General features: G+C 48.7%; 2 protein-coding genes and 1 long non-coding RNA gene across 5 annotated transcripts; 1 reads left to right on the forward strand and 2 right to left on the reverse strand.

Annotated features, from left to right (window-relative positions):
- Positions 1 to 1,187: 1,187 nt before the first annotated feature.
- Positions 1,188 to 93,931, reverse strand: LOC125641542 (uncharacterized). 3 transcript variants are annotated; one of them, XR_012669543.1, is made up of 3 exons: positions 93,481 to 93,931; positions 3,027 to 4,618; positions 1,188 to 2,419 (listed from the first exon to the last, which is right to left on the reverse strand). It is a non-coding gene; the product is annotated as an uncharacterized LOC125641542 (long non-coding RNA). The 3 variants fall into 3 exon arrangements; XR_012669544.1 differs by lacking the exon at positions 93,481 to 93,931 and adding an exon at positions 37,080 to 37,920; XR_007358081.2 differs by lacking the exon at positions 93,481 to 93,931 and adding an exon at positions 13,664 to 13,761.
- LOC142072933 (pancreatic secretory trypsin inhibitor-like) lies at positions 37,973 to 43,285 on the reverse strand. The gene is made up of 4 exons (XM_075131227.1): positions 43,124 to 43,285; positions 41,893 to 41,933; positions 41,144 to 41,253; positions 37,973 to 38,175 (listed from the first exon to the last, which is right to left on the reverse strand). Exons 1-4 carry the CDS (start codon positions 43,176 to 43,178, stop codon positions 38,130 to 38,132), a joined length of 252 nt encoding a protein of 83 aa, XP_074987328.1. The 5' UTR covers positions 43,179 to 43,285; the 3' UTR covers positions 37,973 to 38,129.
- On the forward strand, positions 55,641 to 57,185 carry SCGB3A2 (secretoglobin family 3A member 2). Its single transcript, XM_075131179.1, has 2 exons — positions 55,641 to 55,695; positions 56,890 to 57,185. The coding sequence occupies exons 1-2, from the start codon at positions 55,641 to 55,643 to the stop codon at positions 57,183 to 57,185; spliced, it is 351 nt and encodes a 116-aa protein (XP_074987280.1).
- Positions 93,932 to 108,816: the final 14,885 nt, after the last annotated feature.

Raw genomic sequence — 108,816 nt, forward strand, 5'->3', positions numbered from 1 at the left:
GGTGCTCATTCAGGACCACGTTGCTGGGTGATGTAAAATTGGCTTTCACCACTAATATTCCAAATCTGACCATACAGCCTTGGCGATGCTCCTAGGAAAGGAATCATATGTTTTAACTGAATTATTAACATGTTTACATGACTAAACTGAGTAACCAAGCTTACTGCTGTAACCCTCATAGCCTTCCTCACCTTTCCCTCCCTAAAGTGTGTTACCCCATCTAATCCATCATGTCCCGAAGGTGACTGTAAGCTCACTAGGGCACGTGCTTGTCTGTCTGTCCACTCTGTAATGTGCTATCAAAATAATCATCATTCTTCTTTCTTGTGGCAGGGAGTTACACAGTCTATGCTCAGCTCCTCTAAAAGTTCTGCCTCCTGCTCTGACGACTCTCCCCCATTGCTCGGCAGTAGTTTCATTGTCCCACTGGAATGGAGCTGATGGAGATCGGGATCTTGGAGGGGAAGGTGTTTCACAGGCAGCTCCCACCATTCCCACAAAAGGCTTTGAAAACTGGAACAAGCCTTGAGCTGGACTCCCTACGGTGCGGAGCCTGTGCAGCGAGCAGAACACCGGGGTGATGTGCCCCCGGTGACTTGGGCTGCTAAAGAGGTGGGGTACTGCAGCTTATGGGGCGGGTTCATTACTAAATATTACGCATCATAGTAATCAAGAAATGGTTCCATTTCTCTAGGGCTCTGTGCACCTCTGTGCAATTCAGTGCCTGAGCTGATCCTCCATTTTATGTAATTCTGGTAATTCAGTGTTTCTGAAATGTGCAACCTCCTTTGCCTGATACATCTCAAGTGATCTGCACGTCACAACCGCCTTCTTCCCACGCTCAGGCTCCCTGCAGACTCATGAGCATGAGGACCAACCTTAGGGCAGACTGTTAGGAACTAGGGCACAGATTCCAAATTGGTTGTGAGTTCTACGCTTAGATTTCCTTCCTGAGTATCAAGTGTAAACCCCTCAGGCACTACTACAGCCTTCACATGGAGTCACGGCCTGTCCCCTGGGGTGCTCCGATCGGTCTTGCTGTCTGGCTGAGCCTGTCTTTGTGATAGATGGTCCCTTACACCAAGAATCACAGCGATATTCAGGTTAAGCCTAGCCCCAAAGGATCAGTCACTTACCCCAGGTCAGTCAAACCACAGAACTCACACCAAGGATGTTTGTAGCCAACCTTATAATAAACTATATAAAGATGTATTAAATAGGACAAGGAACAAGAGAGTTATTTACAGGGTTAAAGCAGGTGAACATAGATACACAAATGAGTTACAATCTTAAATTTCAAAAGGTAACATGAACTTCTGTAATAAACAAACTCTATATGTCTTTTAGGGCTAACCCAGGTTTAACAGCTGGGGACCTCTTGCTTATGCCTAGTAAACCTTGCCCTCCATCGTTCAAGCAGCATAAAGTCACAGTTCCTTTTTGTTAGGGGTTTCTAGTCTCTTCCCCCCAGGTGCTCTGAGCTGCAAATTCAGCTGTTGGGAGGAATCCACTTGCACGACTCCTCTTCACAGGGGGAAGGGCAAAACAACAAATGTCTTTTGTCCTCTTTATCGTCCCACAGTAGTACATCTGGTGTTGATGGACCTTTCCTGTTGGTCAGGACTTAACATCTTCTGTTGAAGACCAGCTGTCTTTCTCCTGTCGGTGATTTACACAATCGCAGAGGCTCACAACACAAATGCTGAAATGTTACCTTACAATATGGGACACAGCTGTTAAAAATGAGATTAAGGAAACTCAGAGGCATTCAGTAAAGTGTAAACACTAAACACATTCTTACAATCCTAATACCTATTTTAACAACACTAACACACAGGTGAGCCAGCCTGATTCCCTCTGTGTATTTGTCAGTCTTCATTTGAGACATGGGAAATTGGCATGAGCTGGCACCTGGTCTGCCAGCATCACACCCACCTCTCCAGTCCAGGTAACCTTGGATATTCTGTCTTTCCCAAGAGCTTGGGAGGTTTACAATGTGTCACCAGTCTAAGGTGCTAAGGCTTTGATGTCTGATTGCGTTATTTAGTTTGCTTCCAAGCTAATATTTGCTCTAGTCCTCTTGAAATGTGAACAAGACCAGTGTTGCTAGCCTTCTGGAATTATCCCTGTGAATAAGGGTTGCAGAAATGGATTTAAGATGATCACCTTTCAGTTTTCATGAAGCACTAAATACTGAGCACAGGTAAAATAGCTTTATATAATTACATGGGTTCCACAGTGTAAACAGTTGTCCGCCTTCAAACCCCTCCTCAAAACTCTCCTTTGCCACGATGCCCATAAAAAACTTGGCAATACTCAGGCTGCTAGGTGTGATGAGAGCACAGTCGATGACGCTGACCAAATATTGTCTTGTTTCCTTGTATTCCTCTGCCTGTCTGTAACCATCTTGCCTTAGGTGCTATGGTAATATAAATAATAACAATTGTTATTCAAAAGGAGGGAGTGGGCTGAGATGGGTGTGACGGGTTCCCCCCGGGATGCCACCTGGAACTGGGGTACCACTCAGCCCCCCGACCCACCAGCCTGGGCTCCCTTTACACTGTATTGCTGTGACAAGCTCTCTCCAGGCTCCAGCCTGCATGTTCACCAGCACCCATACAGACAGGGATACACCCAGCTGTAGTTACATGCAGATGCTGTGATCAGCCCTGCATGGGAAGGCTCCAGCTAGGGAACTTCCCAGCTACTCAAGCATGCACCCCCTCTGGAGTGTAAACACAAATTATACTGTCTAGTGTGGCACAGGGAACTGTACAGCATAAGCTCATAACATTCACTCCCTCCCTCAATGTGGAGAGGAATACACAACCGCTTTCTGCCCTGAGTTATGGCTCCCACACACTGGTTTTAGACAAAGCAAAAACAAGTTTATTAACTACAAAACATAGATTTTAAGTGATTATAAGGGATAGCAAACAGATCAAGCAGATTACCTAGCAAATAAATAAAAATGCAAACTAAGCTTAATATTCTAAACAGATAGGATATGAATAGCAGATCCTCACCCTAAGTGATGATACAAGCGGGCTGCAGATTCTTAAGGGGAAAGCTGCACTTGCTTACAGCTTAGAATCCCAGGTGTTCCATTCACAGGCTAAAAATCCCTTTAGCCTGGGTCCAGCACTTCCCCCAGTTAAGACTTTGTTCCTCAGGTGTTTCCAGGAGTATCCTTGGGTGGGCAGTCAGTGCAGAACCTAGAATGATATCACTCCCCTACCTTATACAGCTTTTGCATATGGCGGGAACAGGGGCGCCATTTCAGATTTGGGGGGAGGGGGCGAAAGGGGGACAACTTTAACCGTGATTCCAGGGGCTACTTAGGCACCTGAAAACTCCAGGTTTTTTTTGCAAATAAATTATAAATTAGCTGATAGGGCACTGTATCTAATTCCTATATAAAAAAAGAAGATTAAATAAATATTAGACCCACTCAGCTCTAATACTAACATCTTCACATCTTATGTCAAGTCACTTAAGGGACACTGGTTTGGCTTCAAATTGTAATGTATATTCTTTGTTACTAACTCTGGAATACAGCAACTGAAACAACTGTAGAAAAATCTAGAGAACTTTCTATCACTTTTTTGCAGTTCCTCAAGCTTGGACTAGATCATTTAATGTTGGAAACATCCTACTAGGGCAACAAGGCCCAGTGAGTTTAAACTGCACCTGCCTGGGGCTCTAGGGGTGTTACCCCACTACAAATAACAGACTAGAAACTGGCCTTAAACAGGCGTGAAGGTGACTTTCACAGGGTCGCCAACCCCAAATGTTCAAAAATCAATGAGTCAGGCTCACCAAAAATCATGAGATTATGTAAAAATAATAGATTTGGGGATCTTTTTATTTGCCTTCTGCTGTTTGAGCCTTTTGGGTGCCCTGGAGTCACATTTTGATGCTTTCTCCACAGTCAGGAGGGCTAGAAACTTCATTTCTCTTTAAGAATGAAGGTTGAAATCATCACAGATCACTTGACTCCAGGAGCTGGGGCTTTAAGGAACATAATTATCATGAGACTCATGACAAAATCATGAGAGTTGGTAACACGGCTTTCCCTTCTGTTGAAAGGCTCGTGACTTTCCAGAAGGCTCTTAAGCACAACATGACAGCGACTGGAGTTGCAGCTCTCACAGGAGAATATTTAAAACCAAACACCAAGAAAATTCTATATTTTAAAGTTGAGAAAAAGCTGAGACTTCTGAGGTATCTCAGGGCCACTGCAGGCAGGAAAGGCAAACAAACAGGCACAGAAGCTCTGGGCAGCTCTTCCTCTTGAAAGAAAGTTGGAGGGTCAAATCTTCTAGTCCTTAATCCAGTAAAACTTCGATTGCCATCAGAGCCTCCACTCACCAATATTAACGTGTGCTGAATAACTCTACACTTCATACTTACATGTCTGAGCCATCTTATCCAGGGCTACACATTTTATACACATTGGCTCAGGGACTACATCTTCTGGCATATTCTGAACAGTGCTGAGCACACAGATGATGGCCAGTGAATAATACAAATCATGACAATAATAGCCGACTTTATGGACTCTGTGGATGCAGTTTCTGTTCTTTGTTCTGGAATTGGCCTGGATACAGCTGAAACCCTACAAATTTGAGACACAAACACATTGGATACTTATTTGACACTTTCTCATTCCTTCCTTTTCTCAAACTCAGAACAAAAAACGACCAAACACAATGGTTTTCAGTTAAAATGTAAAATTGCCCAGCAGCCATTGCTCTACAACCCAGCATGGGGCAGAACCTGCCACCGCTTGGGAGTTAAGTGATTGCCTCTCATCTGACTCTCATCCTCCAGCCTTCCTGATCTCTATGCTGCTTTTCATGCTGTCAACCATGACCTCCATCCCGACCTCCTGTCACCGTTTGCTGGAGTCTCAGAGAACTGGCCGCTTTGCTTTTCCTCCCATCTATCCTCTTTTTTTTGAAGCATGCAGCAGAGAGAGTGGCTGGTCTGCTAGATAGGGAGGTAGCCCTGAGAGACCTGGATTCTGCTCCCTCCCTATGGACTTGCTGTCTGACCTCAGGCTGGTGCCTTAGGGACAGAGTTTCAAAGGTTTTCAGGCACCCAAAAATGCAGCTAGGTATGTAGTGGGAATTACAAACACCGAACCTTCTAGGCACTTCTGAAAATCCCACTAGGTGGCAAATACATTGAAAATCTGGCCTTTAGTCTGTGCCTCAGTGCCCCACCTGTACAATGGAGATCTCAGCCCTGCTGTACTGCACCAAGGGGCTGGGAGGAGAAATAAGTTAGACCTTGTGAGGAGCTCAGATATTACGGTGATGGGACCATGCAAGTACCACAGGTAGAGTGGGAACGTCTATATACGCTGCTATCTCTTCCCTTGGTTTTGGCCCCTTCTTTTCACCTTGCCCCCAAATCTCCCCTTTTTCTGAGCGTAACCTTGGCTCAGAGGGCTTGGCTGTTCTTCTTCTGATTCCTCTGTGTTCTCTCTAAAACAACCCCGCCTCCCTCCACAGAGGGATTTCTCTTTTAAAGGCTAAACTTCCAGATCCTTAATTTAATCACCAGCCCTTTCTTATCTTAATCACCCTGCCTCTGTTTGTAAACAAAATCCGGACTCCCTGTCCCAGGGCCACCCCTCCCCTGCAGCATTTACATTTCGCACTAAGGCTGGGCTGTAGTTAAGAGGTCCATCTGGGAGCTCGCACACCACCTGTGTGAAACTCGGGGGAGTGGGGGAACGACACTCCTGCCCCTCTGCCCCCCAGCCACCATTGGCACCCCTGGGCGGGAACCCTTTGTTTCAAAGCTTGGCTCCCATGCCCAGTCAGTGGAAAAATACTGATATCGCAAGATGGAGTCCAGCGCCAGGTGACCTGGTCATATGTCCCTCTAGTGTCACAGCAGCCATTACTGGGAGGCTGTCTGTAGTGTCGTCAGGAAGGCACCCCAGGTGGGAAATAAGCTTCTTCTAAGGCCTATTGTTTTCTCTAATGGCCCTTCCCCACTCAGCTTTTCAGAATGAAAGCATCTTGTCTAGGGGGCGTTATCCAGGTGTAAACATGTTTGTAATACAGATACATAGGCAATATTCCTAACTTCAGATACAAAAATGATCCATGCATACAAATAGGATAATCGTATTCAATAAGTCAGAACCTGTCCAATGACACCTCACATGACCCATCTTGCATAAAACACATCATAATTTTGCCATAGGTATATCATAATAATATCACTATGAAGAATACGGGGTGCAATGCCACAATGTGCTGGTCCATTGAGATTTAGAGGAACATCCCTTTGTTTGCTGGCAGTGTGGAGCCTAAATCTGGGCAGAAACTGGAGTTTTTATTTCATGAGCAATTCCGTGATTTCAGAATTTGACATGTTCCAATTTGGAATGAAAACAAATTCTGAAATGTCCCCCAAAGGCAAATGTTGGGGGGAAAATCATTTTGGGTCAATCAAAATGCTTTGTTTTACTTTTGACTTTTAAAGGTTTTATACTCTATTCTAAGTTGGAATAGAATATAAAATAAATTTTGAAATGAAAAGTCGTTTCAAAATGAAAACGAGACAGAGCATTTCAACATCATCACAATGCTTTGCTTCATTTTTTTCAATTTCATTGAAATTGACACTTTCCTGCCGAAAGATTTGATTTTGACGGAATGGTATTTTTCAGCAGAAAAATCCCACTGGAAAACTTTCGCCAGTTCTAGTGGAGCCCATCGATCAACCCAACATGCAACAGAAATGTGGCGACAGATACTTTGAATCAACACGGTGTTACTCTTCCTTGGCAAAAGGACTCACTAAGTCCACAATCCTAAAGAGATCTGCATATTACACAATATTTGTTTCATGGAATTTCACATGCATTTTTGCAGTTCCATGACCCCATTTCCCCCTAAAATTTAAATGAAATTCTATTTTTTTCATTACAAATATAACATTTTTGCTTGGTTTTGCCACCTTTTTTCCCCGAATAAGCACCTTTTCATAGCTTCATGCTCACAAATGAGGATGTTTTGCTCACAGCTTGCCATGGCATCACTGTGAAAATGTCCCTTTGGTGCTTGGAAGCTTGCACCTACTTTGGGAACATTTTCTTTGAAATTGGCCCATTTTCAAATTTATTAATAATTGCAAAAAAATACCCCTTTGGATCTCAAGCAGTTTTGCATTTCAGCACAAATATTTTGTACCTCTGTTTAAGAATACCATTCAGCATGCCTCCAAAACTACTTTCTGTGGGGCCTGGGTAATTCCTGGGGAACTCTCATCCAAGTAAAAACTGGCTCAAGCTTGTGAAATCACAAGCCCAGAGGTGTTCTAGACTGCAGGCTTGCTTAACTTCTGGTTTCATTATTGCTCACATTACAGAATTTATGCCCAAACCCAGTCAAAATGGGAAACTTTCTAAAATCAGTATGATGATGCCTCTGGTGTTTTGTGTGATGCTTGGAATAGCTTGGCATCTGGACGCAGAAGATAGAGACCTAAACCAATCAGGGGAAACTGGCTGGATGAGTTTGAGCCCGTGCGCGCACATAATCATATTTAAAACCCTTTGGGCCCTCTCCTACCCAACTGCTATCACATTCCAACACACTCAAATCTTTTATTTTCACCGTTGCTTTCAGCAGGTCATGGTATCCGAAGTGGTGTCTGCATTACCTGGAGCCTGTCAAGACTGTCTGACCAGCTGCAGTAGAACCTAAGAATGGCCACACTGGGTCAGACCAATGGCCCATCTAGCCCAGAATCCTGTCTTCTGACAGTGGCCAATGCCAGGTGCCCCAGAGGGAATGAACAGAACAGGGAATCATCAAGTGATCCATCCCCTATCACCCGTTCCCAGCTTCTGGCAAACAGGCTAGGGACACCATCCCTGCCCATCCTGGCTAATAGCCATTGATGGACCTATCCTCATGAATTTAATCTAGTTCTTTTTTGAACCCTGTTACAGTCTAGGCCTTCACAACATCCTCTGGCAAAGAGTTCCACAGGTTGACTGTGCTTTGTGTGAAGAAATACTTCCTTTGGTTTGTTTTAAACCTGCTGCCTATTCATTTCATTTGGTGAAATTTTATGAGGAGTAAATAACACGTCCTTATTCACTTTCTCCACATCACTCATGATTTTATAGACCTCTATCATATCCCCTCTCAGTCGTCTCTTTTCCAAGCTGTAAAGTCCAAGTTTTTTTAATCTCTCCTCATACGGAAGCCATTCCAAACCCCTAATCATTTTTGTTGCCCTTTTTTTGAATCTTTTCCAATTCCAATATATCTTTTTTGAGGTGAGGTGACCACATCTGCAGGCAGTATTCAACTGGAACACAATGCTGTGCGATTCATAGACTTGCTGTTAAACTGGACACCTAAAGATTCTGCTCTGTGTATCGGCTCCAAGCCTACATAGGGTTCCACTGTGTCTAATAACGGTTAGATGGCAGATGCTGTTGGTGTCACACCTCAAACTTCCACAACACAATTATCATTTTAAACAACCTTTCAGGAGGAATTTCTGCCAATATTGCAATGCCAAAAAGCTGGGAGCTCCAACTCATTAGTAGTAATTGATGAGACATTTGGAGAGAAATAGCGACGGGTATGGAACATGGCCATGAAACACCAGTAATCGAGATTTTAAAAAAACCCAAAGACACCAAAGCAAGTAGTAGGGAGCTGGCTGGTCTATTACCAAAGCATGGCTAACTGCCCACTTCGGGGAAGCTTTTATCTGTTTCCACAGCAAAGCACACGCTGCATGGGCATCCAGTATGAAATGAGGGGTCTGTTTACCGATGGGACTTACTTGCAGCTGGCAGATGCATCAAAGACAAGTGTCAAATATGGCCATGGGGAATGCCCTGCCGGCAGCTGCACATGATCAAAGCATATTCTTCTCCTGGGGTTTGCTGACTTCACACTGTATTGTGCATGCCATGAAAGGGATATTTATCTGTCACTATCTGCTCCAAGGAATAGAGCACCACCGGTCAGCTCTCTCCATGTGCCTCACAGCTCTGTGACCTTACCAGCCCAGCATCAGCAGCAGGGAGAAAGGAATGAAGCATCAGCAGTGCCCCCCATATCCCTGCCAACATCAAGGCAAGATGAGAACACCTCGTGGTCAGCAACGTGGGAAACAACTGACAGAGCTAATAACGTCATCTGGGGACCTGATCTCCAGTTGTCCCCAGGAGCAGATCACCAACCAGTGCCGCTCCCAGTCCTCAACCCAGACTGACAAGGGCCAGGGAAGTCTGAGAGATCTGCACAGTTGTTTTGCCATAGTCTTTTCAATAAACCCAGCCAGAAATGGGGAGTGGACGGGTGGCAATCATTAGCCAGGCTGCCGGTGATAGGCAACTTGTTTCCAGGATAGTGGCCCAGGGTGTGTAGGGAAATTCCAGCCTCTCCCCAGCTGGCTTTCCTGGCTGGGTGGTGAGATTGCATCTCCTGGAGAACAAGATGGTTGCAGAGGAAGGTCTTGACCCTGCAGGCAACTCCACACGGTCAGATCCTTACGGCCATGTGGAGCTCTGCTGAACTCAACAGGAATCACTGGAAGTGCCAGGCTGCTCCTGGTGATTTGATTGCAGGGTCGCAGCCGTAGCTCAGCTGCAAGAAGAACCTAGGACACTCACAGCCCTTGGTGTTAAGCACTAGACCAGGGTTCTCCATTTTTCCCATACTCTGACCCCATGCTACAAGAGAAGAAACTTGGGGATCTTCTCCCATCTAGCTGCAGGGTGGTCACAACCCCCCTGAAATCTGTCTGTGACTCCTCTGAGGGGGTAACCCATGCACTAGACCATGCAAAGACTGTGAGAGGGGCTGGTGGGCATTGATTATACTGCCAGGGATTTATCTTTCCTGATAACAAAGCATAGTTTTATTCTTTATCTGGTTAAAAAAACCCTCCATGCTAGCTGGAAGAGGTGCATGTTGACGGGCCCAGTGGGTTTTAAAAGCCATCTGGAGATTTGCTGGAGTTTTCCTGGCAAAAGAGTTCTTCAGTGCCAGACAAACTGTTAACTGCTAGGCAGGCATATTGCAGGGAGCCCAAAGATCTATAGGTGGCCAAGGAATTTAATGTCAGCTTTCCCATTGACTCTTTAAATCCAATCATCTAGAAACAAATTTACCAAAACAAACTGGCCCTCAGTTTGTTTTCTGATGGATTTTCTAGAGAAGAGTTGAGTTTCGATTTGCTTCCAGGGCTTCGATCATCTCAGGCTAAATCTAACAAACATCAGCCAAATGCCTGAAAAAATAGTCCCAAACCACCCAGTTGGGGGCTTGGGGAACTGGCAATGGACTACTGGACCTTTCATGTCTGAGAACCTGGTTCAAATCCAGTCCAAATCACTGGAGGCCAGACATTATTGGTAACTTTCAGCTGTGCAGTGCTCTTCTGTGGACATGGTTTGTAGTCTAGGTCGGGTTCCCTTTAGAGAAGTCTCAGGATCACAGTAGCTTTGAGTCTTGGAGTGAACAACTGAGCTGGGGGTGCCGAGATGAGGTCTCTGTGGGTTGGCAGGGAGATAATGGGGAGCTTCCGCCACTGTTGTTGCTTCTGCTACACCTGTTCTCTGGATAAACAGACCCCCTCCTTCTGTTGCGTAGCACCTTTCACAAGCATGACACGCACTGCAATGACAACCCAGCAGTGCACACCCTGGGGATCCGTGGAACACAGACTTCCCCATTGCCAAGTCTTTGTCACTGAAATGGGATTAAAGGAAAAGAAACCAGAACTGTCAGTGTCATTGATTTTCCTTTGGGCTGTGGGGGAAATGGTCAGATGTGTTTTACTTTGGTTAAGTCAGGCTGTTGTCAATAAAACTCTAAACAAACCCTGTATTTTCAGTCTATTTTTGGATGGCCTGGCAGCCTAATTGCAGCCATTCACTTGCCTCGCATTCTACCTGGTGAAAGATGATGGGGCTGTTACTTGCTTTGTTGCTTTCTTTCCTCCTCATTTTTTTAATCTGTTGAATTATTTATTCACACATGTCCTAAAAATATAGATTCCAAGGCCAGAAGGGACCATTGTGATCATCTTGTCTGACCTCCTGTCGAACACAGGCTGGAGACCTGCCCCCAAATAATTCCTAGAGCAGAGCTTTTAGAAAAGACATCCAGTCTTGATTTAAAAATGGTCAGTGATGGAGAATCCACCATGACCCTTGGCAGGTTGTTCGGATGGTTAATTACCCTCTGTGTTAAAAATTTACACCTTGTTTCCAGTCTGAATTTGTCTAGCTTCAACTTAGAGCCATTGGATAACGTTAGGCCTTTCTCTGCTAGATTGAAAAGCCCCATTACTAAATATTTGTTCCCCTTGTTGATACTTATAGATACATTTACATTTAGTCATATTATATCGCATATTATTTGCTTGCACCCAGTTTACCATGTAACCCAGATCGCTCTGTATTGGAGACCTGTTCTAGTCATTATTTACCAGTCCTCCAGTTTTTGTGTCATCTTCAGACTTTATCCATGATGATTTTATGTTTTCTTCCAGGTCATTGAGAAAAGTATGAAATAGCGCAGGGCCAAGAACCAAATCCTGCGGGACCCCCCTGGAACCATGCCAGGGCAATGATGACTCCCTGGTTACAATTGCATTTTGGTATAGAATCAGAATCAAAGTAAGAAAGTTGGAAGGTTGAAAAGAAAGATAAACAGCTCTGCCGGCAGAAGAGAGCATCATAAAATGAGTCTCTAACATCTTATCTTTATTACATCCCAACACTGTACTAAGGCACAAAGCTTGCTCTGACAGCCAAATGTGCTGCAGAATAATTTATGCCTCTACACAGCTCCATCAGGTATGTATCTCTGTCTTCAGTTGGTCTCATTTATATTTATGGGGCCCTTTTTTGTACAATAAAGCTGAGTAGCAATGGCATACGTGTGCTGGGTGCCATACACCAGCTAAGCCAGCGGCTGCAGCGGGCATTGCGGGCAGAGCGGGGATCAGAACTCAGGGGTCCCTGAGCACGGGGCCACATGCCTCTCTCATACAAATGGTCCCATTCACATTTTTAAATGGGCGTTTAGGTTTTCAGACTCATGCAGAAATACTTACCATAAAGCAAGTAGGAGATGCACCCGCTTCCCATGACTCACCACTCTCTGGGGCTTATATCTCCTTCTTTAAACTATGTTCACTGGGGGAAGGAGACCAAAGCCCTGAGGTAAGTGGGGACGTGGGATACCGGGAGGAAGTACGAGCAGGAAAGCGCAAGGGGGAGGGCTCCTGCCTCATACTGAGAAAGCCGGGCGATCAGCGGGTTATCTCAAGTGCCTATACGCAAAGGCAAGACGCCTGGGAAACAAGCAGGGAGAACTGGAAGTCCTGGCACAGTCAAGGAATTATGATGTGTTTGGAATAACAGAGACTTGGTGGGATAACTCACATGACTGGAGTACTATCATGGATGGATATAAACTGTTCAGGAAGGACAGGAAGGGCAGAAAAGGTGTGGGAGTTGCATTGTATGTAAGGGAGCAGTATGACTGCTCAGAGCTCTGGTATGAAACTGCAGCAAAACCTGAGAGTCTCTGGATTAAGTTTAGAAATGCGAGCAACAAGGGTGATGTCGTGGTGGGAGTCTGCTATAGACCACCGGACCAGGGGGATGAGGCTTTCTTCTGGCAACTCACAGAAGTGACTAGATCGCAGGCCCTGGTTCTCATGGGAGACTTCAATCACCCTGATATCTGCTGGGAGAGCAATACAGCGGTGCACAGACAATCCAGGAAGTTTTTGGAAAGCACAGGGGACAATTTCCTGGTGCAAGTGCTGGAGGAACCAACTAGGGGCAGAGCTCTTCTTGACCTGCTGCTCACAAACCGGGAAGAATTAGTGCGGGAAGCAAAAGTAGATGGGAACCTGGGAGGCAGTGACCACGAGATGGTTGAGTTCAGGATCCTGACACAGGGAAGAAAGGAGAGCAGCAGAATACGGACCCTGGACTTCAGAAAAGCAGACTTTGACTCCCTCAGGGAACTGATGGGCAGGATCCCCTGGGAGAATAACATGAGGGGGAAAGGAGTCCAGGAAAGCTGGCTGTATTTTAAAGAATCCTTACTGAGGTTACAGGGACAAACCATCCCGATGTGTAGAGAGAATAGTAAATATGGCAGGCAACCAGCTTGGCTTAACAGTGAAATCCTTGCTGATCTTAAACACAAAAAAGTAGCTTACAAGAAGTGAGAGATTGGACAAATGACCAGGGATGAGTATAAAAATATTGCTCAGGCATGCAGGAGTGAAATCAGGAAGGCCAAATCACACCTGGAGTTGCAGCTAGCAAGAGATGTTTGTGACAAAGTTCCTCCTCTACTTTGGTGGGTCTTGCGCTTATTGGCAGATTTGCTCGCCTTGGAGCTTCACAGCAGCCCTCAGTTTGGCCGTTTTCGCGAACCCACAGTCCAGGTCGACTCCTCCTGTGTCTGACCAGGAGGTGGGAGGATTTGGGGGGAACCCGGCCCGCCCTCTACTCCGGGTTCCAGCCCAGGGCCCTGTGGCATGCAGCTGTCTAGAGTGCCTCCTGGAACAGCTGTGTGACAGCTACAACTCCCTGGGCTACTTCCCCATGGCCTCCTCCCAACCCCTTCTTTATCCTCACCACAGGACCTTCCTCCTGGTGTCTGATAATGCTTGTACACCTCAGTCCTCCGACAGTCCGCGTTCTCACTCTCAGCTCCTAGTGCCTCTTGCTCCCAACTCTTCACACGCACACCACAAACTGAAGTGAGCTCCTTTTTAAAACCCAGATGCCCTGATTAGCCTGCCTTAATTGATTCTAGCAGCTTCTTGATTGGCTGCAGGTGTTCTAATCAGCCGTCTTAATTGTCTCCAGAAGGTTCCTGATTGTTCTGGAACCTTCCCTGTTGGGAAACGGAACGTCTTTTGCTTGCTCCTCAGCTATCTGCTTTCTGTTCTTTCCTAAAGCCCCCTGGCCCGGATTTTTCTTACTTTTTGCACCTGCCTTAGTCCCCCCCCGACCGGGTCAGACGCTTTTTTTGTTTTTCTTTTCATTTTTTGTGTTTTTTTTTCCGTCTACGTCCTTTGCCAGCACCCGCCCCCCCCACGCCTGCTTTCGGGCGCAGCTACTTGCCTCAGCTGAGCCCCCGGAGGAGGGGGGGGAAGATTGCCGATTTGCTGTCTGGAGGGGGGAGTGGAAACCCCCAGACCCAGCCGTCTTGCCAGCAGCTCGGACTTTACAACATTCTTAACATGCCGAAGGCCTTGGAACACAGCCAACACAGCCGGAGAAGGAGATTTCAGCAGACAGAAGAAATAATTCAAGGGAGCTATAAATCATCGTGAAGAGGGCCGTAAGATTGAGTAACTTTCTGAATTATACTCTCGTGGGGGGGAGTTTGACTGTGATTACTTGCGTTTGTGGCGGCACAGGGGGTGTGGCGTGGAGACCCCCACCCCCGATCCATCGGTGCCCCTACCCCCCCATCGTTATTACAACTGTCACGGCCCCCCCGCCGTCTGTCCCTGCTGGCAATCTGCCATCTCCTTTCGGATCCAGCTGTTCGCTTTGAACTTTGCCTTCCGGACCGGACACAACAGCCGACCAACCGAGACTCTTTGGACAAACGTGTGTGGGTCTGCACCCCCCCCCCCGGATTGCTTATCCCACAGCTTGCCCCTATTACTGGACCCCGATTTTGTCCCCCCCCTCCTCCCAGTCCCCCCCCCCTCGGCATCCCTTCTCTTTTTGTTTGCAGCCTAGTGGAAGGAGGGGCTATTCCGTTTTCTCCCCTCCCCCCCCCCTCCTTCCGGTGTCTCCCTGTCTTTCCCTGCTCACAATGGCGGGGAACGAGAGGGGTGAGATTGCTTCCATAAAATTAGTTGTCCCTTCCCCACCACCACCCCTGCCCGACCCCCAAGGTCCCCCCCCTGCCACTATTGCTAAGATACTTGCCACCCCCCCTGCTGGGGCACCGGTAGCAGGAGGCACCAGGGTGATTGCTGCTGCTGCTGCACCCACCGCCCACCCAGATTCTAGGAAACCCCCCCCGGTTCGCCGGAAGGGCCAGGGCGGGTGGAAAGGAAAGGGCCCCGCTAAAACCACTGAGCCCGCCATGGCAGGGGCTGCCCCCACCGCTGCGGCCTCGTCATCAACCGTGGCGCCCCTCCCTGTATTTCCCTCCACCAGCTCTGCGATTGCCCCTCCCCCGGCCCCCGGGACGTATGCCCGGGCGGCAGCGGGCTCTCCCCTACCTGCCGCCTCGTCATCTCGCCCCCCCCCCGCCTCCGCCACCATCACCAGCGGCCGAGGCCCTTTCCCCGCTTTGACCAGGAAGCACGGCGTCCGTTGCCTCCTGGTGCCCGCCTCGCCCCACGTGGAGATATACGTGCAGGCGTTGGCGAAGGTGGTAGGACCCACGGCTATTGTGGCGGCCTCCAAGATGTATGGGAAGGTTGTTTTCTTCTTAGCCTCGGAGGATGCCGCCCAGGAGGCGGTAGAGAGGGGCCTGACGGTGGGGGGGGTGTTTGTCCCCCTAGAACCGTTAGAAGACCTGGGCGTCCGCCTCGTCCTTACCTCCGTTCCTCCCTTCTTACCCAATGCTGCCCTGTTACCCGCTCTTTCCACCCTGGGGAAACTTGTCTCTGTCATCAGCCCTCTCCCGTTGGGCTGCAAGGACCCCACCCTCCGTCACATTTTTTCGTTCCGCCGGCAAGTGCAGCTTCTACCACCGGCAGGAGCGCGTGACGAAGAGGCGCTTGAGGGGTCCTTTCTAGTCCCCTACTAGGGAGCCCGCTATCGGGTCTTTTATTCTACCGGAGAGGCCCGGTGCTACCTCTGCCATTCAGCGGGGCATGTCCGCAGAGACTGCCCTTTGGCCCGGGGGGGAGGGGTCCCCGAAACCCCCGAGACCCGGCAGGACATCGGCCCCGTTGCTGCCGACGCCCCTGGCTGCCCGGCACCTGAAACCAACCCTCCTCCTACTCGACCCATTGCTGCTCCCGTCCGGGCCCAGGAGATACCTTCCCTACAACGCCCGGGCGAGCAAGGGATTTCCACCCTTGCTAGTACCAACCCAACAGAGCCCATGGAGGAGGGTGGGGCAAGGATATTATCGGGTATAGGAGAGGGCCCTCCCCAAGGAGAAGCCCCCGCCCCTCATGTTGCCCCACCGCTACCTCCCCGAACCCCTAAACCATCGCCTCCGCCCCCCGGCACGACCCCTGCTAACCAGCCCCCAGATGACGCTATGGAGGGCTGGACCCTAGTCCAGGGGAAGCGAGGCAAGCGGAAGGCTCGAGCTCCGCTGCATCCACCCGACGCAGAAGCCCCCCGGAAGACCAGGAAAGGAGGCACTGCTATCGAGCCTCCCGCCACGGCCGTGAGCGAGATCCATCCGCTGGTGTCGGGAGGGGAAGACGGACTGGCATTGGAGGGCAGAATCCCCCCTCCACGGGAGACCCTCCCCTCCGAGACTTCTGAGGACGCCCCTTCTGCCTGGACGCTACCCGAACCCCCCGCGGACCCCGAGGCGGCCGTTGAGGCGGACCCTAGAGGAGAGGCCCCCGGGGTGGCAGGAGTTGGCCTCTCCCCCGTGTATGCGGAGATTGAGGCCCTAGATTTGACCCCGGTCACCCAGGGAGGGGATGATTTGCTGCCGGCTGACCTTGAGCTGGGTAGCCTTACCCCAGCCTCCCTTTCCCCATGCTCCCTCCCCCTAATTGTCTTCCCGGGTGAGCACTCTGCAGAAAGTGGTCCACCACCTGATGCCATGGCCGCCAAGACCACCATGGAGCCAGCATCTAGCATTATTGGGAGCCCCCTCCCTTACCCCTTAACCCTTGACTCTGCTCAGGAGGCACTTTCCTTTAGCTACTTGCCTCCTGCACCCCAGAGCCTTACCCCTGCCCCTGCCCCCACCCCTGCCCCTGCCCAAGGTCCCTCCTCCTGTAATGTTAATGCCGCCCCTGGGGTTATTTCCTTTCCGCCTTTTGCAGATTCCCCCCAGGGAGCAGTCTTTGCACTTTCTAGCCGCGACCCATTAGGAGTGGCAATTTTTCCCCTGCCATCCCCCTCCACCCCAAGGCATGAAATGAATTTAATAACCCCAGCCTGTCAGACGCCCCGTCGGTGGTCCGCACCCTGTTTACCTGCCTTAGCGGACCACGAGGCTGTATTAAGAGGCCCATCAGGGAATACCTCGGGAATTGTAACCCCACCCCCCCATGAGCTGCGGCATGCGCTACGGAAGTTCCTAGAGCACACCCGTGGCGCCCGCGATAAGGCACAGCTGGCCCTTCGGCTATGGGGGGACTTTGATCAAATCCTCCAGGCCACAAGGGCCCTTATAAAGGAAAGCAGGGGTCAAGGAAAGCGTGGTGCTGCGGCCTACGAGCGAGCCCGCAACTTCCGACACGATCTACTCACCCACGGGATGGGTCATGGGTTGCTGTGCAACCCGCCGGGGGCCCTGAATCCCCCCGCCAATACGAGGCCCCCACCCCCCCAGCCCTCCGCATGACGCCTCTTATTATTGCGACCCTGAATACCAGGGGCTGTAGGATGGTTCTCCGCAGGTCCCAGGTGCTCTCTTACCTTCGGGAAGGGAGGTATTCTATAGTTTTCCTGCAGGAGACTCATACGGACCCGACCGCCGAGGACAGGTGGCGGCTGGAGTGGGGGGACGGGGTATACTTTAGCCATTTTGCGACCTGGCAGGCTGGAGTGGCAACCCTGTTCTCCCCCAACCTATGGCCTGAGGTGCTAGGGGTTAATGAGGCCGTGCCGGGCCACGTGCTGCACCTTCGAGTCCGTATGGAGGGGCTCGTGGTTAATCTTGTCAATATTTATGCCCCGCAAATGAGCTCCAGGCGGCCACAATTTTATCAGCAGGTGTCCGACTTTCTCGGCACCCTGGATTCGCACGAGTGCCTGGTCCTGGGAGGGGACTTTAACACCACCCTCGAGGAACGGGATCGCTCAGGGGCCGAACCGAGTCCAGCCGCTGCAAATATTCTCCAAGGGATAGTTGACCATCACTCCCTAGTGGACGTCTGGCGTGACCATCACCCAGATGACACCTCCACGTTCACCTTTGTTCGGGTGGAGGCCCATCGGTCACACCACTCTCGGTTGGACCGTATTTATTTATCCCGTTTCCACCTTTCACAAGCCCACTCCTCCGCCGTTCGGCCGGCCCCATTCTCCGATCATCATTTAGTCACTGTAACGGTCTCCCTCCGTGCAGAGAGACCGGGGCCGGCCTATTGGCACTTTAATAACAGCCTGTTGGAGGACGAGAGCTTTGTGCTGTCCTTCCGGGAGTTTTGGCTGGCCTGGCGGGAGCAGTGGCGTGCCTTTCCCTCGGTGCGGCGATGGTGGGATCTCGGGAAGGTGCGCGCCAAGCTCTTCTGCCGTGACTACACTCGGGGCACCAGCCGACGGCGAAATGCGGCGATAGAGCAGTTGGAACGGGAGGTCTTAGAGATGGAGAGGCGCCTGGCCGCCGATCCCGAGGACCCGTCCCTCTGCGGAGCGTGCCGGGAGAAGCGGGAGGAGCTTCGGGCCCTTGAGGACCACCGGGCCCGAGGTGCCTTTGTTCGGTCCCGCATCCGCCTCCTTCGGGAGATGGACCGCGGCTCCCGCTTCTTCTATGCCCTGGAGAAAACGAGGGGGGCCAAGAAACACGTCACCTGCCTTCTTGCAGAAGACGGTACCCCCCTCACGGATCCGGAGGAGATGTGTGGGAGGGCCCGTGACTTCTACACAAGCCTTTTCTCCCCGGACCCGACCGATCCTGACGCTTGTGAGGTGCTCTGGGAGGAACTCCCCACGGTCAGCGTGGGCGACCGAGACCGACTAGAGTTGCCTCTCACCCTGGCCGAGTTCTCGGAAGCCCTCCGTCGCATGCCCACCAATAAATCTCCGGGCATGGACGGGCTGACCGTGGAGTTTTACCGCGCGTTCTGGGACATTCTCGGCCCAGACCTAGTCACCGTCTGGGCTGAGTCCTTGCAGAGCGGGGTCCTCCCTCTGTCATGCAGGCGAGCGGTGCTCGCTTTGCTGCCAAAGAAGGGGGACCTCCGCGATCTACGAAACTGGTGTCCCGTCTCACTCCTTAGCACAGATTACAAAATTGTAGCGAAAGCAATTTCGCTGCGGCTAGGGTCCGTGATGGCGGACGTGGTCCACCCAGACCAGACCTATACTGTCCCAGGTCGCAGCATTTTCGACAACCTCTTTCTAGTCCGAGACCTTTTGGAACTCGGGCGGAGAGATGGTCTATCGTTCGCCCTCCTGTCTCTTGATCAGGAGAAGGCGTTCGATAGAGTAGACCATGAGTACCTCCTGAGCACTCTGCAGGCGTTTGGATTTGGACCTCAGTTTGTGAGTTTTCTCCGGGTGCTGTATGCCTCCGCGGAGTGTTTGGTTAGGCTCAACTGGACCCTGACTGAACCGGTCAGCTTCGGGCGAGGAGTGCGGCAGGGGTGCCCCCTCTCGGGCCAGTTGTACGCTCTGGCGATCGAGCCTTTCCTCTGTCTCCTCCGCAGGAGGATGACAGGGTTGGTGCTGCGGGAGCCGGAGCTGCGGCTGGTCCTGTCGGCGTACGCCGATGACGTACTCCTCGTGGTCCAGGACCCGGGAGACTTGGCGCGAGTGGAGGCATGCCAAGCCATCTATTCGGCAGCCTCCTCCGCCCGAGTCAACTGGGTCAAGAGCTCTGGCTTGGCGGTGGGGGACTGGCGGCAGGTAAGCTCCCTCCCACCCGCACTTCAGACCATCCGGTGGAGTGCGGGTCCACTGCTCTATCTCGGCGTTTACCTTTCCGCCACGCATCCTTCCCCGCCGGAGAACTGGCAAAATTTAGAGGGCGGGGTGATAGAGCGGATCCGGAGATGGACGAGGCTACTCCGATGTCTCTCCCTCCGAGGGAGAGCACTGGTGCTTAACCAACTAGTCCTGTCCACGCTCTGGTACCGGCTCAACACCCTGGCCCCGGCCCCGGGTTTCCTGACCCACCTCCGGAGATTGATTCTAGAGTTCTTCTGGTCAGGAATGCACTGGGCCCCTGTTGGAGTTCTTCATCTACCCCTGAAGGAAGGAGGGCAGGGCCTGAAGTGTCTGTACACTCAGGTCCGCGTTTTCCGCCTCCAGGCCCTGCAGAGGCTCTTTTATAGTGCACGTAGTTCGGCGTGGAGCATACTGGCGCACGCCTTCCTGCGCCGTTTCCAAGGGTTTCGATATGACCGGCAGCTCTTTTATCTTTCACCGAGGGGTTTTCCGCGAGACCTCTCTGGGCTGCCGGTCTTCTACCAGGACCTCCTCCGGGCCTGGAAACTGTTTTTAACAACCAGGTCTGTGGCGGCCACCGTGGGAGCAGATCTCCTCACGGAGCCCCTGCTACACAATCCCCAGCTCCGTGTGCAGGTGGCGGAGTCCCGCTCGGTGCGCCAGAGGTTGGTCCTGGCGGAAGTCACGAGGGTCGGAGACCTCCTGGACTACGACCGGAGAGACTGGCTGGATCCCCTGATGCTTGCTCGGCGCATGGGGCTCTCCAGCCTCCGAACCCCCCGGCGCGTACTTCAGGAGGTGAAGGCCGCTTTGACCCCCGCTGCTCGGGCTTACGTTAGCCGAGCCTTGTGCGAGGGCGCACCCCGCCCATCCCTTACCCCAGGCCCGCCGGACCTTTCCATCGGGCCCCCACCCCGTAGATCCCAACAAACCCCTCACCCTTTCACTGCAAGCCGGCTGCACGAACTGCAGCCGGTAAGCTTTCAAATTGCTTCACGGAAATACTTATATACACTTACGCTTCACACCCTTCACGCCCATACCCTGGTGTCCCGCCCCGATACAAAGTGGCGGGATCTCCTGCCACCTTTGGAGGGTGAGCAACCTCGGTGGGCCAGCCTGTATTCCACCTTGGTCCCAAGGCCCGTCGGGGACATCAGTTGGCGGCTCCTTCACGGAGCTGTGAGCACGGGCGTGTTTTTGACACGGTTTACCCCCATTCCGGACACTTGTCCTTTTTGTAATGTGAGGGAAACCCTGGCGCACATGTATTTAGAGTGTGCCAGATTGCAGTCCCTTTTCCGGCTCCTCACAAATATTCTATTACGCTTTTGGCTTCATTTTTCCCCCCACCTTTTTATCTATACACTTCCCATCCGTGGCCCCACAAAGTCGCGGGATCTTCTAGTCAACCTCCTCCTAGCTTTGGCTAAAACAGCCATTTATAAAACCAGAGAGAGGAGGTTGGCCCACGAAACGTCCTGCGATTGTGGGGCCGTTTTCCGATCCTCAGTACATTCACGTATCCGGGCGGAGTTCCTCTGGGCGGCATCCACCGACTCCCTTGAAGCATTCGAGGAGCGGTGGGCGCTGTCTGGGGTTCTCTGCTCGGTGACCCCGTCCGGTTCCCTCCGTCTGACCCTTTGATTGAGGGTAAGAGCGAGAGACGCCAGCCCCAGCCGTCGCCGCTGGGGATACCATCATTCCTGTCATCTAGGAGGGGTCCTATAATACATGGGTGTCTACCCCCCCCCCCCCCCAAACCGCCCACCCCGCAGCCGTGCCCATCTTACCGGGCACTCTCAGGAGAGGGAGGATCGGTGACACTGGGCGCGGCACTAGGTAACTCGAGGGGGTGGAAGACCACGAGTGTCGAGGAAGCCCCCCCGCTCTAGGCCACCAGGTAACTCAGGAGGGTGGAAGACCACGAGTGTCGAGGAAGCCCTTTGGGCCCAGGCTAGCCTGAACACTTCTCCCTCCTGAAAGCTGCTGTGTTGTACCTTCTGATTGCGTTGTTTTGTTGCATAGTTGTTTTGTTTCTTTGGTAATTCTGTAAGCGTTACCAATAAACTTTCTTTTTGTTTCAAAAAACCTTCCCTGTTACCTTACCCAGGGAAAAGGGACCTACTTAACCTGGGGCTAATATATCTGCCTTCTATTACTCTCCTGTAGCCATCTGGCCTGACCCTGTCACAGTTAAGAGTAACAAGAAGGGTTTCTTCAGGTATGTTAGCAACAAGAAGAAAGTCAAGGAAAGTGTGGGCCCCTTACTGAATGAGGAAGGCAACCTAGTGACAGAGGATGTGGAAAAAGCTAATGTACTCAATGCTTTTTTTGCCTCTGCCTTCATGAACAAGGTCAGCTCCCAGACTACAGCACTGGGCAACAGAGCATGGGGAGGAGGTGACCAGCCCTCTGTGAAGAAAGAAGTTGTTCAGGACTATTTAGAAAAGCTGGACGTGCACAAGTCCATGCGGCCGGATGCACTGCATCCGAGAGTGCTAAAGGAGTTGGCGGATGTGATTGCAGAGCCATTGGCCATTATCTTTGAAAACTCATGGCAATTGGGGGAGGTCCCGGACAACTGGAAAAAGGCTAATGTAGTGCCAATCTTTAAAAAAGGGAAGAAGGAGGATCCGGGGAACTACAGGCCAGTCAGCCTCACCTCAGTCCCTGGAAAAATCATGGAGCAGGTCCTCAAAGAATCAATTCTGAAGCTCTTAGAGGAGAGGAAAGTGATCAGGAGCAGTCAGCATGGATTCACCAAGGGCAAGTCATGCCTGACTAATCTAATTGCCTTCTATGATGAGATAACTGGCTCTGTGGATGAGGGGAAAGCAGTGGACGTGTTATTCCTTGACTTTAGCAAAGCTTTTGATACAGTCTCCCACAGTATTCTTGCCAGCAAGTTAAAGAAGTATGGGCTGGATGAATGGACTATAACGTGGATAGAAAGCTGGCTAGATTGTCGGGCTCAATGGGTAGTGATCAATGGCTCCATGTCTAGTTGGCAGTCAGTATCAAGTGGAGGTAACAAGGTCAGCTCCCAGACTGCTGCGCTGGGCATCACAAAATGGGGAAGAGATGGCCAGCCCTCTGTGGAGATAGAGGTGGTTAGGGACTATTTAGAAAAGCTGGACGTGCACAAGTCCATGGGGCCGGACGAGTTGCATCCGAGAGTGCTGAAGGAACTGGCGGCTGTGATTGCAGAGCCATTGGCCATTATCTTTGAAAAGTCGTGGCGAACCGGGGAAGTCCCGGATGACTGGAAAAAGGCTAATGTAGTGCCAATCTTTAAAAAAGGGAAGAAGGAGGATCCTGGGAACTACAGGCCAGTCAGCCTCACCTCAGTCCCTGGAAAAATCATGGAGCAGGTCCTCAAAGAATCAATCCTGAAGCACTTGCATGAGAGGAAGGTGATCAGGAACAGCCAGCATGGATTCACCAAGGGAAGGTCATGCCTGACTAATCTAATCGCCTTCTATGATGAGATTACTGGTTCTGTGGATTAAGGGAAAGCAGTGGATGTATTGTTTCTTGACTTTAGCAAAGCTTTTGACACGGTCTCCCACAGTATTCTTGTCAGCAAGTTAAGGAAGTATGGGCTGGATGAATGCACTATAAGGTGGGTAGAAAGCTGGCTAGATTGTCGGGCTCAACGGGTAGTGATCAATGGCTCCAAGTCTAGTTGGCAGCCGGTATCAAGTGGAGTGCCCCAAGGGTCGGTCCTGGGGCCGGTTTTGTTCAATATCTTCATAAATGATCTGGAGGATGGTGTGGATTGCACTCTCAGCAAATTTGCGGATGATACTAAACTGGGAGGAGTGGTAGATACGCTGGAGGGGAGGGATAGGATACAGAAGGACCTAGACAAATTGGAGGATTGGGCCAAAAGAAATCTGATGAGGTTCAATAAGGATAAGTGCAGGGTCCTGCACTTAGGATGGAAGAATCCAATGCACCGCTACAGACTAGGGACCGAATGGCTAGGCAGCAGTTCTGCGGAAAAGGACCTAGGGGTGACAGTGGACGAGAAGCTGGATATGAGTCAGCAGTGTGCCCTTGTTGCCAAGAAGGCCAGTGGCATTTTGGGCTATATACGTAGGGGCATTGCCAGCAGATCGAGGGACGTGATCGTTTCCCCCTATTCGACATTGGTGAGGCCTCATCTGGAGTACTGGGTCCGGGTTTGGGCCCCACACTACAAGAAGGATGTGAAAAAATTGGAAAACGTCCAGCGGAGGGCAACAAAATGATTAGGGGACTGGAATACATGACTTATGAGGAGAGGCTGAGGGAACTGGGATTGTTTTGTCTGCAGAAGAGAAGAATGAGGGGGGATTTGATAGCTGCTTTCAACTACCTGAAAGAGGGTTCCAAAGAGGATGGATCTAGACTGTTCTCAGTGGTAGCAGATGACAGAACGAGGAGTAATGGTCTCAAGTTGCAGTGGGGGAGGTCTCGGTTCGGGATATTAGGAACAACTTTTTCACTAGGAGGGTGGTGAAACACTGGAATGCGTTACCTAGGGAGGTGGTGGAATTGCCTTCCTTTGAAGTTTTTCAAGTCAGGCTTGACAAAGCTCTGGCTGGGAAGATTTAGTTGGGGATTGGTCCTGCTTTGACCAGGGGGTTGGACTAGATGACCTCCTGAGGTCCCTTCCAACCTTGATATTCTATTATTCTCTTTTGGGGAACATGAAGGCAGATTGCTTATTTTGGCAGGGGTGTGAATATTATTATAGGAAAAACATACACTATTAATCAGTGTTATCTGTCACCGTTAGGTCAGTAATAAACCATAATTAAAAGTCCCTCTGTAACACTATGGCTTTGACCCTCTGACCTGGGTGGAAGAACGTCTTTATTTGAATCATCCAGCAACTTACACTTGCTTCCCTAGGAAGAAGCAGGACACTAGGCAATGGGCATTTGCAAAGGGAAGCTTTCATTTAAAAAGGTCTAATGGGCTAGGAGTCTATAAACCGGATATCTAATCTCAAATTCACCCCTTGGGGCAGCACACGGATTCTGCAGCTCACAACAAAACATCTGGGGGAGTTTATGTCTCCAGAGTCCATGGGGTTGATAATCCCAACCCCACAGGTCTACTGGGAACCATTTTCCAGTGACTTTGGTGAAGCTGGTAATTATCTGGTAAAATTACCTGGAGCTTAAAACAGTTTTACTGCCAGTAGGTGATTGTTACAACACTCTTCCCTGATCTGCACATACTAATTAGAGACACATGCAGGTCACGCACCTGGGTTAATGTTGCTTTTGGGATGTCATTTTTTGCCCCGTTGAGGTTTTTAACTTGGAGTGACATGTAACCTCTAACCTGTGTAACCTTTTAAATTGTGTGAGCTTTACAATGGATAAAATGCAAATTGTTGCATTTAGTTACACACCTACACCTATATACATAGTTGTGTACACACACACACACAGAGTTGCATTTAATTATATATAAATTATATAATTATACTTTTATATATAGACACACATACACACATTATATATGTGTGTGCATACATACACACACACACACACACACCATTAACTACAACTTATTTTAAATGGTTTCGAGGCAAGATAATGATTGTAATTAGGCTGCCATGCACTACAAAAATAGCCTCCAAAAACACAGAAAATTCATTTAATTAGAGATTAATTGGGAATGGATTGATTTAAGAAAGTATAATAAAAAATCTTAAAATGTCCCACACACCATTATGAAAATCAATGACATGGAAACGTCTGTGTTCATTTCATTCTGCACATGTATAGAGAGAGGCTAGAGCAATGACCGATTCTAAGGACTCAAAGCCAGCACTTGTTCTCCTTTCTCCAAGTGAGGGATGCTGGAGAAGCCGCTTATTAATAAGCTTGTTCAGAGAATCAGGCTTCAATAACAGCCAGCCTGCTTCTTCCTTCTTGAGTTCAGGTCTTCCTGTATAAGAGGATCATTCTCTAGGGCAAAGAGTGGCAAACCAGATAAATAAAGAAAAACAGCAATTCCCAGCTTCACAAAAGTTAAGAAGGCCAAAACCCCTTGTTCAGTTAAAGCTCATTTGTTCCCCTTATCGCCTGCTGAGCGCAATGCTAATGGTAATCGATATGTGGCCACCAGCCGAGGCCATAAGCTCTCTTCAGTTCCCATAGTACCACATTCTTTGGGTGACCCTTAGCCCAGTGCACTGGTACCATTTTGACCTCACTCAGAATATGACTATGTGAGAAACTGTCAAATATTTACAAAGAGCTTAATTCAGCCCCGGAGCTCCATATGGAACCGACACAGAGACGGAATCCTTAAATAAACAGACACCCAGTGGAAGCAAGGGAGACTGAGAAATAAAGCCAAGATTTATTACCGAGCCAGTCCTGATGTTGATATTTCAGCCATGGAAAAAGCATTCTTGGCCAACAAACCCAAACTGAAGCAAGCGGATTCTTGAATAACTAACCAAATGTTCTTTGAAAAGGGGATTGATTCTTGCTGCTCAGCAAGCAAGCGAATGCTCAGAAAATTCTTTGGGACATTGGAATTGCAGTGTCCGATCAGAACAGTCATCCTTCAAGGCCAACTGTGACTGGCATTGTCAGGAGTTTCCCAGGAATTCTGCAAGAGAACCCTTGGGTCTGCTGGGCTCTCATGAAATGAAGAGCAATTAAAGAGGATAAGGACATTGCGGAGAAGCTGATTCTCAATGTGTTATTTTTTTGAATAATAATCATCAGGCATCATCAGGGACTGAGGTCTCAACGCAGGAGGTGCTGAATTGGACCAAACTGAGAACCTAGAGAAAGCAAGAAATCACCAGCACCAGATGCTGAATGTTCAGGAGATCTAAGCTGCTAACAAAAAAATGCAACGTCTCCCTAAAACCAGTGACTCCTATCACAGAGGACTGCAGGGTGGCAAAGAGAGGAACTATCTTACCAAAAGGCTGTCAGGATTTTCCTGGGGATTTCAGACCTGTGAGCTGTACTTCAGTGCCAGGTATATTGGTTGAAATTATAATCAAAACATAGAAAGATGTGGATGATCATGACAGGGGAAAACCAGCTCCGCGTCTGTAGAGCAAAACAGGCCCTTTCGGCGGAAGTTATGGGAGCAAGTTGGGCAAATAGGGCACAAAAGAGAATCAAATGACAGAATTCATTTGCACTTTCAAGATGCTGAAATAAGGCAAGGGTTAGGGTTCGGGTGAAGGGTGAAGTTCCATCATGGATTAGAAGTGGCTGAGACCGAAAACAAAGAGTTGGAATAAATAGTCAAATTTTCAGTATGGCAAAAAGCTGCCAGTGACGGTCTCCTAAGCTTCCTTGCTAGGACCCAGTGCAGGTCAGCACTTGAGCGCATGATTGACGTTCAGCACATGCTCAGGTGCTGTTCTGAACGGAAGGCCTCGGACCACCGTGTTTAATGCATTTCTCAGTGGTCGTGAAAAAGACCTGAGAAGGGAAGTCACAGGAGCGGAGTGTCTCAGGTCTATTCTGCCCAGATGCCTGCACAGCCCTCCTCACCCTCCGAGCTGAGGACCCGCAGCACAGAAAAGCACGAACGAGTACTGGTCCCCAGTGTTTGGAACTACCCCTTCCGCAGGGCGGTGGAATGGAAGGCTCTGGGGCAGTGCAGACGCATACCTAATACAGGTCTCCTTGTGAAAGTCTCTTTTCAAGCCCCTTGTAGCTTCGCTGGGTCCACTTGCAAATGTTAAGAAGCTACGCACATCTTCTCTTGAGGGCTGAGGACCTTCACGTTTCTCTTAAAGCATTTCAACTCACTTTGAGATTCAAAACCAAAATTCCTGCCCCAGCCTTGGCAACTGCTGAGGAGACAGTTTTCACGCTCTAGCTGAATGTTTGACAGATGTTCCTCAACACAGTCGTTTGCAGAGGGAAGGAAATTTTTGCACCACATGCCATTTCCAGTTACATTTTTTCTCCTACTTTTCTGCGGGCAGGCATTTCTCTGAAAGCACATCTACATAATAGAGCTGATGGGGCTCTTGCCAAGAAATTAGCCATTTACAGGAATGCGCTTGCTCCAGCTATAGGCAATGACTAATTAGGCATGTTGCAGGAATACCAGTTTGCAGGGATATTTTTAATCTTTTGCCAGATGTTCTCCTTGTCTCAGTAGCTACATCTTGTCTGAAATAAAGCAGTTGTTGTTGGAGTGTTCCAATTTGTTCCAAATGGATTGTTCCAAACTAATTTCTAATTAATTTCTCATTCCCATCATATCTGATTTGTGTGTCTGGGTGGAAGCCCAAGGCTGGGTTGCTTCAAGGGAACTGTGTTTTGGCTTCTGGGTAACCAGTGAGGTATTATAGAAGCTGTTTTGTGCTGGTTTGGTAAATCTAAGTATCAGAATATCCTTCAGCTTTGGGGATTGTCTGTCCCATTCCTTGCAGTTTTCCCTAATTGAGCAACGTGAATGTGGGTCCCCTGGGACCCCGGTCACACCAGGTGTCAGAGCCTGGGCTCCAGGCCAAGCCTGAACATCTACATTGCAATTTTTAGCTCCGCAGCCCGAGCCCTGTGAGCAGAAGTCAGCTGACCCCAGATCTGTGACTTGCTGCCATGAGTATTTTATTGCAGCATAGACAGACCCTTATGTCCCCCCATCACTACAGTGCTTGAGTGCCTCCCATGTACTGATCCTCACAACAGCATCATGACCCGCTGCTTGCAGAAGGGGTCCTGGAGAGATCAAGTGACTTGCCCAAGGCCAGGCAGGAGGTCTAGGGCTGCGTTGGCACTTGAGCCCAGATCCACTGAGTCCTGGCCTAATGCTTCAACGACAGTACCATTCTTCCTTGGTGGAGGACGCAGGGCGTGCATTTCATTCGGCAGGTGTGGAGTTCCTGGGTAGCCTGATCCCTCCTGGAGTTAGTTCAACAGCCCCGGGCCAGCTGGTGAGAAAGTTCTGTGTCACATGCACTGAGGATGCTCACGCCCGCCGCTGACCGTTCCATTTATATCACTCTGAATATATCTATCCTGCACCTGCGTGCCTGTTCGGATGCCGTCTCTGGGCCAATGCCTGCACTTCCTCCTGGAGCTAGCAGGAAAATCGTGGACCTGCCACTTACAGCTAATAAACTGCTTCAGAGAGAGGCATTTTTTAAAAATGGAGATGGATCATGCTAGGGATCATAGAGAGTAACAAAAGCCAGGGCAGATGTGCATGCGCACCACTGCCTAGCCCGTGAAACGGGCTATTTCCAGATGCTTCTTGGAAGTGACCCCGAAGCAGGACATAAGGGTAGAACATAAGTCACCATCTACATTGGCCAAGAATATGGAAGCACTTGAAACTCTGCACCAAGAGGCAGTAGCTGTGCATTCCATCATGCCTGGCAGTGGGCAGTGAAACATTTCTTCCGTTAACTAATTCCTGGGCATTTGAGACCAATGAGGAGAGCAGAGGAGAGGAGAAGCAATTTACACCTAGCTGATGGCTCAACTGGAGGAGCTTGTGGCAAACTAGCTGGTGCAAACATGTTCCCCTCAGTGTGTTTACTGCCGTTCCCTCTTGCAGGGCCTGATCCAGAACCTACTGGAGTCAATGGAAAGACTCCTGTGGATTTCAGCAGACTCTGAGTCAGGCCTTTTATGCCATCTAGCTGCCATTTGCAACCCTATAGCATGCACTGAACCAAACTAGAATGCGCGCTCTTCCTGAGGAATGAATGATATCTTCTCCCTTCCCCGGTCTGGAGGGCGGACCCAGAGCCATTAGTTCTCTCTGATTCACGGAGCAGACACCCTTCGCTTTGTAGCTGAGAGTGATGTTTATGGTCAGTAAGTGCCTCTTGTAAACACCGCAACTGGCACATCTCGGTTCCCTGTGTAGCTTCGGGATGTATTAGTTTAATTTAGCAGCAAAGCCAGATCATTTCAGCAGCACCGTAGGCCCAGGCTGTGGATAGAGGGTCTAGATTCTGTCTTGCTATGGCTGGCGTTAAAAGAGCTCTTAGCTACCTGCCTTGGGTCAACAGCCCCTCCCTGGGGTTTTACATTGTGTCTTTCAGGGAAGAACGCCTAAATCTTTATTTGTGCTACATTTTTCAAAGCAAACACTTCATCTCTCTCTCTCAAACGTCCACTGCTCATCCTTACAATAACAAACTATTGTTCATGTTTTGATAAAGGAAACGATATCCAATTGTCAACTTTCCAGGAGTTCTGATCAACGGGGCAGGAAGGAAATGGTGCTTTTCAGCATGAAAAGTACCTGTGGCTGCTAAATTCTGATCCCGGAACGCTCAGTAATGGCAATGTACAAAGCAGCGCGAATCCAGCTTTGTTTTCAGGCACCATGTTGAGCTTACAAGTGCTGGCACTTCCCCAGACTCTTGTTTTGTCTTGCACGCTGAATGAGTTTGACATGGTAGTGATGGACATTAAACACAGGCAGAAATGTTGGCAGAGCTGATTTTCTGTCTGCCATGACTTCAGAGCAGCGAGGATGCTCCAGCCTCCTAGAGAAGATTATGTTGTTTTTGGAGAGAGAAATGGAGTTGACAGAGACACCCCTGGCCTTCGCTGGAATCTGATACAGACACACTCCTGAGCAGAGATAGTAGATAGGAACAGCCAAAACACAGTTTGGATCTCACACCCACTTCAGACAGCAGCCCTGCCCCATTCTCCAGCCAGACCATCGTTCTGTTCAGTTCCTCTCTGACACTGTGTGCAGCCCAGAACGCCTTCAACACTGTTTGCTCACACCAGCCTCTGAAAAAACCACACCCTATTCCAATGCAAGGTAGCCGTCAACATTGTTCACAGACTGCGGACAATGGGCCAGATTAATTTCTCATGTAACCCAAGAGCTGGCCACAGATTTTCTGTCACTACAGCGATATGGATGCAAAGCGGACACAGAGTGGTATAATGGTGCTCATAGCGTTGTAATTTGTTTGTTTGTTTATTTGCCAGGGATGCGTTTTGCACAAGATGTTTTCATCAGTGGTTAGATAAAGAGGAACTATTTGCAAGTTAAAATGCTTCCAACTCTGTGTTCATGCATTTCAAAGGGACGGTCGCCTGCGCTGTAAGGCGACGGGTGTTGCAGGCTCCCAATCTTGGGAGTTAAGTGGGTATTTCCATCTAAGGGCTGAGGGAAATTTGCATGGATTTAGCTATGCCAGGACAAACCCCTAATCCAGACGTGGGATGTACTGGTGTGACTTGCCAGGGTAAGTTATTGTGTTCTCTAGACTGGCTCTAAGCAGGGTTATATGATACAGTGGTTCAGTTGTGGGTAGCCTGTAGACACTCGCACTCCCACTATTGATGGTACAGCTGGGACTGAACATGTGATGGCAATCAGAGGAGGAGGAAAGAAAAAATGCCCAGTGTACACACTGCCTGAGTGGGAAATGTATTTCGTACCTGTGCTGTGTGATTCTGGCTGGACCTGCTGGCCTCACTTTCTACCAGTTTTAACTAAGGGAGCCACAACTGGTCTGAAGTCCACAAAGTGAAATTCAATAAAGATAAGTGCAAAGTACTACACTTAGGAAGGAAAAATCAAATGCCCACATTTGAAGTGGGGAATAATTGGCTAGGTGCTGGTATGCGGAAAGGAAGCTGGGTATTGCAGAGGATCACAAAATGAACATGTGACGCCATTGTGAAAACACCCCAAATATCGTTCCGGGGTATATTAACAGGAGGGTTGTCTAGAAGCCATGGAAGCACTACTTGGTGCTGGTGAGGCCTCCGCTGGCTTTTTGTTTCTTTGCCTTCTTTCTAAACTGGTTTATATTAGAGCTGTTCAGAAAACAGAATTGATGTTCTGCAGGAAGTGCTGATGGAGCAGAACTTTCCGTCATTCCGAATTAGACCGAGAAGCTGAGATTTCGCATTTTTCCATGAAATGAAAATTGAAAAAATTTCAGTGCCTGACCATTGAAAAGCTTTGTTTCGATAAAATAAAAATGTTTCCTTCTGATAATGTCAAAACATTGTACAGTCCTATGTATTATGTGTACTATCAGATCGAATATCATTATACATTGACAGCCTATACAACCGTAAATGAAACAAACCGAAATGAGGAAGTGGAAACTATCTGGTCAGACTTTCCTGTAGAAAATGTAATCAAAATTGACGTGGTCCCACAAAACAGATTTTGACAAAACTACTTTTTCTGTAAGCATTTTGTTTTGGACCAACTCTAGTTTCGATTTAGTCTCTTACAGCGAATGGAAGGGAAAATTCACATGAAGCAGAGCAGGGGCCTTGGGACTGGTCTGTAGAAATGTCTGGGGAAGGGCTTGTTTAGTTTCAAAGTCGGAAACTAGAACCTCACACCAGGTGAAACGGCTGACGCGGACACAGCCCAGCCAGGCGCCGGACGTTGGCCCAGGAGACAGAGAGTTGCTCACTGTGGGCCAGAGGCTTCAACCCTTGCTCCGGCTGAGTAGCAGTGCTAGGCACCCTGAACCCACAGTCCCTGCCTCAAAGAGCCGTAAGGACAGACGACGTCTGGGAGAGAAGGGCTCTGATCTCCCCATTTCACAGACGAGGCACTGAGGGAGTAACCGAGTTGCCCAAGAAGCCGGCAGTAGGGCCAGATGAATCCCCCAATTTAACCCCATGACAATCCGTCCCCTTGCGTCACGGTTCCTTCCTGTCGGGCGCCTCATGCAGGGCTCCTCTGTCGAGCCTTCACCCTCAGTCCAGCCCTGCTGTGCCCTGCAAAGCCAGGGCGGCAATGCGGGCGGTCCCGGTGTGGCACATGCTCCCCCTCATCCCTATGTGTAGCTGCTGCAGAGCGAGGAACTATCCAGCCTGATGCGAGAGCGAGGGCAGCCCTGTCTCTTTGCAGCTAGTACCCACGTCACACTGTGCTCCCCCCATGACAGGGTACTTGGTCTGACTGTGCTCTGCTGGAATGAATGAGCCGTTTTCGTCCTGATTGGTTAAACCAGTGTCATCTGTGAATGATTCATATTGCCCTATAGCCCCTTCTACCCGATCACTCCGCCCACCCCTGAAATGCAGCAGCTTTTAACAGCCCACACAGTGCCAGGGCAAGCAGTGAAGGGGAGTGCTGCGGCCAGAGGAAATCACAGGGAGAATTCAATGCAGCTGCCTGCCTGCTGGTGCATCCTACTCCTGGCCGCAGCACTGCACAGCCAGGGCTCACTTAGGGAGCAAAATGCCCTGCACCGGTGCAGACTGTCACCCCTGCAGACAGGGCGGTCCTTGCAGCCCGTTGCTCCTCCCCTTGCCCCAGAGGAAGCAAAGGGGGTGCAAAGGCCAGGAGAGAGTCAGTGCCCATCTGGGAGGACACAGCAGAGTGGCTGGCTTTTGTGGAGGTAGCAGACCTGCGGAGCTCAGGGAGGGGTCTCTGCAGCCCCTCGCGCCCACCCTGCAGGCCCTGGAGCCAGCTCCAGAAACTCTTTCCTCTGAGCAGAGGTTAACAGGGCAAGCTGCCTGCTGTTCCTTCATCTGGTTGGCTGCTCCAGCCCCTGGAGATGTGGCCCAGCCTCTTCGAGTCAGCTCTGGCCTTTCTCCAACACCAGCAGCCTTTCCTCCCTGGGCACCCTGTGCCCTGGTTCCCTCAGAAGCCAGCATATGGCAGGAGTGAATCTAGCCCATCCTTGGCACTCTGATTTCTGGGTGAGGGATGATGGACGAACCTCTCGTTTGCAATGCTCGCATTCAGCTCTTTTGCAATCTGAGCACTTCTGATCCCAGAGTAGGGTGCTGGGGCAGGCTCTGCATTTCTCTGAGCTGCAGCTCACGTCATCGGATGCATTCATCTGATGAAGTGAGCTGTAGCTCACGAAAGCTCATGCTCAAATAAATTGGTTAGTCTCTAAGGTGCCACAAGTCCTCCTGTTCTTTTTGCGAATACAGACTAACACGGCTGCTACTCTGAAACCTTTCTCTGAGCAAGTTCTTTCCCTGGCAGAGCCCCGAATGAGGCAATGCAGCCCAGCCCAGAGTCCTCTGCCCATCAACTCCTCCATAGTGCTTAATTACATCTCCTCACTTACAGGGGAGCTGCAGCCCCCTTTGCCTCTCTTATTTAGCTGACTGGCTGAACAACCCGAAAAGCTGTGGGAGGGGAGCAGTGGCAGAGAGGCTGACGACTCAACAGTGTTCCTTCTTGAGTACTGACAAGCCCTGTTTCCCCACCTAACTGAGTCATTTAAATTGCATTCATAGCTCCCCTGGACAATAATTTTTGGAAGTGCTACCCTTGGAACACCAGATGAAAGGCTGCAGCTAGTCAGACAAAAACAGAAGCCATTTGCCACCTTCCTTGAAGTACAATTTTGTTCTTTCCCCCCATTTAGTGTGTCAGATTGTTGGTGATGTGAACAGCATTATAGGGACTTGGTGAAACTATCTGAAAAAAAGCTCAGAAAAGCAAACCTGGCTCCTAGCAGGGCGCAGAAAAGCAAACCTGGCTCCTAGCAGGGTGCAGACATGGAAGCAATTACTAATGAGTTCTTATACAACCTCCTGAACCAGGGAAAACATTCGAAAGGGCTCCCCTTTGTCTATCTCGGGCTTGAGGGGCGCCATCAGCCGTGGCACAGATGTACTTCAGTTAAGGACTGGATTAATGTGTAATTCATAAGGCTGAATTAGAGATGGATTTCCATTTGGTCAGGAAGCTGGTTTCTGGGGTAATTCTCCAGTGAGTGAAATTCACCCCTGCGTGGAAGGCCACCTGTGCACCATGTAAATCCTACGAAGAGCTCCAAACAGGGTTTACAGGGCCAATGCACCACTTACAGACTCTCATTTGGGCTTAATCCAGACTGAAGAGGTGCACAGGTCTAGTACTGGCTCTGCACAGGAGTGAAATCACCCAGACTGGAGTAGGGACAAGTTCTGTTCCCCAAAGGCTTGCTGTGTGTTCCGTCTACACTGAAACTCCAGAATGCCCCACTTACATTGGCAGATACCTCTTTTCCCATACTACATGAATACATCTGGGACCTCACAGCCTGGGTTCACCTGGGTTGTGTTGAGCAAGAATCCATAATTTGCAGTGGATTGAAACTCTGAGTAGACATAGCATTGAGCCTGCCTTTAGTCTCCGGGGACCTGATGTTTGCCATGCTGGGTCAGCTCCTCCATAAACAGTCAAATTCTCTGGTTAGAGGTGGGTGATACTGTCTGGATAGGACATCTGCTGACTAATGTTTAGCATGCCAGAGGCTGGCATCGGTTTGCATTCTACAGTACCACACAGATTCCCATAGGTGGGAGCCATCTTGTGTTGGTGCAGAGCCTTAGGTCTGGTCTACACTAATTAGCTTGACCCAGCTACGTCGCGAAGGGGTGTGAAAATTCCACCCCCCTGAGTGATGTAATTAAGCCAACTCCTGGTGTAGACCGTGCTAGGTCAATAGAAGAATTCCTCCATCTGCCTAGCTGCCACCTCTCGGAGAGGTGGATTACATGTGTTGATGTAGAACCCCTCCCACTGGCATGGGTAGTGTCTACACTGAAGTGCTGAAGTGTTTCAAGTGTACAGAAGCCCGTAGACACTGGTCACCAGTGCAATGAATTTGCAGAGCAGTGAACGGTGAGAGGGCTGGCTGCCTTTCCTGTCTAATTCCTCATCATGCACTGGACTTTGGGGCCGACGCACTCAAAACGTCTCATCGTGCTGTAAGACTAAAAACTGTCGAGAACCAAGGGATTTTGAGTGTCCTGCTCCCTTAACAACGCCCCATTAGACATATAATAACCCCTTTTATCCAAGGCTCTCAAAGCAATTTACAAGCACCAACATTAACAAGCCCCTGTGAGGCTGCTATTGTCCTTCCATCCATTTTATAGAGGAGCAAACAGAGGGTATGTGCCTTTCCCGCAGTCACACACAAGCTCTATGGCAGATCTGGGAGAAGACCCCAGGAGTCGTAACCCCCACCCCATTCCCGATGCTCCAGCTGGACGCGTTTTGAGTTTCATTGTCTTTACAGCTTTTGTTGGGGTTTCAAAAGCATTTCTCTGGCACCAGCATTTTCCAGGGGAAACATCATTAAAGACGGACCCAAACCCATGCTGGTAGCACTGAAGCACAGGATACTCACGGAGCAGAAGGGTTGTTTTGCAGCTAACTCCTGCCCAGCATACAAATGAAATGCTATTCAGGGCTTACAGTAAAAAGGCAGGCAGAAGCTCAGAACTCTGCTTTTGCCTGAGCTCTCCCAGCGCAGCTCAAGCCCCAAAGGTAGCAAATCTTGTTCTAAAGCCTCACCTGGGTTTTGCCTGGTTCTAAAATTGCCAGGACTAATTAGCTGGTAAAAACTAAACTGCTCTGCCAGCTCCCCCACTAACTGGACAGGCACAAGTGAGCCCTGCAGCTTCAAAGCCTTTGCGAGTCCAGGACCCTGGACTCGTCTGAATTAAAGGTAGCAGAGTCAGTTCTACCAGGTGCCTCGCTCAGCCAGTTTCCAAGGTACCCGTACAGCTCGGAACGCTTGCAACTCTTAATAGCAGCAAAAAATCAGAACCCTTTTCCCTCTTGCCAATCACATCAGAGTGCAATTTCTCCCTGACCACAGGGCAATCTATGGTTCTTACATGGCCTCTGTTACCACAGTCTCTGACCACCTTACAATCTTCAGCGCAGTTTTCCTCCCAACCTCTGTGAGATAGGGAGTGCAATGTTAATGGCACAGAGAGACTAAGTGACTTTGCCCAAGGTCACACAATGACAGGGAGTGTATGGCAGGGAATTGAATTCAGATCTTGCCAGTTCTGGGCCAGTGCTCTAACCACGTGGCATCCTGCCTCTTCATGCCACAGGCTGTGAGAATGCTGGGTAAATAATGGTTGGGGTTTGGCATCTCCATTTCCTCCTGTATGTCAGCCCTCTCCGGGCTCTCCCTCTACCAGGGCAGCCCTTCCAAGCCTGCTGATCCTGCTCCCAAGAGAGCAGAACCTTGCCTCTGTGCTAGGCCCTGACACCTCCACTTTCAGTGTTAGGCTCCAAGCCTGCAGTCAGATCCCCATGCCTGAGATCAGTGAGGCTGTGTGTGCACCAGTCTGCCTGTGAGGAACCAAAGGTCCACATGGGCACAAGGGCCTGCCCAGATGGCCCCAGCTGTGGGACTGGGGCCTGCCTGCGTTTGCCAGCACCGCAGCCTGGGCAGAGGGGAAGCCAGGAGTGTAATTAATGGCTCATGACATTTTTTAATCAGGGTGCAGCACAGAAAGAGGCAACCAGCATCAGTGCACAGCCAGGAGGATGACACGCAGCTCACCTGAGAAACAGAAATTAGCGGGGCTGAAGGGAGAGGCACCCTATTTTGATTGCATCAAGGCAATTGCAAGACACCTTGTGCAGATTTCCCCCAAATTTCTATTTAAATCTAAAGTCTCCAGCTGCAGATCCTAGAATGTTGCCAGCGTCACAGAAAACAGGAGGTTTTAAAACACAACTTCAAACTCTGGCTATCAAAATGTTGTGGTCCAACAGCAGCCCCTAGTGGCCAGACATGACCCAGCCCTTCTTTCAGTGCATTCAACGCCCTCCCGTTTCTTTGGGCCGCACACTGGAGGGTCAAAGTGGAGGTATCTGGGTTGAAATGCTGCTCAGGGGGGTGAAATTCACCCGTGGGCAGGGGACCAGCCCAAAGACTATGCACAGCCAAAGTCACCCAGTTCAATGTCTGGGCTCAGCGGTGTCCCAGTGCTGGGGCGGACGGGAGGGGTTACGAGGCAGGACAAAAAGGGGAATTTGTTTCTGCCGAGTGAAGCTGAGGGTTGCAGAGGAACCAGCCACCCGTGAGTCCCACTGACGTTTGCAGGAGCTGCAGGTGAACACTCAGGCCATTAGCTCTTGCTTCTGTGCACAATGCAAAGCCGATTCAGTACTGAGTAGGCCAGTCTTGCCTCTTCCCAGTAAAGCGCCCAGGTTAAAGTGTGCGGGCCTGATCCCAACCTTTGATACACCAAAGCAAAATCAGGGGGGCGATTCTGCATGTTTACTGCTGTCAGGGAGGTCAGAATTGGCTCTTTTGAATGCTAAGCCGGTCATTTCTTCCCCAGTGAGCGGGGTGGGCAGTTCCTGACAGCTCGTTAGATTTCCCCCGTATCCCAAACCAAAGGTCACTCTCACACCTTTCAACTGGAAAAGACGAGCCGTGAAAGCGGCTGCGATGCTGTCAGGTTTATTGAATGGAGAATATCTATGAACCGATGAATGGTGCAGCAGGACGGTGCAGTGGCAGCCGTGTGCGTCTTCATCGGGAATTGTCACACACCCACTTCTCTGCCGGCATCTGAGCAGAGGCGGTCAGTGCACGAGGCACTCAGCACATTCCTCTCTTCTTTATGCGAACATTAGTTTGCCTTTTCCTGAAAAGACAGGTTAAACGTATCAGGGCAGCTTGAAACCCCCTGGGCAGGGAAGACTCTCCCACTCCAGGGAGAAACATCAGGTGGAAAATAATAATTAAAATGTCATTTTAAAATTACACACAGTCATAGGCTGATCCCAGGTCTTCTCGGCAGGCAGATCGGGGTGAGGGACGGGGGTTACTAGGGACATGAGTTAATTAATTCCTGTAAACCTCCGAGCTAATACTTTCTGACATCTCCTGTCAGAATAAATTACTTCATTGTTGCAAAGCAGACATCAAAGACACCTGCTGGCAATCAAGAACCTGCAACTCCTGCCTAGCTAAACTCAGCCCGCGCTGCGATGTTCTGTGCAGGGGTTTCACATGCAAACACGCCCCACTTTGTCTCATTCACATTTGCACCTGCTCCACATGACTCTTTGCGACGATTTTAATGCCACAAGCAGGGAAAATGCAGATATGCACTTGTGAAAAAATAACAGCTTTGTGGGCCTAATTGACTCCAGATTGGTTCAGTTTTCTCTTGAAATACTCATGTTCATCACCTTGGGAAACCAAATCCATTTCCCAGGTGTGCATAGAAATTCCAAAAAACAACAACAAAAAGCCGCAAGCAGGTGTGGATTTTTATGAATATTTTGCACCCCAATAAACAGCGATCTAATGAAATGACACCAGTGCAAGTGAGATCAGGACCAGTGACTATTCCACTAACCAATTCCGCACCCCCAGCTATTCCTTACCCACATCTCAGTTCTGGCCTTCAGCACACCTGCTAGGCTGCTGCTGGATCCCCATCTCACACACAGCTCTGCTAGCACCCCACAATCTTACCTTGCAGCCCCCCTGCTATTCTAGCCCTGGGCTCCCCTCCTCCACCATTCTCAGACCTCTGCCAATGCCCCTCGGTCCTGACTCTCAGCTCCCTATTCCTGCAAACCACCAGACAAGACGTTACAGAGACCAAGGACAGGGTTGTTATCTCTCGTGTAATGCTGATAAGGAGGCATTTTGCATGAGCTTTGAGGTCTAGATCAACAGCCCTGACACACTGTGTGAGTGAAACCACATGGTGTTTCATTTGAACTTGTACTCCTGGAGCTCCCAAACTAACAGAGGACTGGTAACATCATTTATTTCCCTTTTTTAAAACCCAGCCCATCTTTAGGGGTCCCTGCTGGCTGCACAAATTAATGGGCCCCTGAAAAAAACGCTGCAGGACCAGTGCCCTGTCACTGCAAAATGCAGGCCAGTGTCATTCTAGTTCCCATCAACTTCTCCAGCCTCCCTGAATCCAGTTCCTTCCACCAGGGACTCTCCCCACCTTTCCTCTCCAGCCCCGTGTGCCCCTGCTCCCCAGCCTGCTCACTGTGACCCTCATCCCAAGCCCCCTGAAGTCAGTGGACAGACTCATTCATCTCCATGGGATCAGGCGCTCTGTTCCTCGGACCGTCACCTCTCCTGTTCCGGCAGCTCTCTGAGGGTAGGGAGCACTTTGTTCTTGCACACCCCTTCGCCACCCCCCCGCTCATATCTCCTCCTTCCTTCGCTCCGGACCCCTCCGCATCACTTGACCCTCTTTGAATCTCACTTGAAAACTCTCCTCCTCTCTTCACTGTGGAACCAGCTCTTGGCCCAGCCCTTAGTGACGCTGCGGATTAAGGATACTACACAACCCTCTCCCCTGCATGTATCGTATCATCTAGAAGTCACTGGAGACCTTTGGAAGTGGAGGTGGGCGTTGTCTTTAGACAATGCTGTGCTGTAGCAAACCCTGTGACAGCCAGACACAGCGACCTAGGACAGCGGGCTCAGAGTAGCTGCTCACTGAATCTCAAAGGGATGTGGTGGGGGCCCCAGGACAGCTGGGTCATTGATCCTGGTTCCCTAGCTAAAGTCCCATCCACTGGTGCATTCTTGAATCTATGTTGTACTCCTGTCTCCTTAGAAACTCTCCTCTTTGGCCTTCAGATGTGAGGAAGTCACCATAGAGCAGACTACTGGGGATGGCCAAGGCCACCTAAGTCTTTTCCATCTCACTTTTCTATGGGACAAATTCTGCCCTCAGTTTCACCCGTGAAAATCAGGAGGAACTCCGCTGGAAGATGGGCCCAGGAGTCCCTTCTTGTGGAATTCTCTCTGAAACCAGAAGTTAGAACTGGAGCTCTAGTTGGAGATTCCCGCTACCCCGCCAATGCAGTGCGGGTTCTCATACGTCTGGTCGGCTCATTGCTGGGTTCAGTTGCCATTCAATTGATGCAATGCACCTCAGAAGAACTGTCTCCATCTTTATCGGCAATGGCACTGGCCCAGACCACAGCAGACCATGAGGACTGCAGGCAGCTGGGGTCAGCTAAGTCTTATTTTCTTTGCAGCAGATGTGCGGGAACAACTTGGCTTCCCTCCGCTCACACACCTACCTACATGCTCTGATCCGAAATGGGATTCCCACAACGCACAGATTCATTGAGAGCCAGCTCCAGAGCCCACTAAAACCAGCGGAAGTTTTGCTATTGACTTGGGCGGGCTTTGGATCAGCCTCTAATACACTCTGTGCACCACTTCCACTGGTCCAATGTTGTCTCCTTGTATTCCCCCATCAGTCTGTCTGTCTCTTGTCTCTTTGGGGGAGGGACTGTCTTATTGCTCTGTGTTTGTACAGTGCCTAGCGCAATGTGGTCCCAGTCCACCACCGGGACTCCTAGGTGCTATGATAATACCACAGCTAACAGTAAGCATGGGACGAGCCGGTGAAGATGGCTCCAGTGTTACTCTAGGCCAGTGGAAGAGAGCATCAGCAGGGAAGAGGGGAATGGCAAAATTTATCCCCGAAAATTGCACCAAGCCAAAAGTCATGGCTTTCTGCATGAACAGGGGACTTATGGCAGAGCTCCGCTGTACAAGGCCCATGTGAAAACAGCAGCTTTTGAAATATTTGCACTCAAAAGCGTCCAGATACTCACAGGTTCTCAGCACACAACTCACACTCATTGGGGTACGTCGCATTGTCGGTGCCACATACAGGGTCGAGGATTTTGGGGCAGCCCGGAAGCATATATCTGCCACAATCTGGCTGTGTGAGTAAAGGGGAGTATTAATGTACCTTACACAAGGCATTGCTGAAAAGAACTTCATGTTGAAGGGGATGCTTTAGGCTGGTGGGGAACTGCAGAAATTAAAATCTAATGGTCCTGCAGGAGGACTAACCGAAGCTGTACCAGGCGCTCAATTTCTTCTGCACTTATCCCATTGTGACCAGTCCTGGCTTGCTAAGAGCTCCACCTGGAGAGTTCCGAAGCAATGTGGGTAGCTGCCACTGTGCGGGTTCATTTTAACTTTCATTCTGACAATTGGGATCTTAACGGTGGTGTTAGCTTGGCATTTAAGACGATTAATCAGCTCTTATCTAACACTTTTCATCAGAGATCTCACTGCACTTTGCAATGGGAGGGCAGCAACACTATTCTCATTTGTCAGGTAGGGAAACTGAGGCAGGGAGGGGGGAAAGTGACTTGCCCAAGGTCACCCAGCAGGTCAGTGACAGGGCTGGGGCTAGAACCCAGGTCTTCTGACTGTCACTCCACTGCATTATCCCCTGGGCAATGTTGCCTCATTGTTTTTAGCAGTATTGGCTTTCCACGACACTGGGACAGAATGACCTCGGCAAAGAAGTACGCAGTATGCAGTTAAATTGCACAGAAGGAGTCTTTACCTCTTTCCCTCCGTCAGAAGCACCACCCGGTTTGGCATTGCCTAAAACACATGGGGGGGAAAAGGAAACTCCTTAGATCAAGTAGGCTGTTGGCTTCTCCCAGCCTGCTCCTTGCACAGGTCCAACAGAAACTCTCCTGCTGCTTCCAGGCCCCCCACCCCACGCCTGTGAGGAGGACCCCATTTGAGTTTCCTCTCCGCTCCCTTTCCATGCCTCTGACTTGGGGCAGCCTCTTCCCCCCTCAGCTTCCTTCCTTCTTGATCTCACTCCTGTTCCTGCTCCGCTCACCTGCCCTTTGCCAGCCGGCAGAGCCACCTCCACCCTGCTCTGCCTTTGTGCCTTGACGAAAACCCACTGCGTCCACAGCAGGCTCCTGACAGTGACCCAGCCCCGTGACACTGACGTTCCCGGCAGTTCGCTCAAGCTCCACCTGGTGCTGCCAAGGAACAAAGGGACCTTTGATTGCCCAGACTCGGTTATGGGCCACAGCCACAGTTTACAAGCCTGATTATGGTCTCGCCTGTGCGGGTAGCGCAGCTGATCTCAGCGGGGTCAGCAAGAGCTGAATCAGGCCCCATGATGACAAACGGCTGGTGACCTCGGAAGCAGGCAAGGAGGGAGTTCCCTTGCGCCTGCCGGATTCTCCGTGGAGCCACATCGATTTACACCAGCTGAAGCCTGGGCGCAGAGTTCCCTGCTGTGGTATGGTGAACTCGGGTAGCGCGGAGGGAGAAGGAAACTGGGTGAACTCCTCTGGGACCCACAGAGAGCTGTGCGAGCCCAGGGAGTTGAATTGCTCTGTGTGCGGCGCTCGATGGAGTACTGAGTCAGCTGGGGGCTGAGAATCGCCGGTTTGATAGGAAGGGCTGGACTTTCACCCCTGTGGCTGTACGGACTGCCATGGCGCAGGGACTGTAATTCAACGCGGCATTGCTCCGCTTCACTTCCAGGCATTGCTGTGTCCCAGGAATAGACTGGTTCACCTGCGGTCTGGCTGCAGGCCTCTCGCTGTAGCGCTGAACACAGAGCCTGACCCTCCAGCCATCTGCTGCCGTCTACGAGCAGGTGTCAGGCTCTGTGCTCTTCAATGCTGAACATTGAAGAGGTTCCCGGGTTTCTCGCCCTGATCCCCACCAGCCCAGTGGCTGCTTTCCCGGTCTGGACTGTCTGCATGTCGGAAAGTTTAGAGGGAGCAGGAAAAGCAGCTTCTGACTGACCCTGTCACACTCACCTGAGCAGCAGTAAAGCCCCACGCCGAGGAGCAGGAAGAGGCCAGCTGCCTTCATGGCTGTTTATTGCAGACGGAGTCAGAATCTGCCTGTCTCCAGGAGATCTTCTCTCAAGAAGCCCACGCAGGGAGCTTTCTTTCTATCCAATATATGGCTCTCCAGGCCCTGCCCACTTTGTGCTGTACCCGCCCAGGTCAGCCCATGGCTCTATGGGACTTGGCACAAGCCCAAGGTGTGGACAACAACATTCAAAACGCTAGGAGGACTCTGAGTCATGGCTGGATCAGTCTGGTGCGTCAGGGCAAAGAGCCACCCAAAGTTAATGGGGAAACATCTCAGCTCACAGGCGGTGGCCACAGGTGCGGGACAGAAACATCCTCTTGCAGGAAGGGGGATCCTGGTCCTCTGTGCAAAGCCAAAGCAAAGGGGCTTTGTGCAAGAAACTAACTCAAAGGGGTGGGGGCAGGTGGATTCCTGCCCCCTGCACCAGCATGGAGCCTGACTGCACCCACTTGGGGCAGCAGCTTAGCTGGGGCTTGGGATCAGTGGATGGATGCACTTGCCTGCAAGGGGTGAGCTCTGTCAGCAAAGCTCGGGGACTAGCCAGCCCGAGCTCCAGGCAGATTGATGGGTGCCGCCGAGTTGTGGTAGGGTCGCCTGATTGGCTGAAGGGAGCCAGCAAGCCTGCGGGTAAGCTTGGCAGCAGGTCACTGGCTGCCCACAGCTACAATCACCCTGAGGCCTGCCTTGTCCCCCCAGTCCTGTTCCTACCCTGCTCACTCCCAACTCTGGCTCTGACCCTTGACTCTGGTTCCTGGCACCCGACTCCTGCTCCAACCGCTAGGCCTGAGCAGCCATTCGTCACTGCCGCATCTTGCAGATAAACAGGGGAAGAAGAGGGAATAGCTCAGCCCTTGCGCATTAAAACCTGCATCAGAATGCAACCCAGACCCAGTATTATCCGAATACCCAGTGGAGCTTTAACCACAGTACTGATTCTAGTGCCGGGTGGTAAGCTGTGAATGAAAGGGTGAGCTAAGAACTCCACGCATTAGCCATCTATAGGATTTTTATCTTACGGAGAGAGATGGCTGGAGCCAACAAAACCAGTTCTATATTGTTATTAATAACTTGTACCGAAGTAGCACTGAGAAGCCCATGTCACGGACCAGGATCCCGTTGTGCTGGGCGCTGTACAAACACAGAACAAAAATACAGTCCCTGCCCCAAAGAGCTTTCCATTGAAGTCAGACCTGGAGATCATCATTTGGGGTTTCAAACCAAGGAGCTGGTCCCGTAATGCCTCATTTTATACCTATAACTCATCCCAATGGCCCCAGCTGGGCTAATCACATGTGTAAAGTTTATCATGTCTAAGAGTTTGGAGGATCAAGGCCCAACTAACACTTACAGTGGATTTAAAAACCCTTGAATGGATCACTGCTCTGGCCCCGATGTCAGTTCTATATCCCATCCTCTGAGAAGAGGCGACCCCCAACATCGATAACTGCATTGTAAGAGAAGGAATCGAAGGGAAGACGTGTGTTCTTGGAGAGGCTGGTAGAGGAGTGTTTTTTTAATGTCCTCACAGATATTATAATAGAGGCCGATAGGCAGGACAAACCCCAGCCTTGAACCCAGAAATAGCTTGCTACGGCTCACTAAGTACATTGTTTCTGCACCCAGGCACCCTCTATCTTTTCCCCTCCTGGGGGCTTGATATTTGCTACTACAGCCGATAGGGACCTGGTTTTGAGGCTCATCATAATGTTCAGGTTTTGTTGCTAATCTGAGCAATACCTGCGTACATGTCACCTGGATACTGATAAGGAAGTAATGAAAACGAGGCCAGTAAATTCCAGGTGCAAGATGGGCCAAATCCAATCCAGGTGTAAACCCATGGTGTTGGTGGAGTTATATCAGGGACAGGGCTGGCCCCTTGGGTTTATTTGCTAAACGAAAGACTCTGCACAAACAATGGTTTGATTGATAAGAGGAATTCCTGTTAAGCCTTCCCCTCTCGCTCACTTAACAGGAATTCCTCTTACCAATCAAACCACTGTTTGTGCAGAGTCTTCCTCTAGCAGATAAACAAAGTGCCCAGATAAACAGTGCCCAGAGTCAGCAAAAGTGGCTTGGGTATGAGGGCAGGGCAATAAATAGGGAAGCTTAGGAAGTTGACAAGAATATCTCCTCTCCTTTTATCAACACCTCACCCAGGGGTCCCATCTGCTCAGGGTGGCTTCACATAGGAGATTAACTAGGCCCTGTCTGGTTTAGGACAGAGGGTCAAATTCTGCTTTCAGTTCCTGAAGTTAGGCATCTTCCATGAATGGAATCACTGGAAATCAAGGATCTCACCAGCTAAAGCACCATTTCCCATCACACTCCCGGACACTTCTCCTCCACAGCCCTCTGCCTCCAGCTGCCTGCCTGCAACCATCCTCGGCAACACGCCCCTCTGCTTCTAAGGCGCACCCACATTCAGTGGCAACCTCAGATTTCTTAAACATAGGAAGAGACTTTTGAAATAGACGCAGGGATATTGAAAAGACATCTGCCGCTTGCTGAGGTTGTTGCCGAGGTTCTGTGGATGAATGCGAGTGGGAGGAGCTGGATGTGTGGGTGCTCAGAATCACATGAATATTTCGTGTTTATGAGCTGGCGTACATTTTCTAACGCCCTAGTGTCCACTGGGTCCAGGAATATTCCTGCCAGTAACTTCTTTTCTGAGGCTGTTAGCAGAAAGGAAACACACAAAGAGGCACAAACACATTGAAATCGGTCTATCTGAAAATTCAGATAATATTTGTGGAAAATTTGCTGTGATATTTGCCCAGTTCTGGTCATAGTGCAACATTTCATGTCAACAGTGGCTGCACTTCTGCCTCTTCACACAAATGGGCACCATACAATCACATTGAATGAATCATATTTTTTTACAATTATTCATAGATTCACAGATTCCAAGGTCTGAAGGAACCACTATGATCATCTAGTCTGGCCCCCTGGGTCACACAGGCCAGAGAACGGCCCCAGGATTATTCCCTTTGAACTGGAGGAGATCTTGTAAAAACATTCCACAGTTGGCCTAATTGGGTGATAAATTCTTCAGGTCCGGAATGCTTTGGTGATGCCTCTTGTCTGGATTTTACGTTTTAAAACCTGGGACAGGCAGACGGATCCGTATCCAGCTGGGAAAAACCACTGATCAGTTAAAGAACAATTTCCCCCTTGTTGTAAACACAAACAAATCCCCTGGCGCTGACAAACTCCGTGGAGAGAATTCCATATGGAGCAAGGCCTTTGCTGCTGTCGTCTGGAGCAGCCCTCAGTGCCCCTATACACCAGGCTGCCTCCCGCTCTTCCTCTTCCCTCCTTACAGCCTTTTTCACAGTGCCTCCAAGAGCCGCCCGGAAGATCCGGCTGTTACAATTCTAAAAATGCATGAATCAGAAAATAAACCAGAGCTGAGGTTATGAGTGGCCTTAGCCGTCAGCAGCCTTACTTTATGCACCCGCCATCTCCAGCCTCCAGCCTTTGTCATTCTCAACATAAGGGCTTCATGTGGACATCTGCATGGCGCTCGCTGCTGGACTGGGGCCACAGAGTAAGTTAGTTTCGTAGGGAAGGGAGTGTGACTTCACATCTCTCTGGAGAGTCCTACACAAACCTATTAGGTCCCAGAGGACTGGGGAGGGGCAGACGTGGTACCTGTCTTTAAAAAAGAGAACAAAGGGGACCTGGGGAAATACAGTCCAGTCAGCCTAACTTCGATACCTGGAAAGATACTGGAACAAATTAAGCCATCGGTTTGTAAGCACTGGGAGGATAGCAGAGTAATAAGGAGCAGCCAGCATGGATTTGTCAGGAACAAGTCATGCCAAACCAACCTAATTTCCTCCTTTGACAGGGCTACTGGCCTAGTGGACGGGGGAAGCTGTCGGCATGATGTATCTTGATTTTAGTCAGGCTTTTGACACAGTCCCACATGACATGCCGTATCCTGGCCTCTGAAGTATCCCTTTGAGCCTGGACACAGGATTGCAAGATTTCACTTCTGACTCCTCCCCGAGGGACCTCTTTCTTGGCCGCAATGGTGTCTTCTGAGGCAGGGCCCTCTGCCAGGTCATATAACAGTTCACTCCCCTTCCAGAGTGCTCAGAGTCTCAGTCGAGGCGCACAAAAGGTCCGTCACCCCTCCTGGGGCACTTTTCCCTGCTCTTGTGAGCTCTGATGCTCCAGGCTTTTCCTGCTGGGGGTCCAAATACCACATCCCCTGGTCTTCTGCCCCTCCCTGGCTTCTCTTCTATTCCCTTCTCCTTGTAGGCCCTGGCTCAGGGCTCCCCCGCAGGAGCATATTCTACTCCCTGGGGGTCTCTTTCTCCTGTTGCTAGCTCTAACTCGGGACTGCCCCTGACAGGAGCCTAATCTGCTCCCTGGGGGTGCCTCAGCCGGACTTTGTCAGTCTCTTCCCAGCGGGGGGCTCCCCTCCCTCCCCTGGGCTCCTGACTCTATTGAAGTCCTGCTCACCCTGCTTCCCACCACAGCTGGGGCCAGTCTTTCTAACCAAGCCCCATTACACCCAGCTGGGGTCACTAATTAGCCCTTGTGTTGCCAGCTCATCAGTGAGGATGAGCGATAGCTGCTAAGCCATAGGCAAAGCTGAGCCCAGCTTGCCTCAGAGGGCCAGCCAGTGATACATGCTCGCCAGCAAACTGGGGAGATGTGCTATAAGGTGGGTGTAGAACTGGTCGAAAGACCGCACTCAAAGAGGAGTTATCAATGGTTTGCTGTCCAACTGGACAGGTATAGCTAGTGCGGTTGTACAGGGGGCTGTCCCGGGTCCAGTACTATTCACCATTTTCATTACTGACTTGGATAGTGGAGTGGAGAGGATGCTTATGACATTTGCAGATGACACCAACGTGTGCGTGGTTGCAAGCACTTTGGAGAACAGGAGTAGAATTCAAAATGCCCTTTGCAAATTGGAGAATTGGTCTGAAATAAGATGAAGTTCAATAAAGACAAGTGCAAAGTACTTCAGGTAGGAAGGAAAAATCAAACGCAGAGCTAGAAAATGGGGAATAACTGGCTTGGCGGCAATACTGCTAGAAAGGATCTGGGGGTTAGGGTGGATCACAAATTGAAGATGAGCCACCAATATGATGCAGTTGCGAAAAAGGCTAATATCCTTCTGGGGCGTATTAACAGGAGTGTGGTAAGTAAGACACCGTAGGTAATTGTCCTGCACTACTCAGCACTGGTGAGGCCTCAGCTGGAGTCCTGTGTTCAGTTGTGGGCACCAGGCTTTAGGAAAGATGTGGACAGATTGGAGACAGTCCAGAGGACAGCAACAGAAATGATCAAAGGTTTAGAAAACCTGATCTATGGGGAAAGGTTCAAAAGATTAAAAAACCGAGGTAAGTTTGTTTAGTCTTGAGAAAAGAAGACTGAAGTGAGGAGATCTGGGAACAGTCTTCAAATCTGTTTAGGCCTCTTCCAAAGAGCTCAGTGATCAGTGTCCTCCATGGCCACTGAAGGCAGGACAAGAAGCAATGGGCTTAATGTGAGGCAAGGGAACTTGAGGTTAGATATTTCGAAAAACTTTTTCTAACTCAAAGGAGAGTTAAGCTCTGGAATAGGCTTCCAAGGGAGTTTGTGGAATCCCTATCATTAGAGGTTTTTAAGCACAGGCTGGACAAATACCTTTCAGGGATGATCTAAGTTAACCTGGTCCTGCCTCAGCACAGGGGACTGGACCTGGTGACCTCTTGAGGTCCCTTCCAGCCCTACGGTTCTATGATTCTAGGGCCCTTTTGCAATGGAGAGCAGATACACCCCGCTGGGTTTTATAAGGGTTAATGAATGTTTCTGAAGCACTTTGATATCTCAGCCAAAAATAACTAGAGAAGAGCAGAGTAAAACATTACTAAGAGGTGCTTATGAATCAAGGCAGTTGTAATTAATTGAACGCAGAAGAGTAGATGCCAAAATCAATTAGAAAAAGTGTTTGCGTTACAGTAGCTTGAGCCAAAATAGGAACAGCCAAGGGTAGCAATACTGCTGTCAAAGGAAGATTCCCCTCCAAACGTCCTTGTTAATTTACCCTGGGACACACAGCTCTTTAAGGTAGTGAGTACTTAAGTATTTACAGAGTGTTTATCATGCAAATGAAATGAGATTCCAACAGAACAATGTAAACCCCGGATATTTACAGTACACTAGTTAAATGTCAGTGCAAACTAATTGGCTATGAGCAAGGATTAATTTCTGAGGCAGTGTCTCTGGAGAGGCCAGGTACTTCAAATACAATTAGGCCTGAATTAGAAAGGGAATTAGGAGTGATCCATGTTTTTGACACGAAGAACTGAACATTCATAGGTGCTGGACCTAGCAGTGCTGGGGGCTTGAAGTGGTTCCATTATATGCAGGGTGCCCACATATCTATTCAGGGGACACCATCACAGGGCCTAATAACATCAGCCACACTATCAGAGGCTCGTTCACCTGCACACCCACCAATGTGATATATGCCATCATGTGCCAGCAATGCCCCTCTGCCATGTACATTGGTCAAACTGGACAGTCTCTACGTAAAAGAATAAATGGACACAAATCAGATGTCAAGAATTATAACATTCATAAACCAGTCGGAGAACACTTCAATCTCTCTGGTCACGCAATCACAGACATGAAGGTCGCTATCTTAAAACAAAAAAACTTCAAATCCAGACTCCAGCGAGAAACTGCTGAATTGGAATTCATTTGCAAATTGGATACTATTAATTTAGGCTTAAATAGAGACTGGGAGTGGCTAAGTCATTATGCAAGGTAGCCTGTTTCCTCTTGTTTTTTCCTACCCCCCCTCCCCCAGATGTTCTGGTTTAACTTGGATTTAAACTTGGAGAGTGGTCAGTTTAGATGAGCTATTACCAGCAGGAGAGTGAGTTTGTGTGTGTATGGGGGTGGAGGGGATGTGAGAAAACCTGGATCTATGCAGGAAATAGCCCGACTTGATTATGTAAAGAGTTGTCACTTTGGATGGGCTAGCACCAGCAGGAGAGTGAATTTGTGTGGGGGGTGGAGGGTGAGAAAACCTGGATTTGTGCTGGAAATGGCCCACCTGTTGATCACTTTAGATAAGCTATTACCAGCAGGACAGTGGGGTGGGAGGAGGTATTGTTTCATATTCTCTGTGTGTATATAAAGTCTGCTGCAGTTTCCACGGTATACATCTGATGAAGTGAGCTGTAGCTCACGAAAGCTCATGCTCAAATAAATTGGTTAGTCTCTAAGGTGCCACAAGTACTCCTTTTCTTTTTATAAATTTACTGCTGAGCCTTTGCAAGGAAATGATAGTCTGCCAGGTTGAACAAAAGAGCATATATATGTCAGATGGCAGGAGCATGGCTAGTGGGATTGTGTTTCTGTTTGCTGTGGATATAGGCTGTTCTCATTTTTTAAGGAAAAATTACTCACCCTCTTCACATTCAATAGGAGAAATGGAAAAGAAAATTGTTTCTAAGATTTCCTGGTGTCAGAAGTTGGCTCTCTGTGTTTGGAGTGCCCAGGTCAGGCAATGACAGTGGAATAACTTGCCTTAGTATCCCGCTGCAGAACTATTTTGTCTCATTGTGATATTCAGCACATGGTGGGGTGAATTTCTTTGCTTACTCCCAGAACTGATATACCAGCTGAACTTGAAACCATGAGCAAACACTAACCCAGGAACCTATCCCTGCAACAAACCCCGTTGCCAACTCTGTCCACATATCTATTCAAGGGACATCATCATAGGACCTAACCACATCAGCCACACCATCAGGGGCTCATTCACCTGCACATCTACCAGTGTGATATATGCCATCATGTGCCAGCAATGCCCCTCTGCCATGTACATTGGCAAAACCAGACAGTCTCTATGCAAAAGAATAAATGGACACAAATCAGACATCAAGAATTGTAACATTCAAAAACCAGTAGGAGATCACTTCAGTCTCCCGGGGTACTCAATAACAGACTTAAAAGTGGCCATTCTTCAACAAAAAAACTTCAAAAACAGACTTCAGTGAGAAACTGCAGAACTGGAAGTCATTTGCAAACTTGACACCATCAAATTAGGCCTGAATAAAGACTGGGAATGACTGGGTCACTAAAAAAAAGTAATTTTCCCTCTGCTGATACTCACCCCTTCTTGTCAACTGTTGGGAATAGGCTACATCCATCCTCTTTGAATTGGCCTCGTTAGCACTGACCCCCCACTTGGTAAGGTAACTCCCATCTTTTCATGTGCTGTAATATCTATTACATCTAATATCTATCTACCTGCCTGCTCTATTTTTCACTCCATTCATCTGATGAAGTGGGTTATAGCCCACGAAAGCTTATGCTCAAATAAATTGGTTAGTCTCTAAGGTGCCACAAGTACTCCTTTTCAGTTTGGTGTAATGGCTCTCAGCACCCGCAGTATAAAAATTGTTCCAGCCCCCCGCTGAACATATGAGCTTCAGGTGTCAATTTATTTTATTGTTGAAATTGATACAATGGCAGTTATCACAAAGCCTCTGGTTTGAAGTGCAGTCGGCCAAATTCTCTGCTGATGCAAACTGGTACAGCTCGGTTCAATGGAACTGACTTCAGTGGAGCTGCACCAGTCGACACTGGCGGAGAACTTCATCCAATATACGGAGCATGGAGTGCTGACAAGTATAAGCCTCATCAGAATCCCCTGTCCCAAGCTACAGCTCAGCACATCACACACAATCACCTCCATGGTCCAGTGCCTGGGGCCCTGTAGGCAAACAGACTTGGGCTCTAATGCACTGTGGTGAGCTGCTGCGCTAAGGACCTGCCTCTGAGGACATCCTGTTCTCCAGCCCCCCAGGATGGTTAGCAAGAGCATCCTAGCTGTGAGAGCAAACAGGGAGAGAAGCACCCCTTTGATGTCAGTGGGAGTCAAGAATGCTCAGCAGCCTGAAAGCTTGGGACTTGAGGTATCCAGGGTGCTATAGGTCAATCTCAGCATTCGGGGGAGGGCAGCTGTAACCTGCTCCATCAGACTAGCACTGCGCATTAAGCAGGCAGCCGCAGTGTGCACTCGCGGAAGGGTCTGAGTGGTCTTCAAGCGTAGGTTCAAATAGCGCTCCGTGAAGTAATCCAGCCTGGGGCTTACAAAGGCCCAGAGGTCTGTGGCAAGGTCCAGATCAGAGAAGAACGGCCACAAACCTCTGGCCAAATGAAGATGATGAAATCTGCTTCTGGCTGTCCCCGGGAATCCACATGGAGCTGGAATTATGCAGCATGAGGCAGGCCAGTTTGCAAAATGGGGAGGAAAGCGTTCATCCCACCGCATGTGTCCACCTGCTGGGTGCTGAACCACTCCATTGCCTAGTGGGCATGAGGAATGATCTTGGTGCAGCTGGGTAGAAATGCCTGTCCAGTTCCTCCTATGCCCAAAGGCCCACCACAATCTACATCTAGCTGTAGCAGTCGACAGCTCTCAGGAACTTGAATGACAACAGTCAGGGGGTGAAATTCCATCCTGTGCAGAGAGCCCGCACACGCTCCATTCACCACAGACGTCTCGATGAAGCATTAGTTTGCAGGGTTACAGCTAAGCTAAACTATCAGCCTTATTAGCTCAAAGCCAGTAGCAGACTCATAAATGTCTGGACATTGTCTAGCCTCTACGGGGGGACAAGGAACCACACTGCATTAGTGCGGGTGACATGTAGGCCATCTGCTGGCCTGTGCCCAGGAGTCAATTTAACCCATGTTCAGTAGGGTCCAGTTATGCCACCTTTACCCTCTGCAAGCTGCATCACTGAAATCACTGGGCCAAATCCCAAACTAGTGTAAATCAGCTGAATTCCATTGACCTCAGTGGGGCGATGCCAATTGACATCAGCTGAGGATCTAGCCGAAGGACTTTTCTGTTTTGCTGTCCTTGGAAAATCTGTCATTCGACTGCTTCGTGTTCGGATGCCTGTCTCGCTTCACGCAGAGTGCTGTTCAGATGTGTCTGGCACGTGGGTAGCTCAGTGCCATATTAGCCCAGCATCTGTAAAAAGTGTGCACCTCTGCTCTCCCATGCAGATCTGTCCAAGAGAGAGCACAGTGCAGTCATTGTACAGAGGAATCATAGAATCATAGAATATCATGGTTGGAAGGGACCCCAGAAGGTCATCTAGTCCAACCCCCTGCTCGAAGCAGGACCAATTCCAGTTAAATCATCCCAGCCAGGGCTTTGTCAAGCCTGACCTTAAAAACCTCTAAGGAAGGAGACTCTACCACCTCCCTAGGTAACGCATTCCAGTGTTTCACCACCCTCTTAGTGAAAAAGTTTTTCCTAATATCCAACCTAAACCTCCCCCACTGCAACTTGAGACCATTACTCCTCGTTCTGTCATCTGCTACCATTGAGAACAGTCTAGAGCCATCCTCTTTGGAACCCCCTTTCAGGTAGTTGAAAGCAGCTATCAAATCCCCCCTCATTCTTCTCTTCCGCAGACTAAACAATCCCAGTTCCCTCAGCCTCTCCTCGTAAGTCATGTGTTCCAGTCCCCTAATAATTTTTGTTGCCCTCCGCTAGACTCTCTCCAACTTTTCCACATCCTTCTTGAAGTGTGGGGCCCAAAACTGGACACAGTACTCCAGATGAGGCCTCACCAATGTCAAATAGAGGGGAACGATCACGTCCCTCGATCCGCCCAGTCGTAGTGCAAGGGTTTTGAACATTGCAGTCGGACGGGCCACGCTGTTGCCTGCCTCCAGGCTTGATTGGAATGTGTAGGCCTGTTGTATTAACTTAGAGGAAACAGATGGGCCAAAGGTTTTAACGTAATCTCGTTCCTAGTTAACATTAAACAGAGTTAAACAGCGTCCGGGGCTTGGTTTACAGAGACTTCAGCTCGCTGAGCACGGGCGCACGCACACTGTTAAGTATTTTTAAAACTTTTTATTCAAGATACAGAAAAGAAGAGAAAAGCAGTGACAGCAATTAACTGTGCAGTGCTGAAAAAGGCTTTCATTTTTGCAGTCTCCCTTGTTCCCTTTCCCTTTAGCTGTGGATAGACCCCCCCACCCATTGGTGTTTGACCGTCTCTTAGATGGAATCGAAGGTGGGGAAAAGAGAATAAATGAGTGGCACTGGATGGGCGATATTGCGGCGGCGGCTGGTAAGGCCAGTCTCAGAAGGCGAGACTCCCCTTCTTTGGCAGACTGCTCGACGGCATCGGGGCTGGCAATAACGACCATCCTGAGTGGTGGTTGGGATTCAGGTGGCGCCATCAGGAGTGGTGATATCATCTGGGTCCCTCTCTTTGTGGCCCGTTCTGGTCAGGACACCTCCCAGGATTGGACGGTGAAGGCCCACGGTCCCAGGAAATGGTGGGGGTGCCTCCCTCTGTCCTCTCCACCTGTTCTTTTTCTTTTTTTGTTCTTTACCCACAAAATTTCATTTTTTTAAGGACCCCAAAAGGGAGCCAGGTGAAATAACCCATCCCCTGATTATTTTTTCAATTAATTAAGCCTAATATCCGACCTACCAATTATGGTTCATTAACTTCCAGCTCTACATCTCTTGTTCTTAATAAGATTAATTTCAACACAGTCTTTGAATCGGGTCAACTTGGCCTTTTTGTTTAGACTAATTCACTTATTCTGTCTCCCTTTTGTACCTTTCCCCACCAGCATTGGTGATTGTAGGTTATTGTAACGTCTTATGAACGTTTACATACATTTTCGACTTGAGCTCACAATTTGGGTACATTTGTAGGCTCTATTGTCAGAACAGCCCCCCTCAGGAATTCCTTCTGTCAGCAACCCAGGACTGAACAAGCTATTTTGATGCATGGCAGATTTTGGCCATTTGTGTCACCAAAATGCAATTCTGAAGTACCAACCTGGGATCTAACTCTTTGACAGACTCGCGCAGCGTGTGCAGAAAGTGAGCTCTCGTGCAGCACGTCTTCCTGACTACTCAGGAAACACTCAGCATACATCACAGTAATAAATTGAGACTGACATGGGAAGTCCATTTTCTTTCCATTTTAGAAACACATCTAGACTCAGAGTATTATTTGTTTCCCCCCAGGGAAGTGAAGGAGATTTGTGAGGCAGCAAACAGAAGTTTTTGCTTGTCACAAACCTAATCTGAAAACCCGAGTGCATTATGAAATGTTCTGACATGTGCTACAGCCAAAAGGCCTAACGCTCTTCTCCCTCAGCCACATCTCCTGTACACATGGCCAGCGGTTAGAAGAACTTGGCAGGTATCCCTCTTCAGTGTTTTCCATTCCCCTGCAAAGCAGGATACAAGAGGAGGGGTATTTGCATCTTTCATCTGATCGTTAATTGTGCAAATGTGTCAGATTAATTGCCACCGGAAGTACTGGGAGGAGCACAGGCAGGGTCCCCAGTATAAACACAGGTGCTGGCCATGTACTGCTCTACAGGAGAATTTATTAAGTATCGCGCAGTTTAAGACTTGATCTTGAATAGACAGCCATCCCCCCCATGAAGCTGACAGTTGTCTTCACACTTGTCACCCTGGCGCTTTGCTGCTACTCAGGTGAGTGAGCTGTGGGCTGTGGAACACTGTGCGTATGGAACCTCTGCAACCGAAGATGCCTTGGTTGAAAACTGCAATTCTTCCTGCTACGGAAAAATTCACTTAGTGTCTGATCCCCTTCCCTTTGATGTTAATGGAAAGACTCCTGAACCCAATGGGATCTGGACCAGTCCCTCAGTCAGAATCTGTACGATAAATAAGGATGCTGGTTATAAAGCAGCATTTAAGACAACTGGCAAATATTTCAGTATAGTCAGTGATCTGAACAGAGCAGCCTTGTAATCTCTGCAGGCTGCCATCTTTATGGTAACTTGCAAGAGTCACATCAGAGCCCCAGCTAGGTTTTCAAGAGGGCATAAGGGAGTTAAATACCCAAATGCCGTTGGGGTTGGGCTCCTCTGAAAATCTCTATAAGTGTGTATACCTTAAGCAAAAAAACCTGTAGAACTTAATTAAAAATACTGTGTAAATCTGCTGCAGTCTGTGGCTCTGGGAGCAGCTTGGACCTTCCTGTCATGATGCATGTCAACAGCATGGCATCTTTTTGAGTCATTATTTCATATGTAAATGGATCAGGCCCATTTCTGCTCACATGTGCAGTGGAGTTACTCCAGTTTTACACAGGTGTAAGTCAGAGCCGGATCTGGTGCATTATGTTTAAAATAAATAACCATCCATCATACAGTCATGGTTTACACTGAGCTAGGTGAGTGGAAATAATTTGATTTTGCAGAATAGTTTACCTATCAAGGTTTGCAAAATTAAATACTTGGCAAAAGATTTTAACTTGCAGTTTGTGTCTAGACAACAGTTATAAAATTCTTACTGAAAGTCCTAACGTTAGGAAAAGATCACTTTAAAAAGGAAGTCACAAACTTTAATTTTTTGTTTATTTCTCAAAAAATTTTAGAATTTTAAATCACAGTGCGCCCAGGTGGAGGAGTGATCTGTTTGGTGAGGAGGCCGTGCAGTCCCAGCGTATCCTTACCCTGAGGGAAAGGTCCATGACCTGGGAGCAGATTGCTGCTTTCATCCATGTTATTCAATAAATTCTTTTATAACTTTGGCCATTGCCCATGTAATGCTCTTCCCCTTCCTAACACTGAGAAACAGCCCCGAATGCTTTAGCAACAAGGACATTCAAAATGTTTGTTCATCTTCCTGTTGAGTTTGTTTGATGATTTCGTCTTGCAGCTTCTGCTGTCCTGAGCGTGGCTGGCAGTCTTGTGTCAAACCTTGTGCCAAATGTGATGCCAAACCGGGTTCCCGTTCCTTTCAGCGTCCTCACTGATCTGGTTGGAGGGGTACAGGGCTGTGTGAACCAGCTCACCCCCAAAGCGCTATCTGCTCTTCATAGGGTGCTGGTAAGTCCACCTTCTTTTTCTCCCATTCTCAAATTAAGTTCAATATATCAATCTCCAACTAACCTGGATTTTTTATTAATTAACATTGAATGGAAATGCTACAGGGAAAAAAATGACCCAAACTAATACCAGTTTGAATATAAGGAGTGAATGGGGCCAAAAGTTAGAACGCATCCAAGAAACACCAAACTCAGAAGGCTTTTCCAATATCTGGGTGCCCAGGTTTAATTTGCACCATGGCATTTGAAAGAGTACACAGACCGTATGTGTATTGCCTCCTATGGCGAGGAGATTACCGGTGCTTTGAGTCTGACTTTATACCCAGGGGATATTCCAGGACACTAATATGTTGTATGTGAAGGTTTCTCTGTCCTGTATTTGAAAGAAAGATATATACATCTAGATGATATTTTTATTGTTAATTGCTTACTCTATTGGTTTTTTTTTTGCTACCGAATGAGAATTAGACCAAAGGGCCCTCGTATCTGAGCAGCTTTGATCCCTATGCACCTTCTCGGTACATGACATCCCCAATTCAGGCGGAGAGTCACTGACAGGGGCTCCAGGAGAAGCCACGGAGAGGAGCTAGGACTGCAGCGATGAGCTGCCAAAAGCTGAAGAACCGGCTCCTTCACGCTGCCGCCGAAGTGCCACCGAAAACCCGGAGTGCCGCCGGGTGAGTAAAAATGAAAAAGGGACTCTCAGGGGAGCCTCCCCAGCCAAGAGCTCAGGCGGGCCAGACAGGACGGTCCCACGGGCTGGAGTTTGCCCACCCCTTTAGCAACCGGTTCTAAACCGGCTTCAAAATTTAACAAGTGGTTCACATAAACCGGTGCGAACTGGCTCCAGCTCACCACTGGCTAGGAGAGACCCTCATTGCTGAGCTCCGACAAGAGCTTTTTATGTACCTTTCAGCAACAAACGTAAATGAACGAAATGTTACAAAATGCTGCCCCTTTTCCTAGCTGTGCTGCTGGGACAGGTCCAAACCTCTCCTGAGCTCATAGCCCATCATGCAATAGCCCCTGCCTAGCCCACAGACTTGCTCCCCATTTGCATTTTCCTGGGCAATGTGCAGCTGAGGGCAAAACGTTAGAACTGGGGAGATCCACAGAACAACCAAGCCCAGAGAAGCAACATGCCACCAATTGGCATGGCCCCTGCAACAGGGCACTGCTTCTCTCTAGCCTGCAAAGGACATACTGCCATGCCCACAGTCTCTCTTGGGTATTTGACTGTCCCATACATAACCTAACCAAAGAAGAGCAGTTCGTCAGCTCCCCTGGGCTACTTTTCCTTTCAGACTCTCACTCCCTGACCCTGGGGACTCGGGCAGTCCTACTGCCTGCAGCTTCCTAACTCTGACTGACCAGGTCTCCCTCCTCCCTAGGTCAGGGGCCCCCTTATAAGCCCTAATCAGGGTCCTCTGATGCAGCATAGGTGCCCTGGCCCTGCTTCCTCTTAAAGGGCCAGCATCAGCCTGCAATAACCCCATGCCCCAGAACATGACAGGCATTTAATTCAAGCTCCTGGGACAGGACAAAGTCTCTTCTTATCTCCCACTCATTGTGCATTATTCCCGGCCTAGCCGCGGACTCGGTCCCTTAACTGCACGTTCCTGGGTAATGTACAACTGTGGTAGAAATATCACAAACTGGGGAGATCCAGAGAACAACGGAGCCCAGAGAAGCAGCGTGACTCCAGTGCGAGTGGCCCTGCTGCCCAAAATCTGGCAGCCGTTTATTGCAGCTCTAAGTTGTTTCTTACTGGTCTTGTGCAATGTAACCCCTGGCCAGGAGCTCAGCTCTGCATTCACTGCTCTTGCTCTGTCTTTTAGGGGATACTGAACGTCCTGGGGTAAGGATTCCTGCAGAGCCAGGTGAGGATCTCGGAGGGATGAATACCGGACGCTCCCCTCTTCTTCCTCTCTGATTTGAGCTTTTCTCCTATCTCTGCATGCAGCCCAAGCTCCCGGTGCTCTCACCCCACCCCTCCAGTGAGATCTCGAATCGTTCTAATCATTTGTTTCAATAAACTAACTGCAATGCACTCCCTCCTTCGTCTGCTTTGCTCAGAGTAACACAGAGGATGCGGCTGGTTTCGTCTGAGGTGTGGTCAAGGTAAGAGCTGGAGGTTTTGCCATTGTTGTGAGTTCCTGGCATGCTCGGGGTGAGGTGGGTGTAAAATGCCCAGTGATCTCGCTGTGAAGTGGCCGGTATGGGTGTAACATTCATTCCTCCAATCCCCTTTCCCCAGAGAAAACTGACTCAGGCTGGTTCCCTGATGGAAATATGGTGCACCTCAGTGATTAACCCTTTAGCTAGTGGACTACAACATAAGTGTGTTGGTGTGTGCTACAGGACTTGGAGTGAGGTTTTCCTCCTTCTTTGTTCACAGTTTCCAGCCCAGAAAGAAATCTCTCTCACCCTGATTTGCCAAACCACATGGGATGGCTTCCCTGTTGTACTGGGCTCACCAAGAGAAAGATCAATTCTCCCTCTCGGGTCCCTGCCCCGTTGATTTAAAGTGTCAGTATTATCAAGATCCAGCAGATAACTCTCTTTAGGCACAGAGAAATCAGTAACATTCCTGGTGTCATTGCATCTCAGAGGTACGGAAAAGGCCTTGACCACAAATGGAAGTGGAAACCAGCATTAAATACACCTACAGATACCATGGAAGGGTCTCTGGGGCCCATCAGCTTCAGCTCCCTGCCCATCAGTTGCAGAGTGTGCATAGTGAAGCCCTAACTACCATGCTCTTCCTGGTTCCTGGTGTAAATGAGCATCATCTTTCATGAGAGCCCCAGGCAGGGTCTGCGGGGGTCCCTGTTGGTGCCCTCTGCATTCAGGGCTTTGTTCCCCAACATTTCTCAGGATTTTGCTCCAGATGGGTAGAGACTGTGCATTGGCGAGGACAAAGGTCCCTGAAGTTCCAACAGGTGCAACCAGAATCCCTTTTCACAGTCTTTAGCACTTGGATGAGCCAGGGAAACACACTCCCTTCCCTGAGCCTGTCCCCTCTGGGGAATGGTGCCAGCTCCTATGATAAACTCCCACTCCAACCACACGCCCTTTGTTCATTGCTTTGTGCTTTTATGTCTTTAGAGTAAATGTGGTTGAGATAAAACAAGTGAATCCAAAGCAGCTGATGGAGAAGGCTGGGGCCAAAAGGGTACAATCCCCAGCACATTGGTGTCAGACCGCACAAACCACGCTGGTTTAACGTATCTAGTGTGTCGACGCCATCTTGCACTCAGCTAGCAAATCACTCACTCACGTCTCTTCCTGCAAATGCATCTCAGGCCCCTTCCCGATGCATGTCACATTCGTCATGCTGAAAAGGATCCACAGGGTGGTTTCTCAGGCACAGAAAAGATTCACTTAGAGGCAGGATGAACGAGCCTGGAAACATTCGGACATCTCAAATTAAGATCAGGAGAAACGCTGAGCTACTGTCTCCTGGGAGTTTTCCAAAGCTGATGTGTAAATGGGAATCGCTCCTGGGTGTGCTTGCTGCAAGGCTATTGGAAGTGCTCGGGGTGGCGTGTCTTTCACCATCCCTCTGTCACCCCCCTGCTTTAGCACAGGATCAGTGGGGCTGTTTGCTGCAAGCAGGCGGCCCAAAAGGGGAGACACACAACCTGCCATTCTGCCTGCCTGCGAGATGGAGGGAGAGCATCGTGTGCTCACCTTGAAATTCTCATCCTCTCGGGTGGTACCAGCACTGACAGGGATTGATCTCCCACTGATTTTGGGTGCTCTGCTCCTCCCTTACATTTCAGATCCAGGATATACTTGCATACCAGTGACATGCTGAGGTTTACCCCTGTGCCCAGTGCATGCGCCGAGTGCTGTGCCTAGAATGCTCCTGTCACTGCAGTAGGGGTGGAGCAGTTTGGTGGCTGGACCACGCGAGTAACAAAAATGTGGTTTTGGGTTAAACAACAATTTTGGGTCAAAAATGAAATGGTTCCTTGTGCTGCTGTGGGGAGATTTTTCCCTTTTAAACATATTTTGTTACATAAAAGGGAAGTGAATTTTGAAATAAAAAATGATGGAGAATCCACCACATCCCTTTGTATGATGCGCCAATGGCTAATTACCCTCCCTGTCTAATATTTGCACCTTATTGCCAGTTAGAATAGGTCTAGGTTCAATTTCCAGCCACTGGATCTTGCTTAACCAGCCTCTGCAAGATTAAAGAGTTCTCTACTACCAGACATCTTCTCCCTGTCCAGGTACCCCACGCAATGAACATCCAGAGATTCCCATGAACAAAAGCCTTGGTGATCCAGGCTTTACCACTGATGTCAGAGGAAAGCACTTTTGCATTTCACAGATTCAGAAAGACCCTGATTGTGGGAAGCATTTAAGCAAATGCTTCAGTCTGTCTTTACCCAGGACAGCTCTTAAGCAAGGGGTTAAGTCCTTTCCTGAATGATGGGAATTACTCAGCACTATATGCAGGAAATGTTTAGAATTGCCAAACACAGCCAAAGTCAATGTTGTGTTAACTAGCTACAGCGGGTCAGATATTTTTACTTTTGTTTAAAATGAAAGCTGAGAGCCTCCCATAATCATGGGCTTCCAGGAGCAGGGGCTTTAAGACACTGAACCTGTAATGAATAATTCAGTGCTGAATTATTTGTCCAGTAAGTGGAGAGTTACAGTCAGAAACAATGTCTTACGATGCTTCAGGACCCTGATTCTGCGAACACCTATACATTCTTAACTTTCATGCTTTGAATAGCTCCCATGGTTTCAATGGGGCTACATCAGTGGGGCCATTCATGGCAGTAAAGTGAAATACCTGCCTGTTTGCAGGATTGGAGCCCTAGAGCTACAGAGCACTTCCTCTTCCACAAGGCATGACCCTCTTCCAACTGGGTATGGTCCAGGACTCAAGGTGTTGGCTTGAAATAGTCCTTTAGAGGGACATGCTTGCTTCAAATAGTTCTGTAATTCCACTTTCCCATTCCTTCAACTCTCCATCCCAAATGAAAAACCGACAGATTAAAATAATTCCTTCACAATAGCGCAGGCGAGCAAATTCCTTTTGTTCCGCTGTGCTGGTGGGTGAAGAAAAATGTAACAGTGACATGCTGCTCCACTGAATTAATTACATGGAGGCTGCTGAAAGTGCATGCCATCTACAAAGGCAAATTGATGCAAGCTGCGTTATTAGTCTCATTCATTTATTAGAATCCGTATGAAGTTGATGGGGAGAGGACACAGGCGAGAGAAAAATATCGATTGGGAGAGTTTGCCTTCAGAATACGCAGCCTGGGTGCTTTATGGAAGAACGGCGAGAACAATCTCCCTACATTAAAATACCCCCGGCAGCACAGAGTACCCTTGATTCATCATGGGCCTCCTTTTTTGTGATACATTATGCTGGAAATACACCAAGCAGGGGTGGGTGGAGGCAGCTTGTATTGCTGATCATTCTGTACAGTACGCATGCATCTATTTTGCTGATAAATCACGGTTCGAGCTTCATGCCCTGCTGCTACTAACATCAAACTGAACAGCAATGACATCCAGTGGCCAAGTGGGTCCTTGCAGTCTGCTTTAAACTTGCCAGGGGTCTCTCCCACCCTAAAAAACTGAAATGCTAAATAGGCGACTGCCGTTGGCCCAGGCTGGCAGAGGGGGCGTTAGCTAATGCTCGGCACAGCTACCAATGTTCTAAGCAGGGCAGGGAAGCGTGTGCATCACCCCTGCGCTCAAGGCTCTGCACAGGAGCCTCTGTTCATTTCCAGACGTCGGTGACTGCCATGGCACTGATGGTTTCAGATTCTTCTGCACTCTCATCCTCAGAGCCAGTCAGCCTCCTGCCGGTTAGACACAGGGATAGATCCTCAGCTGGGGAATCAGCGGAGCTCCCCTGAGTTCCATGGAGCTACTTCCAGTTACACTAGTGGAGAATCTGGCCCACAGTCACCGATCTCCTTTTCTGCTCCATCGATACTCATGTCCTCTTGTTTAGCCAAAGGAGCTCAGTGGCTAGCAGCGAGCTTTCTTACTGTATTCAGGGCTCTGGAAGCTACCTAGTGTATCCATTGCTTTCACTCAGAGTACTACTCCCTTGTATGGACAGTGAATTAAAAAACAAAATTCAACTACTGATTAAAACTCCAAGTAAAAAACCTAGGTACGGGCCCTGTTATTATTAATAAATACGAATAATGAAGTCATAGTGCACCCCAGTCTTTAATTTATTGGCCAGGCAGTGTAAGGGATTGTGCTAAGATCTGAAGCATCTCCCTTGTCTATCACTTGAGCTAGCTGAAGGATAAGTCGAGACGTCTACCCTCAGCACTTCCCAGGTCACTGACTTTAAGCCTCATTATTCTAAAAGGGAGAGAATTGTCATCCAACCAGCTATTATTATCACTTGCATTTTAGAACGTAAGCACTGAGCATTAGTCCAGCTGCAACGGCCCGAGGCACATATTAACACCAAAGGTAATGGAAAGCCACATGGTCTGACTTAAACCTCACACAAGCTCCAGTTGAAACTGCACGGTCCCCCTCTTCCCTCCAGACTGTCTACACGTGCGACAAAGGGTCACAGATTCAGTTAGACTTGGCAGCAGACTTTGCCATGAGACTCTCCCTCAGGCATTTGCCATCCTGCTATGCCACACGAGCAGCTGTAGATGCATACCCTGCTGCATGGGGATCGGGTACCTTGCTCTGGATACTGTGCATCTATGCTAGATGGGGGCATATTGGCCAGTTGCTAAGAGCTTTTGGAGATTATTAGGACTCTGTAGTGAGCAGGCAGGGGCCCTCACTGAGACGGACAGGGAGGGATGACCACGGACCCTTACAAGCCCTCTGTTAAAAGTCTCTCAACTGAGGAAAGGAAAATGAGTGACCCAGTAAGGACTATCCCAGGGAAGGCGGGGTGCTTCCCAGGCTCCATTTGTCAGGTCCAAAATTCTTTCCCAATCCTATTAATGGAAATTTGAGGACTAGACACTGAGGATGAACCCCCCTAGTGCCATTAGAAATCAATGGTAAAACTCCCCAGCACTTCACTGGGCTAGGCTTTCACCCCTAATGTGAACAGTCACGGGCACATGCTACCATTCACCTTTCCTCTGCTAATTTAGGGAGTGACCTTGTCACCCCTGCTCCTCTGAGCAGCACCTTACTACACGAATAAGCCCTTGGAGATTGACTCCCTCCCCTGTTAGCACTGCAGTTAGGCTGGAAGGTACATTGACTGTACCCAAAACTGCAAACTGCCCCTTTGCTCACCCACGTTTCTGAGGCATTGGATTATTTTGGTTATTTCTAGATCCACGCTGATTTTAAAATAAACTCTTCCCCCATTAAGAGAAGGAGTACTTGTGGCACTTAGAGACTAACACATTTATTTGAGCATAAGCTTTCACCGATGAAGTGAGCTGTAGCTCACGAAAGCTTATGCTCAAATAAATGTGTTAGTCTCTAAGATACCACAAGTCCTCCTTTTCGTGTTGCGGATACAGACTAACACGGCTGCTACTCTGAAATCTTCCCCCATTGGCGTCTTGCGGAGTTAGGGCTGGATCCTGGGCCATCAATGTCACTGAGAGTTTTGCCAGTGACTCAGACTAGATGATGTAATGGTCCCTTCTGGCCTAAAAACTATGACGAATCTATGAGTCAGGTTGCCTGTATTACACAGGCCAGTGAATTTAACCCAATTTCCCTCTGTACTGAGCCCATGTCTTGATTGAACCATATCTTCCAGGAAAGCATCCAGCCTTGATGTGAAGACTTCACTGTGAGCTGGAGAAACTCCGATGGGCAAGTCAAACCTCAGAGGTTGACATCACCAACTGTGACAAAGTTCCTGCTCTACCTTGGTGGGTCTTGCGCTGATTGGCGGATTTGCTCGCCTTGGAGTTTCACGGCAGCCCTCAGCTTGGCCATTTTCATGAACCCACAGTCCAGGTCAACTCCTCCTGTGTCTGACCAGGAGTTGGGAGGATTTGGGGGGAACCCGGGCCCGCCCTCTACTCCGGGTTCCAGCCCAGGGCCCTGTGGCATGCAGCTGTCTAGAGTGCCTCCTGGAACAGCTGTGTGACAGCTACAACTCCCTGGGCTACTTCCCCATGGCCTCCTCCCAACACCTTCCTTATCCTCACCACAGGACCTTCCTCCTGGTGTCTGATAATGCTTGTACACCTCAGTCCTCCGACAGTCCGCGTTCTCACTCTCAGCTCCTAGTGCCTCTTGCTCCCAACTCCTCACACGCATACCACAAACTGAAGTGAGCTCCTTTTTAAACCCAGGTGCCCTGATTAGCCTGCCTTAATTGATTCTAGCAGCTTCTTGATTGGCTGCAGGTGTTCTAATTAGCCTGTCAGTCTTAATTGTCTCCAGAAGGTTCCTGATTGTTTTAGAACCTTCCCTGTTACCTTACCCAGGGTAAAGGGACCTACTTAACCTGGGGCTAATATATCTGCCTTCTATCACTCTCCTGTAGCCATCTGGCCTGACCCTGTCACACAACGTAGTGGTCTCTTTGAGCCCCGTGTCAATTCCACCAGCAAGGTCTATGGCTGGGTCTTTAAATCAACCCTCGAGTTCACTGGAATTCACAGCGCTATCCCCGGGGCTGGTTTCACTGATGGCTGCATCGACAGCCAAAGCAAGTCACCCAGCTTTGTCAGTACTTTCCACTTTATGCATCCAATGAAGTGAGCTGTAGCTCACGAAAGCTTATGCTCAGATAAATTGGTTAGTCTCTGAGGGGCCACAAGTACTCCTTTTCTTTTAGCTTTCTCAAAGTGACTCCAACCGTCCATTGGGATGTGCTGAGACTACAATGGGACCTTCTTTTCTTGTTCAAAAGAACTCCCCTCTGCAGAGCACCACCCTGTACAACCGGGATGGCAATCTGTTCAATGCGAGCAATTTGTGACTTCCACTGAACTTCTCTAGCAGGGCAGTTGGCAACAGACTCTCCTGGTAAAGCGGTGTGCTGTAGGATGCTCGAGACAATACACTCTGTTGTACACAGGACATTTTTATCACTGAAAGTGAAATTGACCAGAACCTTGTAGGTGGGCATCCGGCCAGCCAAAAATTCTGTTCCAGTTTATGACGAAAATGATTTAAAAGACATGAATTTTTGCAGGAAGAGATTTCTACTTTCTGGCTGGGTCTAGTCACAGCAGGTACCAGCACAGTACGCTCATTCCCACCCTTGTCAGAACCTATGGCCTTTATTATGCAGGAGGTCAGACTGGATCAGTGGTTTTAAACCTGTGGTCCGTGGACCCTGGGGGTCCTCAAACTATGTTTAAGGGGTCCACGAAAGCTTTTTGTTACCATAGAAATGGTTTTCAACCTATGGTCCACGGACTCCTGGGGGTTCGCAGATTATGTTTAAGATTTCCAAAGGAGTCCGCACCTCCGTTTGAAATTTTGTAGGGGTCTGCAAATGAAAAAAGTTTGAAAACCACTAGACTAGATGATCACAATGGTCCATTATGGTTTTAAAATCTGTGACTCTATGAAGTAACCATAGTGAATTTAAGAGGCAAGAAACAATCAAGAGGGAAGTAGCCACGGCTGTAAAGGCAGCTCAAGTAGTGAAAATAAACTGTGTCTGAAGGTCCCAAATGTCTTGGGCCCAACTGCTACCCCATTTTGTTTCTGAACCGTTAAGCAGGAAAACTAAGCACAATGCAAATAGTTCTGAATGGGACTGCAGATGGCTCAGCAGAAAAAGGAGTTCATTTTATTACTAATTTATAAGTAGGGCAGTATCTCGAGTGCTGCTACAACCAGCAGATGGCAGAGCAAGTCAGTAGGAGACAGCATCAGGAGAACCGTCTGCGCAAAAAGCATTCAGCCACCACTGCAACAGTCTGCAAAGCAGATTGCTGAAGAGAAGATTTCAGATCTGAATGTCTGTCCATGCCTCAAACTACTTACAGAGCCAGCTGAAACCTGGGGAAACAACTGCATAGAAAATTTCCAAATACTGACGTTGATTTTGCTTCACTGGGTTCGGAATAGACTATTTTCACATTTGGGGAATTTCCCTAATCTTTTAGTGGGGCAAGCTGGGTGAGGTAATATCTCTTATTGGACCAGTTTCCGTTGTGGAAAGAGACAAGCTTTCAAGTTAGCCTGAGCTCCAAAGAATTTCAAAAGCTTGTCTCTGGCACCTGCAGAAGGTGGTCCAATAAACGATATTACCTCACCCACCTCGTCCCTGTAATATAGTGGGACCAACATGGCTTCCGCAACACAGCAAGCAATCAAAATCTTTTAACATTTTTATCAAAATAGTTGTTGACCAAAAACCCTGGCTTCTCAGAAATGAAACAGCTTTTGACAGTGATTTTGAAAATGCTGTCTGTCGCAGTTACCAGGAAAAATGTCACTAAAAATCCAGTGAAAATGAAAAATTTAGAAAAACTGTACAATAGTTCATGAAAAATTTCAAATGATAAAAAAAGGCAATTTTGCAACTAAAAAATTGTTCCAAAAATTTCACTCAGGGCTTTGAACTGACCCAGAATCTACTGGAGGGGTCATGTCTGTCTTGATACCTTCCTCCTCTTTCTGTCTAGTCTTACCCCTGAAGGCTTATTCATTCCATAATTCTCTCTTTGCCCTGACTGGGCCCAGTCAAATTCTCCAGCCTTTTTTAGTTCAGTCCTGCTGTTCCAGTTTGATCTATGACCCTCCTCTTCACCATCTCACTGATGCATCCCTCCAGCACCCAACTTTGAATATCTGTAAGGACAAGCTTGTCTCCCATCTTCTCTGATGGGTCTCAGGCTGTAGCACAGAGTGTGGAGTAATGCAGGTAAACAGGGAATAACTGGGAAAGAGCAATTCCCGGCTATCTTGGAAGCGGACAAAGAGGATGGATATTGGGGTGGGAATGTGGGGGGTCTATCTGAGGCTGAAGGGCATCAGGGCTCAGTCTGGGGAACCAGAGACGTTTTCCACAATCAGCTGGTCTGTCGCTGTTCTAATGCAGGTCTCATTCCTGATACTTGGTGTCAGGAACTGATTTGATTTTAATCCAGTTTGGTCAAGTGTCTGTTTTTCATGTGTAAAAAGGCATCCCTTTATTGTTACCTGCTGCAGAGAGACCCAATGTTAACAGTAAAGGCAGGCCAGTAGGATGCTTTATTGCTATAGGACATGGTAATAGAGATCTGGGATTCTTATCAATAAGTGGCAGAGAGGTTACTGATATAATGCCTGTTTGTTTAGCTACTACTCCCTGGCTTCCTAGGGCACACGGGTTCATCATGTGACAGCATGCACAGGGAAAAACCCTACAGCCATCCTCATGTAGCAACTGCATTGTCCTCTACTGGGACTGCCATTTATCTGGGATCTAGGCAGTACTTAGCTCCCATGTAACAGTCTGGGAAAGGCAGGGTGGTCTTGAACCCAGGCACCTCTTGGGGTCATAGATGCATAGGGGACAATTTCCTGGTGCAAGTGCTGGAGGAACCAACTAGGGGCAGAGCTCTTCTTGACCTGCTGCTCACAAACCGGGAAGAATTAGTAGGGGAAGCTCAAGTGGATGGGAACCTGGGAGGCAGTGACCATGAGATGGTCGAGTTCAGGATCCTGACACAAGGAGGAAAGGAAAGCAGCAGAATACGGACCCTGGACTTCAGAAAAGCAGACTCTGACTCCCTCAGGGAACTGATGGGCAAGATCCCTTGGGAGAATAACATAAGGGGGAAAGGAGCCCAGGAGAGCTGGCTGTATTTTAAAGAATCCTTATTGACGTTACAGGAGCAAACCATCCCGATGTGTAGAAAGAATAGTAAATATGGCAGGCGGCCAGCTTGGCTTAACAGTGAAATCCTTGCTGATCTTAAACACAGAAAAGAAGCTTACAAGAAGTGGAAGACTGGACAAATGACCAGGGATGAGTATAAAAATATTGCTCGGGGCATGCAGGAGTGATATCAGGAAGGCCAAATCACACCTGGAGTTGCAGCTAGCAAGAGATGTTAAGAGTAACAAGAAGGGTTTCTTCAGGTATGTTGGCAACAAGAAGAAAGTCAAGGAAAGTGTGAGACCCTTACTGAAGCATGGAGGCAACCTAGTGACAGAGGATGTGGAAAAAGCTGGGAGAGTGGTAGATATGCTGGAGGGTAGGGATAGGATACAGAGGGACCTAGTCAAATTGGAGGATTGGGCCAAAAGAAATCTGATGAGGTTCAACAAGGACAAGTGCAGAGTCCTGCACTTAGGACGGAAGAATCCAATGCACCGCTACAGACTAGGGCCCGAATGGTTAGGCAGCAGTTCTGCAGAAAAGGACCTAGGGGTTACAGTGGATGAGAAGCTGGATATGAGTCAACAGTGTGCCCTAGTTGCCAAGAAGGCCAATGGCATTTTGGGATGTATAAGTAGGGGCATTGCCAGCAGATCGAGGGACGTGATCGTTCCCCTCTATTTGACATTGGTGAGGCCTCATCTGGAGTACTGTGTCCAGTTTTGGGCCCCACATGACAAGAAGGATGTGGAAAAGTTGGAGAGAGTCTAGCGGAGGGCAACAAAAATTATTAGGGGACTGGAACACATGACTTACGAGGAGAGGCTGAGGGAACTGGGATTGTTTAGTCTGCGGAAGAGAAGAATGAGGGGAGATTTGATAGCTGCTTTCAACTACCTGAAAGGTGGTTCCAAAGAGGATGGCTTTTGTGACAAAGTGGGACAGTTCTTAATGTTTCCTCTGAATATTGTGGGGGTGCCTCAGTTTCCCCTAGGCAGTTCTTAAGTATCTAGGGGGTGGGGTAAGGCTGTATGATCACTGCAGAGCCCTAGAGGGCAGGTGTGTGCAGGGGTCTGGACACAGACAATGGCTGACATCCTGTTTCCTGGCAACTGATGGCCTGGGCCCTTCCCCCTGGGCCAGGTGAGAGCTAAAGGGTTGGAGAACAAAGGAATCCGAAGGGACAAAGCCCAGAGGAGGGGGGGCTGGAGAGAGTTTCAGTTTGGGGCTGGCTGGAGACATGGAGTGAAGGGCAGACGGGGTTGTCTGGCTCACTGCCCCCCAAAATGGACCCCGCTGAGGGGTCCTGTTCTCTGCACCGCCAAGCTCTGTTTTAGACCATGTTCCTGTCATCTAATAAACCTTCTGTTTTACTGGCTGGCTGAGAGTCACGTCTGACTGCGGAGTTGGGGGGCAGGACCCTCTGGCTTCCCCAGGACCCTCCCTGGGGGGACTTGCTGTGGGAAGCGCACGGAGGGGCAGAGGATGCTGAATGCTCCGAGGTCAGACCCAGGAAGGGGGAAGCCGGGTGAGCTGTGTCCTGCAGACAGGTTGCTCACAGAAAGGCGACTGCCCCAGAGTCCTGACTGGCTTCATGGGGAGCAGTTCCAGAGCATCGCCCAGGGACTCCGTGACAACTGGTAGCAGCGTGGGATGTACTGCACCCCATGGATGGCACTTCCTTCAGTAAGTGACTGGGGAGCTGTAAAACGAAGGGGGATTGACGAGGACCAGGCGTGCTGAAGGCTCAGAGAGGAGCGGTTTCGGGGGGCGGTTAACCCCTGGGAGTGTGTGACCAGCGAGAAGGACTGTGCAGTAGTGGGGTCCCACTGGGGACTGCGGGGAGCAGTTTCAGGGGCGGAGGAGCCTGCAGCTTGGCCTGGGGAGAGAGAAGGACTTTGGCAGTAACAGGGTCCCCCAGGGGATTGCAGCGAGCGGTCCCAGGGGCGGAGGAGTCTGCAGCTCGACCCTGGCAAAGAGGTGGTGACCTCGAGAAGGGCTGGCACACTAGGGGTTCTCCCTGGAAACTGTGGGGAGCTGAGAGCACACAGGCCTGTGAGTCCACAACAACTTGGGAAGAGCGGAGTGACGGCCTGTCACCGTCTCCTTAAGAAGGACATTGTAACCCTGTGCAGAAAGAGAGGGTTGCGCGTTGGAAAGTTCACCAAAGCACAGTTAATCGTGCAGCTGGAGGAGGATGACCGCTCTAAGGAACAGATTCCTGACTCAAATGGGGCTATCGCAGGATCTGGGAGCAGCTGGAGTGGGAGCCAGGCATCCCCAAGACTCCTGTCCCCGACCAGACGAGGGTCTTCAGGATCGGGTTCCCCATCGGGGGATCGAGATGGACGGGACTGGAGCTGAGTCTGAGAGAGCAAGAGGACCGTGGGAGACAGCGAGAGCCCGAGAAAGAGCTGCAGAAGCAGCAGCAGCATGAACTGGCGGTGGGGGAGCGGAGAGGCCTAGGGGACCTCCCCGGGGTGAGTGGGGATAGATCCCGGGGGGCCAGTTCCGCAGGGAACCTGGAGACTAAATTGCTGCCCCTGGTTAAGGAGGGGGGCGGTGTGGATGCCCACCTCACTGCCTTTGAGCAGGCTGGCGATTTGAACCAGGGGGACCCTGTGGAAAAGCCCCGGTGTCTAGCTCCCTTGCTGGGTCCCAAGGCCATAGACTCCGTCAGCCAGATGGGTGGGGAGGTGGACAGGCTCCCACTCCTGACCCCAACCTATATGTCTGTGTGGAGTTTCCTGGGGCCAGGCCCCTTGGACCCCCAGTGGGAGCGGAAGGTGATGGTCGATGGGGAGACATTCCTGGGGTGGCGAGATTCTGGCACAGAGAGAACTGGTGTTAGGCCCTGCCTGGGTGGTGCAGCCTCAGAGGCTGAGGGGCTGTGTGAGCTGGGTGAGGGTCCCAGGGACGAAGCCCCTCGCCCTGCCTATGGCCCAGATCCCTGTGCAGACCCAGGAGGGGTGGGGCTGGCTGGTCTTTGGGGTTCTCCAGGACACCAGCTGCGAGACCCTGTTGTGGGGTGACTGTGTCTCTTTGGGACAGGATCCAGGCCTTGCTCCTGTAATGGCCAAGGGTTTGAATTTGAATCCAGGGAACCAATTGGTGGAGAGGGAAACGGTCAGTGAAAATGCAGATGACCTGGCTGGCATGGGGGAGGAGCCGCTAGGCTCAGGCTACCTGCCTGCCTGTAACCAGACCCCTGGGGCTGCGTGGGACAGAGAGATGCTCCCTGCCCCCTTGCACACTGGAGAAGGGGCTCAGGCTGGCTCTGATGCCGTGAGGAAAGCAGCGAGCTCGCTGCCTGCCCCCACTGGGACGGCAAGGGCAGCGCTGAGCACAGTGGGAGCTGAGACCCCAGCTGAGTTGGGGGAGACACAGGCAGGGCAGGGGATCTGTGGGGAGTGGCAAGGTGCTTGGTAAGGAAAGTCTGGATGAGCCTAGGCAGCCTTGTGAGCTGATGGCTGTGTCCAGTCAGCAGGGTGGGAAGGCGAGGAGAGTGGAAGATGAGTGTCCCTGGACCTTACCTGTTAGCTGGGTGGAGAATTGGGACAGTGAAGGAAATCTGCCTGTGTCTGTCAGGGGTATTGACTTGCCTATGGAGGGAGCTACCCTGATCTCCAAGCAGTTGTCTGTGACCAGCCTTGTGTGCTGGGACCAGGGGAAAGAGATCCCAACCTGTGTGTCTGGTAAAGGAGAAAGTGTGTCCGGCTCTTCTTTGTCTGGGGAGCAGACAGAAGGGGCCTTTCAGCCTGTGATGGTTGAGGGTCATGCAGTTGTCTCAGAGCTGGTTCTGGATTCAGCTAAAGCCCAGGAAGGGAATGGTCCTAAGTTTGGGTCTGCTCGGGAGAATGGCCCTGTAACTAGGTCACATCCAGTTAGTGTCTATGTAAAATCCCAGAGACCAGACAATTCTGGTGCTTGTGTTTTGCCTGTTGCTAGTGTGTTGTTGGGAAAGGGTGGAGCAACTCTGTCTAACCAGGGTGAGATCCTAGCCAGGGCACAAGGAGAGCATGAAGGTGATGTGATCGTGTTACCTACGGAGGGTGTGGAAACCTGTAGCAAGAAGGAAAAGATTCCTGAACTTGTGTGTGGCAAAGGGAAGGAGAATGCTTCTGACCTTTTATCTAGGAAGTCTGTAAGTTTGCCTGAAAGGGGATTGTGTAGGAATCCGCCTGATGGGCCAGAGGTGATTCTGGATGTACGGGAGACCTAGAAAGAGTCTGTTGTTGCTCAGGAAAGTGTTCCTCTAGAGCAAGCCCTAGGTAAAGAGGGTAAGAGCAGCATTTCTGGGAGGGGTGAATTGTTGCATAGAAAAGCCCTAGGGAAAGGAATCCTCATGGAGTCTTTGCAAGCAGTTTACTGCAACTGAAGGGTGTGAAAGTGATTTAATCAAGAAAGTTTCAGTTCCTAACAGCCAGAAATTTTCTGTTGTGAATGGATCCACTGACTTTCCTGTTGAAAGATCCAGTGGGGATAGCTTGGAGGAGGTCTCAGATGAAGTGAAAGCTGTTAAGAAAGTTAAACAGTCCAATAACCAAGTGGCTGTGTTTGGCCAGCTTGTTGGGGAGAAGACCCAATCCCAGTTTGACCCCCTGGGGTTTTGGGGTGGCCAAAGGGCAAGGGCCGCATAAACCTTCCCACATGCGGCCTGCGAGTGCTATCGACCACCCCCGACCTCAGGGAGGGCGTGAAACTGGAAGGGCCTGGTGTAACCCCTACCAAGGAATGGGAGAGATGCTGGGGCATCCATGGGAACGTTGGTGGCTTCGAACTTCCCCATGTCACCGGCTAAAGTGACCCCGCTCAGTTCGATCTTGAAGGGGGGAGAGATGTGACAAAGTGGGACAGTTCTTAATGTTTCCTCTGAATATTGTGGGGGTGCCTCAGTTTCCCCTAGGCAGTTCTTAAGTATCTAGGGGGTGGGGTAAGGCTGTATGATCACTGCAGAGCCCTAGAGGGCAGGTGTGTGCAGGGGTCTGGACACAGACAATGGCTGACATCCTGTTTCCTGGCAACTGATGGCCTGGGCCCTTCCCCCTGGGCCAGGTGAGAGCTAAAGGGTTGGAGAACAAAGGAATCCGAAGGGACAAAGCCCAGAGGAGGGGGGGCTGGAGAGAGTTTCAGTTTGGGGCTGGCTGGAGACATGGAGTGAAGGGCAGACGGGGTTGTCTGGCTCACTGCCCCCCAAAATGGACCCCGCTGAGGGGTCCTGTTCTCTGCACCGCCAAGCTCTGTTTTAGACCATGTTCCTGTCATCTAATAAACCTTCTGTTTTACTGGCTGGCTGAGAGTCACGTCTGACTGCGGAGTTGGGGGGCAGGACCCTCTGGCTTCCCCAGGACCCTCCCTGGGAGGACTTGCTGTGGGAAGCGCATGGAGGGGCAGAGGATGCTGAATGCTCCGAGGTCAGACCCAGGAAGGGGGAAGCCGGGTGAGCTGTGTCCTGCAGACAGGTTGCTCACAGAAAGGCGACTGCCCCAGAGTCCTGACTGGCTTCATGGGGAGCAGTTCCAGAGCATCGCCCAGGGACTCCGTGACAGCTTTAGACTGTTCTCAGTGGTAGCGGATGACACGACAAGGAGTAATGGTCTCAAGTTGCAGTGGGGGAGATTTAGGTTGGATATTAGGAAAAACTTTTTCACTAGGAGGGTGGTGAAGCACTGGAATGCGTTACTTAGGGAGGTGGTGGAATCTCCTTCCTTAGAAATTTTTAAGGTCAGGCTTGACAAAGCCCTGGCTGGGATGATTTAATTAGGGATCGGTCCTGGTTTGAGCAGGGGGTTGGACTAGATGACCTCCTGAGGTCCCTTCCAACCCTGATATTCTATGATTCTATGATTTTAAAGCCAGAAGGGACCATTTGGTTGGCTGTTTGACTGGCTGCTTTCTGGTGCCACTAGTGAAATAGTCTTAGATCTTCTCTTTCTCCTGATCCAAAGCCCAGTGAAATCAATGAAAGACTCCCAAGGACTTCAGTGGGCTTTGGTTCAGAACTTTTGGCACCCGAAATCTGGATTTTCCAGTCCGTATTCTACTGCCTGTCTACAATGAAAATTCCAGCATTAGAAGGCTCCTTGGCAGGATAATTTTCTCTGGGACTCTGTTTTGACCACCACTGTCTGATAAGACACTAAACACAACTTGCCATGGTCTTCATTGGCCACATGTCACAGTCAGCATTGTGTCATGTAACTCTAGTGTTTCCAAATGGGTTTAGATACAATAAATATAGCTGTCAAGGTTCCTTCCCCACTCTGAACTCTAGGGTACAGATGTGGGGACCTGCATGAAAACCCCTGAAGCTTATTTTTACCAGCTTAGGTTAAAACTTCCCCAAGGGACAAGCTATTTTTACCTTTTGCCCTTGGACTTTATTGCTGCCACCACCAAGCGTCTAAAAGATATACAACAGGGAAAGTGCCCGCTTGGAAACGTCTTTCCCTCCAAAATCCTCCCCAAACCCTACACCCCCTTTCCTGGGGAAGGCTTGATAAAAATCCTCACCAATTTGCATAGGTGAACACAGACCCAAACCCTTGGATCTTAAGAACAATGAAAAAGCAATCAGGTTCTTAAAAGAAGAATTTTAATTGAAGAAAAAAAGTAAAAGAAAAACCTCTGTAAAATCAGGATGGTAAATACCTTACCGGGTAATCAGATTCAAAACATAGAGAATCCCTCTAGGCAAAACCTTAAATTACAAAAAGACTCAAAAACAGGACTATACATTCCATTCAGCACAGCTATTTTATCAGCCATTTAAACAAAACAGAATCTAACGCATATCTAGCTAGATAACTTACTAAGTTCTAAGACGCCATTCCTTTTCTGTTCCTGGCAAAAAGCATCACACAGACAGAGAGAGCCTTTGTTTCTCTCCCCCTCCTCCAGCTTTGAAAGTATCTTGTCTCCTCATTGGTAATTTTGGTCAGGTGCCAGCGAGGTTATCTTAGCTTCTTAACCCTTTACAAGTGAAAGGGTTTTTCCTCTGGCCAGGAGGGATTTAAAGGTGTTTATCCTTCCCTTTATATTTATGACAAGAGCAAATGTGGAAAAGTCCAAACTCAGAGAACTGGTAGGTAAAGGTCCCACCAAAGAAAATCTCATGGAAAAAGGTGTTCAGGAGAGCTGGCAGTTTTTTAACGAGACAATATTAAAGGCACAACAGCAAACTATACCAATGCAAAGGAAAGATAAAAAGAATGGTAAGGCCAATATGGCTCCATCAGGAGCTCTTTAATGACCTGAAAATCAAAAAGGAATCCTACAAAGAGTGGAAACATGGCTGAATTGCTAAGGAGGAGCACAAAGGAACAGCACAAACCTGTAGGGACAAAGTCAGAAAGGCTAAGGCCCAAAATGAGTTGCACCGTGGAACAGAAAAAAGCAATAAGAAAAGGTTCTATAAGTACATTAGAAGCAAAATAAAAATGAAGGAAAATGTAGGTCCTCTACTTAGGAGGGAAGGGGAGCTAATAATGGATGACATCAAGAAGGCTGAGGTGTTGAAAAAGTTAATTGTGACCAGATATTTAACACTTAATATTATATCCAGGGGAAGGAAAGTAAATGAAAACAGAGAAGGAACAGGCAATGAAATATTTAGATACATTAGATGTATTTAAGTCATCAGGGCCTGACAAAATTCACCCTAGAGTACTTAAGGAACCAGCTGAAGCAATCTCAGAACCATTAGCAGTTATCTTTGAGAACTCCTGGAGGACAGCTAAGATCCCTGGGGACTGGAGAAGGAAAATGTAGTACCTAGCTTTAAAAAAGGGGAACAGTCAGCCTCACTTTGATACCTTGGAAGATACTGGTATAAACAAACAGTTAGTTTATAAACATGGAGAGGATAATAAGGGATAACCAACTTGGGTTTGTCATGAACAAATCATGCCAAACCAATCTCATTTCCTTCTTTGACAGGGTTACTGGCTTAGTGGATGGGGGGAAGCAGTAGATGTGATATATCTTGATATTACTAAGGTTTTTGATACAGTCCCACATGACATTCTCATAAGCAAACTTGGGAAATGAGGTCTACATTAAGTTGACTATACTATAAGGTAGGTGCTCAACTGGATTAAAGACCATACTCAAAGATAATCAATGGTCCACTGTGAAACTGGGAGGATGTATCAGGTGAGGCCAAATAGGGGCCTATCCCAGGTCCAGTCCTGGTCAATATTTTCATTAATGACTTGGATAATGGAGTGGAGAGGATGCTTATGAAATTTGCGGAAGACACCAAGCTGAGAGAGGTTGCTAATACATTGGAGGACAAGATTAGTATTCAGAATCACCTTGACAAATTGGAGAATTGGTCTGAAAGCAACAAGCTGAAATTCAGTAAAGACAATTGCAGAGTACTGCACACAGGCATCAAAAATCAAATGCACAGATAAAAAATGGGGAATTTGATATTTGATGCCTGTGTGCAGTACTAGGCAGTGGTACTGCAGAAAAGGATCTGGGGGTTATAGCGGAACACATATTGAACATGAGTCATCCGTCTGATGCAGTTGTGAAAAGGGCTAATATCATTCTGGGATGTATTAACAGGTGTGTGGTATGTAAGACATGGGCGGTAATTGTCCTGCACTACTCAGCACTGGTGAGGCCTCAGCTGGAGTCCTGTGTTCAGTTGTGGGCACCAGGCTTTAGAAAAGATGTGGACAAATTGGAGACAGTCCAGAGGACAGCAACAAAAATGATCAAAGGTTTAGAAAACCTGACCTGTGAGGAAAGGTTCAAAAGGTTAAAAAACGAGGTATGTGTAGTCTTGAGAAAAGAAGGCTGAAGTGTGGAGACCTGAGAACAGTCTTCAAATATGTTTAGGACTGTTCTAAAGAGCTCAGTGATCAATGTTCTCCATGGCCACTGAAGGCAGGACAAGAAGCAATGGGCTTAATCTGCAGCCAGGGAAATTTAGGTCATTTTAGATATGAAAAACTTTCTAATTATAAGGATAGTTAGCCACTTGGAGAGGCTTCTTAGAGAGGTTGTGAAATCCCTTTTATTAGAGGTTTTTAAGCACAGGTTAGACAAACCCCTGTCAGGGATGGTCTAGGTTGACTTGGTCCTGCCTCAGAGCAAGGGGCTGGCCCAGAAGACATCTCAACCCTTTCAGCCCTAAATTTCTATGTTTCTGCCCTTCCCTTGTATCCATAAAGGAGGGGGAGGGGAGATCAAAACAAGAAAGAGATAAAACCTGTGGGCGGAGCTGGAAAGAGCTGAGGGTTTCATTGCAAGCCTCTGCCTTGGGAGAGGTGTGGCTGGTCAGAGGGCTGGGTGTAATTGAGAGGAGTGTGTTTGCTGTGAGGCTGAACACACAGTCTCCACCGAGGGCTCACTTTTCAGAGAGGAGGAAGAAGAACTGTTTTTTTCAGTTTATAATTTTTAAAAAAAAACTTCAGCTGTTTTTACATCGGAATCACTTCCCTAGCTCCAGGCCACAAACTTCACTGCAGACCAGAAAAAGACCCTTATTTGTTAGGTGCATTTGTTTCACCTACACACTGAGATATTCTGCTTTGAGAGAGGGGCTAGAGTAGCTGGAAAGCTGCCTTTTATGGGAAAGGTCAGCTGATCTGTGTCATGTGACCCAGACAGACCTTATAAATAGAGGGCTGGGAGCCAGTGTGTTTGGGGTGGTTCATATTGAGAGGCTGGTGTCTGAGTGAGGGTATGTGCAGGTTAGGGTGTGAAATAGCCAAGAGACTGTAACTAGAAGGCTCCTTGGTAGTACAGCATAGAAAGGCTGTCCTCAGGGACACGGCAGTATAATTTCCAACCTTACGTTTTTGGGACTTTCATGCACATCACACACTGACATTTACTTTGTAACAGGTTCCTGGTAATGATACAAGTAGAATAAAGAAAGATGTATTAAGTGCACATACAAGGACCCACATGCCTAGGGTCTATAGTCTGAAGGAGACCCCAGCCCACAGCATTCTTCTGCCCCATGTCAATGTTCATCCAAATGTCAATCCGTGTCTATTACAGTCTTACGTCTTCCCTGGTTGCAATCTCTGCTCTTGGCTCCCATTTCCTGTCTCTCAAAGGTTTTCATCCTTCAGCACTATCGTGACTGTTCTGCAATAACATTTTTAATTTAAAAACCTTAGTTTTGATGCGGAAAGGGTTATGGAGGGACAAGAAGCGTTTCCCACCGAGAGTACTTTCAGGGGGGTGAAAGGAGCAAGTTTCATCTCAAAGGTGCTGCATGCCCCAGTGCTCCTAGGCAGGCATGTCTAGCTGTGGTGGTGAAGTGTGTTAGTTCTCAGACCATGTCTCCTGTGCTGGTCTTAATGCACACTCCCATCATTTTCAATAACTTAGTCAGCCAGGAGACTCAGAGGAAGCTCCGGTTCCAGTGTGAACGTCAGGGTTAGAAAGACAAGGTGGGCGAGGTAACATCTTTTATTGGCCCAACTGCTACTGGGGTGAGAGACACGCTTTTGAGCTTACACAGAGCTCTTCTTCAGGTCACTAGAAATCAGTGATTTTATTCTCTGTCTGCATTACCCTTCCCAGCATCAGTTTACCCTGTATTACCCTTCCCAGCATCAGTGATTTGAATTCAGCTTATTTGAACTACTCCGTCACACATATTCACACTGCAGCTTGCAGCTACAGTCTCTGGGTTGGCTGTAGCATGCCAGGGTGCAGCAAAGGGCCAGTACATCCTTCTCAGCTGTTAGTGGGTCTTCATTCTGGACCCTGCTGTCCCCAACCCTAGTGTTCTCTTGCTATTTAGTGTCTAAAATAACAGACCTCAAGAATGCTGCATTAGGACCCTGAGATGATGCTGAGGTAGAACTTCGGCACTGTTGAGGAGCATCACCAGGTGACTCTGCTAAAGGACCTAAAGGCCTGAATCAGAAGTGTGGGCTTTGACAGGCTGGGGCAATGGGGTCTGTATGCATGGGAGCTAGGCCTACCACTAGCTACCACTGCATTGCTACTGGGAGTGATCCTCACTGAGGGCTTTCACCTTCCTTTATCAGGGTATGTCTACACTGCACCACAGGCAGTGGCCCAGGCTAGCCACCCAAGTCTGGGCCCAGGAAGTGGGGCAGGCTACCGAACTAGTGCAGTCCTGTCTGCTTGCACTAGGAGGCATGCTACCAGCTGCAGTGTAGACATACTCTGGGGGAAGATAAAACCTAGTCCCTGCTGACCAGCGAGTAGAGAGTGAGAAATGAGCCCTGATGTGCACATCCATCAACGTGCCAGCTATTCAGATACCACGCTGATACCATGTTCAGTATTGACATTTATAATACGGCCTTTGGCAAGTCACTTAATCTCTGTGCCTCATCTGTAAAATGAGGTAATAATAGAACTTCCTTTCTCCCGCCCTGTGTCTCTCTCGTCTGTGTCTGTACCCTCAGTGCCCCAGGGAGGTCAGGGTCTGTCTCTTCCCAGGTGTGTGACTCTGTATAGCCTAGTATAGTGGGGCCTGATCTTGGATGGGTCCTGCAGGGACAATTGTAATACAAATTCTGATTAATAATGCCTGAGATTAATATTGACAAAACATCATTTTTTCTGAAATTAGAGAACAATGAAGTGGCTAGTTAAAGTAGTTTGGCCTTCCTTCTCCTTGTTGACTACAGGAGAAGAATTGTAAGCTCTTTGGAGTAGGGACCATTGTGTTCGGTTGCTCAGGGCCTAGTCCAATGGGTTTCCAGCCTGTGGGAAGAGCTCCTGGGCATGCTGCAGTTACAGTAGTTTATTGCCCAAGCAGTGACCGTATCTGCCATAGCACCAGGAACTCTACTGCCTGCTCCATGAACAGAGAAACAAATACATGCCTTGCCTGAGACTGAAGGGAAAGAAGAACTTTCTGCAATTTGGCAAATGAGTTGCTGTCCACATTAGCCCAAAAGAAAGAGAAAGTGAGAGAATGAACGCCTAGTAAACACAATGTAGAATCCAGCCGACGTTAAGATTATTTTGCTACATACCAAGAATCTTCCAAAACCCAGCTTGACACATTCAGCCCACAATTCCAAATCAGTGGAATTACACAGGGGATGCATCCGATGAAGTGAGCTGTAGCTCACGAAAGCTCATGCTCAAATAAATTGGTTAGTCTCTAAGGTGCCACAAGTCTTCCTTTTCTTTTTACAGGGGATGGAAGTGACTCAGTGTTCCTAACATCATGGAATATATGCAATGTAGCGGCTTTTCAAGGCATTTTGTTTGGATCCTGCATCGGCAACTGATTTGGGCTGGCGGGGTCCCTTCGGAGAATTCATGAAAAAGCCGGGATGTCAGAGAATGGGCCACTCAGTAAAAGATCTAAGGGTGGCTATTTTGCAACAGAAAAGCTTCAAAAACAGACTCCAAGGAGAAACTGCTGAGCTTGAATTAATACGCAAACTAGATCCCATTAACTTGGGCTTGAATAGAGATTGGGAGTGGTTGGGTCATTTCACATATTGAATCTATTTCCTTAAGTTAAGTATCCTCACACCGTCTTGTCAACGGTCTAAATGGGCCATCTTGATTATCACTACAAAAGTTTTTTTCTCCTACTGATAATAGCTCATCTTAACTAATTAGCCTCTCACAGTTTGCATGGTAACTTCCAACTTATCTGTATGTCTGTCTATCTATCTATCTATCTATCTATCTATCTATCTTACTATATGTTCCATTCTATGCATCCGATGAAGTGGGCTGTAGCCCACGAAAGCTTATGCTCTAATAAATTGGTTAGTCTCTAAGGTGCCACAAGTTCTCCTATAATTCAGCAGGTGGCACTGGTCGCCCTGAGTCAGTAGTGAGCTTGTTCCCCTTCTCAGGTGTTACAAGGTGTCCTGCAGTCTTGCAGATGAGGCATAAAACTGAAGTCCTGATCATTTATGATCATTAAAGAGCAGCCCCCTTCAATGGGGCCCGCTGGCACACGCAAAGTTTGCACCTACAGTTTTAGACTTGCAACTGCATTGCTGGTGCAAACGTGACAAAGTGAGACTGCAACAGCTCCCTGGTTGTGGGTGCAAATCTTAGCCGTTAGAGGGGCAAATATGAAACTCAGACCTGCACAGGAAATTCATTTTATAGATTTTAGCCCTATTATCCTGGAAAATTCCAGTTGGATAATTTGCATCCTTCCTGCCTGAAATTCTCCTGCGTTTGAAGTTGGATATGGGATTCTTTTACAGCTCCTTTCTGTCCTGACCTGCTGTGTTGTGTTGCTCTTCACTGTTTAAAGGCTGCCACCTGCATTTCGGAGACGGGTGAAGTGATCCCTATTGCTTTGTGACTTTGATTGAGCAATTTGGGATCGTTGGATGAATGACGCTGAATAACTGTCAAAATTAGGATTTGGCCCTAGGAGACACAAGCAAATGGAAGATTTCCTGCATGCCCACCTGTATGTCAGAACAGCTGGGAAAGGAGAAGGAATTTGAGTCTCATCCCAGGTCTCTGTCAGTGTTGCACAAACAGGGATAGTTTCACTCGTGCTGGAAAGGGATTCGCAGGAGACCCATGTTAAAATTTGCCATCAAAAATCGAGTTCCCTGCTTCCATTGGAATTTGTCCTCTCTCTGGATACTAATACACCATCGCTGAGAGAGAGTAAATATGCCCGAGGCTCAGAATTACAATTCTAAAGAGCAGGTTTGTCTTTTGAACTGGGCCAAGCTGCACAAAATAGTGCAAAAAGCATCCCTGAGGAGGATAGGCAATAGTGGACAAAGGAGACATGGCTGACCTCATTTGTCAAAGACTTTCTGAAAGTCGTTCTAATGTCCCACTCAAGACTCATGAAGCTGAAACAGTCATCAGGTCAGAGGCATAGCGCTGTCATGGATTTCAGTGATCTGGAAAAGGAAGTGAGCAGAGAGAGCAAAATTAGCAGAGGACTCGAAATGATTGAGGTTAGTTAAGATAGGAGATGACTCCGAGGAAGGTCAGAGGAACTGAGTCGAGTCTGGTGAATGGGCAGATGAGATTCAGTGCTGACACATGCAAGGATAATGCACATTGGAAGGAGTCATCTGAACCACTTGTCCATGTTGCTGTATTCAGAGATGGCTGTAACCGCTCAGGAAAAAGAATCCGGTGAATGACAACCTCTGTTCACTGTGCAGCAGAACGTGAAAGGTTGGGGGGGATGGTGACTAAACCGGAAAGCATTCTAAAGCTCTTACAGAAACTAGTGGGTACCCTGACCCGCAATAGCGTGCGCAGTACTGAACAGGCCCAGAGGAAGACCCAGCAGAAATAGAAAGGGCTGATGAGAGTCCTCGCTAGAGAGAAACTGAGAAGCTGGGACTGTCAAGAGAGGAGACAAAGGAGGCTAAATGAAATGGTTCAAAATGCAAAGAAAATAGAAGAATAAATGTATTTTCTGGAGCATAGAATCATCGAATATCAGGAATGGAAGGGACCTCAGGAGGTCATCTAGTCCACCCCCTGCTCAAAGCAGGACCAATCCCCAACTAAATCATCCCAGCCAGGGCTTTGTCAAGCCTGATTTTAAAAACCTCAAAAGAAGGAGATTCCACCACCTCCCTAGGTAACGCATTCCAGTGCTTCACCACCCTCCTGGTGAAAGTTTCTCCTAATATCCAACCTAGACCTCCCCCGCTGCAACTTGAGACCATTACTCCTTGCATGCAAAATAACATCATCACAGGGGGCAACAGGAAGTAAGACAAACATATATATCTGAAAGCATAAGTTTTGGGGCTGTTTTAAGGGTCTGACTCTGCACCATTTCATTCTGGGGGAGCTTTAACATTGATTTCAACGGGAACAGTTTCAGAACCTAATAGGTGGGATGGAGGAGCTGAGGTGGATGCAAGCCGCAGCAGAACAAGTTCCGCACCTTGGGCTGAAACTCAGTTGGCCTCAGCACTGGTGCTAGAAATGCTGGTGGGGTCCCCTGTAAGAGTCAGCTTAGCCTAGTGGATCGTACCCCGGGCGGGGCTTCAGAAACTACTACCTCTGCCGCTGACTCACTCTGTGGCCTTGGGCAGTCACTTAACCTCTCTCGGTTTGTTTCTCCATGAGTGAGCTGGAAATAACAACCCTCACCTACCAACCGAGGATGCTGAGAGGATTATGTTTGTAAATCACTTTGAAGATTAAAAGTGCTCTAGAAGTGCTAAGCATCATCATTGTTACTTATGACAGGTGGGTGGTGTGACATGGGAAGGTAAAGCCCACGCTGAGAATGCTGTGTGAGCCCTATTGCCTCTGGCAGTCACAAAACAGCTGTTTCACTGGCTGACTTGTATTCAAGGGTTGCTAAAGTGTGGGGGACGGGCCGGCTCAGCAAGCAGAGATTGGGCGAACGGAACCTTTCGCCTGGCTGAACCAGTCCCATTCCAGAACGGGGTCTGTTCAGCAGCCGGCGGGGGAGGAATTGGCAGACGTCCCCAGGTCGCAGAATCGCACAGTCTCAGCACAAAGCCCTGAGTCTCTGTGGAGAAGTGGGGAGGGCACGTTGTGAGGTTAAGGAAATTCAGTCCTGGGTTCGGGAGAAAGAGCATTAAACAGCCATTTCAGAAGCAGACGCAATGTGGCATTACGCAATGAGGGAACCTCTCTCAGGTGGAGTGTGAGATCCAGGGCACCCAGAACAAGTGTGTGTTTCGGGCTCTGGTTGAGCCAATGCAGCTGAGGGTGGTGAGATCCAGGGCTGTAGTTAAGCCGGGTGTGTGTCCACCCACTTGAGGTTGCTCAACAAACTGAAGCAGAAAACAATGTATCCCGGGCTGTCAAAACAGCCATGCACCCATCAGCAGACCAGGGCCGGCCTCCGGGGGGCTTGCAGCTGCAGGGCGTTGTGGGGTGGGCTGTACTGCTTTATGGTAAGAGGGGGCTGTCAGAGTGTCACAGGGACGGCACCTGTATCCCCACTCTGTGACCCTTCCAGGGCACCCCCTGAAAGTTTCTGGCTCCCAGACGTCATCTTGTGGGTGGAGGAGACTCCCCCACCCGACTGGGGGTTTTAAGGCTGCCTGGCGCGCTGCCTTATGCTCCCCAGCGGGCCAATCTGCCTAACTGCCTGCAGGTGCGCTTTGCTTTCTCTCCGAGGACAAAGGACAGTGGTTTCACCAGTGACCCCCCTATCCCCAGCTCTCCCAAAGCAAAGGACCTTTATTGTTAAGGGCAAGGTGTCACAGAAAGAACAACAAACAGAGTCCAATGCACACTGAACAGACCGTAAACTGCCCATCACCCACAAGAGGAGACTGTTAGGCCAACCTCCTTGCCTGCCCTTAAGGCTGTTGGGCATCGAGCAGAAGATCCTGCCCATTTGCTCACTCAAAATGAAAGTGCTGAGTTTGTTTCAATTCAGCCTCTTACACCCAAAGTCTTGCTGTGTCCCCCATGCTCCTGAACACAGGTAAAACCCATCCCTCCCACTGTTCCCCATAAGTCAAGCTTCAAAGGCTGGCTAGGTACAAAACCAGCTCTGGGATTTTTTCATGAATCACTCCCTAGAGATTCCAAGAACGCACAAATACACATCCTTGGTATTGGTACACGGGGCTATGGATGCACTGCAGTTCATACTGTCTGGCCTCTCTCAGTATCATGGCTATTTAAGGTTTTCATGCTTTCACCACTAGCTGAAGTCAATGAGCAGAGATAGCACCCAGCACCTCCAGAATCAGGCCACAAGACAAGTCTCAGGACACCTCCACAAGATGGTGCAAGTGTGGAGACAGTGGTCAGCATCTGTTTCTCACCCCCATAACCCCTTTTTCCATCTCCAGCCCTTGTGGGAATTCCGTCCAATGCAAGGGCTCTGTGGGACCAGCATACACAGCCCTATGCCACCCCACGCCTTGCAGTCCCTGGCCCAAGGGCAGTGGCTAGAGGAGTGGCCAGAGAACTCTGCACTCCAACAATTCGAGACTCCAGAGCAGCCCATAGCCCGCTTGAATAGGGCTCTAGTGAGAGTAGCTGGTGGATTTTCTATAATAGCGTTATGATATTTTCTATCTTATTATCTATCCCTTGTGGTTCGATGTTTGGCTGTGTGTGTGTGTTTTTCCTGTGTGCTGTCCCAGCTTTGCGCGGACAGTTGGCACAGCAGACCTTGAGCGAGCTGCTCAATGACCACAAGATCCGTTAAGGTATGAGGGCATTCAGCCAGGTTTATTGTTGACGAAGCATGGTAATAGCACCTGGCAGACTTTACGAGGATACTAAGACATGTATCCCCGTGACAATGGACTCAGTTTAGTCAGTGGCGGGACTTTTTACTTCCCCCTAGGCTGGCCAAAGACACTCCTTCTGAGGTACATTTTTATACCCTGATATAAACAAGTTACATACTGTCATCCTGACCTTATCTTTTAGGAGGGGTTAGTGTGTTTTTGTTATTTTTGGGGAATGTTTTTGTACCATTTTTAATATTGGGATGTTTTGGTACCACTTGATATCAGGGTGTGTTTGTGTAAGTACTTTGTACTGAGCACTTTTTAGGAATGTGTAGATTTGCAATATTAGTCCTGTTCTTGCCAGACTCTGTGAGCAGGTACTGCCTTATACCATGCCTTTAATAAAAGGGCTTATTATTTTAGGCTCTCTTCCTACTTACATCCCTTTCCTAATGACTCCCAACGTTCTGTGGTAACTGCTAATATAGACCCCATCATTTTATATGTATAGTTGGGATGATGTTTCCCAATGTGCATTGCTTTGCATTTATCAGCGTTGAATTTCATCTGCCATTTTGTTGCCAAGTCACCCAGTTTTGTGAGATCCTGTTGTAACTCTTCTCTGTCTGCTTTGAACTTAACTGTCTTGAGTAATTTTGTATCCTCTGCAAACTTCGCCACCACCCTGTTTACCCCTTTTTCAGATCCTTTATGACTATGTTGAATAGCACTGGCCCCAGTACAGATTCTTGGGGGACACTGTTACTTACCTCTCTCCAGTCTGAAAATTGACCACTTATTCCTACCCTTTGTTTCCTACCTTTTACTCAGTTACCAATCCATGAGAGCACCTTCCCTTTTATCCCATGATGGCTTACTTTGCTTGAGAGCCTTTGGTGTGGGGGGACCCAGCCAAGGGTGGAAGGAAGGAGATAATATAAGAGTGGGCAGCAGGTCTGTGTGTGCACCAGAGAGCACGAAGCAACATTCAGACCTGAAGCAAACAGACACAATGTCCACTAAAGCCAATGGGAGATGCACCTGCTTTGGCAGGGGTGAACACGCTTTGTTGTGTGTGTGTGTGTGTTGTAAACACTTGTGCCCAGCTGTTCCACATCGATGGCCGGCGATGGCAGAAGTGGTGTGCTCAGAATTGCCACCAGGCCCAGACTCAGATGCTGCAGCAGATTCGCTGCAATTCCCTTCTGCACGTGCTTCCGCAGCCCCAGCCCCCTGGGTCCTGCTCTCCTGCACAAGGAAGGAGCAGGCAAAGCGGTGCCGTGCTGGTCCCAGCAAAGAGAGAGGGTTCTGATGGGAGGAAGGGAGCCAGGGAAGATGAAGGCAAGGTGTGCAACTGCAGCCATGAGTTGAGTGCAGCAACAGGCAGCAGCCCCTGGACACAGATGAAAGTTTCCACCCAGCTGCCTGCTGGAGTGGGCTGGATTGCTTCATTTGGCCAGAAGATCAAAGGAGCTGTGAGTGGGAGGAAGATGAGCATCAATCCTGGGGCTCTGGCAGGAGGAGGATGTGTCTCTCGCTGGAGGAGGGAAGGTGAGACAGAGAGGAAGAATCTGGAGGAGGAAGGTTCTCAAGTCTTTCACTTTCATTGCCTCCTGTAAATGCGTGTCTGAAAAGCCCCAAAAGGTGGCCCTGGACAGGACAATGCCAGCTGCCTGCGTGGAGCCTGCTGTCTTCAGCCAGTCACCTTTCCCCTGACAGCGGGCAGCAGTGGCTGTCTTTCTTTACATGCAGTCCAATGCACTGTTTATTTTTATGTGCTACTCATTGTTTTTCTGGGGTGGCTGCCCTGCACAAGTGGATAGGGCCAGCCACCAACTCCGTCCCTCTCTCCCTGCAAACAAACATCCTCCCTCCGCCCATCCCTGGATCACAGCTGCAGAATGTCGGGGTGTGTGGGGGTGTGTGTGTGGGGGGGGACACAACCCCTGGGAAATACTTTTAGGAGGGTCAAACAGACTCATTATTGTGAATCCCAACTGCCATCGGAGTGGGCACCTCTGACTGTCTCAAGTGCTCAGGTTCCAGGTCCGTGCACAGAGCTCCATGACCTCCTGGGGCACAAGTGTCTCACGTCTACAGAGACGTCCGTTCCAAAGCTGTGATCCAACACCCCATTGGGGTCAGTGGACTCCCTTTGACGCCAGGGAGCTTGGGTGCGGTTCTGTTACCATCTTACTCCCACGCTGCCTTTTTGGAGGCAGCCTGCGCAGCAGGGGAGGGTCTCTGCAAAGGCTTCTTTCGCCAGCCTTGCACATTTCGCTCACTTATCGGAACTCCTCTGTGATGTGTGTGAGCTTCTCAAAGGGGAGGAGGCAAGACCTTAGGCAAACAGCAAAGAACTTTCTTCTGGCCTCAGAGAGAGACCAGCTGGCACAGAACGTACGCCCATTGCAGAATGCATGCCTGTCGCGGCCCAGGCCTTGCTCACCTCCCAGTGAGCCTGCATCTGCTCAGGAAAATAGATCAGTCACCAGACAGAAAATAACTCACTTCTTCCCCCCTTTCAGCAAAACATTGTTTTGCTCTTGGACAATCCTCCCCAAATCAGCCACGTTAACCCCTTGGGTAGCCCCGGCTGTGAAAGGTGTGGTACAAAAATTCAGTGCCATGCAATCACATGGGCTCTCATCTATACAGCTATCTAAATGCTGTGGGATGCATAGATCACTGAGAGAGTTAAGGCTAACAGTCATATTAAGGCTTTGTCTGGAAGTCCTCCTGCCCTGAATGTCAATTGGGTGAAGTTTGGGAAAAGGAGCAAAATCTAGCTGCTTGAAATTAGGGATTGTCCTGTCCCTATGTGACAGCAGTCCTGTGCCCTGCTCACCAGACCTGAAGAAGAGCTCTGTGAAGCTCGAAAGCGTGTCTCATTCCCCAACAGAAGTCGGTCCAGTAAAAGATATTACCTCCCCCGCCTTGTGTCTCTGCTCACTAGTGTCTCTTCCTGGCGAGCTCTTTGAAAGGCTCCTGGACGACAGAAAAATGTCTGTTCTGGGCCCAGCTTGGCAAAGCAGACTGGCAGGACAAAGCAGCCCCACTCAAGAGATCCAAGATGGAGTCCCAGGAAGGACTGGTCTTTGGTTTTGAGGCCAGCTATGCTATGGAAGTGGCGCCCGACGCCATTTGGGGAAGGGCCACAAGGAGTCTCTCTTCAGGCCTGCACTGTAGTGTGGCAGGGAACCAAACCAGGCCCTTTTTGGCTACCAGGACTGGTAGGCCCAAAGCGAGACCTTTTCTCAAAGTGGGGTTGGGGATGGAGGAAGAAATTTAGTCCTATCGAAATGCAGAGTGTTTCCTAAGTTGCACCCAGTTTCCCAGCCACCCAGATCGCTCTGTATCAGTGACTGGTCCTCCTCGTTATTTACCACTCCCCCAGGGCATCATCAGCAAATGTTATCAATGATTGTGTTTACTTCCGGGTCTGGCAGGTCTCCCACAGAAGAGGGTTTTAACCCCGGATCTGAAGGGAAGGAGGACAGAGGCCTGACAGGTTAGTTCAGAGACGGGTCCTGGTGCATCAAGGGAAGCACAGAGATGTTTGTGGGCAAAATGGATGTCCCAGATGGCAGGACTGTCGGAGCGGAGAGGGTGGGGTGAAGGTGGCAGCGCGATGGGAGAGGAGAGCAGATGAGCCAGGAGGGGCAGAGCTGCGCAGGGCTCTTGGCGGCAAGGACAAGCCACTTGCATTTGAGGGAGCCGAAAAGGGAGCCAGTGGAAGGATTCATAGAGGGAGTGACGTGGTCAGAGTGACAGGCAAGAACTGAGCTGTAGCTCACGAAAACTCATGCTCAAATAAATTGGTTAGTCTCTAAGGTGCCACAAGTCCTCCTGCTCTTTTTGCGAATACAGACTAACACGGCTGTTACTCTGAAACCAGGCAAGGAGGATGGATCCTAGCAGCTGCCTTTCAGTGTAGGGCATGGAAAACCCTGTGGGGAAATGGGTTGGGCCTGGGGACTTTTCACTCATCTTCTAGTGATTTTTAAAAAAAATCTGTTACTCTGTGATGTGAAGCTTTTTAAAGCCACCTTCACTGATCTCTCCGCTTCCCCTGCCCAGCACCTGTGAGAAGAATCGGGCCTCCCAGCACTGAGTTTCAATCACTCCCTCTTCGGTCAAATTCCACTTCATCCCTCGCTGGCCAAATTAATCAACCACCCAAAAAGCTGATGGTGAAGTTCCCCAAACACTTTTGCTTGCTTTATTCCCTCCCCTGTTCCGTAGCAGCTCGTTCCCCAGCTCGCAGCTCAGACTGTTTCCCATTAGGCCCATTCCTATTATTTATGGTTTGGCTGAGGCTTTACGACCGGTGCGGTTACCCTCTCGTAACTGCAGGGCTGCCAGGCAGAGAGAAGAATCCATTTACTCAGCCCACGTTCTCAGTCAGCACTGCCTGCCTTGCGTGGTGTGTTTGCGTTAGCCACTGCTCAGGGTCCATTTGGGCCTCTCGTTTCTGTGTCAGTTTATCAGACAGAAATGGAGGGAGAACAGGATCCCCCAGGGAGGGGGGAGCTGGATGAATTAGACAAACGCAACAATAGTCTCCGCCTTGATTGGGGTGGGGCTCTGCTGAAACGATCAGAAATGCGGATAGCTGTGTGGCACTGCCTGGCTCGGGAGACGGAGCGGGAGAAGGAGCCTTTCATCTCGGGATCACGAGTTCCAATTTGCCTCCAAAGTGTGAGTCTATTGACTGCAAGCTCTGGGAGTCTGGAAGGCAGTTCCCAGCCAAGTTCCAGGGATGGGAGTTTTTTTATCACTCACACACACAAAACAAGCCCCAGCACCTTCAGCACTGACTTGAACACCTCTATTGGCAGGCTTAGCAAAGAGAACTATGGTTGGATGGTCCGGGAAGAGCAGCTTGCCTTGCAGCCTGTGTCATGACAGCGGATCCTGCAGGAACATGGACATGGGATTTGGGGAGGAAGGCAAAAACCTTTCATTGCCTGTTCTAGGGCATAAAGACCTCCCCTGTCTCATGGATGCACAATCAGGCTCTTTATACCAGCGGGACAGCGAAAGAGAAAATAAATAGAAACTAATATTTCTAGGAATCCACCTGGGTAAATGGGCAGGGCACCTCCAACACCTGCTGGGGGAGCGTTCCTTCCAGAGAGGAGGCTTCTGTCTCCACTGAAGGTTCCCTGCCAAGCTGCTAGAGGGCAGGGCTGGTGCTACATGGTGTGGAGTTCAATGGGATTGAGTGAGGCCTATTAAAGTGGTTTGTGTGGAGCAATCATTGTCATTAGAATGCACAAGTTCTTCCACGTACCATTCCACCCCCATGCTTTTTGTTGCAGAGAATAGGGCAGGAGTGTCCTGCCCTGGCCACCTGACAGCTACCAAAGGGGGAAACCCATCAAAGCCTCCGCAATCATTGGTTTGGATCCCTGAAACTAACGAGTGATGAAATATCACCAGCAAAGCTGCTCCCAGTAAGGACTGCACAATATCTGGAGCCAGAAGTTGCTTATGGCTTTTGTTGTGGTTAGCATTGTTAAGGAGACAGAAGGGGAAATGCTGCCCGGTGCATACGTCAGGACATCCAAACAAAGGTGTTCTTCCGTTTCCCTTAATGGGCAGATAATCTCAGGAGTCATTCATGCTACTAATTCTTCCCATGTCCCACTTGCTCCTATTTCCTAAAACCCAGCAGCAAACCCAGTCAAACTAGAGACCAGACTAACCCAGGACTTGGACCTTTGAACACAGGGGGTCAGATTCAAATAATTGGATCCGGAGGCATGCTTGCAATGTTGCTTCTGGGCCATGCCCCCATACTGAAACCCTGGCCTGTTTCTAGTTCTACTCCTGATCTGTCCCAAATCTTTTGAAACCAGATCGATTTCCTTGGGCTGAAATCTTGTGAGAACAGCTCATGAGATACCCATGGCTTTAAATCCAAACTCACCCCTAAGCATTAGCCCTGATGCAGCTTCAAATACGAATGTAAACCAGGTTGAAATCAGACCATTTTCTCCTCAGCCCACCTCCAACAATTCCCCCCCACAAAGCCTCAGTCTCTGCTCCTCTACATGATGCTTTGCGCCTACACATGGTGATCTCTCCATGGGATGAACTTTAGTCCCATATGCCCATTGGCGCTGTTACCATGTGCCTCCTGTCTGATGTCAATCTGAAATGACGTAAGAAAAGGTTCTGTTTTCATGTTTCTGTTCAAACCATTTAATGTATCTGTCACCCATTCCCAAACCCTACTGACTTGCAAAATCGGCTTGACATATTCCAATTCACACCATTAGAGCACGTTATTCATAGTTACTAATAATGAAGTCCTTCCTTTTTAGTTGGCTGACTATAATTACATTCCACCCGTCTGCGCCCAGCATCAGTCCTGTCTGTGTTGGAGAGGGTTCTGCAAAATGTTAACGCCTCTAAATTTATTATCAAGTGAGACTGAAAAACTCTACCCCATTTCCTTTTTAAGCTGAAGGCGTCTTTGTGGGAAAAATGCAGGTTCCTGAATTAAAGCCACACCATAGTTTCATTTTAAACCATTGTACCTCTTTACTGTGTCCTGTGTAACCCTAACATCTCTTGTGTCTGCTAGTATTCAGCACTTGCATTCCAATAATGCCTGGAGACCCTAGCCCGCACCAGGGCTCTGCTGTATTAGGTGCGGGACAAACACAAAGCAAGAGACGTTCCCTACCAGTCTATATTGACAAGACGATGGTGGCAGAAAGAGAAGCATCGTATCCCAGTTTACAGATGAGAAACTGGCCAACGTCACATGGGAAGTCTGTGGCAAAGCTGGGAATTAAGCCCAAATCTCCTGAATCCCACCTCAGTGCTTTATCAACCATCACTCCTAACTTCTGTTCTGAGTCTCCTGTTTCATTTTCAGCCTCCAGCAAATTGTACCCTAGAATGTTTATTTTTCAGCACTGCTCTGTGTGTGTAACACACTTTTATCTTTTCTCCTTTTGATGTGTCAGTATTTTTTTTAAAGTTCACAAAAAATAGAAAGTATTGTAGCTCGGTCAGGATCTGGTTATACAACATAATCAAATGACACCACAGACATAGATACCAAAAAGTGACTAGTCCCTGCAACAAACACAACTGAGAAACGAAGGTCTGTAATGAAGTTTTCAATTCAAAAAGTCTGGACAGTAGAGGTGCTAATTTTAGAGGTATCAGTAACCCACTATACTCGTACAGAAGCTTGTTAACATTTGTGCAGGTATCACGCAGACTAAAACATCATTCAGTGACATAATAAAAATACCCTAGAAAATCCAAGGTTTAGTCTAATAAATTATTAAGCATCTCAGCAATTAGCCTCTGAGAGAACTTAATCCACATCCATTACTCATGTTGGACTGCAGTTCAGGAATGCACATAAGTACATGCTTAAATCCATCCCTATTCATGTAAACACTTAAGCACTTGTTCTGAATAGGGATGCTAACCTGAGTCGGGGCTGTAAAATGCTGTCAGACACTTACCGTCTCATTAGATAAAGATCCAAAGGAAGCTGCTCTCCCAGGGAAGGCTGGAAAATGGTTCCCAACAGATGCACCGCTGATAAGGAACAAAGGATCCATTGTATTTCTCTGTAATTTTATTAGGGTCCGTTGGCACACCATGTGTTTGTTTAAAAAATTTCACTGCAAATTGTTTGAGTGTCTTGGCTGTACGCTTAATCCGTTTGGGTGTTGGCTTGTTCCAATGTAAATATCCTGGCCTCATTTATCTTGTTTTCATAAGAGTTTGTCTCTTTTCACAGAGCTGTTGATTCTTTAGGTTCTATAAATTTCCCCAGTGAAACTGCGTGAGCGTTGTCTATTCCTTCAGCAAATCTGCATCATCACGGAGCGGATTCAGCCAGGAGAATTCATGTCACAGCAGCAGCAGAGTCATGCAAACCAGGTGACAATCAGCATAGCTCACGAAAGCTTATGCTCAAATAAATTGGTTAGTCTCTAAGGTGCCACAAGTCTTCCTTTTCTTTTTTCAGAGTAACAGCCGTGTTAGTCTGTATTCGCAAAAAGAAAAGGAGTACTTGTGGCACCTTAGAGACTAACCAATTTATTTGAGCATAAGCTTTCGTGAGCTACAGCTCACTTCATCGGATGCATACTGTGGAAACTGCAGAAGATTTCCACGGTATGCATCCGATGAAGTGAGCTGTAGCTCACGAAAGCTTATGCTCACACAAATTGGTTAGTCTCTAAGGTGCCACAAGTACTCCTTTTCCTTTTCTTTTTGCGAATACAGACTAACATGGCTGTTACTCTGAAACCAATCAGCACAGAGTGTTTGTCCTATTTCAGAGAGTGGAATTAAGGAAGCAGAATGCTTCCCAGGGCCTTTCAGCAAAGATCTCAGGGTTTATGAGTATTGTTTGTTACATTTCCAGACCCAAAAGCATACGAAGCACCTTGCAGGTGTGGTCCTGGCCCCGAGGAATTTGCAGTCTGATAACGTGACGTTGGGGTCACGCAACAATGAGGCAGGGTGGCTGCTTACCAGCCAGACCAAGTGCACATCATGGTGCAGCAAAGGGTTTTTTAAATGACACATACTAGAAATATGTCCATACATTCAAGTCCTTCCTTTGGCAAGTGCGCTGGTAGAGACGGGTTCCTAGGGCGGGACTGGAATGAGGAAAGGGTAATAATGGCCTTGCTGAGGAGCTCAGGAAGGGTGTTCCATGGGTAGGTGTGGAAAATAGCCCAGGGGCTGTGGTGAGAACAGGGTCTCTAGCAGAGTGGGAATGCAGGGGATGTGTGGAGAGAGATTGTTACATAAGTAGTGAGGGGCAACTGGGACTTAACCTTCCAAATCATCAGTGGATCTCTTTCGAGGGACGGAAGGGCCTTAATGTTATCCCCACCTTGTGGCCTACATGAAATGAATTGGGGGTCTGAATCCAGTCCAATTAAATGTCCCTGATTCATATTTAATCCAGTACTAATTAATGCTACCACATCATAAGCATATATCTGCCCTGCGTCTCCGAAAGCAGATGCCATGATATCACCAGCCAGGGCTATTAGTATGGCAAAGCTTGGTCCCTAAAGCCAGCACAAAAGGCAAATAGCCCGAGGATCAGGTATGCCAAGGCATGAGATGCCAAGGTGGTACTGGAACACAGCAACTGCAGCTGCTTAGCCGAACACTGACTCCAGCCCTGACCGAATCTGCAGCCAGACTCATGGGCGGTGGGTATTGAAGGCTGGGGCAGGCTGAGCCTCCCCAAAGAGCCATGGGTGGCCCTGCCCACGCTCTGCCCTCAGTCCCCTTCCTGCTTCCCGGCGCTGTGCTGCGGGGGGCTCTTCCCTCCATGAATGGGGCTGGGGCTAATGAAGGCTGGCCTGCGCTCCGGGGCTGGGGTATCTGTGTGTGTGTGCACACCACCCGGCGCTCCAGGCAAAGCCGATGGACCCAAGCAGGGGCAGCGGAAGTGGGGGACAGGTTACACAAATGTCCACATCACCATAATGACAACTGCATTTAGCCCCCTCCTTGGCAAACCTGACAAAGAAGCAAGTGACAGCCTGGGCCATGGAGACTCCTTCCCCGTCCCGGTGCTGGGCCTGTGTGGTGGGTATATAGGGCTCGGGTTGTCAGGTCTGCTTGCAGGCAGAGAGAGAGAGAGGAACATCGACAAATGCAAACTTGGAGCTGACTTTTTGGATTCCATCTGGAGTATTGCAGTCCAGAGTATGTCTGCACAACAATTAAAAACCCACACCTGGCCTGTGCCAGCTGACTCAAGCTTGCGGGACTCAGGCTGAGGGGCTGTTTAATTGTGGTGTACACATCTGCAGTTTAGGGACCCTGATGTGGGAGTGTACCAGAGCCCGGGCTCCAGACCAAGCCCGAATGTCTACACCACAATTAAACAGCCCCTTTGCCCAAGCCCCATGAGCTGAGTCAGCTGGCATGGGCCGACCGAGGGAGTCTAACTGCACTTTAGGCATACCCTCAATGACTCAGACACTGGGACAGAACCTCATAGGCAGTGGATCTGTGCTAATTACTAGTCTGACCATTAAGGGACCCAGGGCATGGGAAGATTCACCACTTCTGGGAAATCATTGTGGAAACAGACTTTGCCTATCAATGCCCCACCTTCATCCACCTGCGCAGGATAGAGGATATGGAGGTAGATATTACCATATCTGAGGTAGAAGCGAAACTCGAACAGCTTAATAGGACTAAATCGGGGGCCCCAGATCATCTTCATCCAAGAATATTAAAGGAATTGGCACATGAAATTGAAAGCCCATTGGCAAGAATATTTAATGAATCTGTAAACTCAGGGGTTGTACCATATGATTGGAGAATTGCTAACATAGTTCCTATTTTTAAGAAAGGAAAAAAAAGTGATCCGGGTAACTATGGGCCTGTTAGTTTGACATCTGTAGTATGCAAGGTCTTAGAAAAAATTTTGAAGGAGAAAGTAGTTAAGGACATTGAGGTCAATGGTAAATGGGACAAAATACAACATGGTTTTACAAAAGGTAGATCGTGCCAAACCAACCTGATCTCCTTCTTCGAGAAAGTAACAGATTTTTTAGACAAAGGAAATGCAGTGGATCTAATTTACCTAGATTTCAGTAAGGGATTTGATACCGTGGCACATAGGGAATTATTAGTTAAATTGGAAAAGATGGGGATCAATATGAAAATTGAAAGGTAGATAAGGAACTAGTTAAAGAGGAGACTACAGCGGGTCCTACTGAAAGGTGAACTGTCAGACTGGAGGGAGGTTACCAGTGGAGTTCCTCAGGGATCAGTTTTGGGACCAATCTTATTTAATCTTTTTATTACTGACCTCGGCACAAAAAGTGGGAGTGTGCTAATAAAGTTTGAGGCTGACACAAAGCTGGGAGGTATTGCCAATTTAGAGACGGACCGGGATATCATACAGGAAGATTTGGATGACCTTGTAAACTGGAGTAATAGTAATAGGATGAAATTTAATAGTGAGAAGTGTAAGGTCATGCATTTAGGGATTAATAACAAGAATTTTAGTTATAAGCAGGGGATGCATCAATTAGAAGTAACGGAGGAGGAGAAGGACCTCGGAGTATTGGTTGATCATAGGATGACTATGAGCCGCCAATGTGATATGGCCGTGAAAAAAGCTAATGCAGTCTTGGGATGCATCAGGCGAGGTATTTCCAGTCAAGATAAGGAGGTGTTAGTGCCGTTATACAAGGCACTGGTGAGACCTCACCTGGAATACTGCGTGCAGTTCTGGTCTCCCATGTTTAAGAAGGATGAATTCAAACTGGAACAGGTACAGAGAAGGGCTACTAGGATGATCCGAGGAATGGAAAACCTGTCTTATGAAAGGTTTCAGAGTAACAGCCGTGTTAGTCTGTATTCGCAAAAAGAAAAGGAGGACTTGTGGCACCTTAGAGACTAACCAATTTATTTGAGCATAAGCTTTCGTGAGCTACAGCTCACTTCATCACTTCACTTCAGCTCATGAAAGCTCATGCTCAGATAAATTGGTTAGTCTCTAAGGTGCCACAAGTACTCCTTTTCTTTTTGTCTTATGAAAGAAGGCTCAAGGAGCTTGGCTCGTTTAGCCTAACTAAGAGAAGGCTGAGTGGAGATATGATTGCTCTCTATAAATATATCAGAGGGATAAATACCGGAGAGGGAGAGGAATTATTTAAGTTCAGTACCAATGTGGACACAAGAACAAATGGATATAAACTGATCATTCGGATGTTTAGACTTGAAATTAGACGAAGGTTTCTAACAATCAGAGTGAAGTTTTGGAATAGCCTTCCAAGGGAAGCAGTGGGGGCAAAAGACCTATCTGGCTTTAAGATTAAACTCGATAAGTTTATGGAGGAGATGGTATGATGGAATAACATGATTTTGGTAATTAATTGATCTTTAACTATTCATGGTAAATTGGCCCAATGGCCTGTGATGGGATGTTAGATGGGGTGGGATCTGAGTTACTACAGAAAATTCTTTCCTGGGTAACTGGCTGGTGAATCTTGCCCATATGCTCAGGGTTAAGCTGATCGCCATATTTGGGGTCGGGAAGGAATTTTCCTCCAGGGCAGATTGGAAGAGGCCCTGGAGGTTTTTTGCCTTCCTCTGTAGCATGGGGCATGAGTCACTTGCTGGAGGATTCTCTGCTCCTTGAAGTCTTTAAACCACGATTTGAGGACTTCAATAGCTCAGACATAGGTGAGAGGTTTTTCGCAGGAGTGGGTGGGTGAGATTCTGTAGCCTGCGTTGCGCAGGAGGTCGGACTAGATGATCATAATGGTCTCTTCTGACCTTAGAATCTATGAATTTATGTTCAGCTGGATAACCAAACCTCCTGCTCCAGGGCACAAGATGATCCTTTGCAAGAGTCAAGACAGACTTCCCCTTTGCACGACTGGCTAAGTGCACTTGGGGTCAGAAAAGTGCAACACCAACGGACTGATCTGGTGAGGTGAATCCTAGTTTCCTATACCCAATAACTGAGCTGACTGGCTAATGGGGATTAGAATGATACTTAATGCATCAGATTTTCCATTCTCCTTCTAACAGAAGTTTAATGTCTTCAATGTCTCAGGTGTCCATGTCACACCACTATAACCCTGCCATGCCGGGGACACCACGATGTAAGCACCACGTGGTGGGAAGGCTGGCACAGTGAGGCTTTCAGGAGCACAGCCGGTGAAATGTAAAGATTAGGGCTAGTTGAAAATTTCCATCAAAACCTTTATTAAGGTCAAATTGGGCTTTCTACTAAATGAACAATTCTGTGGAACATACGTGCTTGCCTTCAAAATTTTCAGGTTCTTGTTGGAATACTAGAGTTTTCAATATGCAGCAGTTTTTGGCTTGAAATTTTTGTTTTTCAGTTGCCGAAAACCAAAAAAGTTGCGGTGTTCATTTTTTTCCCATACATCGAAATTTTCCATGGAAACAAAACCACACATTTCTGACTAATTCTAGTAAAGCTACTTTCGAGCGCACACTTCCCTTCCCATAATTCCCATATCCTCCTCTTTCCTCCGGCTCTTCACCCCCTCTGCACAGAAATCCCCCAGCCTCCCTTGCCCCCATTGGATGGTGTCAGGGCAGTTTCCCCACTCTGGCACTTCACGTGCAGAAGGTGGGGGCCCGCAAGGACTCTAAAAATTAGTATTGGCCACTCCAGGCTTGTATTAAACTTCCAAGGCTACAGCTTCTCTCTGACCTTGGGATGGTAGATGCTGCCACCACCCAAGTGCAACCACTTTGAGAGCCCAGGAAGGCGCACTTGGGAATTCCTTCCTGTGGGGCACCCTCTAGCCCTTTCAGCCCCCCTCTGGGAAGAGCTGAGAAAGAAGAAAAAAAAAAAAAAAGGAAATCAGCTGTTGCCACCAGCTAATTAACCAACATGTGCACAAACCTCTTAAGACACAAAAATCCAATCCTGTTCTTAAAAAAGGTAAATTTTATTAATAGAAAAGAAAATACATCTGGGAATTTAGGCTTTTGCTAGATTTAAAAAAAAAAAAAACAACTACAAGGATTAAGCATCAAGAATAGCTCTCTTGAGGTCCAGCTTAAAGTTTAAAAGCAAAACAAGAGCACCAGGGTTAGCCCAGAGGAATCCACAAGCCATAAAGAAATAAAAGGGATAAACCTCATCGCGTCTTCCTGGACATTTCCTGACCTTCTTACATAGCTGGGGTTTCAAATGAGGACTTTCTAGGTGTGATACTGATGATTTTTCATACCTGGCCCAAAGCTTCTCACAGCAGAGCTGTTGTCCCCCCTACCTCTCCCCGGAGAACAACCACAGACAGACAAAAGGGGAGTCTTGTTTCAATTTTAAAAAGTTCTAGCCTTCCCATTGGCTCTTTTGGTCAGGTGCCCACTCACTTCCTTTTACCTATGCATAGCAGTGAGACGTTTTAACCCTTTACAGGTAGAGCAATTAGAGTACAGCTACTCAGAGGGATTTTATAGCTACTGGCTGGCTGGGTGTCCATAAAAGGGAGCCTACCCCTCCCTCACTTTATTTATCACAGACGGTGAGTCTCTTCCCCAAATTCCCCAAGACGAATGGCTACTGACCATTGTGGTGGCATCAGGTGCACACTTGAAAGACGATTGCTCTCTAGTTTCCAGTGGGATATTCTAAAGTTCTGACGGTGCAATTAAGCAATTCCACAGACCAGGGACAGTGATACTAAAGGCCAAGAGCCATTGACAGCCAGACTCTGCAGCTCTTGGCCTCCTCCTGTTAGGGCAGGTAATTTCCCTTCATCCAGGTTCCCACCTGGCATCACTTAGGTTTGGAATGTCTGGGGAGAACAAGCCACTTCTTACTCCGGGGCCCAATGGTCAGTCGAGTGTCCTAGTTAGGGTTTGAAATTTGGGGCACTGTCTGGGAACAGGAGCAAAAAAAGCTGCCCAGTTTAAACTGATCAATTTCTGCTCCAAAACAAACCTTTGTGCATGAAAAAGGATTTACTTGCTTGCCACTGCAGATTGGATCCAGAGCGAAACGTTACTGTTCCCGTTGGCCAATGCAAATGTTTCCCAGCAATATCCTCCCGCTGGGTGGACTGAAACCAGCCATGCTGGCAGCCCAGAGGCAGGTTTCTCCCTGGGGTCGGAGAGGGAATGCCTTTTGTTTCCATGGGAAATTCAAAGCCACAACAAGAAACTTTCTGCTTTGTCCTGAACCTGTCAAAATGGGATTTTATGTTGGGACACAGGGTTAGCATACAATACTAGCGTGCAATATTGAGCTTCCAGCAGGGGCCTAGACCTGATGCTCTGTGGAAGGCATAAAATACCCACAATGCATCTGTCTGGCTGTGCAATGCTGCACAGGAAGATAAAGTTCCTTTCTAAGCCATGCAGGTGATCAGTTTATGCCCTGAATTATGAGCTTTTGATGACCCCTCTCCAAGCTGCAAACCAGCTCTTGCCAATGCAGTCAGAGCATTGGACTTGGTCGCCGACTTGGTCAGAGAGTCCTGTGGTGCCCCGCAGTGCTGTGTTGATTTTGCCCCATGTAATCGCTTTTCCTGCAGGGATATGTGCAAACCCAAGCCCCTTGCTCCAGTGTGACAATTTTTAAGGGGCAGATCATGCCTGCGTAGATGTGGCCGTTAGAGCAGTATGAAATTTCCACAGAACTAATGGAGATCACTGTTGCTCTGGCTCCCCGTTGTCCAGGTCAAGGGCAGTGTTCTGATTTTCAAAGCCCCACAGGGCTTTGGTTGCAGCTTCATGAGTGTCTCTCGCTCTCTCTAACCACAGCCTCCTACAACAGCTACATTCTTCTGGAGCAAAAGTTGTTGCCCAACAGAGGACACTCATGACTGGGAGTAAGAACCTTTTGGGAGCAGGTCCAAGACTATGTGCCTGGTGAAATGGGAATGACCCCTAACCAGTCTGCATCGACAGCTAAATGCAACTCACCCTTGCCCACATTAGTACCCTCCTGCTCGGAGTTTGTATTCAAGCCTGGGGTCAGGGAAGGAAGCCTTAGAGATTTGTAGATTTTTAAGGCCAGTAGGGAGCGCTGGGGACATGCAGTCTGATCTCCTGCAGAGTACAGGCCATAGAATGCCAGCCATTGATTCCTGCATCAACCCTGCAGGCTCTGGCTGAGCTAGATAATCTCTTCTAGAAAGAGTCACCCAACCTTCAAGGGAGACACAACATTGCTGGTTTGACGCTTGGAGGGAGGATCTTGGACACTATGGTAGTAGATGCCAACATAACAACCTGGATGAATAGTCCAAGATAGGTGTGACCCAGCTTTGGCTATCTGATCCATCTTTCAGACGTGGATAACAATACTTAAGGGATTTGCAGGGATTTATTAGTGCTTTGAAGCTGGGACGCGTGAAGCTTTATTACTATTATCATCCCAAATGAACCTGAACCCAGCCTTGCGAAATTCCCCTGCCGCTGGTGCTCAACTCGACCCTGCAGAAAGCCCGGTTCAGAGCCCAGCCTGCAGCCTGCCCCAGCGCCTCATGGAATGGGCATGTTATTACAAAGGACACAGGTACGAAAATTAGGTCCATGCTGTGGTTCACGCACAAGACACTTTCAGAGGAACAGCCGTGTTAGTCTGTATTCGCAAAAAGAAAAGGAGTACTTGTGGCACCTTAGAGACTAACCAATTTATTTGAGCATGAGCTTTCGTGAGCTACAGCTCACTTCATCAGATGTTTACCGTGGAAACTGCAGCAGACTTTATATACACACAGAGAATATGAAACAATACCTCCTCCCACCCCACTGTCCTGCTGGTAATAGCTTATCTAAAGTGATCAACAGGTGGGCCATTTCCAGCACAAATCCAGGTTTTCTCACCCTCCACCCCCCACACAAATTCACTCTCCTGCTGGTGCTAGCCCATCCAAAGTGACAACTCTTTACATAATCAAGTCGGGCTATTTCCTGCATAGATCAAGGTTTTCTCACATCCCCCCCACCCCCATACACACACAAACTCACTCTCCTGCTGGTAATAGCTCATCTAAACTGACCACTCTCCAAGTTTAAATCCAAGTTAAACCAGAACATCGGGGGGGGGGGGTAGGAAAAAACAAGAAGAAACAGGCTACCTTGCATAATGACTTAGCCACTCCCAGTCTCTATTTAAGCCTAAATTAATAGTATCCAATTTGCAAATGAATTCCAATTCAGCAGTTTCTCGCTGGAGTCTGGATTTGAAGTTTTTTTGTTTTAAGATAGCGACCTTCATGTCTGTGATTGCGTGACCAGAGAGATTGAAGTGTTCTCCGACTGGTTTATGAATGTTATAATTCTTGACATCTGATTTGTGTCCATTTATTCTTTTACGTAGAGACTGTCCAGTTTGACCAATGTACATGGCAGAGGGGCATTGCTGGCACATGATGGCATATATCACATTGGTGGATGTGCAGGTGAACGAGCCTCTGATAGTGTGGCTGATGTTATTAGGCCCTGTGATGGTGTCTCCTGAATAGATATGTGGGCACAATTGGCAACGGGCTTTGTTGCAAGGATAAGTTCCTGGGTTAGTGGTTCTGTTGTGTGGTATGTGGTTGTTGGTGAGTATTTGCTTCAGGTTGCGGGGCTGTCTGTAGGCAAGGACTGGCCTGTCTCCCAAGACTTGTGAGAGTGTTGGGTCATCCTTTAGGATAGGTTGTAGATCCTTAATAATGCGTTGGAGGGGTTTTAGTTGGGGGCTGAAGGTGACCGCTAGTGGCGTTCTGTTATTGTCTTTGTTAGGCCTGTCCTGTAGTAGGTAACTTCTGGGAACTCTTCTGGCTCTATCAATCTGTTTCTTTACTTCTGCAGGTGGGTATTGTAGTTGTAAGAAAGCTTGACAGAGATCTTGTAGGTGTTTGTCTCTGTCTGAGGGGTTGGAGCAAATGCGGTTGTATCGCAGAGCTTGGCTGTAGACGATGGATCGTGTGGTGTGGTCAGGGTGAAAGCTGGAGGCATGCAGGTAGGAATAGCGGTCAGTAGGTTTCCGGTATAGGGTGGTGTTTATGTGGCCATTGTTTATTAGCACTGTAGTGTCCAGGAAGTGGATCTCTTGTGTGGACTGGACCAGGCTGAGGTTGGTGGTGGGATGGAAATTGTTGAAATCGTGGTGGAATTCCTCAAGGGCTTCTTTTCCATGGGTCCAGATGATGAAGATGTCATCAATATAGCGCAAGTAGAGTAGGGGCTTTAGGGGACGAGAGCTGAGGAAGCGTTGTTCTAAATCAGCCATAAAAATGTTGGCATACTGTGGGGCCATGCGGGTACCCATAGCAGTGCCGCTGATCTGAAGGTATACATTGTCCCCAAATGTGAAATAGTTATGGGTAAGGACAAAGTCACAAGACACTGATCATTGGAGGATTGGGCCAAAAGAAATCTGATGAGGTTCAAAAGGATAAGTGCAGGGTCCTGCACTTAGGACGGAAGAACCCAATGCACAGCTACAGACTAGGGACCGAATGGCTAGGAAGCAGTTCTGCAGAAAAGGACCTAGGGGTGACAGTGGACGAGAAGCTGGATATGAGTCAGCAGTGTGCCCTTGTTGCCAAGAAGGCCAATGGCATTTTGGGATGTATAAGTAGGGGCATAGCCAGCAGATCGAGGGACGTGATCGTCCCCCTCTATTCGACATTGGTGAGGCCTCATCTGGAGTACTGTGTCCAGTTTTGGGCCCCACACTACAAGAAGGATGTGGATAAATTGGAGAGAGTCCAGCGAAGGGCAACAAAAATGATTAGGGATCTGGAACACATGAGTTATGAGGAGAGGCTGAGGGAACTGGGATTGTTTAGTCTGCGGAAGAGAAGAATGAGGGGGGATTTGATAGCTGCTTTCAACTACCTGAGAGGTGGTTCCAGAGAGGATGGTTCTAGACTATTCTCAGTGGTGGAAGAGGACAGGTCAAGGAGTAATGGTCTCAAGTTGCAGTGGGGGAGGTTTAAGTTGGATATTAGGAAAAACTTTTTCACTAGGAGGGTGGTGAAACACTGGAATGCGTTGCCTAGGGAAGTGGTGGAATCTCCTTCCTTAGAAGTTTTTAAGGTCAGGCTTGACAAAGCCCTGGCTGGGATGATTTAATTGGGGATGGGTCCTGCTTTTGAGCAGGGGGTTGGACTAGATGACCTCCTGAGGTCCCTTCCAACCCTGATATTCTATGATTCTATGATTCTATTGTTCTTACCATTATTATTATTTATTTGGAGAACCAGAGCCCCGGAGAGCCCCTGTCACAGACCAGGACCTCCTTATGCTTGGCTCTGTACAAACCCAATCCCTGCCCCAAGAGACAACTGGTAGACACAGACAGATGTGAGGAGCAAGGAAACAATGAGGCCATAATGGGCTTGCTGCAAGAATTGTTGGGTAGAAATTCTTTGGCCTGTGTTAAGCAGGAAGTCAGGCTAGATTATTGTAGTAAGATGAGGCTCTGAAACGTAAACCCTTGGTATCAAAGGCCTGGTATAAGGCCTGAGGCCTGAACCAAAGGAATGGTCAAGACTTCATTAACATAAATCAAAGTTAAGCCATGAGCCAGAGGCAGGCCCTGCTCACAGAAGTTGGCAGGAAGAAGGCTGCTAATTGGACGTATACACATATCTAAAGGGGATCAAGCACTAATAGGATGAACATGTGCCAGGATGGCACCAGAACAGTCTGGTATGAACATGTTCCACAGAGATAACGAGGAACAGACTGACCCATCGTAAAGACAGGGTCAAAGAGATAATATGATGGATAGACTTGTTGGTTCGAACCAACATGTACCAGGAGAGAGGCAGCACCCCAACGTACAGAAGGGTTGTACCTCGATGCGTCAGGAGTGAGGTGTAACTTGTCTGTAGCTGTGTATAAGAATGCACCCCCGAGTGGATGTCTTTGTCCAGCCTAGGGGGCAGTGGAGAGTCCCACCACTGACCGAGCCGGTCCATTGTCGGGGGACATGTTCGTAGTATGTCCTGTAGAGTCTGCGAGGAACTATTACTGTGCTTCGTTTGACAATAAACCTGGTCGGGTGCCTTCGTACCTTATCGGGGTCTGTGGTCATTGGGCATTCTCTCGGGGTCTGCTGTGCCAGCAATCTGTGCAGAGCCGGGGCAGCACGCAGAGGGAACACATGCACGCAGCTGACTGTTATCAACATTGGATAGAGCAGAGCACCACACCGGTGACAACTGACAACAATTATCACAGTGACCATTCTGGCCTTAAAATCTGTGAATTGATGAAAGAGAGAAATGGGGGGCAGGGTAGAGATGAGGTGATGGAAGGACTGAGAGGAAAGAGAGCATGCTAGCATTGTTGAGAGTTTATAGCTATTTTGGTCACTGTCCATTTTATTGTTCTCTGAACTTCCCTCAGGTTGATACTATCTCTCTGGCAATGTGGTGTCCAGAAGAAAGTGTGTTCTTCCAGGTGTGGGTGCACCAGACAGAGCTCACTAGAGAAGGCACTGTTAGCTTCTGGCTTTGAGACCTGATGCTTATAGAGCCCAAATGGACACTGGTGTTTTTATCAACAGCTACATTGCCTTGCCCCACCTAGGTCTCTCTCAGCATTGCTGCTTCCCACCCAGCACGTGTGCATTTTGGATTACTTCCCACACAAGTATGAGCCTGAATGTCTCCATCCTGATTCTCACTTATTCGTTTTAACCTCATTTTCTAATCCCTCAAGTTCTCTTGGCACCAGTCCTCATTGGGGTGTGCGGCTCCACTCTGTTTAGCATCGGTCGTGTGCTGTTTACTTTGTCTTCCAGGCCATGAATGGTGACGTTAAATACCACCGGTCATTCTAACACCAATCCTTGTAGTTCCCATTCGACACCTCCCCCAAGTTGATACATAGCGGTTTATCCTTGTCCTTTGCTTTCATAGTCTCTTAGCCAGTTTTTTAATCCTCATGACGGCGTTCAGCCCACACATCTATATGACATCATTTAATACATATTTCACAAGATACTACCAAATCCGTTACTAAAATCCAGTGTACCCCTTGTTCACTCGGGCTCTGCTCCTGCAATCAGCTCTAATTGGACAGACCCACACTGAAGTCAATGGGGCTACATTGCATCTCATTGCAGGACTGAGACTGAATCTGACAAAGCGGTCTATAAAAGCAATCAAGTTTTTCAGGCAATATTTACATTGTATAAACTCATGCTACCTATTCCTCATTGTTCTACTAGGGGCTAATCTTGCTCCCATTGGAATTAGTGGTGAAGGGGGCCAGACCATTACACCCTATAGGTGTTTAGGATTTTTCTTCTCTTCCATGATTTTATTTGGCAGTTAGAATTATGGGATGATGATTACTAAGGTCACTTTTTTTCCTTTTCTGACCCCTGGCATTACACATCGCTCTATTTCTGTTCACAAAATGTCCATGAACAGCATATGATTGTCTCACATTTATATATTGCTTGAAATGATTTGGAGGAAGACTGGTGTAGTGGCTAGGACCCTGGAATGGGAAGAGGGGACTGGTTCTCCAGCTCAGTCAATAACTTTCGGTGTGACCTTGGGAAAGTCACTTTGCTTCTTTGTGTCTCAAATTCTCTGCCTGCAAAATGGATGGGAGATGTTACTCACCTTCACTTTGACAGCTACACATGAAAAGTGCTTGAGGGACCTGACTCAAAGCCCAGTGAAGTCTTCCATGTGGCTTTGGATCCAGCCAGAAAGAATATTAACAAATGCTTCTGGCAACTGAGTCTTCAGTCTGCAGATTGTTCCACAGCAATTTATTTTAAGTGTCCATATTGAAATTGAGCTGTGGTGGTTAGTTGTGCCTGGACACAGGTCACAGATAATTCCTTACAGGTAAATGGCATTTCATCCAGAGGGTATCCGGGCCAGAAATAACGGGTTGTTTGCTGGCCCTCTTCCCTACCATGCACAAAGTGGGACCCTTCCCGAGAAGGCAATTCCTCTTCTTTGCTTGGAACAGGTCAAGGTCACCAAAATTGCACCTAACCTGCTTCTCCTCCTTGCACTCAGGACTTCTCTGCCCTTCAACTGTTGAACCTTTAATTACTGTGGTCTATTTGTTTCTTAGTTTTAGCCATCTCTTTCCTGATTTGGGGAAATGACATTGTCACCACAAATTCTTCTTTTCCGCTGAGAACAAGACCAGCTGCCTGTTCCTTTCTGCAGGACTCACATTCTTGAGCTTAGGCATTGTCTTTCATGCCATTTGCTATGCCCTCTCTAGGACCTTCTTTCTGCTAGATAGGCCCCAGCTTGGCACATAAGGGTCCATAGAAGCCTCTCCTGCCTTATACAATGACAACATCACCCTTACAAAGACTCTACTCTTCCTTCTGAGGAGCAGTGCCCGTGTGGATCTAACGAGTGCCATGAGCAGCACTAGTGTCCTGTCTTTTGAAGCATGTCCAAAGCTGTGGAGTGGTGGGAAGGAGATAAAGATCCTGGATCCTGTGAGCTGCAGAGCATTTTCATTAGCGTTGCTGTTGTGCGAACTCTAGGAACTGTCTGAAAAGACTTGGTTGTGTTCAACTAGGCACCAAGCCCAGGATCTTCAAACTTGGATGCCTAGAGCTAGCTAGGTGTCAGAGTAACAGCCGTGTTAGTCTGTATTCGCAAAAAGAAAAGGAGGACTTGTGGCACCTTAGAGACTAACCAATTTATTTGAGCATGAGCTTTCGTGAGCTACAGCTCACTTCATCGGATGCATACTGGGGAAAGTATAGAAGATCTTTTTATATACACACAAAGCATGAAAAAATACCTCCTCCCACCCCACTCTCCTCCTGGTAATAGCTTATCTAAAGTGATCACTCTCCTTACAATGTGTATGATAATCAAGGTGGGCCATTTCCAGCACAAATCCAGGTTTTCTTCCCCCCCCCCCCAACAAACCCACTCTCCTGTTGGTAATAGCTTATCTAAAGTGATCATTCTCCTTACAATGTGTATGATAATCAAGGTGGGCCATTTCCAGCACAAAACCTGGATTTGTGCTAGAAATGGCCCACCTTGATTATCATACACATTGTAAGGAGAGTGATCACTTTAGATAAGCTATTACCAGCAGGAGAGTAGGTGGGGGGGGGGGGGAGGAGAAAACCTTTTGTAGTGATAAACACCCATTTTTTCATGGTTTGTGTGTATAGAAACATCTTCTACAATTTCCACAGTATGCATCCGATGAAGTGAGCTGTAGCTCACGAAAGCTTATGCTCAAATAAATTGGTTAGTCGCTAAGGTGCCACAAGTACTCCTTTTCTTTTTAGAGCTAGCTAGGCACTTACATTCATTCCTAGGCCCCCAAATCAAAGCGGCCTGATTTTCAGA

The sequence above is a fragment of the Caretta caretta genome, chromosome 8 (genome assembly GCF_965140235.1).
Source record: "Caretta caretta isolate rCarCar2 chromosome 8, rCarCar1.hap1, whole genome shotgun sequence".
NCBI lineage: Eukaryota > Metazoa > Chordata > Testudines > Cheloniidae > Caretta > Caretta caretta.

What these genes read in the sequence shown, in the direction of transcription:
- LOC142072933 (XM_075131227.1), bottom strand. Translation starts at nt 43,178, where the DNA reads ATGAAGGCAGCTGGCCTCTTCCTGCTCCTCGGCGTGGGGCTTTACTGC. An exon ending in CTTCTGACGGAGGGAAAGAG is followed by an intron (nt 41,254 to 41,892) that starts GTAAAGACTCCT and finishes TTACTCACACAG; the next exon opens with CCAGATTGTGGCAGATATAT. An exon ending in GAGTTGTGTGCTGAGAACCT is followed by an intron (nt 38,176 to 41,143) that starts GTGAGTATCTGG and finishes CTGTCTTTTCAG; the next exon opens with GAAAAGGCAAACTAATGTTC.
- SCGB3A2 (XM_075131179.1), top strand. Translation starts at nt 55,641, where the DNA reads ATGAAGCTGACAGTTGTCTTCACACTTGTCACCCTGGCGCTTTGCTGC. An exon ending in GGCGCTTTGCTGCTACTCAG is followed by an intron (nt 55,696 to 56,889) that starts GTGAGTGAGCTG and finishes TTCGTCTTGCAG; the next exon opens with CTTCTGCTGTCCTGAGCGTG.